General features: G+C 54.3%; 9 protein-coding genes across 24 annotated transcripts; 5 read left to right on the top strand and 4 right to left on the bottom strand.

The window, feature by feature from the left end:
* The first annotated feature begins 7,416 nt into the window (after positions 1 to 7,416).
* Positions 7,417 to 14,329, top strand: NR1H2 (nuclear receptor subfamily 1 group H member 2). Its single transcript, XM_077130989.1, has 10 exons — positions 7,417 to 7,517; positions 7,710 to 7,843; positions 8,378 to 8,439; positions 8,528 to 8,659; positions 8,960 to 9,250; positions 9,334 to 9,629; positions 9,829 to 10,008; positions 10,582 to 10,681; positions 13,255 to 13,463; positions 13,765 to 14,329. The coding sequence occupies exons 3-10, from the start codon at positions 8,397 to 8,399 to the stop codon at positions 13,909 to 13,911; spliced, it is 1,398 nt and encodes a 465-aa protein (XP_076987104.1). The 5' UTR covers positions 7,417 to 7,517; positions 7,710 to 7,843; positions 8,378 to 8,396; the 3' UTR covers positions 13,912 to 14,329.
* A 1,338-nt stretch (positions 14,330 to 15,667) lies between these two features.
* POLD1 (DNA polymerase delta 1, catalytic subunit) lies at positions 15,668 to 54,010 on the top strand. The gene is made up of 27 exons (XM_077130918.1): positions 15,668 to 15,734; positions 36,686 to 36,891; positions 37,197 to 37,310; positions 42,371 to 42,517; positions 42,605 to 42,730; positions 42,798 to 42,966; positions 43,040 to 43,127; positions 43,202 to 43,331; positions 43,926 to 44,092; positions 44,295 to 44,399; positions 45,441 to 45,581; positions 45,699 to 45,809; positions 46,769 to 46,960; positions 47,096 to 47,184; positions 47,275 to 47,391; positions 47,532 to 47,645; positions 47,924 to 48,071; positions 49,713 to 49,808; positions 49,973 to 50,110; positions 51,053 to 51,228; positions 51,470 to 51,622; positions 51,708 to 51,810; positions 52,363 to 52,495; positions 52,582 to 52,695; positions 52,965 to 53,017; positions 53,122 to 53,219; positions 53,818 to 54,010. The coding sequence occupies exons 2-27, from the start codon at positions 36,690 to 36,692 to the stop codon at positions 53,921 to 53,923; spliced, it is 3,330 nt and encodes a 1,109-aa protein (XP_076987033.1). The 5' UTR covers positions 15,668 to 15,734; positions 36,686 to 36,689; the 3' UTR covers positions 53,924 to 54,010.
* Positions 54,011 to 55,118: 1,108 nt separating this feature from the next.
* SPIB (Spi-B transcription factor) lies at positions 55,119 to 61,245 on the top strand. 2 transcript variants are annotated; one of them, XM_077131044.1, is made up of 6 exons: positions 55,119 to 55,162; positions 55,975 to 56,002; positions 57,452 to 57,524; positions 57,793 to 58,001; positions 58,232 to 58,382; positions 59,514 to 61,245. In XM_077131044.1, the coding sequence occupies exons 1-6, from the start codon at positions 55,140 to 55,142 to the stop codon at positions 59,810 to 59,812; spliced, it is 783 nt and encodes a 260-aa protein (XP_076987159.1). In that variant the 5' UTR covers positions 55,119 to 55,139; the 3' UTR covers positions 59,813 to 61,245. The 2 variants fall into 2 exon arrangements, with proteins under 2 accessions (XP_076987159.1, XP_076987160.1); XM_077131045.1 differs by lacking the exons at positions 55,975 to 56,002; positions 59,514 to 61,245 and having other exon boundaries at positions 55,134 to 55,162; positions 58,232 to 59,496.
* A 1,729-nt stretch (positions 61,246 to 62,974) lies between these two features.
* On the top strand, positions 62,975 to 86,485 carry MYBPC2 (myosin binding protein C2). Of its 2 annotated transcripts, none has more exons than XM_077130917.1 (28): positions 62,975 to 63,101; positions 64,034 to 64,111; positions 64,386 to 64,472; positions 64,640 to 64,788; positions 65,161 to 65,278; positions 65,653 to 65,701; positions 65,875 to 65,934; positions 67,950 to 68,143; positions 68,372 to 68,504; positions 69,955 to 70,079; positions 70,168 to 70,273; positions 71,418 to 71,590; positions 73,167 to 73,332; positions 74,640 to 74,746; positions 75,048 to 75,077; positions 75,228 to 75,367; positions 76,400 to 76,559; positions 76,657 to 76,761; positions 77,162 to 77,350; positions 77,774 to 77,908; positions 80,794 to 80,961; positions 81,071 to 81,159; positions 81,238 to 81,433; positions 81,553 to 81,692; positions 82,844 to 83,003; positions 83,176 to 83,312; positions 84,988 to 85,174; positions 86,363 to 86,485. In XM_077130917.1, the coding sequence occupies exons 1-28, from the start codon at positions 63,083 to 63,085 to the stop codon at positions 86,368 to 86,370; spliced, it is 3,408 nt and encodes a 1,135-aa protein (XP_076987032.1). In that variant the 5' UTR covers positions 62,975 to 63,082; the 3' UTR covers positions 86,371 to 86,485. The 2 variants fall into 2 exon arrangements, with proteins under 2 accessions (XP_076987032.1, XP_076987031.1); XM_077130916.1 differs by lacking the exon at positions 86,363 to 86,485 and adding an exon at positions 85,823 to 86,340.
* A 134-nt stretch (positions 86,486 to 86,619) lies between these two features.
* On the bottom strand, positions 86,620 to 91,604 carry GARIN5A (golgi associated RAB2 interactor 5A). Of its 4 annotated transcripts, none has more exons than XM_077131066.1 (5): positions 91,417 to 91,604; positions 91,058 to 91,176; positions 90,529 to 90,659; positions 87,542 to 87,812; positions 86,620 to 87,048 (listed from the first exon to the last, which is right to left on the bottom strand). In XM_077131066.1, exons 1-5 carry the CDS (start codon positions 91,457 to 91,459, stop codon positions 86,992 to 86,994), a joined length of 621 nt encoding a protein of 206 aa, XP_076987181.1. In that variant the 5' UTR covers positions 91,460 to 91,604; the 3' UTR covers positions 86,620 to 86,991. The 4 variants fall into 4 exon arrangements, with proteins under 4 accessions (XP_076987181.1, XP_076987183.1, XP_076987180.1 ...); XM_077131068.1 differs by having other exon boundaries at positions 87,675 to 87,812; XM_077131065.1 differs by having other exon boundaries at positions 87,542 to 87,715.
* Positions 91,605 to 91,730: 126 nt separating this feature from the next.
* On the top strand, positions 91,731 to 102,080 carry EMC10 (ER membrane protein complex subunit 10). Of its 3 annotated transcripts, XM_077131042.1 has the most exons (8): positions 91,732 to 91,926; positions 92,651 to 92,723; positions 93,594 to 93,703; positions 95,035 to 95,139; positions 95,490 to 95,671; positions 95,762 to 95,855; positions 96,829 to 96,912; positions 97,115 to 97,226. In XM_077131042.1, exons 1-7 carry the CDS (start codon positions 91,813 to 91,815, stop codon positions 96,910 to 96,912), a joined length of 762 nt encoding a protein of 253 aa, XP_076987157.1. In that variant the 5' UTR covers positions 91,732 to 91,812; the 3' UTR covers positions 97,115 to 97,226. The 3 variants fall into 3 exon arrangements, with proteins under 3 accessions (XP_076987156.1, XP_076987157.1, XP_076987155.1); XM_077131041.1 differs by lacking the exons at positions 96,829 to 96,912; positions 97,115 to 97,226 and adding an exon at positions 101,270 to 102,080 and having other exon boundaries at positions 91,731 to 91,926; XM_077131040.1 differs by lacking the exon at positions 96,829 to 96,912 and having other exon boundaries at positions 91,734 to 91,926; positions 97,115 to 98,169.
* Positions 100,551 to 103,745, bottom strand: LOC143658744 (uncharacterized). 4 transcript variants are annotated; one of them, XM_077130986.1, is made up of 3 exons: positions 101,922 to 103,745; positions 101,419 to 101,749; positions 100,551 to 101,323 (listed from the first exon to the last, which is right to left on the bottom strand). In XM_077130986.1, exon 1 carries the CDS (start codon positions 103,648 to 103,650, stop codon positions 102,238 to 102,240), a length of 1,413 nt encoding a protein of 470 aa, XP_076987101.1. In that variant the 5' UTR covers positions 103,651 to 103,745; the 3' UTR covers positions 100,551 to 101,323; positions 101,419 to 101,749; positions 101,922 to 102,237. The 4 variants fall into 4 exon arrangements, with proteins under 4 accessions (XP_076987101.1, XP_076987102.1, XP_076987100.1 ...); XM_077130987.1 differs by lacking the exon at positions 100,551 to 101,323 and having other exon boundaries at positions 101,373 to 101,774; XM_077130985.1 differs by lacking the exon at positions 100,551 to 101,323 and having other exon boundaries at positions 101,373 to 101,749.
* Positions 103,746 to 116,927: 13,182 nt separating this feature from the next.
* JOSD2 (Josephin domain containing 2) lies at positions 116,928 to 120,556 on the bottom strand. 5 transcript variants are annotated; one of them, XM_077131071.1, is made up of 5 exons: positions 120,424 to 120,556; positions 119,622 to 119,784; positions 118,221 to 118,346; positions 117,320 to 117,514; positions 116,928 to 117,205 (listed from the first exon to the last, which is right to left on the bottom strand). In XM_077131071.1, exons 2-5 carry the CDS (start codon positions 119,765 to 119,767, stop codon positions 117,106 to 117,108), a joined length of 567 nt encoding a protein of 188 aa, XP_076987186.1. In that variant the 5' UTR covers positions 119,768 to 119,784; positions 120,424 to 120,556; the 3' UTR covers positions 116,928 to 117,105. The 5 variants fall into 5 exon arrangements, with proteins under 5 accessions (XP_076987186.1, XP_076987187.1, XP_076987190.1 ...); XM_077131072.1 differs by having other exon boundaries at positions 119,622 to 119,781; positions 120,424 to 120,554; XM_077131075.1 differs by having other exon boundaries at positions 120,382 to 120,544.
* A 164-nt stretch (positions 120,557 to 120,720) lies between these two features.
* ASPDH (aspartate dehydrogenase domain containing) lies at positions 120,721 to 123,285 on the bottom strand. 2 transcript variants are annotated; one of them, XM_077131013.1, is made up of 7 exons: positions 123,115 to 123,280; positions 122,727 to 122,871; positions 122,384 to 122,468; positions 122,129 to 122,278; positions 121,827 to 122,047; positions 121,606 to 121,760; positions 120,894 to 121,053 (listed from the first exon to the last, which is right to left on the bottom strand). In XM_077131013.1, the coding sequence occupies exons 1-7, from the start codon at positions 123,167 to 123,169 to the stop codon at positions 121,010 to 121,012; spliced, it is 855 nt and encodes a 284-aa protein (XP_076987128.1). In that variant the 5' UTR covers positions 123,170 to 123,280; the 3' UTR covers positions 120,894 to 121,009. The 2 variants fall into 2 exon arrangements, with proteins under 2 accessions (XP_076987127.1, XP_076987128.1); XM_077131012.1 differs by lacking the exon at positions 121,606 to 121,760 and having other exon boundaries at positions 120,721 to 121,053; positions 123,115 to 123,285.
* Between the last annotated feature and the right edge of the window lie 2,400 nt (positions 123,286 to 125,685).

Genomic DNA, 125,685 nt, shown 5'->3' with positions numbered 1-125,685 from the left:
AACAGTGGTCCCCATTTGTCTGGGAGGGCTGCCATCTCTCCCACATAGACACAGAGGCCTGTTGGGTATCTCCACCATGGAGTCTCCCTTTCCAAGACTCGTGTTCTGTATGGCCGGTGTCTCCTTCGTCTCCTGGCTGGCTTGCCAAGTGTTCCAACATGGCACAGCCCAAGACTAAAGAACATGCCAGGCAGAGAGTCACCTGCGAGTTTTAATTAGGGACTTGCTAACAGTAGACGTTCTACCCAATGATGGCCGGTCAGGAAATGAAAGTCAGCGATACACACGAACAAGAGGAAGGAAGCAACTTATGAAATTCAGCCAAGTCTCGTGAGATTTGGTGACCAATGGTGATTAGGGAAAGCAAATTTTAATGGTCTGTTGATCTTTAATGTCAGTGCTATGGTCAAGCAAACTACTACACGTTGAAGGCTTCATTTTTTCCCCTAAGGCAGGGGTTTCTGACCTTGGGTTGCCACAGCAGACTGTTCCCTTTTACATGTAAATGCAAATGTAATTTCTGGCACAATTTTAATATATCCTGCATTTTTCCAGGGTTCAGCTATTATATTTCCCAAGGAAATAATGTACGTTATTTTACTGCTAACTTTTTTCATGAATTGGCCAATTTGGGATAAAATGGGTGTCATGGTCAGGTTCATGTGTCAACTTGGCCAAGTGATGGTACCTGTTTGTTTGGTTGGGCAAGTGCTGGCCTGTCTGTTGCGATGAAGACATTGCATAAAATTAAATCATGATCGTGTCAGCTACATCCACAGCTGATTCCATTTGTAATCAGCTAAAGGGGAGTGTCTTCTTTAATGAGTGGTGCTTAATCTAATCACTGGAAGCCTTTTAAGGAGGATTCAGAAGAGACAGGCTCTTCCTGGTTTGGCTGGTAAGCCTCTCCTGTGGAGTTCATCCAGACCCTCCATAGGAATCGTTGGCTTCACAGTCTGCCTTGTGGATTTTGGACTCTGCGTTCCCGCGGTCACATGAGATGCTTTTATAAATTTTATATTTGTGAGTGTTCCCTATTGATTCTGTTTCTCTAGAGAACCCTAACTAATACAATGGGTGACCCAGTGCAATGCTGCCTGAGGCATTTGAGCCAATGGCACAGCACACCTGCACAGATTGCATCGCTGCTCTCAAATTCAGTAATTATGCATTTCAGAGTCAGATCTGGCTGCTGCAGTGTGTCTCTAGTCTTACGTATGTTGAGGTAGGTATCACATGTCAGAACAATAGGTGGAATTACACATTACGCATTAGTCGTGATTTCTAAAAATAGTGTTACAAAAGAATTGAAAGAGGGAATCAAACAGGTAGTTTCACACTGATATTCATAGCAGCATTATTCACAATTGCCAAAAGATGGAAGCAACCCAAGTATCTATCAATGGATGAATGGATAAACAAAATATGGTATATATCTACCACGGAATATTATTCAGTCATGAAAAGGAATGAAATTCTGATACATGCTACAACGTGAATGAACCCTGGAAATACCGGGTTGAGTGAAATAAGGCAAACCCAAAAGATTAAATATTGTATGATTCCACTGATATGAAATAACTAGAATAAACAAATTCATATTCTGAGTACAGGTTACCAGGGGCTGTGGTGGTAGCAGGGAATGGGGAGTTAATGCCTAATTGGTGCAGAGTTTTTGTTTAGGGTGATGGAAAAGTTTTAGTAATGGACGGTGGTGATTTTAGCACAACACTGTAAAAGTAATTAACACCACTAAATTATGTATTTGAATGTGGTTTAAAAGGGAAATTGTAAGTTGTATATATGTTAGAACAAAAATGTTTTTTAAAAAACTACATAGAATTTAGTTTGAAATGCTGGTGATAAATGAAAGTGAGGGGTAAGGGGTATGGTATGTATAATCTTTTTTTCTGTTATCGTTTTATTTCTTTTTCTGTGGTCTTTTTATTTCTTTTTCTAAATCGATGCAAATGTTCTAAGAAACGATGAATATGCAACTATGTGATGATATTAAGAATTACTGATTATATATGTAGGATGGAATGATATGTTAATATTTTTGTTTGTTGTTAATTTTTTAAATTAATAAATAAAAAATAAAAAATAAAACTATATAGAACTCAAAACTGCAAACAGGGGACCATGATATAAGCCATGGACAATAATTAATAGTAAAATTACAATAATATTCTTTCATCAGTTGTACCAAAGGTATCACACCAGCCCCCTGTGTTATAATAGGGGAAGGGGATATGAGAGGTTCATATTTTTTCTGTAACCTACACCTTCTCTATTAAAAAAGCTATTTGAAAAAAGATGTTAACCGTCGGGGAAATGCAAATCAAAACCACAATTAAATATAACTCCGTGTCCAATAGGATGGCTGTAATCAAATTTACAGTCAGCGACAAGTGCTGATGAGAACGTGGGAAACTGAAACCTCTCTATACTGCTGATGGGAATGAAAAATGGGAAGCTGCTTTGAAAATCAGTCTGATTATTCCTCAAATCACTAAACATAGAGTTGCCATGTAATCCAGCAATTCCACTCCAAAGCATGTACCCAAGAGGAATGAAAACACATGTTCATGCAAAAATATGTACGCAAATGTTCATAGAAACATTATTTATAAGAGTCAAAAAAAATGAAAATGACCCTAATGTCCATCACTTGATGAATGGATACACAAAATGTGGTACGTCCATGCGATTGGAATATTGTTCAGCCATGAGAAAGAGTGAAGCACTGACACCTGCTACAACGTGGATAAACCTTAAAAACATGCTAAGTCTAGAGCGTATAATGATGGTGACTAAGTGTACAAATCAAAAAAATGTTTTTGCGTGAAGAAGAGCAAAGGAATGTCATTACTGCAGGGTGTTGAAAATAGATGGTAATAAATATTTTAAAATATTAACTTTTATGTAAGACTAAAACAAAAATGCTTATTTGGTACAAAAAATTATATTTTGATTAGTGCATTTCCTAATATAACTTATGTAGTCAGCTTAATTGAACATTGTTAAGTACATGGAAGCTGAAGTAGGGCATGAGCTTTTGTTGGTTTGTCCAGAGTGATACCCCGATAAATCCCAGAGTGATTTGAACAGTGAATAAAAAAGTATTTGCCAAGTTCCCTTTGGGGAATGGTGAGAAAGGGGGAAAATTCAACTTCCCCAAGTTGAATTCTTGATATTCTCACAAGCAGTGTGGACAACCAAAGCAATAGGCTGAGCCCCCAATCTTGGGGTTTGTTCATATGAAACTTAACCCCACAAAGGATAGGTCAAGCCTACTTAAAATTAGGCCTAAGAGTCACCCCCAAGAGAACCTCTTTTGTTACTTAGATGTGGCCTCTCTCCAGCCAACACAACAAGCAAACTCACCACCCTCCCCCTGTCTACGTGGGACGTGACTTCTGGGGTGTGGACCTTCCTGGCAACATGGGACAGAAATCCTAGAATGAGCTGAGACTCAGCATCAAGGGATTGAGAAAACCTTCTCAACCAAAAGGGGAAAGAGCAAAATGAGACAAAGTGTCAATGGCTGAGAGATTCCAAACAGAGTCGAGAGGTTATCCTGGAGGTTATTCTTATGCATTAAATAGATATCACCTTGTTAGTCAAGATGTAATGGAGAGGCTGGAGGGAACTGCCTGAAAATGTGGAGCTGTGTTCCAGTAGCCATGTTTCTTGAAGATGATTGTATAATGCTATAGCTTTCACAGTGTGACTGTGTGATTGTGAAAACCTTGTGTCTGACTTAGGTTGACTTAGATTGAAATGCTAGTGATCAATGAAAGTGAGGAGTAAGGGGTATAGCATTTATGAATTTTTTTCTGTTGTCTTATTTCTTTTTCTGATTTGACGCAAATGTTCTAAGAAATGATCAGGATGATGAATGTGCAACTATGTGATGATACTGTGAGTTACTGATTATATATGTAGAATGGAATGATCATAAATTAAGAATGTTTGCATTTGTTTGTTGTTATATTTTTAAAAAAATTAAAAATTAATAAAAAAAGAAAAAAAACATGCTAAGTGCGAGAAACTAGTAACAAAAAGCGCCATGTTGTATGTGTCTATTTGAGACAGAAAGTGAATTAGTGGTTGCCAGAAGTTTGGGGTGGGGGCTGGAGGGGGGAAGGAGAATGGGAATTGGCTGCTAATAAGTGTGGGATTTCTTTCGGGGGTGATAAAAATGTTCTAAAATTGATCGTGATGATTGCCCACATTGATGGTTGTCCAAATCTGTGAAGACACTAAACACCGTTGCATCACACACTTTAAATGGGTGAATTGCATGGTATGCGAACTACATCTCCACAAAACTATTTTTAAAAGTTGAGGGGTGTCCCTCCCTTGGGCTTACCCACGGTAACCTTTCTAACACATACTCTCTCTTTTTTTTTATCAACTTCTTTCAGTAAACTTTACTATTTATGCCTACTGTCCCTCTCATCTCTAAATTCTTTTAGTTTCAAGACTGTTGAACCTGATCGGAGCTCAGCTGGCAGCATTGCTGGCAGGGCACTGGTTACATATTCAGGTGAGCCTGGCAGGAGTGATCCCAAAAGATCCCAGGAGAGCAGCATTTTCTACGTAAGACACTGGTCCTGGAGACCTGCATTCTGTTTGCAGTCAACTACAAATGAGAAAATCATCTTCAACAAAAAAAGACTTCTAAAAGAAGCAAGAGTACATCTAAACAGGACCTGCCCATCTGTTTGGAACAGCTCAATCTGGATAAATTACTAAAGAACTCCCGATTCAACTGTATACCAGCTTATGGGACAGATGTCCACGTTCAAGTGTGACTGGGGCATAATTATGTGACAAAATAAATGAACAGGGAGGCAAAGCAGCTCTAAATGTACTTGCCTTCCCCCAAATGCTTTTTTTTCCCCCTCATTTCTCAGCATTGCAAGCTGTAAACCTGTAACCTCCCTTTCCCACACTCAGGGACTTATGTGGAAGAAGTGGTGCAAAGATTGTAAGAGTGGTGGGATGGGGTGAATTATAATGATTTTTTTGTATTTTCCAACATCCCCCAGCCCTTCCATCATTGTTAGCAATTATGCGCATTCCCACATGTACTCTCTCAACTCTGAAAACATCAAACAGTTATCCCTCAACCCCTTTAAGATTAAAGAGATTGAATTCTTTCAGGGAGCAGATTGAAGCAGGATAAAATAGTACAACTGTAAGTCCCTGGTTTCCTATTCAGCTCTGAAAGAGTTAACAGGCAACTCTAAGTCCCTTGTTTCTTATCTAGCTCCGAGGATCTAACTCAGAGCTGCAGACTTCAGCTGCAAATCTCCCGGGACAAAAATGTCACTAAAACCCAAACATCCCCAAAACATTGAATCCTCCCCAAACTATAAAATCTTGTAAAATTCTGGGCCCAAAGCAAACTCTTACTTAATAATAGGAAACCTAAGGACATAAAGATTGTTAACCATTTGCCCAAAGACAATTTTAGGTTCGTGATAAGAAACCATGAATTCTGCTAGCTATGTCCTCCTAGAATAAAGAAGACATCTACTATTTAAAGGTTACTATGGAAACCCACCACCGATAAAACTTTCCTATAAAACAAGCTGGCCCACTCCATTCAGTGGGTGTCCCCCCTTGGGCACGCACGGGTTAACTTCTCTAACGTGTACCCTCTCTTTTTAATAAACTTCTCTTTTAATAAACTTTATTACTTTTGCCTACAAAAAAAGAAAGTTGAGGGATATCCCTAAATGGGACATGACTCCCAGGGGTGTAAATCTCCCCAGTAACGTGGGACAGGACTCCTGGGCATGAGCTGGGACCTGGCATTACGGCATTTATAACGCCTTCTTGACTAAATGGGAAAAGAGAAACGAAGCAAAATAAATTTTCAGTGGCTGAGAGATTTCAAAGAGTTGAGAGGTCATTCTAGAAGTTATTCTTATGCAGTATATAGACATCCCTTTTCAGTTTTTGGTGTATTGGAGTAGCTAGAGGGAAATACCTGAAACTGTTGAACTGTAATCCAGTAGCATTGATTCTTGAAGATGATTGTATGACTTTATACCTTTTACGGTGTGACCCTGTGATTGTGAAAACCTTGTGACAGACACTTTCTTTATTCAGTGTACGGACAGATGAGCAAGAAAATAAAGTCAAAAATAAATAAATACTAAGGGAAGGACATGGGATGTTTTGGGTGTTCTTTTTTACTTTTATTTCTATTGTTTTTGGAGTAATGAAAATGTTTCAATCATCATCGATTGTGATGATGAATGCACAGCTATATAATGATACTGTGAACCACCGATTGTACACTTTGGATGAGTCTATGTACGTGAATATATCTCTCAACACAGTTGCATTAAAAAAAACTTCGTGGACAGTGGGTCAGTTACAAGTGAGAACACTCATCTGCAATTAGGATGGCTGATTGGATGCTTCTATACGTCAGACACTATGCTCCCTGAATCCTTTCATCCTTCCTAAGAAATATGAATAATCATATCTGTTCTAGAGGAGGGCCAACTATGACGTAACTGGCCCTCACACTTCAGTAATTCGTCAACAGTCTTTTGCATTGTTCTAATACCTTAATACCCACAGGACTAAACAATAGCGCCAACATACAGGGCTTCTCCCTCGAGCTCATCCAATTCATATTTTTTACCTCTCAGTAAATCATAATGACAACGCAATAGGTCGATTCTTTCCTCGTTTCCAATTTACAGATGAGAAAACCGAGGCGCAGGGAGGTTGGTTAAGTTACTTCAAAGTTTCACAGCAAGGAAGTGGCAGGGGCACCCATTCCTTCTGACCCCGAAGCCCACGATAACCACTTCTCTTTATCGGTAACCTCTTTGGGTGAAACATTCACGGCCTATAAATTCAGACTGGGGAGTAGCATTTGCTAAACACAGAAGGATCTTTGTATTATCCTATTGAGTGGACAAAACAAGCTACAAAAAGAGTATAGATCTTATATTCTTACACTTAATTTTACAAATGTGCATATATGGAAGGGGGAGGCTGTAGAACAATTTCCATCTTCTACCTGTTAGAATTTCCTCAAGAGCTTTCTTACTTTTTTTTTTTTTGTAAGGGGAAGTTTTAAAAAAATATTCCAATCCCTAAATCATTCAAAACAAAACAAAACATCTTCTGGATGCAGAATTGTAGTTTTATTTAAAACCAACAAGCAGCACATCTCTAAAATCCGAAAACTTGTTAACCCAAAAAAGGACAAAAACGGGTTAACCAGCCATTTGCGAAATGCAGCTACACCAAGGAGCGCTAAAACCGAGCCAGGCGCTTGGATAGCTACACGAAAGGGCCCGGAACTCTCCCGCCGGACCCCAGGGGAACTACCCGGCCAGGGTAAACTTCCGGTGAGGAAACGACTTCCGTTCGGGGCAACCGATTCGGCCCGCTCTGGGCGGACCGGAAGTCCGTCACCTTTCACTCCCCGCCCTTGACTAGAAGTGACGCACGGCGGGGTTGCCGGAAGAAGTGGCGAAGTTAGTTTTGGAGGGGACCTAAGCAGTGGTAGCGCGCAAGGGGACAGAGCGGAGGAAGAGAAGCAGAGAAACGGGAACGAAGGCAGGTGCACCCGAGGGCAGAGGGGCGCCGGAGGAGTCCCGGGCCCGGCGTTTCCCGGCGTCCCCTGCGCTGCTCCGCTCAGCCTTTCTTCCACTCTCTCCCCTCCGTAGCTCGCATCGCCCCGGCTGTTTCCAAAGCAACGGGAGCCGGAGACCCCCACAAGAGGCCGCCTACGAGACCCCCGTGAGCAGCCATGAGCCCCGCCCCCTACTGGCGCTCGGAGAGGGGCGGAACCTGGAGCGAGGTGAGGGGCGGAGCATGATGGAAGGAGGTGGGGCCAAGGGCATGATGGGCGGGCTGGGGCGGGATCTGGAGCGAGTAATGGGGCGGGGCTTGGGAGGGGTACTGATGGCGTGAGCTTGGGGCCAGGTTATGGGCTGTGCATGATGGGCGGAGCCTGATGGAAAGAGGTGGGGTCAGGATGAGAGGGGGTAGCTTGTGGGAGGTGGAGTCTCTGAGTGGGAGTAGGTGGGGTGTGAGGGAAGGGAGGAAATGAGGGCGGGGCATCATTAAGGGGTGGGACCTGGAACCGGCAGGTGGGCGGGATAGGGACCGGGTGGCTGGAAGCTGTCCTGGAGCAGGGGAAGAGGCGTGGCTTGCTAGACTAGGAGGGGAGGATTTGTATGCTGGTAGGGTTCTGGCCTGGGGCTGGGGTGGAGTTTGAATGAAGTTGGATGGAGTTGGAGGAAGGTATTGGGTCCCAGTCGGGCTGGTAACTTGTACCACCTGACCCCTTGTGGTCCCACAAGCCCTTTCTTTAACCCTGTCTGTTCTGTAGGCTGCTCCGTGACCCCACCATGTCCACTCCTAGCACCAGTTCCTTGGACAACCCCCTGCCTGGTGAGTGACCTCCTTTCCCACCCAGCCTCTATTACACACAATCAGAAGATGCTCACTCAGTCTCCTTCTGTTTCCTCCCTTCTCCCAGGAAATGCACCCCCTCAGCCCGGTGTCCCCTCTTCTTCCCCTGCCATAAAGGAAGAAGGTCCAGAGCCGTGGACTGGGGGTCCGGACCCTGATGTCCCAGGCACTGATGGGGCAGGCTCAGCCTGCAGTGTGGGTGAGACAGGACCCAGGGGTCAGGAAGTTCACCTGGGGAGTCTGGGAGGGATTTCGGGAGAAAGTGCAGAGACTGGAAGGGTGAGACGGGATTTTTTCCCTTCTGTTCCTCCTTGACATCTCTTACTTTGACTCATTCTTTGGGGTTCACCCACACCTCTTTTTTCCTCTGAATCCCTGCCTCCCTGGGTATATGCATCTCTCTTCCTGTCTGTTGGTTCTTTGTTGGAATTCCTTGGGGCCGACCTCTCTGGGTGCTCTCTCTGAGGCTCTCCTCACGATCTCTGTCCACCCACCACAGTCACCCCATACCCAGTGGAAGAGCCAGAGCGCAAGCGGAAGAAGGGTCCGGCTCCGAAGATGCTGGGCCATGAACTGTGCCGGGTGTGCGGGGACAAGGCCTCTGGCTTCCACTACAACGTGCTCAGCTGCGAAGGCTGCAAGGGCTTCTTCCGGCGCAGTGTGGTCCGCGGTGGGGCTGGGCGCTATGCCTGTCGGGGCGGTGGCACCTGCCAGATGGATGCCTTCATGAGGCGCAAGTGCCAGCAGTGCCGGCTGCGCAAATGCAAGGAGGCAGGAATGAGGGAGCAGTGTGAGTGCTGGGATTGAGGGAGCAGAGCCAGTCTGGTCCCCACCCAGCTTGGGACCTCTGCTGAGGCCTGCATCTCCCCACAGGCGTCCTCTCTGAAGAACAGATCCGGAAAAAAAAGATTCGGAAGCAGCAGCTGCAACAGCAGCAGCAGCAGCAACAGTCGCCCGTGGGGCCAGGGGGCAGCAGCAGCAGCAGCAGCAGCAGCAGCTCAGCCCCTGGGTCTGGGGCCTCTCCTGGAGGGTCAGAGGCCAGCAGCCAGGGCTGTGGGGAAGGCGAAGGGGTCCAGTTGACGGCGGCTCAGGAACTGATGATCCAGCAGTTGGTGGCAGCCCAGCTGCAGTGCAACAAGCGTTCCTTCTCAGATCAGCCCAAAGTCACGGTACTGCCCCTTCCACCGCCTCAAGGAGCAAGTAGCATCTGGCTAGCTTCAGCCCAGGGCTTGGGGAGGGAGGGAGGCTTGAGAGTCCAGGGGCTTTGAGAGGAGAGTACCCCCAGGTGCAGGCTCTGCCTCAAGATGCCCTCCAGTGTTGGGCTCAAGGGAAGAGTACTGGGAGTGACCATAGTCCCCATGTCCCCAGCCCTGGCCCCTGGGTGCAGACCCCCAGTCCCGCGATGCCCGCCAGCAGCGTTTCGCCCACTTCACGGAGCTGGCCATCATCTCGGTCCAGGAGATCGTTGACTTTGCTAAGCAGGTGCCCGGTTTTATGCAGCTGGGCCGTGAGGACCAGATCGCCCTGCTGAAGGCGTCCACCATTGAGGTAAGGGCTGAGTGCCCAGCCTTGTGGGCTCTCCCTTTCGGCTTCCAGGAGCTCCAAATAAACCCAGGACAGGTGCTGGGAACAGCAGCACGCAGGAACCCCCTCTCCTTGCCCTCTTGGGAGAAGATTACGTCAAACACAGAAACAAGAAAGTCAGGCTGTGTGGCCCCAAGGAGAGAAAGGGGAGAGGGCTAAGGTGGGGAGTAGTTGAATGGACTGAAGGGACCCATTTAGAGAGAGTGTGCTGAGAAGGCTTTTCAGAAGGGTTGATGTCAGGATCAAACAAGTAGATGCTGAGTGCCTGCTTTATGTCAGGCCCTGTCCTAGGTGCTGGGGATAGAGCAGTGAGCAAATCCAAAGCCCCCCTGCCTGCCTCGCCAGAGTCTGGGGAAAGTGAGTTTTGGGTGGTGGGCACAAGTGTGATATTGCTTGGAGGAGGGACAAGTGTGGAGTGTGTCGGGTGCAGGCCTGAGCCAGTGGGGCTGAGTGAGTGGGGGGTGGAAGGGCCAGGAGAAGTGGGCACAGGGGTCCCTGCAGCCTGCCGCTGCCCACCCCGTTCCCCTGTGCCCTCAGATCATGCTTCTGGAGACAGCCCGACGCTACAACCATGAGACCGAATGCATCACCTTCCTAAAGGACTTCACCTACAGCAAAGATGACTTCCACCGTGCAGGTGGGCTGTGGCCCGTGGAGGCTGACACATCCGCTTCTGCACCTCCTGAGGTGGGGGGTGGGGCAGGGGAGAGGGAGCCAACCTGGCAGTGGGGCTTCTGGACTCAGCCTCCACTGAGTGCCAGCTGTGTGCACAACAGACCCAGTAGAGCATGAGTCACAGGGTCTCTGTTCCCCCGTGGGGCATCTTGGTGGGAATTAAGAACCCTATCCCCACTCTCCACTGGGTCTCCGTCTCAGCGGAGGGAGGGCAGGCTGGGTGTCGGTCTGCAGTGAAGTGCACGACCCACGCAGTCCCTGCCCTCCGACAGTATTCCCCTAGGGTCTGTGATGTGGGCAGGTGGGCTCCCTGCAGGAGACGCAGTTACACTGAGGCCTGAGGAAGGAGAGGCATTGCGGAGGAAAAGGGGGTGGGGATAGGGTTGCTCGCTAAGGCACAGCAGGCACAAAGGCTTTGCTCCTTCTCTGGACTTTTCTGGCGAGTCCACCTTCTCTGCTGCCTCTGCCTGAGTCCCCTCTCTGTTTTCTCAAACATCCACTCCTAGACCCAACTCCTTTTATTCCTTAATCCCCCACCCTCCATACCACCCAAGATGGTCCCAGAAACCCTTTGAGTATGAGCCTGGCCTGGGCAGGGAGTCCTTAGGGTCTCCAGTGTTTACAGTGGTGGGGATGGGGTGGAGAAGGGGATCATGTGCATAGGTCCTGAGGTGGAGAAGAGCCAGATGTGTTTGAGCAACTGCAGGGAGACTGAGGCATCCAGGGCACAGGGAGAGAGGGCTGGAGAGGAGGCCAGGGACCCCACTGCTCCTCACTGCTTCTCTGCCACCTCCTGGTCCTGGCCTCAGTCACCTTTCCCTGAAACACTGCAGGTCCCTCCAGGGTCTCTTGGCCTCCACGCCAGCCTGATCTAGTCTGTTCTCCACAGTGTAGTCAGAAGGACCCTGTTAACGCCCAAGTCAGCTCACATCTCTCCTCTGCTTGGAATCCCCATCCCCACCCCAGATGGCTTCTTTCTCACTCAAAAGCCAAAGTCTACCCTGTGGCCTGTTAGGCCAAGTGTGATTCACCCTGATCCCTCCCTGCCTTCACCCCCTGCCCTTTCCTCACTCACTCAGCCCCAGCCACATGGGAGTCCTTGTTCTTATTTGAGCCCACTAAGTATGCTTCAGCTGCAGGCCTTTTGCACTGGCTATTCCCTCTGCTGTGAACTGGGGTGACCAACTTGTCCTTGTTTGTTCAGGACCTTCCTGGCTTTGATACTGAAAAGTCCTGCGACCCAGGAATCACTCCTGTTGTAGGCAGATCAGATGGTTGGTCACCCTACCTGGAACTCTTACATAGCCTTGCAACTTGCCCCCTCCCCTCTTTAGGTCTGTGCTCAGGTGGCACCCTACAGGAAGGCCTCTCAAGCCACCTTGACTAGAATTTAAAGGTGACCTCCATCTGTCCCAGATGCACTTCCCGACTTATTTTATCCCATAGACATTATCACCATCTCATGTGCTGACAATACATATGTGTGTTTATTATCTGTCCCCTCAACCCGCAGATGTTAAGTCCCATGTAGGTAGGGGCTTTGTCCTGTAAGCAGCTCTATCCTAGGGCCTGGCACATTTTAGGTGCTCAATAAAGTTTTTTTTCTTTATATATTTTTATTGAGAAATATCCATACACATACAGTGTAAACATTACACAATCAGTGGCTCACAGTATCATCACATAGTCAATAAAGTTTGATAAGCAAATGAGTCAGTGATGGGAATGAGTTTGGCTTTATTCCTACAGCAGTAGAACCCAGTGGAGGAAGTGACATATTCTGACCTGGGTTCAAGAGAATTTCCCTCTGACTGCCAGGAACCGGAGGAAGACAGATGCAGGGAAGCCAGGGAGGAGCCGCTGCTGCCCTGGCAAGGCACAAGGGCAGTGGAGGGATGGGAGAAGGCAGTGGGTGTGTCACTCCTGTTCCGTGTCCTTTCAGGAGAGGTACTGTACTTCCACCACGCACAGACACTCTTGTGAGCAGTGGGGACACAGAGGTGTCTTAGGTCACTGGGGCTGCGTAACAAAGGATTCAAACTAGGGGCCTAAAGATAAGTTATTTCTCAGTCCTGGCGGCCAGAAGTCGGGAAGTTGTAGGCGGTCCCTCCTTACTTCCTCCCGGCCCCTAGTGGTTTGCTGGGTGCTTGGCAGTCCTCGGGCTCCAGTCTCTGCCTCTGTCATCAAATGGCCTCCTTCCCTCTGTATCCAAGTGTTCTCTTCTTATAAGGACACCTGTCATTGGAGTAGGGCCCACTCAGCTCTAGTTTGGCCTCAACTAATCGCATCTTCAGAGACCCTATCGTCAAAGTCACGTTTGCAGTACAGGGGTTTAGGACTTGAGCATGTCTTTTTTGGGGACACAATTCAACCCACAGAACAGGAGAACAAAAATTACCACGTGGTAATTACTGGAGTTTTCCATCCCCCGTGATGGTGGGCAGTGTCAGGGACCAGGGTGTGGCCCACTTTCTGGGCGTGGAGGCGTGTGTCGGCTTCTGTTCCCGCCTGTTCTCACCCTCCGCCCACCGACAGGCCTGCAGGTGGAGTTCATCAACCCCATCTTCGAGTTCTCGCGGGCCATGCGGCGGCTGGGCCTGGACGACGCCGAGTACGCGCTCCTCATTGCCATCAACATCTTCTCCGCCGACCGGCCCAACGTGCAGGAGCCGAGCCGGGTGGAAGCGCTGCAGCAGCCCTACGTGGAGGCGCTGCTCTCCTACACGCGCATCAAGAGGCCGCAGGTAGGCCTGCCAGGGCCCGCCCACTGCCTCACGCCCCGCCCACCACGCCCAGGGCCACGTCCTGAGTCGAAGGCGATGTAGGAGGAGTCCTGGTCTAAGTGGGGTCATGCTGGCTAGGGTTCCTGCTTCCTCGTCAGCACATCCTCTGTCCCAGAACTGCACTCTGAGCTCGGGCCGCTGTCCGCTCCCGGGTCCCTTAGTGCAGATGCCCTGCTCTGCCCACCACTCCCCATGCCGGGGAGGCACACAGGCCAGCAGGGCCGTTCCCGCGCTCATCTGCTGCTTGTGCTGCCCCCCGCAGGACCAGCTGCGCTTTCCCCGCATGCTCATGAAACTGGTGAGCCTGCGCACCCTGAGCTCCGTGCACTCGGAGCAGGTCTTTGCTCTGCGGCTCCAGGACAAGAAGCTACCGCCTCTGCTGTCTGAGATCTGGGACGTCCACGAGTGAGGGGCCCAGCTGCCATCTGATGGAGGGTGGCTGTCACCCTTCTTTCTCCTGGGGTGGATGCCTGGCGTTGGGGCCCCACTTTGGCTTGGAGCCCAGGTGCCGGCCTTGCCGGCCCTCAGCCTTTGGGATGAACTCCGGTTGGTGCCCAAGCAGGCTCTGGGTCCCCCCCTCCCTGCCCGCCAAGTCTTCCTGGAGGGAGTGGATGTCTCACAGGCCCTGACCTCGGACCTCTCCCAGCGGCCTCCCCACCCAGCTCACGCCTCTGGCCCATGCGCAGTGCACCTTGAACAGAGGGAGGGGAGGTCCATGGCTCTCCCCCACAGTCTGAGAGACCATAGTCCCCTCTCCTTCTGCCCCTTTTATTTAATAAAAACTTAAAAAAACAAAAAATGGAAAAATAAAATATGAATATACAGTTGCTCTGATTTGGAGTGGGTCAGAATGGAGAAGGAATGCTGCAGGGTCTTCCCCAGCCCTCTGACCAGCGCACAGAACCGGGTGGGCTACCTCTTCCTACTACACGTAGTCTTGCAACTTGTCCTCTGGTGGCACGTAGGGGATCAGAGGCGACTCTGGTGCCAGGCTGGTGGGGTCAGACACAGACGCTGCAGCTCAGGTCAATGTGCACTGGGTGCCGAGGGAGTCCAGGAGGGTGCCCCATGGCCTTGGGGTCACTGTCCTGTACCAGGTGAATATCACTCTTTAAGGACACAGGACATACTGGATGAGGAGGGACCTTTTATCCACCTACGCATTTGCCGAGGCTTCCTGGGGGCAGGGCATTCTGGGGACAAAGACGTCCTTCAAACAACAAATGTCTTTGAGTATTTACTATTGCCATGTAGTTCTAGGCGCTGGGAACAGCGACCCTCTGGTGGCAACCAGCCAGGCCTGGCAGTGGGGAGAGGGGCGAGGACAGTGCGAGGGAGCCTTGGGGCAGCCAATACTGTGTGGGAGCCTAGAGGAGTCAGGGAGGCGAGGTCTTAGCTGGGACCCATTGGACCAGAACTCGGAAGCTGAGGGTCCATGTGGAGACACAGGCATGGCAGGGACTCTGGCGAGTTCAGAGTAAGGCCAAGTAATTGCATTTGCACAATTCTTCCCCCGTGCCAGCCCCGAGGGAACAGCTACAAGAGTTGCGTGGCCATCCCGACTGAGGGTGGGGAGGGCGTGGCTTGGGGGACCGACTGGGTACCGAAGGGCCCGTTGGGGGGCGGGAGGCGGCGGTGGACGGGAGAGTAGTCACGCCATCGCCTCGTGCTGGGCAGTGTGCTGGGCGCCCCGCATCTGCGCTGTCTAGTTCACAGATGGAGAAACTGAGGCCGTGAGGAAGAGGAGGCCTGCCCGGAACGGAGCTCGAATCTGCCAGACTCTAAGAGCAAGCAGATAGCAAAAGCAGCTACTCCCGGCGCGGTCCTGCCGGGCACTGAAGGACAGGCAGCGGAAGCTGGTGTGCGGGGGCGGGCACAGAATTGCTGCGCGCGCAGGCCTGCCAGGCCGTCAGCGCCGAGGGGCGTGGCCTTTTAACCAGCGGCATGCTGGGGGCATGGCTTTGAGGCGGCCAAGGCGGGAGAGGGCGGAGTTTGGTCAGAATATGAACGCGAGCTGGGGCAAGGGGCGTGGCCTGCCCCCTGGTTGGAAGACCGGGGCGTGGTCTAGAGGCCAAGTTGTGAGGCGGGGCGTGGCCTCATCCATGATGGGCTGGATGGGGCGTGGCCCGGCTCTGCGCGCGGCGGTTCTGCGCTTGCGTGCGCGGAGTCAAGGGTCACGGTGGGGCGGTGTCGGCTGTGGCGGGAAACGCTGTTTGAAGCGGAGGAGAACAGGTAGAGGGGGATTGGGGGATTCGGCCTGACAGAGAAGGGGGCCCGGGGGGCCGGGCATGGAGCGTGGGATGGGGTGGCGAGGGGTCTCGTGGAACGTGGCTGCGGGAGGGAATCCCCTGGCCCGGCGGAGCGCCGTGAACCGGGACTGGGACCTGTGGAGTCCCAGACGCGTGTGCCGGGACGCTCGGGCTGGGGAAGTGGGGGCGCCTTGGCATGCGGGGGCGCATGCGCAGGGTCCACTGGGCTTCCAGGCCTTGGGATACGCGCGCTGGAGGGCTTTCCGGGAGACGGAATCGAGAGGCGTTCGGGGGCAGAGCGGTGCGCGAGGGGACGTGGGTGTTCACGTCGTTGTTTATTCACTGGATATTCATTGAACGTCTACTCTGCTGCAGCATGAACAGAGAAGGCGGATGGTAGACAAATGATAGCGATAGTAATAGTGAGTGCTTCCAGGCTGTGTGTGATAAGTTATCTGAAGGGAAATGAAACTGGGAAATGCAGTCACCTGGAGTGGTGAGGAATCACCTGTCTGCGGGAGTGACAATTGAAAGGAGCGGCCAGGAGAGGTCTTGAAGAAGAGGGTTCCAAGTAGAGGGAACAGGTACAAAGAGTCTGGGTCTGGAAGGGGCTTGGCCTTTTTGGGAACAGGGGAGAAGTACAGGTGACGTTGGAGACGCCACGGGGAGCCAGATCAGGTAGGGTCTTTTGTGCCTCTGTAAGGAGTTTGGCTTTTCGTCTCTGATCCATGGAGAGCCACCGGAGGGTTTTGAGCTTTGAAGTAACATGATCTGCTTTATCTTTTGAAAAACTCACTGGCTGCTCAGTGGAGAGTAGATTGTAGCAGGAATAGGAGTGGATGGAGGGAGACCAGTTAGGAAGTGAGAGGGGATAATAGGTGGCTTGGCCTGAAGCGGAAGTGGGGAGAATCTGTCAAGCTTGGGGTGACTTTGCAGGTGTGGCAGCAGGGCTGGTTGATGGGCTGGATTGAGGGATGAGGAGAAAAGACCAGGATGACTCTTGGGCTTGTGGCTCAAACTGCAGGCTAGATGGGGAATGCTGAGGGAGAAGCAGATTTGGATGCATCATCCTGAAATCAGAGTTTAGAGGGGAGCACAGGAGGAGGTAGGGTGACGTCAGTACCTCAGCTTCCCCACTCCCTACAGTAGGACCCCAGGAACCTGTTGTTACCTGTCTCTCCCCTTCCCTTCCTGCACCTCCATCTGGGACCCACACCTCTCCTGTCCTTCCGAGAGGCTCAGTCCTGGCTGATTCAGGGCCTTATCCACCCCCTTTCCTCTTTGAGTGAGACCCCACCTTGAGCTTTAGGAGGCCTTCACAGTCTGAAACAGCCCCAGCCCAGAGTACACAGGTGCAGTAATAGAAGTGCAAGCTATGGTGGGATTCTGGAGAGGCACCTGGTCAGCCTACAGGAGTCCAGCTCTACTGTGTTTCCAAGAACACAATGGGCGTCAATGGCCAAGAGAAAGGGGACAGGGCCCTGTGCTGGATGATGCTGGGGACCCAGAGAAAAGTCAGACCCTGCCCTGGTCTGGTGGGGTAGGCAGACATGGGCCCAGACAGTCCCAATCCAGTGATAAGGGCAGCGACAGAGAGGCTCAGGAGAAGGACAAGACCAAAGCATGAAAAAAAGAGTGTTGTGTTTTTTGGGGGGGAGGGGGTGAGGGGTAGTCAAGAGTGAATTTACTTAATTATTTAATGGTTTACTCCTTCACTCAGCAGATCCGGAGTACAACAACAGACAAGCAGACAAATCCGTCTTCAAAGTCTTTCTCCCCTGTTGAGCTGTGGGTCCAGAGGGTGGTTCTTGAGTTTCTTACCTTGTATCTCCTCAGCACAGGCCTGGTGTGCAGAGAGGTTGGCACCTGAGTGATGGTTTGCAGTGGGTTCTTGGAAACCTGGCTCCATCTCCTTGAGCTGGCTGTGTGACCTTGGGCAGACTGCTTTACCTCTCTGGACCCCAAATCCAACTATTACCTACCTCAGAGGGGTTTGTTTTTAACTCACAGCTTTATTGAGATACAATTCCCATTCCATACAGCTCACCAGTTACAGTATATAAGTCAGTGGTTTTAATATATTCACAGATATGTGGAACCATCATCACAGTCAATTTTAGAATATCTTCATCACCTCAGCGCAGAGAAAAGGTTAGAAACCATGCCTGACCCTGCTGAGGACTCGGTGTTGTCTCACCGTCCCCGGTACAATGAAGTGTCTGCTGCTGAAGGAGTGTGGACGGCAGAGGGCACGAGCCCTTACTGAGCTCCTCCCCCAATCAGGCAGAGCGTGCCTCTTTCTTGATGCTGACCTGCCTCACACATGTACCGGGGCTCGGTCCTGGGATAGGGATGAAGCTCAAAAGCCTGGATTTGGCTCTGGGTGATGCCTTCCCCTCACAACCCCCCATGGGGCTGATTGATCCAGGCTGCCCAGGGACAGCCAGTCGGTCCCCTCCGGACTCCCGCTAAGCTAGGTTCTGGAACCGCTGAGGAACCACCCAGCAGCCCCAGTTACTTCCCCCAGATTGGAACTGCCTAGGTCTGTCTGGCTACTGCCGTGCCTTTTTTCTTCCTGGGAAATAAGCACTGAAAGAGAGTCAGTTAAAAGGCTTCTTCCTCCACAAAAACTAATGCACAAATGTTCATGGCAGCATTATTCATAAGAGCCAAAAGGCAGAGACAACCCAAATATCTTTTGATGAACAAATGGGTAAACAATGTGGCATATCCATGCAGTGAATATTATTCAGCCACAAAAGGAACAAGGCACTGATGTGTGCTGCAACATGGAAGTTTGAAAACATGCTGCTGAAAGAGGCCAGATGTTTCACGTATTGTGTGTGTGATTCCATTCACATGAAATGTGCAGACTAGGCCCACCCATAGAGGCAGAAAGTAAATTAGTGGTTGGTGGGGGCTGGGAGTGGGACGAATGGGGGATGATGGCGAAAGAGCATGGGTTTCTTTTCAGGAAAATGAAAATGTTCTAAAATTGATTGTGGTGACAATTACACAACTCTGAATATACTAAGAACCATTGAAATATACACTTGAAATGGGTGCCTTGTATAATAGGCTATGTACTTCTCAGTAATACTGTTAAGCCTCCTTCCCTCCCCACTTCCTCAGAGCATTGGTGTTACTAGCTTCTAACTTACCCTTCCAGAAATATTTGACGCATGAAAAACAAATATGTTTATACGTATCCTTCCACCCACCTTGTAAAAATGCTATTTTTTTCACTTTTTTTTGTATAGTATAACATATATAAAGCAAAGAAATTAAAAAGCAATAGTTTTCAAAGCACTCCTCAACAAGCAGTCACAGGGCAGACCCCAGAGTTTGTCATGGGCCACCACATGATCCTCTCATATTTTTCCTTCTAGCTGCTCCAGCATATAGGAGGCTAGAGGGCTTAAATACTTTTTCATCATCACAATCGACTTTCTTTCCTTCTTTCTTTGTGAAAAATAACATATATACAAAAAAGCTATAAATTTCAAAGCACAGCACCACAATTAGTTGTACAATGTATTTCAGACTTTGACATGGGTTACAATTTCACAGCTCTAGGTTTCCATTCCTAGCTGCTCTAAAATACGGGAGACTAAAAGAGACGTCAATCCAATGATTCAGCATTCATATGAATTTGTTAAGTCTTATCCTCTATGTATAATTCCACCATCACCCTTGATCTTTCCATATCTCTCCTTAGGGTTGTTTGGACTATGGCAGTTCTAAATTTCTGACATTGGAAGGGTCTGTCACAAACATGGGGTAGGGAGATGGAATCGTCTGATGTTCTGGAGAGGCTGGGCTAGGTTTCAGGATTTATCTGGACCAGGGACCTATCTAGAGGTTGTAGGTTTCTGGAAAGTTACTCTAGTGTTCTAGAGTATCCTTGTGGAATCTTATATATTGCTCTAGGTGTTCTTTAGGATTGGCTGGAATGGTCCTGGTTGGGAGTTGGCAGGTTATGATAGTAGCAAGGTCTACCTGAAGCTTGCATAAGAGCAACTTCCAGAATAGCCTCTCAACTCTATTTGAAATCACTCTGCCATTGATACTTTATTAATTACAGTTCTTTTCTCCCTTTTGGTCAGGATGGAATAATTGATCCCATGGTGCCAGGTCTGGATTCATCCCTGGGAATCCTCTCCCATGTCTCCAGGGAGACTTTCACCCCTGGATGTCATGTTCTACGTAGCGGGAAGGGCAATGATTTTACTTGCGGAGTTGGGCTTACAGAGACTGAGGCCATATCTGAACAGCAAGAGAGGTCCTCCAGAAGTAACTCTTAGGCATGCTTATAGGTATCTAAGTTTCTCTCCTACCTGCATAAGCTTCACAAGAGTAAGCCTCATGATCGAGGGCATGGCCTATTGATTTGGATATCCCTAAAGTTTGACACAATATCAGGGGATTCCCTGATGGTAAGGTTTAATAGTTCCATATTCTTTCTCCCCCCACTCAGGGAACTTTGCCAATATTCTTTGATTATCTGGTTAATATACAGTAGGATGTATCCAGGCACCACATCCATCCACACAGGACCAAAGACCCCCTCTCATTCTGTGTTTCAGTTGTTTAAATGTGCTATGCAGATAGGTTGAAATAGATTATGCACTACGAAAGATTTCAGTTCCAGATCAAATAAACCTTTCTTCCATTGGGCTCAAAGAGTATATGTGGTTCTAAAATAGAGGCAGTGTCTTCCTTACCTCTGTGTTCTGAATTACTTTAACCTCAACCGTTCGGCTTCATTCTTATCTGTAAATATGAAGTTAAATATATAAAACAGCCTCTCAGAATCCATAAATAATAATCAACACTCTGGGCTTAATGTGTCTGCTCTAAAAGCTTACAATTGAGACCCCTGTTTTCTTACGATCATTTTCTTACCATGCAATTGTTTTTTTGTTTCTGGCCTATTTTGTCTCACCAAATGTCCTACATGTTCATTCACATGGACGCATGCCTCACAACATTGTTCCTTTTTGTAGCAGCACAACCTTCGTTCTTAAGTCTACACCATCATCCACCATTCTACTTCTCCGTCAGTGCGTCCTTCAGCCACCAGCATTCATCAGGCATCATGCAGAGGGCCCAAAGTCTACAGTCCATCAGCATACTCAATTTTAGATAATTTCATTGTTCCCAAGAGACAGAAAACCAATAAACACTACCTCACCAAGTAGGAAATCTAAACCTCCTCTTAGCTCTTGTCCCTCACCCCATTATTTACCTCAACTGCTGCTGTGGTAGAGCTGGTGGCTTCCTTTTGAACATGGCTCATAGCATGCAATAGCAATTTCCCCCTGTACCCTGGACTTAAACACTCCTTATACAAGAATCATATCTTTGAAGTAATTCTTACGAGAATTCATTCATATTTCTAGTGAGAGTCAGTGGGACATATAGGTCTATACAACCCCTTTCAATCTTGTTCATCTTCAATATGGTAATATTACTTGTAGACCCACTAGAGAATCACCTTCACTCCTATCTATTCCCTTACATTGTTGTTCAACCTCATTAGCTAATGGTTCACCCATCTCTGGCTTCTATGTGTCTCTAAATCCCCTATATTCTGTATTTTAAGCCTCTGATTATACCTTTATGCTAGTCGTAAAAGTGGGATCATACAGTATCTATCCTTTTGTGTCTGGTTAATTTCACTCAGCATTATGTCCTAAAGGCTCATCCATCTTGTTATGTGCTTCAGGCATCATTTTGTCTTACTGCTGCGTAATATCCCATCATATGTTTATATCACATTTTGTTGATCACTTGTCTGTTGACATGCATTTGGTTTGTTTCTATCTTTTGGCGATTGTGGATTGTGCTGCTATGAACATGGTGTGCAAAGATCTGTTTGTGTCGTTGCTTTCACCTCTCCTGGGTATATACCAAGTAGTGCTATTGCTGGGTCATAGGGCAACTCAGTATTTACTTTCCTGAGGAACCACCAAACAGTCATCCATAGTGGCTGTACCATTATACATTCCCACCAGCAGTGCCTAAGTGTCCTAGTTTCTCTACATTCTCTCCAACATTTATAGTTTCCTGTTTATTTAATAGCAGCCATTCTTATAGGTGTGAGGTGGTATCTCATTGTAGTCTTGATCTGCATTTCCCTTATAGCCAGTGAAAATGAACATCTCTTCATGTGCTTTTGAGCCATCTGTATTTGCTCTTCAGAAAAATGCCTATTGATATCTTTAGCCCATTGTATAATTGAATTGCTTATTCTTTTGTTGTTGAGTTGTATGATTTCTTTGTATATACAGGAAATCAAACCTTTATGTGATACGTGATTTCCAAATATTTTCTCCCATTGAGTTGGCTGCCTTTTCATCTTTTTGATAAAGTCTTTTGAGGTACAGAAGCATTTGATGTTTTTTTATTAATTTAAAAAAAATTACAAGAAAGAAACACAAACATTCTTAATATATGCTCATTCCGTTCTACATATATAATCAGTAATTCACAATATCATCATATAGTTGCATATTCATCATCACGATCATTTCTTAGAACATTTGCATCAATTCAGAAAAAGAAATAAAAAGACAACAGAAAAATGAAACGAAAACAGGAAAAAAAAATTTACATACCATACCTGTTACTCTTCCCTTTCATTGATCACTAGCATTTCAAACTAAATTTATTTTAACATTTGTTCCCCCTATTATTTATTGTTATTCCATATGTTCTACTCGTCTGTTGACAAGGTAGATAAAAGGAGCATGAGACACGAGGTTTTCACAATCACACAGTCACATTGTAAAAGTTAAATCGTTATACAGTCATCATCAAGAAACATGGCTATTGGAACACAGCTCTACATTTTCAGGCACTTCCCTCCAGCCTCTCCATTACATCTTGGATAACAAGGTGATATTTACTTAATGTGTAAGAATAACCTCCAGGATAACCTCTCGACTCAGCCATTGGAATCTCTCAGCCATTGACACTTTGTCTCATTTCACTCTTCCCCGTTTTGGTCGAGAAGGTTTTCTCAATCCCTTAATGCTGGGTCTCAGCTCATTCTAGAGTTTTTCTCAATTCCTTGATGCTGAGTCTCAGCTCATTCTTGGATTTCTGTCCCAAGTTGCCAGGAAGGTCCACACCCCTGGGAGTCATGTCCCACATAGAGAAGGGGAGGGTGGTGAGTTTGCTTGTTGTATTGGCTGGAGAGAGAGGCCACATCTGAGCAGCAAAAGAGGTTCTTTTGGGGGTAACTCTTAGGCCTAATTTTAAGTAGGCTTGATGTATCCTTTGTGGGGTTAAGTTTCATATGAACAAACTCCCAGACTGGGGACTCAGCCTATAGCTTTGGTTGTCCACACTGCTTGTGAGAATATCAAGAATTCAACTTGGGGAGGTTGAATTTTCCCCCATATTCATCATTCTCTGAAGGGGACTTTGCAAATACTTTTCCACTCACTGATCAAATCACTCTGGGATTCATCAGGGCATCACTCTGGACAAACCAACAAAATCTCATCTCCTACACAAGGTTCCATGTACTTATGTTGTTCAACCCACTATCTACATAAGTTATATTAAGAGATTCACTAGTCAAAATATAAAATTTGTACCACATAAACATTTTTTGCTTTAGTCTCACACATAACTTGAAATTTTTAAATATTAATTACCATCTATTTTCAGCACCCTGCAGTAATGACATTCCTTTGTTCTTCCTCATGCAAAAACATTTTTTTAATTTGTACATTTAGTCGCTATCATTATACACTCTAGGCATTCCTAGATTATACCATTTCAATCTTTATCGTCTGTCTTTCTTTGTGATTTCATTTATGCCCCCAACCCTCCTCCGTCTATCATTCTCACATTCAGCTTCATTCAGTGTTTTAACATAATTGTATTACAGTTAGGTAGTATTGTGCTGTCCATTTCTGAGGTTTTTTTTTCAGTCCTTTTGCACAATCTGTATCTCTTCAGCTCCAGTTACCCAATATCTTACCCTATTTCTATCTCCTGATGGTCTCTCTTACCAACAAAATATTCCAAGTTTATTCACTAATGTCAGTTTATATCAGTGAGACCATACAATATTTGTCCATTTGTTTTTGGCTAATCACACTCAGCATAATGTCCTTAAGGCCCATCCATGTTGTTACATACTTCATAACTTGATTCTGTTTTATATTGCTGCATAATATTCCATCGCATGTATATACCACAGTTTGTTTAGCCACCCGTCTTTTGACGGACATTTTGGCTGTTTCCATCTCTTGGTAGGTGTAAATAATACTGCTATAAACATTGGTGTGCAAATGTCCATTTGTGTCCTTGCTCTCGTGTCCTTTGAGTAGAGACAGCATATAGATGGGTCCTGTTTTTTAATCCATTCTGCCAGTCTATGTCTTTTGATTGGGGAGTTTAATCCGTTAACATTTAGTGTTATTACTGCACGGGTAGTACTTTCTTCTACTATTTTGCCTTCTGGATTTTATATGTCATATCTAATTTCTCTTCTTTTTACTTTTACTCATAGTCTTCCTTTCTACATTCTTCTCCACACCTCTCTCTTCTGTCTTTTTGTATCTGTCTCTAGTGCTCCCTTTAGTATTTCTTGCAGAGCTGGTCTCTTGGTCACAAATTCTCTCAGTGATTTTTGGTCTGAAAATATTTTAATTTCTCCCTCATTTTTGAAGGACAATTTTGCTGGATATAGAATTCTTGGTTGGCAGTTTTTCTCTTTTAATAATTTAAATATATCATCCTACTGTCTTCTCACCTCCATGGTTTCTGCTGAGAAATCTACTCATAGTCTTATTGGGCTTCCCTTGTACATAATGGATTGCTTTCCTCTTGCTGCTTTCAAGATTCTCTCTTTCTCTTTGACCTCTGATATTCTGATTAGTAAATGTCTTGGAGTACATCTATTTGGATCTATTCTCTTTGGAGTACGCTGCACTTCTTGGATCTGTAATTTTAACTCTTTCATAAGAGTTGGGAAATTTTCAGTGATAATTTCCTCCATTAGTTTTTCTCTTCCTTTTCCCTTCTCTTCTCCTGCTGGGATATCCACAACACGTATATTCGTGCGCTTCATATTGTCCTTCAGTTCCCTGAGTCCCTGCTCATATTTTCCCTTTTTTCCCCTATATTTTCTTTTTCTTGCCAGATTTCAGATGTTCCGTCCTCCAGTTCACTATTCCTATGTTCTGTCTCTCGAAATCTCTCATTGTAGGTTTCCATTGTTTTTTTCATCTCTTCTACCACCTTTCATTCCCATAAGTTGTGTGATTTGTTTTTTCAGACTTTCCATTTCTTCTTTTTGTTCATTCCTTGCCTTCTTTATATCCTCCCTCAATTCATTGATTTGTTTCTTGATGAGGTTTTCCATGAGTGTTCATATATTCTGAATTAATTTTTTCAGCTCCTGTATCTCATTTGAATTGTTGGTTTGGTCCTCTGACTGGGCCATATCTTCAATTTTCCTAGTGTGATTTGTTATTTTTTGCTGGCATCTAGGCATTTAATTACCTTAATTAGTTTATTCTGGAGATTGCTTTCACTTCTTTTACCTAGGGTTTTCTTGCTGGGTGAATTTGTTGTCTATCTGTTCTTTGACATTCAGTTCAGTTTTATCTCGACCTCTAGCTTAGGTTTTGTTTAACAGAGAATTTTTAGTTCTTGTTTTCTTGTTTCTTGCCTTGCTTGTATGGTGCCTTTTCCCCCCTACCCTTAGGAGGGTCTACGTAGGTATTATAGACCCCAGCTGGATTTTCCCAGACCAAACTGACCTCCTATCAGGAGGAAAGAGTCACCTGTGTCGGTTTTCCCTGAGGGTGAGACCCAGCAGGTTGAAAGACTTTCCTGTGAAGTCTCTGGGCTCTGTTTTTCTTATCCTGCCCAGTATGTGGCGCTTGTCTGCCTGCAGGTCCCACCAGTATAAGATGATGTGGTACCTTTAACTTTGGCAGACTCTCCCTGCTGGGGGAGTGGTGGAGACAGAGGAGAGGTTGTAGGCTGGTTTTAATGGCTTCAAATTTCCAAGCCCTGATGTCTGAATTCCTTGAGGGAGGGATTCCACCTGAGTTGGGCTTCACCCCTCCCCTTGGGAAGGCACAGGCTCCAGACAAGCCCTCACACAAGCTTGTTTCTGCCTATGCCTGGGGCAGTTGCAGCCTGAGAAGCCCTGCTGCTGTATGCAAAGGCTGTCAAGCCTTTGTAGAAACACAGCCACAAAAATCTGTTTCCTTTTTCATTTTTTTCTTTTTCTGTCAGCCCTGCCCCCTTGGCGCCAAGGTAAAAATGAGCAACCTCTGCTTTGACCAGGATCACCTGAGCTGGGGGCCTATTTTTAGTAGTCAGAATTTGTTAATTAATTCCACAATTGGTGTTTGGCCAGGCTCAGCCCCTGCTGCTGGTAAAGTCTCTTTCCTTTCCCCTCTGGGAAGCCGCCTATTGGGGAGGGACATCGGCCACCATGGCTTGGGGAACTCACGGTTCTAGTGGGGCTCACAGCCGGTCCAGCTGGTCCAGACTGGGGTACGCTGTGTGTCCGGTCACTGACATGGCCCCAGGAGCTGTTCTGTACTATTTCTGGTTATTTGGTAGTTGTTCTGGAGGACGAACAGGACCCAAACCATAGGAGACAATGAGGCCAACTAGATTCTGAAGAAGATTCCATAGGAAAGCATCACTTGGCTCTTCTCCCAAAGTTCTGTACTCTTCAGCTTCTTTTCTGGTGAAATCGAGGCATTTGATTTTGAGGAGTTCCCATTTATCTATTTTTTCTTTTGTTGCTTGTGCTTTGGGTATAAAGTTTAGGAAGCTGTCTCCCATTACTAGGTCTTGAAGATGTTTCCCTACATTTTCTTCTAGAAGCTTTATGTTGCTAGTTAGAGATAGTGATCCTCTTTCATTCTTTTTGCTATTGATATCCAGTTCTTCCATGTTCAGTTATTGAAAAGACTATTTTGTCCCAGTTCAGAGGATTTGGGGGCTTTGTCAAAAATCAGTTGACCGTAGATTTGGTGGTCTATTTCCACACCCTTGATTCAATTCCATTGGTCAGTGCTTCAGTCCTTGTGCCAGTACCATGCTGTTTTGACCACTGTGGCTTTATAATAGGTTTTAAAGTCAGGGAGTGTTAATCCTACCACTTTGTTCTTCTTTTTAAGGATGCTTTTAGCTATTCAGGGTCTCTTTCCCTTCCAGATGAATTTGGTAGTAAAATCTTCAAAATAGGTTGTTGGAATTTTGATTGGTACTGTGTTGAAACTATAGATCAATTTGGGGAGAGTTGACATCTTAAGTATATTTAGCCTTCCTGTCCATGAGCAGGAAATGTCTTTCCACCTATATAGATCTCCGTTGAGTTCTTTTAGCAGTGTTATGTAGTTTTCTGTGTACAAGTCCTTTACGCCCCTAGTTAAGTTCATTCCTAAGTATTTGATTCTTTTAGTTGCTGTTTTGAATAGAATTTTTTCCTTATCTGATTCCTCAGCTAGGTCGTTGCTTGGGTATAGAAATGTTACTGATTTTTGCACATTAATTTTATATCTCGCCACCTTGCTGAATTTGTTTATTAGCTCAAGTAACTTTGCTGTAGATTTCTCAGGATCTTCCAAGTATAGAATCATATCATCTGCAAATAGTGAGAGTTTTACTTCTTCCTTTCCAGCTTGGATGCCTTTTATTTCTTTGTCTTGCCTTATTGCTCTAGCTAGAACTTCTAGCACATGTTGAATAATAGTGGTGACAGTGGGCATCCTTGTCTGGTTCCTGATCTTAGGGGAAAAGCTTTCAGTCTCTCTCCATTGAGTACGATGCTGGCTATCAGTTTTTCATATATTCCCTTTATCATATTGAAGCAGTTACCTTTGATTCCTATCTTTTGGGATGCTTTTATCAGAAAAGAATGCTGGATGTTGTTTAATGCTTTTACAGCATCAATCGAGATGCTTATGTGATTTTTCCCTTTTGATTTGTTAACATGCTATATTACATTAATTGATTTTCTTGTGTTGAACCATCCTTGCATTCCTGGTATGAACCCCACTTGGTCATGGTGTGTAATTCTTTTAATGTGCTGTTGGATTCGATTTGCTAATATTTTATTAAGAATTTTTGCATCTATGTTCATTAGGGAGATTGGCCTGTAGTTTTCCTTTCTTGTAGCAACTTTACCCAGTAAAATGATATTAGCTTCATAAAATGAGTTAGGTGGAGATCCTTTATCCTCAAGTTTTAGGGAAAGTTTGCACTGGATTGTTACTAGTTTTTTCAGGAATGTTTGATAAAATTCCCCTGTGAAGCCATCTGGCCCTGGGTTTTTCTTTGTAGGAAGATTTTTGATGACCGATTGAATCTCTTTACTTGTGATTGTTTTGTTGAGATTTTCTATTTCTTCCTGAGTCAGTGCAGCTTGCTTGTGTGTCTCCAGGAATTTGTCCATTTCATCTAAGTTGTCTAGTTTGTTGGCGTATAGTTGTTCATAGTATCCTTTTATGATTTCTTTTATTTTTTCAGGGTCTGTGGTAATGGACCCCTTCTCATTTCTGATTTTGTTTATTTGTATCCTCTCTCTTTCTTTCTTTGTCATTCTTGCTAGTGGTCCATCAATTTCATTGATTTTCTTAAAGAACCAACTTTTAGTTTTATCAATTCTTTCTATTGTTTTGTTCTCCCATTCATTTATCTCTGCTTTAGTCTTTATTATTTCTCTTCTCCTATTTGCTTTGGGGTTAGTTGGCTGTTCTTTCTCAATTTCCTCCAGAAGTGCTGCTAAGTTGTCTACTTTTGCTCTTTCTTGTTTTTTTTTTTTTTTTTTTTTTTTTTTTAAAGGAAAGACAGAGAGAAGGAAGGAAGGATAGAAGGAAGGAAGGAAGGAAGAAAGGGAAACATCTTTAAACATTTTCTTGTTTTATTGTATTTTGTTTTTCCGTTTTTTGTTACATGGGCTGGGGCCGGGAATCGAACCGAGGTCCTCCGGCATAGCAGGCAAGCACTTTGCCCGCTGAGCCACCGCGGCCCGCCCTCTTGTTTTTTAATATAGGCATTTAAGGCAATAAATTTCCCTCTCAGCATTGCCTTTGTTGCATCCCATAAGTTCTGATAGGTTGTGTTCTTAGATAGCTACTGATGCCCCTTGCATTTTTTTCTTTCACCCACTGGTTGTGTTATTTAATCTCCGTATATTTGTGAATATATGTGAATGTTTTCGTTCTTTGGTGGTTATTGAGATCCAGCTTCATCCCACTGTAATCAGAGAAAGTGTTTTGAATAATTTCAATGTTTTAAAATTTATAAAGACCTGTTTTGTGCCCCAGCATATAATCTATCTTGGAGAATATTTCATGAGCACTAGGGAAGCATGTATATCCTTGTGCTTTGGGGTACAATGACCTATATATGTCTGTTAGGTCTAATTCATTTATCAAGTTATTTAACTTCTCTTTTTCCTTGTTGATCTGTCTGGTTGTTCTATGTATAGAGGAGAGTGGTGTATTGAAGTCTCCTACCAATATTGTTGAAACATCTATTGCTCCCTTCAGTTTTGCCAATGTCTGTCTCATGTACTTTGGAGCTCCTTGATTGGGAGCATAAACATTTCTGATTTGTCTTCTGATTGTCAATTCTTGGTGAATTGACCCTTTAATTAGTATACAGTGTCCTTCTTTGTCTCTTACGATGTCTTTACGTTTAAAGTCTATTTTGTCTGATATTAGTATAGCTACTCCTGCTTTCTTTTGGTTACAACTTGCATGGAAAATCTTTTTCCATCCTCTCACTTTCAATCTCTTTGTATCCTGTGTCTAACATGAGTCTCTTGTAAGCAGCATATAGCTGGATTATGTTTCTTAATCCATTCTGCCGCTCTGTATCTTTTAATTGGTAAGTTTAGTCTGTTAACATTCAAAGTTATTACTGAAAAGGCGTTTCTTGATTCCACCATCTTATCTTTTTAATTTTATTTGTCAGATCTATATATTCTTTTCCTACTTTCTCTTTTTATTCTTTAAATTATCCTTAGTGATATGTTCAATTCTGTGCCCTCCTTCAGACCTCCCTCTCCTGTCTTTTTTTTTTCAGCCAGCAGAACTCCTTTTAGTATTTCTTGTAGGGCCGGTCTCTTGTTGACAAATTCTTTCAGGACTTCTTTGTCTGTGAAAACTTTAATCTTTCCTTCAATCTTGAAGGACAATTTGGCTGTGTGCAGAATTCTTAGCTGGAAGTCTTTCTCTTTCAGCATCTTGAATATATCATACCACTGTCTTCTGGCCTCCAGGGTGCTAGTTGAGTAGTCTGAACTCAGTCTTATTTGAGTTCCCTTTTATGTAGTAGATTGTTTTTCTCTTGCCGCTTTTAAGATTTTCTGCTTCTCTTCAACATTTGACAGACTGATTAGTATGTGTCTTGGGGAAGGCCTATTTGGATTTATTCTTTTTGGAGTTCTTTGGGCTTCTTTGACTTGTATGTTTATGTCCTTTGTGGGGGTTGGGAAGTTTTCCCTACTATATCCTCAACTACTCTTCCTAGCCCTTTACTCCTCTCTTCTCCTTCTGGAACACCAGTGATTCTTATATTTGTGTGCTTTGTTTTGTCTGTCATTTCCCTGAGTTCCCATTCTATTTTTTCCATCTTTTTTGCCATTTGCTGTCTTGAATCTTCAAAGTCAATTATCCTGTCCTCTGTATCACTTATTCTTTCTTCTGTGTCTTCAGATTTGGTGTTGTGTGCTTCTAGTATGTTTTTTATTTGGTCAACAGAGCCTTAATCTGCTATTTTTCTATTTATTCTTTCAGATTCCTCTTTGTGCTCTTCTACTGTCTTCTTGATCTCCTTTATGTCATTTGCCATCCCACTTACTTTATTAAGTAGAGTTGTATGAACATCTATGATTAGTGTTTCCAACGTCTGTGCCTCCTCTGGTGTTTTAATTTGGTCATTAGGCAGGGCCATATCTGTCTGCATTGTGATATGCTTAGTGATCTTCTGCTGTCTTTGTCGCATGTAAATATCTTTATTGATTTACTTTGGGAGTTGATTTCTTTCAGTAGTTTAAGGTCTTGTGTTTGCAGGATGGTTGTACAGCAGGGAGCAGGCACGGGGTGGGGCACTCAGTGCAGTGATTTGTTTCAGGGCAGGTGTGGGGGCAGGTTGCGGATGTTACACTGATGCTTGTGAACATGGATGCCCAGTGGCCAGGGAGAATGTCGCTGTGCAGGTGCACTGGTCTGGGGGGGGCGTAACCCTGGGGTGCGCTGGTCTAAGGCACAGGGCCCTTTGTGCGCATGCTGTGGCAGCAGGTCAGCATTATGCCTTTGTGGATTGGGGGCAGATGTTACCCAGCTGTGCAGCTTTCTCAGAGCTGGGAGGGGAGGCTGAGGGCTGTGCGCATGCATGATTCTAGACTGCTATAGAGTGTGGTTTGCAGAGCTGAATGATGTGATTGGGGACCTGTGCACACGTGTGGGCCTGGGAATGTTGTAAAGGGATGCGCTGAGCTCAGGGATGGGGGGGATGAGGCTATGTGACACTATGGGGGGGGGTAGCCTAGGTATGGAGATTTAGTGCCTGCAGCCTTTATGCATTGGCAACACCCTGCAGGGAACAGGGAGGGGGAGGTAATGCTTGGGAGGGGTGTAGGAGAGGTGGGTTGGGCTGCACTTGGGGTGGGGTTGTGGGGTAGGTATGTGCACTGGGGGCTGGTGGGGTGGGGCTCCTGTTGTGAGGGGAATAGGAGAGGGTGATGGGGTTCAGGTGTATGGGGTGTGGGGTGAGTTACCAGTCACAGGGCTGCGCTGATGAGGGTAGTGCGCCCAAGGAATATGGCCTGGCTTACTTCCTAATCCTGGTCTCCCATTCGTGCATTCCCACAAGCTCTGCACCTCCACACCAGGCTCCAGCTTTCTGCCTCTCATTCCCTCAGCCTCTGCAACCCTGGATGCCACGTGTGGTGCAGAAGACTTTCCCAGGTCAGCCACACTTCCAAATTGCTGCCTCAGTCGCCCTCCTGTCCCTTCTCTAACTTTTCCGTGGAGTAGGGCTAATCTCGAGGTACTTTACTCAGCCATCTTCCCAGAAGTTCCTGCTATTATTTCTATTTTACTTATTTTCCTCCGAATTTTTATTTTGGAAAATGTTGACCCTGCAGAAAAGTTGCAGGATTGTCTGATGAGCACCCTTCTGCCCTTGGCCGTGACTCACTACGTGCCTGCCTGCTGCTTCCTTCGCTTTATCTAAACGCACCCACAGAAAGCCACACATGTTGTTTCTTTCTGTTCCTTCTTTGGCTCAATTCTGTGGAAGTTGGTTACGGGCAGTGTGACCTTTCACTCCAGTGAAGACCTCATCGCCACGGTGTTGGACACTGGGATGGTGCTACCACCTGCAGATAGTCCTGATTCAGGGTCCCCATTGCCCCCAGTAAGGGCCTTGCTGGCGCCGCTCTGATCTGTGACCCAGGATTCGGTCCAGGGTTACCTGCTGCATTTACATCACATCTCCTTAGAATTCTTGAAGCTAGAATAGTTTCCCAACCTTTATTCTTTTATTTCTTTTTTTCCTTTCAGGGCATTGACATTTTTGAGGAGTCCAGACCAGTAATTTTACATCTTTAAAAAGTGTTTACTACCAAAGGTAGCATTCTAAATACACAATAGCCTGTACCTTGCTTTACATGCTTAACAATATGTCTTTTAGTTCCTTCATTTCAGGATGTAGGGAGCTTCCTCATTTCTTTATGCAGTTGCATAGTATTCCATTGAACAGAATTAAACCGTCCCCTGGGGGAGGACATTTAGGTGGTTTCCAGACATTTGTGATTTCAAACAGAGCTGCCGGAAATAACCTTGTAAATGCAGTTTTCCTAGGTGACCTGTAGCATAAATTCCTACCTGTGGGATTGTGGCCTCCACCCTTTTATTTTTTAACTGAGGTACAATTTACTCACAGCTTTGGTTGTCTACACAGCTCTCCAGTGCACAGTTTGAGGTCTAGTACATTTCCACCACCCAGAAAGTCCCCTCATGCCCTCTCCAAGTTGCTCTTTCCCACCCAGAAGTAGCCACTAATCTGATGTCTGTCACCACAGATGCATTTTGCCTGTCCAAGAGTGACGTGTCAGTGGCATTACACACTCAGGCTGCCGGCTGCTCATGCTCAGAACAGCATCCTGGGGGCGCCCACGCTATGTCAGTCGCTGAGGTGGGTAACACCTCCCCAGGCCAGAAGTTTTCCTGCCATGTTTTTTAAGGTGCTTCAACAAGGAGCCAAGACTACAGTTGGGTGGCTCAGATGAGACGCAACCTTCTTTCTCCACATCATGGTCCAGAGGTGGGCAGGAGCACAGGTGGTTGGCAGCTCTGCCACCTCCTCCATCCTGTAAGCCTGTGTTCTGTGGAGCATGGCCCTCGTCTCCATGTTGAGGTAGGGCCACCCCTGTCCCCACATCCAGGTTCCAGCTGTCAGGAGAGAGTCCAAGGGGCACAGTGAATACCTTCCTCTCGCTGACATGTCCTGGAAGCCGCCCGCCTGCTGTGCCCTCCCAGGGACACCCCCAGGCGGCATGCAGCCGGACAGGCTTGTGGGGGCTCCACGGCAAAGGGGTGCCGCTGAAAGGACAAAGGCGAGACTGACAAAGGGCGCCCTTAGGGGACCTAGGGTGTTCACATGAACCTAGGGTGGTCGACCTGTGCCCTCCTGCCTCCCTCCCAGACTGTTTCTGGGGTCAGACTCCCATTCCCACGGTCCCTTCTGCCTCACCCTGGACGCTGCGGGATGTGGCCTTTTTTAAAATAATTTCAAGCCTGCTGGAAGGTTCAAGAATAAGACTAGTAAAGAATACCTGCAAACCCTTTACCAAATTCATCTGCTTTGACATTTTACCCTGTTTACTCTGTGAATAGCACACATATCCTTTCCCCATTCCTCACTCTGTGCACATGGATATGTATACATGTGTGGGTGTGTAACACACACACAAGCACTTTTCCTTTAAACCATCTCACAATACCTTGCATCCATCATGGCCACTTACCCCTAGATACTTAGTATTTCCTCAGAACATTCTCTAACCAAACCAAATACAATTACCAATTTCAATAAATTCAACTCTTTAGTCCACCAGAGAATGTATACTTTTATGTCACTCTGTCTTATCAAAGTATGCCCAAAAAGGAAATGTTCAGAAGTTACAATTAAGAAAACTTAAAAATGAAGGGTGCCAGAGTGATTTGAGCAGTGAATAAAAATATATTTGCAAAGTGTCTTTAGGGGAGTGGCAAGAAAGGAGGAAAATTCAACTTCCCCATGTGGAGAATTCCTGATATTCGCACAAGCAGTGTGGACAACCAAAGCAATAGGCTGAGCCTCCAATCTTGGGGTTTGGTCATATGAAACTTATCCCCACAACGGATAGGCTAAGCCTACTTAAAATTAGGCCTAAGAGTCACCCCCCAGAGAACCTCTTTTGTTGCTCAGATGTGGCCTCTCTCTCAGCCAACACGACAAGCAAACTCACCGCCCTCCCCTGTCTACATGGGACATGACTTCCAGGGGTGTGGACCTCTCTGGCAATGTGGGACAGAAATCCTAGAATGAGCTGGGACTCAGCATCAAGGGATTGAGAAAACCTTTTTGACCAAAAGGGGGAAGAAAGAAATGAGACAAAATAAAATGTCAATGGCTGAGAGATTCCAAACAGAGTCGAGCAGTTATCCTGGAGGTTATTCTTACACATTATAAAGATATCACCTTTTTAGTTAAGGTATAATGGAGAGGCTGGAGAGAAGTGCCTGAAAATGCAGTGCTGTGTTCCAGTAGCCATATTTCTTGAAGATGATTATGTGATATAGCTTTTGCAATGTGACTGTATGATTGTGAAAACCTTGTGTCTGATGCTCCTTTTATCTACCTTGTGGATAGATGAGTAAAACATATGGATTAAAAATAAATAAATAGTGGGGGAAATATTAAATTTAGTAGATTGAAATGCTAGTCATCAATGAAAGGGAGGGGTAAGGGTATGGTATGTATGAATTTTGTTTCTTTTTATTTCTTTTTCTGAATTGATGCAAATGTTCTTAGAAATGATTATGATGATGAATATACAACTATGTGATGATATTGTGAGTTATTGATTATATACCAAGAATGGAATGATCATATGTTAAGAATGTTCGTGTTCGTATGTTGTTATGTTAAAACAAATTTAAAAATTAAAAAAAGGTTAAAAAATTGAAAAAGGAAGGGTGCATGGCTGGTTCAGTGGTAGAATGCTTGCATTCCATGTGGGAGACTCGGGTTCGATTCCTGGACCATGTCCACCCCCCCCCCCCCCCCCAAAAAATAGCAGTCGCGTGCGTGCACTCTCTCTCTTTCTCTGACTGAATCCCTCCTTGGATCTGGGTGGATGAGTAGGTGGACAGGGTGCTATAAAGAGCATTTTGAAGCCAATTGGAGAAACTGGAAAACAAACTCTTTGTTATCTGGTATTATCGTGTCCAGGCTAAACAACCTGAATTTTATTATCGTGCTATGCTTACTGATTTAAGAGATGGCCTTGTTCTTAAGAGATACACGCTCAAGTTTGTAGGGGTGAAGGGAGTGAAGTCTGCAACTCCCAAAAATGGTTCAGAAAAACAGAGAGTCGACCAGATAAGGCCGGAAACCTAGAGGGCCCAGCCTCTCCAGAGCATCAGCTAGTTCCATCTCCCTACCCCATACTATGGGGTTTTCCAACATGAAAAAGTTAGAATGGCCATAGTCCAAACACCCCTAAAGAGTGGGATAGAAAGATCGAAGGTGATGGTGGAGTTCTACAGAGAAGGTTGGGTTTAACAAATGAATATGAGTGCTGAATCATTAAATTGATATTTTTTTTAGTCTCCGGTATCTTAGAGCTGCTAGAAGTAAAAACCTAAAATTGTAGACTTGTAACCCATACCAAACTCTGAAATCTGTTCTACACTAATTGTTGTGCTATGCTTTGAAATTTATTGCTTTTTTGTATACATGTTATTTATCTCAAAAAAGAAAAAAAAAGTCAATTGTGGTAATAGAAAATATGTGTTCCTTCTAGCCTTCTATATTCTGGAGCAGCTAGAAGGAAAAATCTGAGAGGGTGGTAGGGTAGCCCATGACAAACTCTTGGATCGGCCCTATAACTACTTGTTGAAGAGTGCTTTAAAAACTATTGCTTTTTTCTTTCTTTGCTTTGTTTATATGTTCTATTATACAATTAAAAAAAAAGTTAAAAAGAAAAAACATAATAATGTGACGTGGACATATCATGTGGGGGGGTGGTGCTGAGACTGACTGATGAAGCGAATCCAGCAGTGTGTTGACAGTTGGGGAGTCTGGGTGAAGGGTATAGAGGTGTTCTATCGGTTTGAAATTATTTTGAAATAAAAAGCTGTGGTTTTTAAGGGTGACGGGGAGCCTCCAAAGGGTTTGATCCCAGGGAGGGACCGAGCAGATCCATGTTTCGGTAGGTCACTCCCTGGCATGGGGTACACTGGCCAGCCTGAGGGAACCACTGACCGGCTGTCCAATGAAGGTTGGGGCCGGCAAGGGCATAGAAACAAGAGGTTTATGGGAAATAAAGGGATTTGCTAAGGACCAAGTCTGTGATAGGGAGAGAGGGTGGAGGGCGTGCAGGGCAAGAGATGAGGGGCCCTGCAAGGGGCCGGTAAAGAGGATGTGGGGCTGGAACGTGTGAGAAGGTGAAACTAGAGTGGGGAATGGAGATTGCTCTACTGTTGAGCTGTTATGAGCCGCTGGAGTGTGTTGGTATCCCTGAGCTGTAGGGGGAGAGTTGTGTCATTGTCGGTCACTCCAGGGACTTCAAAGGTTCGTGGGCATGGCAGGGCCCCGGAAGCCATGGAGAAGTCAGGGGAAAGGAGGCCTCTGGTCAGGGCCCTCACGCGCTCCAACTTCCAGCAGGATGGACGGCAAGCGGCGACCAGGCCCAGGGCCTGGGGTGCCCCCAAAGCGCGCCCGTGGGAACCTGTGGGATGAGGATGAGGCACTGCAGCCCTCCCAGTTCGAGGAGGAGCTGGCGCTGATGGAGGAGATGGAAGCTGAGCACAGGCTGCAGGAGCAGGAGGAGGAGGAGCTGCAGCCATTCCCAGAGGGGGCCGCAGGCGGTGAGGCCTGGAGCAGGAAGCCCTGCATCCCCTGTCTTATCCCTGACCCCACCCTGATCCCGACCACTGGCCCATTCAGTGTCCCAGTAAGTGACCTCTGTTACCCGCAGCCTCCATTTTGACCCCTGATCCTTGACCTGATGTTCTCTCTCGAGCTTCCCTGCCTGGTGTGGACCATTTTCACCTAAATTCCCATTTTGCAGATGGTGCCATCCAGAGGATCGGGGCTTGGGATGGGAGGTAGTTACTGTTTTTGGAGGGAAGAACATGACTCCATGTAGCCCTGCTTCTCTCCCCACTCCCAGGCTACTTCTCCCCATCAGACATTGATCCCCGTTGGCTTCGGCCTGCCCCACCCTCACTGGATCCCCAAACGGAGCCCCTCATCTTTCAGCAGTTGGAGATCGACCATTATGTGGGTGAGTTTGCAGGGAGGGATCCTGGAGCCTTGTTGGGGGTGCATGGACACAGGTGGTCCCGGCCCAGTAATTAGAGCTATGAAAGAGAAAGGGACAGAGTGGTCGTGTCCAGAGGGATAGGCAAGGACTTGGAGGAATGGGGGGAGTCGTCTAGGAAGTTGTTCTGGAGGAAAGGGAGTATTTTGGTTTGCTGATGTTGCCAGTATGCGATATACCAGAAATTGAATGGCTTTTTAAAAGGGTGTTTATTAAGTTGCAAGTTTATAGTTCTAAGGCCATAAAAATGACCAAACTAAGGCAGCCAGAGAAAGATACCTTGACCCAAGAAAGGCTGATCTGGGAAGGCACGTGGCTGGCATCTGGTGGTCCTTGTTCCCTGTTCCATTGCTTCCCGATTCTGATGCCAGTGGTTTTCTCTCTAAGTATCTCTGGGCCTTCACTTAGCTCCTCCAGGACACAACTCTGGATTCTGGCTTGCTTAGCATCTCATGGAAAGCACATGGCAATGGCAATGTCTGCTGGGTTCTGCATCTCCAAACATCCCTGTCTAGGCATCTGTTCTCTCTGTCAGCACTCCGGGCATCTCCAAATATCTACATCTCTGTTGGCTCCGAAGCAACTCTTCTCCAAGGATCTGAGCTTCCTCCAAAATATTTCCCTTTTAAAGGACTCCGGTAAACAAATCAAGGCACACCTTGAATGGGTGGAGTCACATCACCATCTAATCAAAAGGCCACACCTACAAGTGGGTATGTCACACCTCCCTGGAAACAATCCAGTCAGAGTTTCCATCCTAGACAATAGGTCTGCTCCCACAAGATTGGATTAGGAGAGAAAACATGGCTTTTCTGGGGTACATAACAGTTTCAGCCAACACAGAGCATCTTCCAGCTGAGGCCTGGAGGTGAGAAGCACTGACTCCTTGCAGAGTTGAGGGATGTGTGTTTTGGCAGTCCATCCGCCTACCTGTCCACCCATCCAAATAGTCATACTCGTGTGTATCTGTCAACCCACCTATCCTTCTACCTGTCTTCTCACCCATCTTTCCGTCCATCCACTCACCCATCTGTCTACCCATCCACCCACCTGTCTATCCATCCATCTGTCTACTTCATCCTTCCATCCATCCGCTCTCCCATCTGTCCACCTGTCCATTCACTCATCCGTCCACCCACCCATCAGCCCACCTACCCACCCACCCTTCCATTTACCCATCTAGTCAGTTAGGAACTACCAGGCACCTACCTTGAGCCAGGCCCTATTCCAGGCACACAGGGCCCTGCTCTCAAGGTCTCCCTTTCTGGAAGAAGAGACAGGAACTGAAATGTCAGGAGGTGAGGGTTATGGAATAACATAAAGCAGATGGGGAGTGCTGGGCTTCGCATCACGGGGATCAGGAAAGGCCTCTCTGAGGAGGCGATAAGGAGCCATGGGGAAACCTAGGGAAGGAGAGATGCAGGACAGAGGGCCCTGAGGAGGGAATAGGTCTGATGTGCTTAAGGAACAGCAAGGAGGAGACCAGTGTTGCTGGCCCCGGGAAGCCAGGAAGTGAGCATCAAGGATGGTGGCAGGGAGGTCACATGAGATCTTGTTGGCAAAGGCAAAGATTTTGGTTCCTGTTGAAGCAAGCTTGGAAGTATGGTATGCGAGAGCAACAGAGAGATGTACCCCATCTTGAGTATTAAAAGGCTCCCTCTGTATGAGAATGAAGACACTATACATTGAGAGAAAAAACTTGAAACCACATATCTGACAAAAGACTTATATTGCAAGAATAATTAAACTCAGCAGTGAGAAAACAAGTAACCCAGTTTAAAATGGACAAAAGGCTTGGACACTTGATCAGAGAGGCTGTATGGATGAGAAAATGATGAGTGCCATTCTCTGTTAGAGAAACACAGATTAGAAGCACAGTGAGGCTTGCCCCATTGAGAAAGTGGGGTGAGATGCTTCAAGGTTGGGCCCCCCACAGGAGCTTTGAAAGGCCTGCAAGAACTGGCAGAAACATCTTTCTTATGGCTCAAGAAGACTCAAAGAACTGCAGTAACAGGGTGATTAAATTAAGAATTAGAAAATTAAGAAAATTTCCAAATTAAGAGAAAGTTTTCTTAAGAGTGGTAGGATCTTGTAGCAGGTCCCACCACTCCTTCCCCATCCCGGGCTCAGCAGAGGTGGCCCACGCTCCCACTGTGAATCCCTGGTCCCGGCTCCAGAGGAAGCAGAGTAACCCTCGGGCCCCTGCTGGCAGCCTGTCTGTCTGGCCCAGTCTGTCTGATGGAGGGCTGAGGAACCTGCTGTCCCAGAAGTTGCTCTGCCTGTGGAAGGTGGCTCAGAACTCCCTTCCAAAATGCTAGGGGAGAGCAGTCAGGTCATGCCACCTGAGGCAGGGGATTGTGGTGGTGGGACCTGCAGGGCAGGGCCTGGGATAGCAAGGAAGCTGCCTCCTCGCGGGGAGAGGACATTCAAAACTGTGCAAGTGGATAAATCCCTAGGGCCCCGTGTATGGTCAAGGTGAGGCCCGTGCATGGGGAGGCCAGGGCAGCTGTGCACTGCCGCGTGGGTGAGCCCTGAAGGAGAGCACTTGCACAGGTCAGTGTGCAGAGATGGGAAAGGGGTTTTCCTGTTTCCGTCTCTTTTTTTTGTTCGCTCCACAGTGAGGCCTGCCCCATGGCTTTCAAGAAAAGCTCTGTCATAACACTAGCTGGATAGTCTTAAGGAACAGATGCTGTCAGGTTTAAATTCCAACGATAGCATGTTAAAATACCAAAATGTCAAGATTTCAGCAAAAGAAATAAAACATGCAAGGAAACAGGAAGAAATAGCCTAGGTAAAGGAGAAGATTAAAGCATTAGGAAACAACAGGGAGAATCAAACAATCAAGACTTTAAAAATAACCCTAAATATGCTCAAATTGCTTAACAAAAACATGAACAAATAACTAAAGGAAATCAGGAAAATGATAGATGAACACAATGAGAATATCAATACAGTGAGGGAAAATATTAAAAGGAAGCAAACAGAGCTGAAAACTACAGTAACAGAGATGAAAAATTCCTAGAGGGGTCCAACAGCAGATGGGAACTGGCAGAACAATCAGTGAATTTTAATTGAAACCATTCCATCTGAGGAGCAGAAAAAAACAAAGAATGAAGAAAAGTGAGCAGAGCCTGAGGAACGTGGGACACCATCAAGTTTACCAATATATACGTGGTGGGAATCCCAGAAAGAGAAGAAAGTGAGAAATGTGTAGAGAGACTATTCTAGTAGATAATGGCTGTAAACTTTACATATTTAACGGAGGACATGAATATACTCATCCAAGATGCCCAGCTAACTCCAAACAGGCTAAACCCAAATAAACCCCACAATGCAGAATATTATAATCAAACTGTCAAATGCAAAGAGAGAATTCTGAAAGCTGCACGAGAGAGGTAACATGTCACATACAAGGGAGCCTCGATAAGATTAAGTGCTTATTTCTCACTGGAAACCATAGAGACAAGAAGGCAGTGGGATGACATGTTTAAAATGCTGAAAGCAAAAAATTGCCACCCAAGAATTCTTAACTCCAGCAAAATTGTCTTTCAAAAATGAGGGAGAGAGGGCAGGCCGAGTTCTTGCCTACCATACTGGACACCTGGGTTCAATTCCCGGTGCCTGCCCATGCCCAAAAATAAATAAATAAATAAGGGAGAGGGTGGTGCGATCGATGGTGGCTCAGTGGCAGAGTTCTTGTCTGCGATACCAGAAACTCAGGTTCAATTCCCGGAACCTGCCCATGTCAAAAAAAAAAAAAAAAAAAAATTTGAGGGAGAGATGGAGACATTCCCAGATAAACAGAAGTTGAGGGAGTCTCTTACCACTAGAGCTGCCCTACACGAGAGGCTGAAGAGAGTTCTGCAGGTTGAGAGGAAAGGGCAGTAGACCATGGAGCAAAGCCTCAAGAAGAAGCAAAGGTCTCCAGTGAGGGTAACAACAGGGTAAGTACAGATACCAGCATTACTGTGTTTTTGGTCTGTAACCCCATTTTTACCTTCTACACAAAATGAAATGATAAGTCAGTGGTTTTAGACTCATAATGTTTAAATATGCAATTAGAGAAGAAGGATAAATAAGGGTGGGGGCAAGGAAAGGTATAGGGACACAGTTTGTATTTATTACTGAAGTTATGTTGGTATGAAAACAAACGAGATTGTTACAGATGTGGGACACTAAATTTAAGTCCTATGGTAGCTATGAAGAAAATACTGGAGAATAAGCAAGCTCGTAAAGACAGAAATTAGAGTCCAGGTTGCCAGGGGTGGGGGCAGGGGGAATGCAGAGTTAATGTGTAATGGGTGCAGGGTGTATGTTTGGGAAGATGGGAACTTTTTTTTTTTTAATACATGGGCAGGAACCGGGAAACGAACCCAGGTCTCCAGCATGGCAGGCAAGAACTCTGCCTGCTGAGCCACCCAAGATGGGAAAATTTTGTTAATGGAAGGTGGTGGGGGCACTACAAGTATGTGAATTTGATTAATCCCATTGAATAGTATGCTTGAGAGAGGTTGAGAGGGGAAATATATGTTGTATATATGTTACCACAATTTAAAAAAAAGAAGAAGAAGAAAGAGCAACTAAATGGTTATTAAATGCAACAAATGCCCCTGGATGAGATCTAGCAAGGGAGGAGAAAAAGGGATATTATTGGGACATATGAAAAAATTGGAATATAGACTGTAAGCTGTATATCAGTGTTAGTGTGACATTGCTTGAACTTGATAACTGCAGTTCAGGTGGTTACATAAGTGGATATCCTTGTTTTAGAAAACAGACATGGCAGTGTCACGTGTTCAAGGAGCACAGTGCACACAGCCTGCACTCAGAGGGCTCAGAGGATGGATGGATAGAGATAAACAGACAACAGAAGGCTCCCTAGTTGTGCGGTGGGGAATGGACTGGAGGGGGGCCAGGGTGGGGACAGGGAGCCCGTTGGCAGCTCAGGGGGCGAGGGTCACACTGCAGGGCAGGCAAAGCCTAAGGGATCTGAGCACAGCCCCCTGCCTTCCCCTTGACCACAGGCCCCGCACGGCCCCTGCCTGGGGCGCCCCCTCCGGCTGTCAACTCCGCGCCTGTACTCCGCGCCTTTGGGGTCACTGACACCGGCGTCTCTGTCTGCTGCCACATCCATGGCTTCGCACCCTACTTCTATGTCCCGGCGCCCCCCGGTAAGCAGCCACTAGCACCCCCTCTTGCCCCCAGGCTGCCTACCCTCACCCCACCCCCTACTGGCTCTGACTGCTGTGTACTCTCAGGTTTTGGGCCTGAGCACCTGGCCGAGCTGCAGCGAGAGCTGACCGCTGCCATCTGCCGGGACCAGCGCAGTGGGAAGGAGCTGACCGGGCCGCCGGTGCTGGCTGTGGAACTGTGCACGCGCGAGAGTGAGTGTGTGTCCCGGGCCTGTGGGTGGGGGCCTGCTGGGCTGGTACCAGCCTCCTGTATCCACAGGCATGTTCGGGTACCACGGGCACGGCCCCTCGTCCTTCCTGCGCATCACACTGGCCCTGCCACGCCTGCTGGCCCCCGCCCGTCGCCTGCTAGAGCAGGGCCTCCGCGTGGCCGGCCTCGGCACCCCCAGCTTCGCGCCCTACGAGGCCAATGTGGACTTCGAGATCAGGTAGGTTCCCACAGCACCCCTGTGTCCCCTGGGTACACTTGTGTCCACTGACCTTTAGTCCCCTCCCCCACAGGTTCATGGTGGACTCGGACATCGTGGGCTGCAACTGGTTGGAACTGCCCGCTGGCAAATACGAGCTGAGGCCCGAGGGGAAGGGGAAGGTGCGGACGCCCTGCAGTGGGGTCGGGGGAGGTGGGGGACCAGACCAGCTGCCACTGACCTTCCTGGCCCCTAGGCGACACTGTGCCAGCTGGAGGCCGATGTGCTGTGGTCAGATGTGGTCAGCCACCCGCCAGAGGGGCCTTGGCAGCGGATTGCACCCCTGCGTGTGCTCAGCTTTGACATCGAGTGTGCTGGTCGCAAAGGTCTGTCCAGGCCTGGGTTGCCGCCTGGGTTCCCACCCTTGGGCAAAAGTGAGGGACCAGGTTGGGGGAGAGCAGGGGGACAGGGGCATCAGAGTCCCTGTGCGTCCTGAGCTAGCAGAGAGGGGCCATCGCTGGAATCGCCAGAAGTAGAGACATTATTGTGGGACTTGAAATGCAGGGGAGTGGAGGGTAGGGGGCTGTGTGAGGCAGGGTGGTCTGGGAGGGCCTGAAGGGGAGTAGACAAGCCCATAAAGAGGTCAGAAGTGAGGAGAGGGTGCCAGACTGTAGTTGCCGGGGTACAGGCAGGACCAGGCCTGGAGTGCAGCTGGAGCTGAGAGGCAAGGAGGCCAGGGCAGGAGGTGGGGACAGAGGGCGTGCAGAGACCCTGGTGGGTGTGTATGTCATGGGGGCTGGGGGAGTGTTTTGGTATCAGGTCCCTATAGCTTCTGCGTGAAGGTCAGACGAGTTGTTGGGAAGGCAGTTCGGGTCAGACGCCCAGGGTGGAGGGCAGGGTGCGAGGACTGAACCGCTTGGGAGGGCACAGCCTAGTGGTGAGGGAGGGACCAGGTCCTCTGAGTCCCTCTCCCTGTGCAGGCATCTTCCCTGAGCCGGAGCGGGACCCCGTTATCCAGATCTGCTCTCTGGGCCTGCGCTGGGGTGAGCCGGAGCCCTTCCTGCGCCTGGCACTCACCCTGCAGCCCTGCGCCCCCATCCTGGGTGCCAAGGTGCAGAGCTACGAGCGGGAGGACCAGCTGCTCCAGGTGCCCCCACCCTGCCTGTGCCGCAGCTCTCAGTCTGCCCCCACGGTTCTTGACCCGCCTCTACGCCCTTGGCTCTGCTCCCACCCGGTCCCTGGTGGAAGCCAACCTGGGCCTGGCCCCTGGATGCCGACATAACTCTCAGTTGGGTGGGGGTGGGAGCCCAAGATGGGGGTGCCCAGGTAACCCCCGTGTGCTCCCCCAGGCCTGGGCGACCTTTGTCCGCATCATGGACCCCGACGTGATCACCGGCTACAACATTCAGAACTTCGACTTTCCCTACCTCATCGCCCGGGCCCAGACCCTCAAGGTGGGGGACTGCCTCCCTGTCCCCTCTCAGGCCCTCCTCTCACCCCATGCACCCTCAGCCTCTGCATTCCACTGCCGAGGCAGCCTGGGAAACCCACCTCTCACCTTGCCCTGCTTGGGGGTTAGTGAGGAGAGGCCGCTTGGGGGTTAGTGAGGAGAGGCCCGGCACCTGCCAAAGTGTGGAGGGTATGAGGAGGGACGAAGGAGGGCCAGGGCCCTCTGACCACGCCTCTGACCCTGGGTGAGCACACACAGGGACACAGCAGTGGGCCCACTGCCTGCTTCCTGCGCTTGGCTGACTGTGAGGATGAAAGCAGCAGCTCCAGGATTGAGCCCCTGCCTTAGCCTGGGGTTTCTGCCTGGCTGCTGCTTCCCTCTCTCCCCTCCCCTGTCCCCTGCTCACCCCCTGCTCCAGCTAGGCTGTACCCCTCCATCCCCACAGGCTACGCCACTCCTTCTACCTGGCCCCTGCCTGCCTCCTTTTTAGCTTCCCCCTCCTGTCTGGGCCCCCACATGACCCGAAAGGCTGCTCATGGCCCTCCTGGGGTCCCAGCACCCTCGGCTCACTGCCTCTGTTGCCATGTCTACTGACCCCAGAACTGACTCCCAGGCTGGCTTCCACTGTGGGCCCACCTGGGTGCCCCCAGTTCCCGCCAAGCTCAGCACCCTCCCCTCAGTCTGCTCTACATCGGCCCCTCCTCCTCCGCCCCATCTTGGGTGAAGCTCCCCCAGTCACAGGGCCAGAACCTCACCCCACAGCCACCTGCCACCCCAGCCCAGCTTCACCTTCCCCCAGACTCCCGCCGACCTCCATTCTGCCCCCTTCGGTCTGTCATCCTGAGCGGCCCCAGAGAGGTCTTCACACTCACACCCATCACCGGAGCTGACATACTCGCTCCCATTCTCTGCCATGACCTGAGGCCACAGTGGGCCCAGCCACGCGCTGGGCAGAGGGACCTGGGGTCTCGGCTCCATGGCTGGGGTCTGTGGCAGGAGCCCTAGTGGGACAGACCCACCCACAGGCCCTGGCTGACTCCCGCAGGTGGAGGCCTTCCCCTTCCTGGGCCGTGTGGCCGGCCTGCGCTCCACCATCCGGGACTCGTCCTTCCAGTCCAGGCAGACAGGCCGGCGGGACAGCAAGGTCGTCAGCATGGCGGGCCGCGTGCAGATGGACATGCTGCAGGTGGGCTGGGCCGGGGGCCGTGTACAGATGGACATGCTGCAGGTGGGCTGGGCCAGGGGGCCGGGGGCTGGTGTCCACCCCTGGGTGCCCCTTCCATGGCCTTCTCCCCCACACCAGGTGCTCCTGCGGGAGTACAAGCTCCGCTCCTACACGCTCAATGCTGTGAGTTTCCACTTCCTGGGCGAGCAGAAGGAGGATGTCCAGCACAGCATCATCACCGACCTGCAGGTCCCATGCGCCCCACCGGGCCCCACCCCGACCTCTGACCTCAACGTCACGCTCCTGTCCCTGATCTTGGCCTCCTCTCTCCTGCTTCCTGATCTTTGGCTTCAGCTTCATACCTGTTCTCTTGACCTCTGGCCTTAACCTCCTGCCCTGTGACCTGTTGTCTCTCCCTGGGTCACTACCCCTGACGTGTGACCTTCAGCCACCCAGCTCCCCTTTCTAACCACTCACTGCAGTCTCCTGTACATTGTCCTGACTTTTGACATCAGCCTTCTCTTTTTCTCCCAGTCTCACCCTAACCTCCTGTCCTCTGACCTCTGACTTGGATTTTTGCCACTCCTGTGACCTCTGCCACTGTGACTTTGCTCCTTTGGCTGTGACTCTAGTTCACAGTAGGCCTTCCCTGACCCCTCCCCCTCCCCCTAACCCTCCACCCCCACCCCATTTCCCCACCCAGCCCCTTGCCCTTTCCCCGTATCACCTCTTGAGCTTTCCCCAGGCCACCTCACCGCTATGCCCTCGGGCCCAGCCACCCTCTTGCCCCCACCTCGTGCTCTCTGACCCCCAGTCTCAGTCTCCCAGAGCTGCCTTAAAGTGCCACACTCTGGGCGGCTGCACACACCAGAAGCTTATCCTCGCAGCCTGGAAGCTGCAAATCCCCATCGAGGGGTCGACAGGCCGCGCCAGCCTGTGGGGTGGTGGCGGGGGCTTGCCCGCATCCTGGGCACCCTTTGCTGGGGGGCATTACTCAGACACTGCCCCTCCCAGCCCCACGTCCCATCGCCTCTGTGGACGAGGGTCTCGGGGCCTGCTCCGCTCCCACTGGCTTTGTCTGAGCTGGTCACATCTGTGCAGACCCACGTGCCCAGCAGGACCCCATTCGTGGCACTGGTGGCTGGGGCCCAAGCACCTTTGAGGGACCACTGAAGGGCCCAGTCCGACCTCACCACTCCTACCCCCAGAGCGGGAACGAGCAGACGCGCCGCCGCCTGGCCGTGTACTGCCTCAAGGACGCCTTCCTGCCGCTGCGGCTGCTGGAGCGGCTCATGGTGCTGGTGAACGCTGTGGAGATGGCGCGCGTCACCGGCGTGCCCCTCGGCTACCTGCTCAGCCGAGGGCAGCAGGTTAAGGTTGTGTCCCAGCTGCTGCGGCAGGTCAGTGGGCCGTGGCCCGAGCTCACCCCTCCCCCACTTCCCCCTTCCTGTCTGTCTGTTGGTTGGTCCGCGTAGCTTTCGTCCAGCCCGTGTGCCCACCCCCCCGCCCCCATTGCCCACCGTCTCCCCTCCCAGGCCATGCGCGAGGGGCTGGTGATGCCCGTGGTGAAGACCGAGGGAGGTGAGGACTACACAGGCGCCACAGTCATTGAGCCGCTGAAAGGGTGAGGCCTCGGCCGGATGGGTCGGGCGGGCCGGGGAAGCCGGGCAGCTGGGGGCTCCAGGCCTGACTCCCCTGCGGGCCTGCCCTCCAGGTACTACGACGTCCCCATTGCAACATTGGACTTCTCCTCTCTGTACCCGTCCATCATGATGGCCCACAACCTGTGCTACACCACCCTCCTGCGGCCCGGGGCCTCCCAGAAACTGGGGTACGGGCACCCTCTGTCCGTGCGCAGGCAAAGCTGGGCCCCCAGAGCCTCCCGGCAGGAGGGAGGGCCCTGAAGGGCAGGGGCGGGGCCGGAAGAGGGAACAGGGAGGCCGGACAGTCACGGCTTCCTCTCCCTCCCAGCCTAAATTCAGATCAGTTCATCAAGACACCCACGGGGGACGAGTTCGTGAAGGCATCAGTGCGGAAGGGACTGCTGCCTCAGATCCTGGAGAACCTGCTCAGTGCCCGCAAAAGGTGGGCTCTCAAGGCCCCTGTCCCTGCTCAAACTTGCTGTTGCCCTCAGCAAAGCCTGCCCACCTCTGCATCACCCCACAGCTGCCCAGCCACCCCACCCAGTGTCTCTGTAAGTCAGAGAAAGGCTGGCGCCCTGGGCAGTACATGGCATTGGCCCTTCCCAGAAAGGCCCCTCGCCAGTGCCCAGCCAGGATGCCCCCGCCCAACCTGAGTCTCTGCCTCCTCCCAAGACCTGGGGCCCTGTCTGAGTGGCCTTTGCCCCCACACCTGCTCCCAAGGGCCAAGGCAGAGCTGGCCAAGGAGACAGACCCCCTGCGCCGGCAGGTCTTGGATGGGCGGCAGCTGGCACTGAAGGTGAGCGCCAATTCTGTGTATGGCTTCACCGGCGCCCAGGTGGGCAAGCTGCCGTGCCTGGAGATCTCACAGGTGAGTGCCTGGACCCCCGGTGGGCATGCGGGTGGCAGGTGTACCCCCTTTGTGGGAGGACAGTGCTCATCTCAAGGTCAGAAGTGGTATTCCTTGACTCGCTGGGGACCCCTTCTAGAGAGGGTGTGTGTTTGCTGACATGCTCACCGTGTCTGCAGAGGGTTGTTCTTGCTGTGGGCCTGGACACCAGCAGGCAACTGCATAGGCGAGGCATCCTGCCCTGGTAGGGACAAAAGACACGACAGCAGTAACTGCAGCACAGCAAGTGGCGCCAAGGCCGTGCAGACAGGAGACAGTGGGGCGGACCACTTAGGAGGTGATGTGCCAGCAGAGGCCCAAGGGCATTCTTCCACCATCACACAGTCACCGGAGGGTCTCCTCCTAATGATAGTCTGTACCCAGTCCACCTCCTGTCTTCATGGGGAAGCAAGGAGTGTCTCAGTAGGGGCTAGAGTCATCCACCAGCAGTCAGGCTCCAACATTTGACTTGCTGCATCCTCAGCGGGTTCGTGGACTTTGTTCACCTTCGGGCAGATGTGGGAACCCTCCCTCCGCTCAGGTGTGAGGACACCAGCAGGTGTTTGATCAGCACCCATACCCTGCTCTGAGAGGGCAGCAATGCCTACTATCTTTTCACAGCCCCCACCCAGGGTGCTCTCTTCCTCAGCAGCATCCCAGGCTCCAGGGCCTGCTTACCCCAGACTCATGGGAAGCCCTGAGGTTTTGAGTTCTCAAGGTTCTGCCAGGCTGGGATTGGGGCATTGGCTTGTGGCCTGGGAAGGCTTTATATAAGGGTCTTCCTGTCTGGTTCCTCCCCAGGGCTTTACTTTTTTTTTTTTTACTTTACTTTTCCCTGGGGCCTTCTTTGTTTCTCTGCTCTGTCTTTTTCTCTTGACCTTTTTTCTTATCTCTTTTCAAGTTTTGGGGGGGGTAGAGGAATGGGATAGTGAAAAATACTGAATCATTCCAGAAGAAAAGAAAAGGTAGAAGAAATAGAAAGCAAATAACAAGGTGGTAGATTTAAGCACCAAAACATTTGTAATTACACTAAATGTAAATGGACTAAATGCTCTATCTATGTAAAAGACAGGCAGTTTTCTGACTGAATTCAAGCCCAAAACCAGTCTTACCCATCTCAGGCACAGTTCAGGGTTTTGCCCCTGCTGCTTCCTGGCTTTGTGAACTGAGGATAGCCCCTCTGTGCCTCGATTTCCTTATTTTTAAAATGAGGCCATTGGGAAGGAATCTTCATTTCTCAATGGGGGTGGTACGGCTGGCATTCAGGGAGGAGACCAGGAATGGTAGGGCATTCTGAATGCACAAGATGGTCCACACCCCAGAGAACTGCCCCTCCCATAATATTGCAGCCCCTCCATGGAGAGAAACACTGAGTCGCTGGTCTCTTCTGGGTCCTTGATGTACCCCATTCCTCCTCCTGCCCAGAGCTATCTGCCAGGAAACCTACTTTCCAACAGACCTTTGAGGAGTAGCCTAGGAGCCCCACTTTGCAGATTTACAAACTGAGGCACAGAGGGGCGATCCTTGGTTCACAAAGCCAGGAAGCAGCAGGGGCAGGACCCTGAATTGTGCCTACTGCAGAGGGCTCCTGGGCCAGCGCTCTACCTGTTTCCTACCCCACAGAGCGTCACTGGGTTTGGGCGTCAGATGATTGAGAAAACAAAGCAACTGGTGGAGACCAAGTACACGATGGAAAACGGCTACAGCACTGATGCCAAGGTCAGGGCCCTGCATGGCCATGGGGGTGCCTTGAGACTGGGGAGTGGCTGCAGGGAGGCCAGGCTCAAACCCTCCGGGCCTCCTAGCTATTCTCCTGCAGCATCCTCGGGGCCCCTCTGCAGTATATGGGCACCCCCAACACACCCACATGCACCCTCTCCCAGGTGGTTTATGGAGACACCGACTCTGTCATGTGCCGATTTGGGGTCTCTTCTGTGGCCGAGGCGATGGCCCTGGGGCGGGAGGCTGCAGACTGGGTGTCGGGCCACTTTCCCCCACCTATCCGGCTTGAGTTTGAGAAGGTAAGTGAGCTTGAAGTGGGCCAGGTGTGAGTCTTGCCAGTTTTCAGGGGCCTCTGATTCTTGGGGTACCTTCTAACCTCAAGAATGTCTTACTTTGGAGATCGATTGTATGACAGGCTGTGGAGAAACCCTGATACTGCTCTCTCCACTCTTGGCCACCCTAACCACGGTTCTCTGGACAACCCATTCTTTAGGCCCATAGGGCCCCTTTTCAGGATATGCTGCTGCCTGGATTCTCCCGAGTTTGGGGCCTTGGTTTTGGGAACCCTGTCACAGGCGTGGTGTGGTTCTCAGCTTTGGAGTTGCCCGATGCTCTTTAGTTTGGGACCTTCCATGGGCAGTGGGGACCCTGACAGGATATCTCACATCTGGGTACCACTGTCCAGGGTACCCCGAACCCAGTGGGGGTCAGTCCTGGGTCCGAGATAACCTCAGACCATACTCAGTATCCAAGGTTCAAACAGGGGTTCGGCCTTGGCTGCAGCCACTTTCAGACATGGAAGCTGTCAATTTACAGTCTCTGGCCTCAGACTCCCCCCAGTTCTTAGGCTATTCCTTCTTTTAGGGGGTACTTACTACACTGTGTCCCCTCCCCATCAGCCTCAGAAGTCTGCCCCAGACCCAGATTTGGGGGTATTTCGGGGTTCATTCTGGTTTCTGGATCTTGTGTCTTAGGGGCCATCTCTGGGTTTATCTATCTCTGTTTCAGATTTGGGGGTCCCTGGAAGGCTGAGGGGTGGCCACCCTGGGCTCTGTCTTCAGGCAGCACCCAAGGTTTAGAGTCTAGCCCCCTCCCATGGTGGGCCTGCCCTGGGGCCTATCTCCCCAAGTGTCTGAAGCCTGGACTCAGGGACCAGCCCCGAATGTCCTCAGCTTCTCAAGGGTCTTGGGACGGGGCATCCAGCCCCCAGTCTCAGGAGTCTCGGCTACGGCCCCTCCCAGGTCTATTTCCCCTACCTGCTCATCAGCAAGAAGCGCTATGCAGGCCTGCTCTTCTCCTCCCGCCCCGACACCCACGACCGCATGGACTGCAAGGGGCTGGAGGCCGTGCGCAGGGACAACTGCCCCCTTGTGGCTAACCTCGTCACCGCCTCACTGCGCCGCCTGCTCATCGACCGGTGCGTTGGGCCCCGGCCCTCCTCCCTCGGACCAGGAGTCTGACCCCCAGCCCCTCTTCTTTCTCAGACCCGGGAGTCCCGCCCCCTCCCCCCTCCCCTGGGGATGCAGGTGTCCCCGCGGCGGAGCAGTGGAAAGAGTGGGGTTGGGCAGCTGTGGCGCCCCCCCCCCTCCCCGGGCACCTCGGCTCCCTGAGCGCCTCCCCAGGGCTGTAGTGATTGGGACGCCACCCCCTGCCCCTAGAGACCCTGCGGGCGCTGTGGCCCACGCACAGGACGTCATCTCGGACCTGCTGTGCAACCGCATCGACATCTCCCAGCTGGTCATCACCAAGGAGCTGACGCGAGCGGCCGCCGACTATGCGGGCAAGCAGGCCCACGTGCAGCTGGCCGAGAGGTGGGACCGCCTCCCCACCCGCCTCTTCCTGCCTGCACTACCCGCCCCACTGCCCTTGCCACCCACTGCCTCGGTCTTTCCACAGGATGAGGAAGCGGGACCCCGGGAGCGCACCCAGCCTCGGCGACCGCGTCCCCTACGTGATCGTCGGGGCCGCCAAGGGCGTGGCCGCCTACATGAAGTCCGAGGTCAGCCCACCTGGGCCCGCACCCCAGCCCCCCGCCCCCCAGCCCCCAGCCCTCACCGCTCTCACTTCTGCTTTTGAGCTCGGGCAGCCGGCAGGTGGGGGGAGGGGCGTTTCCCTCCGTGGGCCCCACGGGACCCAGAGATCCACCCCCCAAAACACACACACCCAGGGTCCCCATGGCTGGACATCATGTGCTCCTGGATGCCTTGTCTGCTGGCCTGCAGGCCCCCTCCTTGAGAAGGGCCCCCAGTGTCTCCCCAGCCACAGCAGCTCTGCATGCAAGCCTCTAATTTCCTGGATTTGTAGTCCACGTTCTCCCCAGATGTCCACTCCCTGACTCAGTCCTCAACACCATGATCCTCCCTCAGCCCCCACTTCCTGTCTCACCTCTTCGCATCTTGGCATCACTGCCAGATCCCCACACCTGTGAGCTCCAGCCCTCCGCTGTCCCCAGCATGGGCATAGTCTGTGCCCGGCGGCTGCCCCACGCTGTTGCCCCCCTGAGGGTGCCTGGGTGTGATGCCCCTCGGCTGACCACCCCCGCGCCCCCCAGGACCCCCTCTTCGTGCTGGAGCACAGCCTGCCCATCGACACGCAGTACTACCTGGAGCAGCAGCTGGCCAAGCCGCTTCTACGCATCTTCGAGCCCATCCTGGGCGAGGGCCGTGCCGAGGCCGTGCTGCTGCGTGAGGGGCCGCCCCGGAGGCCGGGCGGGTCAGCAGGGCACCTGGGGGCAGGGGCACCCACTCACTCACCCCTACCTCCCCTGCAGGTGGGGAGCACACGCGCTGCAAGACCGTGCTCACGGGCAAGGTGGGCGGCCTCCTGGCCTTCGCTCAGCGCCGCAGCTGCTGCATCGGCTGCCGCACGGTGCTCAGCCACCAGGGTGAGCATGGCCGGGGACCCCAGGATCCCAGCCCCTTATCCCACTACTGGCATGGCCTCCCCCTGGGGTCCAGCCCCAGGTGGGGGGCTCCCCTCACATGTGCCCACCTAGGAGGCCCTCGCCCCTCCACCCTGGGAGTTCCCCGGGGGAGTTTTCCCCATGCACACTCGCTCCCTTGTTCTCCAGCCTCCGGGGACTTTCAGAGGCTGGGATGGGCCACAGGCGGGGAAGGGGGAAGGGGGTGCTGACCCTGCCACCTCTGTCCCCAGGAGCTGTGTGCAGGTTCTGCCAGCCCCGGGAGTCGGAGCTGTACCAGAAGGAGGTGAGGCAGGGGCTGCCAGGGCGAGGGCATGGGGCAGGGGCACAGGAGGTAGGGGGTGGGTGGGCTGCGTCCTGTGGCCCTCAGCATTGGCCCCGCCCTCCCAGGTATCTCACCTGAACGCCCTGGAGGAGCGCTTCTCGCGCCTCTGGACCCAGTGCCAGCGCTGCCAGGGCAGCCTGCACGAGGACGTCATCTGCACCAGGTGCGCCCCGACTTCCCCGGTCTTCTCAAGCCCCCAGACCAGCATGGGGTGCTCTGAGCCCACCTCAGGGCCTTCCCTAGCACCCCTCCCCTCACCCAGTGAGGAGTCCTCACTCAGCCCGGGCATCCTGCCTGGAGGATGGGCCAGTGCCTGTCCCAGCCCCCTCCCCCAGAGGGGGCCCTGGGCACCCACCCCCACTATCCCTGCTTCCACCCCCTGGGCGGGCCGGGCTTTCCCCAGGGAACAGGCGGGTGGGGCGGGTTCCCACGCCAGGTGACAGGTGATATACGGCGGTGGCCGGCCGGCGCCCTGCGCACCCACTGTTATCGGGTCCGTGCCCGCTGAGCAAACAGCCGCCTGCCGGAGAAGACAGCTGTGGTGGGGGGGCTGGGGAGGGAAGAAGGTGGGGGGCAAAGTCCTGGGAACGGCCCCCACCCCAGGCCCGGGTGCTCACGGCCCCGCAGCCTTCACCCCGCTAACCTCAGGTCTGTCCCGGACCCTGGCCCTGGCCCCGCCCTGGCCCCCACCTGGACATCCCACACCCCTACCCAGACCTCGACCTTGACCTTGTCCTGACCCCGCCCCTGCCCGCCTGCAGCCGGGACTGCCCCATCTTCTACATGCGCAAGAAGGTGCGGAAGGACCTGGAAGACCAGGAGCAGCTGCTGAGGCGCTTCGGGCCCCCTGGTCCAGAGGCCTGGTGACCTCGGGGGTGCCCCTGGAGGACCCGGGGGGCGGGATGGGTGGAAAATTTACAAATAAAACTCAGGCCTTTTGTTACCTGGTTCCTTGTGCTCTCTGGGGTTGGGGACAAGGCCCAGTTTCCAGAGTCCTAGCCTGGACCCTGTCGGCCGGCTCTGGGGGTGGGGCTCATCTCTGCTCGTGAGACCCCCTCACTCCCCTGAGGCCCCCACTGGACCTCTCTGCCCTCAAGGCCGTGAGCCCTGGGCTCCAGCTTTTGCTGCCTCAGTTTCCCCCTGCCCCTCCTGCATGGTCCTGAGTGACCAGCCCCAAGAGTGCCTCCCTGCCCCTGCTCAGGGCACCCAGGTGTCTGGCACCAAGGCCTGCCCCTTTTGGGGTGTGCCCTTCCCCCTCCCTGGGTTCCTGGGGAGCTGCCCCACCCTCCAGGTGCTGACCTGTTTCCATCAGGCCCTGGGACAGCCCCTCATATGTCTGGTTTCCACTCCCCAACCTGGCTGAGAGGACCCCCCCACATCACACACCCACGAATGTTTCCACCTCGGGGTCCTCATGGGTGATTTCAGGCCTGCATTTTCCTCAGGGATCCCCCCCACCCCCCTTTTGAGACCCCTGGGCAATCCTCACATCAGTCCCTTATGGCTTCCCACTTGCCTCCAGACACCCCGACAGTGCTATGGGGCCCGTTCCCCGAGCTTCTGCCTCTCGGGTACCCAGTCCTGGTGCCACCCAGCATCCCTCTCCCCTCCCCGCCCCTCGTGGGGCTGAACTTCAGCTCCTGGGTCCAGAGTCCTCTGGTCGCTGATCCCCCCCCCCCCCTCCAGTGACCAGAGGGACCCCCAGCCTTTTCTTTTTTCTCTTGTAAAGGTCATTTTATTGAGCTATGTTCACACACCGTACAATCCACCCAGGCTTGCCTTTAAGGGGTCCCCCTAAATCCAGCTCCTTTCCCATCTCCACCCCTCAGGGTCAGCCCCCCAGACCCGCCCCTAATCTTGGGGATCCCCAAGCCCAGTTGGCCCCTGCGCCAGCCTGCCCTGCCACGTGACCAAGGGGTTGTGCAATCCAGCCCCCTCCCCTGGCCCCCTCCCTCAGGGGATTTTCGAGGAGGGCTGATCACAGGCCCGTCCCCCCACCCCCACCCCCCGGGGGCTGGGCCAAGGTATAAATAGGGGTGGTGGTTGCAGCCAGGCGGCCAGCCCAGCAGAGCCCAGCGCCACCATGCTTGCCCTGGAGGCTGCACAGTAAGCCGGGCCCTCAACCTGCCCTTGGCACCCCCATCTAGCAGCTGGGAGGGGGGGCCCACCTCCCTCTTCTCTCCCATCTTGCAATCTTCTCCCCCCTCTCATCCCTAGCCTTCCTGGTCCCTGAGGAGCCCCTTATCCTGGGACTCTCCTCTCCACTGGCTGTCTGTCTCTGTGGCTCTAACTCTCCATCTCTCCATGTCCCTCGGGAAGCCTCGCCATGTCCCTGTTCCTCGCTGCTGCCCCCGTGTTTCCCTGTTCTCTGTCCATCCTGGTCTCTGGGTCTCAGTGTGTCTCTCATCCCTCTGTCTGTCTGCCTGTCTCCCCTGACTCCCAACCCTGCTTCTCCCTGGGGCTCAGTCATCACTTCCTCTGCACCGAGATGTGCCTGGATGTCCCCACACTTTCTCCTACCCCACCCATCCGCTCCCCTTTCCCCTCGGCTGAGTCTGTCTGTCTGCCCCATGTCTGTCCGGACATCTCTCCAAGTCACCGACAAGGTACTGGAGGCTCAAGGGGTCCACCTGACCCGGCCCCTTCCCCGCCTGCGCCCCTGCTGGCACTCACGCCTCGTCTTTGGGGACTTTCTCTCCCTCACTTTCCCTGCCCCCCCCCCAGCCTCTGTCTATGCAAATCCCAGGGGGCATTTGCCTGGCCCCAGCCCCCCACTTCCTGTCCCGGTGGGGGCAATCGGGGGGGCTGGTCCCCCCACAGACACATGGCAGGGCACTGTGGTGGCCACAGCTGCTCCGCCTCATCAACCCCCTCGAGCACTGAGGCCCTGACATGCTCCTGTGCCTCTCCCCCGCCAGGCTCGACGGGCCGCACTTCAGCTGTCTGGTGAGTCGTGACCCCTGGGTGCTGGCTGGCAGGGTGGGGGGGGGACCACGTGGCCTGCTATGACGTCCCTCAGGAGCATCGCTTGTGCCTTGCCTCGGTTTCCCCTTCTGCCCCTTCCTATCACCTTGTGTCTTTCTATGTCTCTTTCCTGCCCCCACCCTCCGCCTGCATCACTGATGTCTCTTTTCCTTGTGCGGGGGACAAGGGGTTGCCTTCGTTTTGCTGATGCTACGTCCATGTTTGCCCCACATTCAGCAAATTCACTTATTCCTCTTTCCTTCTCATCTTTGTTCGTCTTGTATTCTAAAAACTGCATTCTGTGATAGTTCAGACACGTAGAATTTCAGCCCAAACACCCTCGAACCCGCCACCCAGTGAGGAGACAATCCCTCTGTGCCTCTCAGGTGTCACCACCAACCCACCAACTTTACGTGTTCCTTCCTGTTTTTCTTTTCTTCTTTTTTTTATTATGGTAACATATATAAAACACACAACTTGCCATTTAATTATTTTTAAGCATAGAGTTCAGTGGCAGTTGTATAATTTACATGGGTGGCTCAGGGAGTGTCCCCATTGGATGAATGGAGACAAAAAACATCCCCATCGCTCCAGAAATTTCCCTCACACCCCTTCCCAGTCCATACTCCTCTCCAGTATTCCCCCCCACCCCCAGGGGTTAGTTCTGCCTGCTTTTGTGCTTCATATAAAGTGAATCGAATGTCTGTCCTTTTTCATTGCTGTATAGTACTCCGTCTCAGTTCCACCATGGTGTTTATCCCTCCTCCTCACCATGGGCCACTGGGTTTGTGGCTGGTAATAACACTACTCCAGATATCTTGCCAAAGCGTTTGTGTGTGTGTGTGTGTGTGTAGTCTGTTTTCAGTTCTCTAAGGGTGGTCTCTAGGGGCTGCAGGGAGGTGTGCATAGAGCTTTAGTTCCACTAGAACTGGATTACTGAGGCATGACGTGATTCTTGGGATGAAGCGAAGCAATGCAGGGGTGGGTGAAAGCAGTGTTGAGAACCTGCCCCTGCAAAAATACTCCCCCTCTGTCCACCTCCCCACTGAGCCAGGCAAGGCCAGGGCAGATTCTTTTAGGCCTTCCCCAGGTGCTATTGGGAAGACAGGGGTGCCACCCAGCCGGGACCCTCGGGAGAGGGCACTGCGGGTCCCTGGCTGAGGCTCCAGGTCTCTGTGTCTCTTCCTGCATCTCTGTCTCTTTTTCATCTCTGTGTGTGTATCTCCAGGTCTCTGGGTCTTTGTGTATTTCTCCTGGGCTCTCTCTGTCTGTGTCTCTCCCTCTCCCCCTGTGTCTCTATCTCTTTTGGTCTCTCTTTCTCACCCTCTCCCAGCCTCTCCTCCCCTCGCCTGTGTGAGCTGGAGTCTCCCTGCGGGTTCAGGGTCGGGGTAGGGGTGCCCTGCAGCCTGGCTGACCCCTCCCCCCAATCAGTACCCAGATGGTGTCTTCTATGACCTGGACAGCTGCAAGCACCCCGGCTACACCGACGCCGACGGGGCTCCTGGTGAGTGACCCCAGCCCAGCCCCCTCCTCACCTGGGCCCCGGACCCCGAGGGTGCATTTCACAGATGGGGGTGCCAAGGCCCAGGGGAGCCCGTCAGCTTGCCAGGCAGAAAGGGGTCATCCCAGCCTCTGGCCCCCCTCCAGCCCCCTCCATGCAAATCCTGAGGTTGGGGATTTGCACGCCCACAAAGGCCCCTCTGTGCTGGGGGCTGCAGCTGGGCGGGGCCTTGGCCAGACCTCTGGCCTCTGACTCGGTGCCCTCCCCCCAGACTCCCTGTGGGACTGGGCCCCGCCCGCCCCAGCCACCCAGTACGAGGCCTTCGACCCTGCAGCAGCCGCCTTTGGCCACCCCCAGGGTGTCCAGCTCTGCTACGGGCCCTCGACCTACAGTCCTGTGGGGGGGCTCGACCCGCCGCCCAGCCTGGAGGCCCCGGGGCCTGGCCTCCCAACGTACCCCACGGAGAACTTTGCAAGCCAGGTGAGGGGCAGGGGGCAGGTGGATCCCCCCAGCGTTGGCTTCAGCATTCACGAGGGGACAGGAGCCGCCTTCAGCCCTGAGCACAGATGACCCCCTTTCAACCTTTCAAAAACCCTCGGGGGTTAAGTACCATTTTGTGCCACTGCTGAAGGCAGGAGAGGTGCCTCCGTGAACACTTGAACCTGGGGACGATGCGGATATTCTTTATGGGTGACCTTGACCTTCCGTAGACCCTGGCCCCCCCGGCGTTCGCCCCGTACCCCAGCCCTGTGCTGTCGGAGGAAGAGGACGTGCTGCACGACAGCCCTGCCCTGGAGGTGTCGGACAGCGAGTCGGACGATGCCCTGGTGGTGGGCGCCGAGGGGAGGGGAGCCGAGGCAGGTATGTGGGAGCTGGCGGGGGGTGGGGGCCAGGGCGAAGGGGACCCCATATTCCCGAGCACCTATGATGGGCTTCAGAGCTGAGGGCAGGTTTTCCCAGCTCCGCCAGGGGCTGGCTGTGTGGCCTTGGGCAAATTCCACCGCCTCTCTGTGCCTGGGATTCCTCTCTGTCCAGTGGGGATAACAGAGTGTCCTGGCACGTAGGGTTGTTGGGAGGATTCAGTGGGATGACAGCATCCAGCACAGACGAGCTTTCTATAAACCGACCTCTCCAAACAAGAGCACCAAAAAGAATAACCGGGTCTGTCCCCCACACTCAAAGGCTGCTTCCATGCCCATGTCCAACACGCTCCAGCCCTGGGAAGCTGGGATCATTGTTTAGTTGTCTGGGCCTCAGTGTCCCACCTGCAAAATGGGTATCCTCCTCCTTGCTCCCTCCTGGGTGGGGTAAGCTAATAATTAAAGCACCCAGCCTAGCCCATGGTGCTGAGCCTTCACAAATGCTGGCAAAATCCAAACACACACACACACACACACACACACTCATCTCACATGACAGCTGACAGCACCGAGGCTCAGAGAGGTCAAGTCAACAGCCCAAGGCCACACAGCTGGGAAACGGCAGAAGTGGGGGCGGGGACCCCAGGGCCCTGTTTTGAGCACCGCCCCCCCTTCGTCTCCACCTCAGCTCTGGCCTCTCCCTGGATCCTGGGCCCCCTCGGGCTGAGAGGTTGGGAGAAGGCAAGCTGAAGGCACAAGCTGGAGAATTGCCAGGGCTGGGATTCCAATCAAGTCGCGATTGCTCCACGGGGCCCTGGGTCACCTGTACAAGCCCCCGGGCAACGACAACCCATTCCGCAGATTCCTCCATCCAAGGGGCCAACAAATATGTACGGCTCTGGGCCGGCCCGGACAGATGCCGAGCCCCGACGCGGGGGCGGGGAGGCAGTTCTCCGGGAAAAGGCCCCAGAAAAGGGGCCCGGGTTGGGGGAGGGGTAGGAGCTGTTGGGGGGGAACAGGGGCTCAGAACAAAGGGGTGTCTAGCCGTTCCCTTTCAGCCCCGCCCCATTCTCCGGGCAGGGAAGGGGGGCGGGGTGGACGCGGGGGCAACACTCCCCCCCTCCCGCCCCAGGGGCCCGCAAGAAACTGCGCCTCTACCAGTTCCTGCTGGGCCTGCTGACCCGCGGCGACATGCGCGAGTGCGTGTGGTGGGTGGAGCCGGGCGCCGGCGTCTTCCAGTTCTCCTCGAAGCACAAGGAGCTCCTGGCGCGCCGCTGGGGCCAGCAGAAGGGCAACCGCAAGCGCATGACCTACCAGAAGCTGGCGCGCGCCCTGCGCAACTACGCCAAGACCGGCGAGATCCGCAAGGTCAAGCGCAAGCTCACGTACCAGTTCGACAGCGCACTGTTGCCGGCCGCCCGCCGGGCCTGAGGCCGCCCCACCCTAGTTCAGGGGACCCGTGGACCCCCATATTGGGGGGTGCGGGGGGCCTTCATCCTGAAGCCTTGCCCAGGGCCACCCTGGGGTCCCCTTGTCACGACCGTGCCTTGGGGCGCTCTACTGAACGCAGGGGTGGGGGTCGGGCTTCCAAAATCCCTGGCACCTCCTGAGATCCCTCAGTCACATGGGGGCGGTGATGTCCCATACGTGGGGGAGGGGAGGCACCGCCCAGCCTGGGGCCCCTCTGGGCTCCCCTTCCCATGCCTGAGATCTCCCAGTGATGTTGGGGTGCTCTGAGTCTCTATGACCCTTTGTCATATCTGTCCCTCTACACCCCCACCCCCTTGTCATCTTTGAGATTCCCTAATTCTCTGGCACCACTCTGTGATCACTTTTTCATGTCTGGAATTCTCCAAACACATCCAGGGCCCCTCTGGGATCCTTTCGTCATGCCTGAAGCCACCCTTATCAGGGTGGGGAGGGGCACCCCGGTGGCCCCCTGGGAATCCGCTTGTCATGCCTGGGATCCTCCCACCACACCTGACATAGCCCCCCCCCGTGGGACCCCCCCATCCCATATATCCCTGTGGGGCCCCTACCAGCAGCCCTTATTCTTGTGGGGTCCCTGTTCTTCCTGGGGTGCCCTCTCCACAGCCACACTGAGATGATTCCAGGACAAGCCAGGTCCTTGGCGATATTCACTTTAGTTCCTTGCAGCATTGTTCTTTTGGTGGGGCTGGGAGGGTGGGGTGGGAATCCAATGTTTCAAAACAGGGAGACTTTGACATAACCCAGATTTCTGGTTTCCCTTAAAACTTTGGGCAGTGCAGCGGTAGTGGGAGGGCCGGGCCGGGCAGCGTCCCCTCCTACCGGGGCATCTGCTCTCCAGCGTGCCCCAGGCCCCACTGCCCCGGTCATCTTCCACCACCTCTTCTCTGGGTCACCTGTTCAGCCCACACCCCTTGTGCTTCCACTCCTCGCGTGAATCTGGCTGGAGCCGCGGCCTGGATGAACTGAGCCGGAGGTTCTATGGAAGGCAGAGGCTGTGGGCCGGGCAGCTGGCGGTCCAGGCCCTGAGCTGGGGGCCGCTGATCCAGAATGAGTGACTTGCAGCTTCCAGGCCTCAGTTAGTCCCTTCTGTGAAAGGGGGCGAGGAAGAAGAAGCTCTCAGAAGCCCCCCTCAAGCCTCCTGGAGTCTACCCCACCCCCACTGGTGTTCGGGAGGGGGATGGGGGCCTCAAGGAGCCCGAGGGACTCCCTTGGGACTCAGGGGCACACAGCAGCTGGTGGGAGAGCAGGTGGGAAGGGTGCACAGGGGGCAAAATGTCCTCCCCAGGGCCTCATCCTCCGAATGATGTACATTTTGGAAAAAAAAAATCATCCAGCAGCCAAAATGTGAAATAAAATAAAACAAATCAAATCAAGGTGGATAGATCTCCTGGGACCCTTTGCAGGGACTGCACTCCTGGCTCTCCACCTGGGGGCGTTGGTCCACAGAGTCAGGGGAAGGGGAGGGGAGGCTGAGAGAGGGCGTCCTAGAGGCAGGGAGGCCAGGCTAGGCTGCAGCTGCAAAAGGGGCAAGGGCCTGAGGTGAGCCACTGCGGCTCGCTTTAATTGTGTCATCCTCTCTTCCTGCCAACTGGATCTATTCCCTAGCCTCTCCCCATCTCTCCTTCCCTTTGGTCTCTGTCTCTGTCTCTCTCTCTAGGTCTCTGTCCCCTCGCTCCCGGTCTGTCCCCCTGTCCCTGGGTCCCTGTCTCCCTCCCCCTGGGTCTGTGGCCCTTTTTTCTCTGGCTCTCTATCCTCCCTCTCGGGACTGAGCCCTCGGGTGGCGGGCGGGGCACGAGGCCCCAGGTGACAGCGCTGCCTCTGGGCACAGTCTCTGATTTCGCTAAATTCGCGGGAGGAGAGTAGCGGTCTGCCCAGCAACTCGTGACGTCACCGGGCTGCCGCGGCCGGGTTGGCTCTGGCGCGCCTGGGAGGCGGGGAACCTTCCGGCTCTGCGGGGGTTTTGGCAAAGGGGGGGATGGACAGGAAGAAAAAGGGAGGGCCTTGTCTCCCCCGCACCGGGTCCCTCACACCGCGTTGCTCCCCCACTCTCACACCCACCCCACCCTCCTCCCACCGCACCAGGTCTCCACGAGTCCCGCCCCTCACCCCCTTCACTACCCCCCCACGTCCAGCTACCACGCCCATTCAGAAAGCCTCAGGACCCCTGCCGGGAAGGGCGCCAACCTCCGGGCAGCCCTCCAGGGCCTTCCCGGCCTCCCCCGCCCCCGGCCCACGCGGGGACACCCTCCCCCTCCCCCGCGTCCGGTGCCCGCCCTGCCCGCTCCGGGAAAAGGCCCGGGGAGGGGGTTAGGGCGAGGTCCCAGCAGGGCCGACGGCCAGGCCGGGCGGGCGGGAGCCCAGAGCCCCGAGCCCCGGAGCCCAGGGCCCTCCCTGCGGGCGGAGGCCCCGTCTCCACGCCCTGGCCCTCCTGCTCATGCTGGGACACCAGGCCCTCCCTCCAGGCTCTGGTTTCCCCAAATCTCCTGACTCGCAGATACTAAGAATGGCCTTCTAGACGCTGCCGCCCCCACCATGGCACAGTTCTGTCCCCCAGCGCCTTCTCCTCCTCTGCTGGCAACCAGGTCCTAAGTCTTCTCCTTACTCCAGTTCCCAAGAATTTGGACCCCGGCCCCTCCAGGCCTCCAGCCCCTCCTCAGAGCCGGGGTCTAGGCCCCCAGCCCCTCTTCAGACCTGGGGGGTCCAGGCCCTCAGCTCCTCCTCAGACCCAGGGGTCCAGGCCCCCAGCCCCTCCTCAGACCCGGGGTCCAGGCCCCCAACCCCTCCTCCCCCAGACCCAGGGGTCCAGGCCCCCAGCCCTCCCTCCCCCAGATCCAGGGGTCCAGGCCCCCAGCCCCTCCTCAGACCCAGGGGTCCAGGCCCCCAGCCCCTCCTCAGACCCAGGGGTCCAGGCCCTCAGCTCCTCCTCCCTCAGACCCAGGGGTCCAGGCCTCTTCTTCCTCAGACTGGGAGTCTGGCCCCCAGCTGCCCCTCCCTGGGGACCTGGCATTCAGCCATCTCTCTGTCCTGCTGTTATTTCTCGCCCTTTAGAACATGCAGGTGGAATGTGGGGTGCGAGGGCAGTGCAGTGCCTCCCGGGGCCTCCTGGGAGCCTCTGGCCTCCTTAAAGGGCTTCCCCTGGGGACCAGCCCATCCTCCCCAGGGCCCAGCGGGACTCAGCTGCGGGCAGAGGAGCGGAGGCCTTCCACCGACATGCCGGAAGCAAAACCAGGTGGCCGCTAGGACCCCCTTCCTGTGTGGGAAGGGGAGTCCCTTCTCTGCAGAGGATTGGGGCGCCACGTGTTGGTGCAGATGAGGATTCTCTGGGAATTTGGGGCCTCTTTATCTCCATGGGGATAGGGTTGTGTGCATAGATGGGGGAGTCTGCCTTTGTATAGTGATTGGGGTCTTTCTATATTAGGGCTGGGGTCCCCTGGGTAGAGATGGGGATCATTCCCTGATGTTTGGGAAGGACTGGAGCCCACGTGAATATAGAGAGAGGGGTTCCCATGTGCATGGTGAGGCGTGCTCTTCTCTGAGTAAGGATGCGGGGCCTCCTGCTTGTGGGCACTGGGGCTGCCCCATGCAGAATTAGGGGGCCTTCTTTGTAGAGGAGCCAGGGGCCCTTTATGTGGAGTTTGGGGACCTTTCTTTGAATGGGACCTAGGGGGGGGCAGTTCTTTATATAGAGATGGGGGTCTTTCTCTGGAGGAGGGGAACCCTCCAGGAGGCCCCCTGGGTACCCAGTCTCCTGGCACCAGGTCAGCTAGGTTTTGGGGGGCAGGGCCGGTCCTGGGTGCTGTGGTCAGCATAGGATATCCAGTTTCCAGCCCAAGGGAAGAGCTAATTATACCCCAGGCCCCAAAAGGTCAAGTCTGATGGCTGGGTGGACGGGGCATGCTTGCCTGGGGTCAGGGGAACCTGATCCTGACTCTCAGTTTAGAGATGAAATTACACCTAGGGTGGGGGCAGGGGCCCTGGGTCTGAGGGGGGAGGGGCTGAGGGCCGGGACCCCGGGGTCTGAGGAGGGGCTGGGAGCTGGGACCCCCGGGTCTGAGGAGGGGCTAGGGCCCTGGGTTGAGGGAGGAGGGGGGGCACTCCCGGGTCCTGGAAGAGGAGGCACGGGGGACCTGTGTAACTGTGAACATCTCTTCCACCTCACAGCGGCCAAAACGGCCCCCAAAGGCAAAGATGTCCCCAAAGAAACTCCCAAGGAGGCGCCCCCTAAGGAAGCCCCTGCGGGTGAGGCTGCTGCCAGACCTGCCCTTCGCGTCCTCCTGGCCCCTTCCCCGTCGTCCCCTCTCCTCCGCCGGACACGACACGGCTCCTAGTTGAGCTGCCCCTGCCTTGTGCCCTCTGTACCTGGCTGACACCTGATCTTTCCCAGGTTGGGAGAAGCCATTTCTCCCCCCAGCTTCTGGGCAAAGGGTCCCTTGCTGGCTCTAAGCCCTTCCTCCAAAGCGGGCTGAGGCTCCCTCCCATCCTGCCTCAGACTCTAATCCTATCTCCTGAGCAGAAGCCCCACCCGAGGGCCAGATCCCCGCCATGGAGGAGCCCACCGGAGTGTTCCTGAAGAAGCCGGATTCTGTCTCGGTGCAGACCGGTGAGAGGGGAGTCTGCAAGAGGATTGGGGGAGAGGGGCTGGGTGTCAGGACCCCTGAGCCTGAGAGGGAGGCCTGGACCCCCAGGTCTGAGGGGGGAGGGGCTGGGGGCCTGGAATCCTCAGTCCTCTGGAGGGTCCCCTGGCCGCTGACTCCCAACTCCCCCCAGGGTCGGACGTGGTGATCGTGGCCAAGGTGAACGGGAAGGAGTTCCCCAGCAAGCCGACCATCAGGTGGTTCAAGGGGAAGTGGCTGGAGCTGAGCAGCAAGATCGGGGCCCGCTTCTCCTTGAAGGAGTCTCACGACGCTGCCAGCAATGTGAGGCCCGGAGGGACGCGGGCTGCGCCCCCGTGGGCAGCAGGCCTGTGGCCTGAGGCATAATCGTGGCCGCCCCGAGCCCCGTGGACAGAGAGTGGGAACCCCAGGAAGCGGGGAGGGTTGTGCGGGGCTGGGGGTTGAATGGGCAGGGCGGATGCGGCGGTGCACGTTCCCACAGAGGCTCTGGGGGCCGGCCGGGCTGGGGAGTGCAGGGCTTCCCAGGCCTGGGCAGGAGACTGAGCTGGCCGCTGGCACCGAGGTCTCCCCACGCTCCCTGGCCCTCCCGTGGGAGGGGGTGCAGGATGCAGGCAGAGCCCCAGAGAGCAGGACTGGGTGCGGCCGGCTGCACCTGCACCCCTGGCCTTGCCCCAGGTGTTCACCGTGGAGCTGCGCATTGGGAAGGTGGTTCTGGGCGACCGTGGGGATTACCGCCTCGAGGTCAAAGCCAAGAATGCCTGCGACAGCTGTGGCTTCAGCATCGACGTGGAGGGTGCGAGGGCAGGGTGGGAGAAAGGGTTCGGGTCTGGGGGCGTGGGGGCAGGCTCCACAGATTGGGATGAAGGGTGCCAGTCAATGGAGAAGGGTACTCAGGTTCAGATCTAAGGTATTCAGATTTGGGGGAGACAGCATCCCGGCTTAGGGTGGATGTGTAAGGAGTGAGCGGTGGGGTGAGAGGGCTCAGGATTTGGGGGTGTACACGCACAGTGTGAGGAGGTGACTTATTAGATTCCAGGGTCATGCAGTACTGGCCTGGGCAGTGGGGTGCCCAGCTTGAGGGAGTGAGGGGGCCTGGGAGAGGAGGAGCAGGCCTGAGGGGCATCCTTGCCTCCAGCTCACACCCTGTCCCCGCTCTTCTCTCCCCAGCACCTCGGCAGGACTCCTCTGGGCAGAGTCTGGAAAGCTTCAAGCGTGCGTACGTGACCATGGGTCCTGGGGAGAGGGGAGCTCCTTACGCCAATCCCTTGAGAGGGGTTCCCTTCGGAGGAGGAGATGTGGGAGAAGGGAGGTTGGAGAAGGCAAAGTGGGGACCCTAGGCTGGCTCTGGGGGGACCTCAGCGGGGTGCACACCTTTCTCCATGGCTGCAGGGGTGAAGCGAAGTCAGACAACACAGGTGAGCTGGATTTCAGCGGCCTGTTGAAGAAGAGGTGAGCTCACCCCACTGACAAAGGGAGGGGGCATGGGTGCTCAAGGAGGAGGAGGTTGGTGGGTAAGGTCAAGTTAGGGTTCCCCATCGCCCCCATTGCTTCCTCACTGCCGTCCCTGGACTCCGTGCTCACACCTCCACTTCCGCCTCCATCCATCCTCCCCAGGCCCACCTGGTATTCAACACACCAACCTACTCGGTCACCTGTCCGCTCCACCCCTCTACCCATCCGCCCACCCTCCTACTCAGACTCCCGCCCAATTAACCATTTGCCCACCAATTCCCCTACCTGCTCACACTCTAACCCATCCTTCTCTCATTCACTGTCCTATCCACTGAGAAATGGTGCTTAACTAATTTACACTTACTCATCCGCCTCTTCACCCACCCACCCATCCATCCATCCACTTGTCCATCCACCTGCCCACAAATCTGTCTACTCCATCCATCCACCTACTTGTCCATCCATACGTCTTTTTGCCTATTTGCTCACCCATTTACAAACATATCCATTCACCTGCTCACCTTCTTCCCGCCTGTCCATCCACCCATCTGTCCAGACATCTAGTCACCCATTTGTTAAGCCATCCGCTCATCTTCATCCTCCTTCTCTGTTCACTCATTTGCCCATTCACTTTCCCAATTAACTAGGCAACCATCTACCCACTTTGCCGCCATCCATCTGTCTACCTTACATCACCCTCTCTCTTGGGTACCCGTCTGCATTCTGCTTTCCCAGCTGAGCCCAACATCCTATCCACCCATCCGCCACCACCCACGTAGCCATGCATGCCTCTATCAGCTCCACTTCTCCATTGACACGCATCCACCCAGAGAGCTGTTAGACTGAACTCTATGAAATTGCTGTTCTGTAGGTCAGAATGGCTCAATGTTGGCAATTTCATATGGTTCAACCTCTGTTTCCATTCACTAATATACTCATTATCTACTGGTCTCCTTATCCATCCTTTCACCCATATTTCTATCCCCGTGGATTAATCTCCAACAACCCCATTCACTAATAGATTCGTCTCTTTGTCTCCACCCAGCCAATCCTACCCAACCACCTCCAGCCAACATGTCAACCCAGTGAGTCACCCACTCAGCCATTACTCACCAACCCATTCCCAGCCAAACCATCTACCCAGCTTCCCACCCATCTGTTGATCCTTTAGCCCATTGACCCACCACCCAAAGACCCCTGCTCTACCCACTTTCCCCCTTCCATCTATTTATCAGTCCACTCATCCGCTGCTCTGTCCATCAGTCCCCAAATTCACCCACTCATCTACCCTGCCTTTGCTCCCCTCCCTTTCTTCCTTCCATTTGTTCATTACTATTTCACTTATCAGACATCTTCTGAGGCCCCCTGCCTTACCAGGCTTTGGCCTGAAATTAGGGGAGAGAGTAAAGTTTCACTGGGTCCCTAATGGTGAGTCACTCACTGCTTTGGGTAGATGGGTCTGGTCCAGCAGACATGGCACAGACAGAGACACACCGAGTGATCAACAGAGAGGGGCCCACGGGGGCCTGAGAGAGCCCAGAGCAACAGCAATAGCCCGAGTGGACAGGGCATGCCTCACGGAGAAGGGGATTTTGGCACTGGGTCCTGTAGAATGAAGAGGAACTTGTCAGGAAGAGAAGGTGGAGAGAGACCATGCAGGCAGGAAAACTTTTGTGTGCAAAAAAGAGCTGAGAGGCAGCAAAGAGGCCAGAATATTCAGGAAAAAGCAAGTAGCGGGGTTTGGATGGTTGTGGAAGGGTAAGGGGCAGGTTGGTGGGGCTGCGATTGCCTCCCGAGAGCAGAGGCAAGCTGTGGAGGACGTTTAGAACCGGGAAGGGATGGATCTGACGTGGAGGTCAGGAATCTCCCGAGAGGCCCCGAGGGGGCCGGAGGGGAAGAGACGGGGGACCAGGACACCAGGGAGGAGGCAGGGCGAGGGTCTGGCGGGGGCAACCTGGGACCCTCAGTGAAGGGGCGAAGAGGCAGCGTGGACCCCTGCCCCCTACCCCCAGGGAGGTGGTCGAGGAGGAGAAGAAGAAAAAGAAAGACGAGGACGACCTGGGCATTCCTCCTGAGATTTGGGAGCTCCTGAAAGGGGCCAAGAAGAGCGAGTACGAGAGGATTGCCTTCCAGTACGGCATCACCGACCTCCGGGGCATGCTGAAGCGGCTCAAGAAGGTCAAGGTGGAGGTTAAGAAGAGTGCAGGTCAGCACGGGGGATGGTGGGGGTGGGGGGGGCACTGTGGGTGCTGGATGTTCTCATCGTGCACCCATCTTGAGGGGGGAGCCCCAGTCTGGGGGAGTAACAGCTCTTCCTTCAGGAGAGCTGAACTTGGGGAGCCCAGGGTCTGGGGAGGGAGGCCTGACGGCTCCGAGGATGACCAGGATGGCGGCCATGTCTCATCGCCATCCCCCGCACGTCCCCGACCTCCAGCCTTCACAAAGAAGCTGGATCCAGCCTACCAGGTGGACAAGGGCAACAAAATCAAGCTGGTGGTGGAGATCAGTGACCCAGACCTTCCCCTCAAGTGGTTCAAGAACGGCCAGGAGATCAAACCAAGTAGCAAGTAAGTGGTGGTGGTGGGGGGTTGTCCCTGGGGGGTGGGGGCAGGGATCCGGGGTCCCAGAGAGAGTGCCCAGAACTAAGGCCACTCGTACCCCAGAGAAAGCACTCCCACACCTCCATGCGACGTGCAGGCGCTCGCTAGGAAACAAGATCAGGACAGCGGAGAACAGGAATTCAGCTGAGAAGAAACCCAGTTGGCCAGTCAGCCATGGAGTTCATGCTCAACTTTGCAAACCCTAAGAAACAGCAACAGCAAAAAGCAAATTAAAACAACAGAACAACAGCTTTTCTGCCTTCCAAATGAGCAAAGACTTTACGAACTTATCAAACCCAGCACTGGAGAAGATAGGAATGTGGGTGCCCAGATGCTGGTGGAAGCGTACATTGGTAAATCTCCAAAACGTTCTTAGATTTGTGCAATTCCAGGTATTTAGCTTAAGGGAATTCATTTGAGTGGACATATTTAGCTGCAAGGGTGTTTCTTGAAGCGTTTGATATCACAGCAAAAAAACAAAAAAAGGAAATCAATAAAAAAAGTACAATTCCATATTATATGGAATATAAATGTGCAGTCATATAAAAAGACTTTTAGTAATAATAATAATAATAATAATAAAAATAACGGTAAAGATATTCTAAAATCTATACCAACGTGAGAAACTGTTCAAGATTATTTTGTGACAGAAGCGTATTTCCCATTTTTTCCTCAAAATTGTTCATTTTTAAATTAAAAAAAAAAAAAGTAAATATGCACAAGCTTGTAAATACAAAGACCAAAGTGTTTGCAGGACAATTATGGATGGGTTTTATTTTTCTTTGGCTGTGTTTCCTAAATTTTCCATAATGAGTGTATTTTGATAAAAATAAAGTGTTAGATTAGTTAAGGTACAGGTTAGGTTGCTATAACAAAGAGCCCTCCAAATGTATTAAGTTAGAGAGAAGTTTGTTTCCAGCAGACCCAGGCTGGTGGGCCAACTCTCTGCTAACAAATCACTCAGGGATCCAGGTCTTGCCCATGGTTTTGCTCCCTCATCTTCTGTGGCATTGTCCTCAACTGCATGGTTGAAGCTGGATCGTGGGAAGAGAAAAGGAGAGAAGTCCCCAGCAAACGACTTGTCTCAAAGTTGGAGATTGCTAGAAGCTATACCCATCACTTCCACTTACTCACCACCGGCCCAAACTTAGTTCTGTGGTCATGCCAGTAGCAAGGGCTGCTGGGAAATGTAGTTGTCTCGTGGAGAGGCTGCGGCCACTGCCAGTGAGAAGGAGAGAATGGAAACTTCTGGACATTTAGCCTCTCCACTCTGGGTGGACCATCTCTCTCCTCCATTATACTTTTGTCTTGAGAGGGAGTGGGTGGGTGGTCCATCCCTGAGAACTGATGGGTGGATCTACCCCAGGGGAAGAGGCTGGTGCTTCCCGCCCTGGGTTGAGGTGAGACTTTTGCACAGGTATGTGTTTGAGAATGTGGGTAAGAAGCGAATTCTCACCATCAACAAGTGCACGTTGGCGGATGATGCTGCTTACGAGGTGGCTGTTAAAGATGAGAAGTGTTTCACCGAGTTATTTGTCAAAGGTGAGGCCAGGGTTTGGGCCTGGGCTCGGGGCCGCGGGCCTCTGGAGGGGGTCCTGAAACGACTGACCTCTTATTCCCGATCTCACAGAACCTCCAATTCTGATCATCAAACCCCTGGAGGACCAGCAGGTGTACGTGGGTGACCGGGTGGAAATGGTGGTGGAGGTGTCCGAGGAGGGTGCTCAGGTCATGTGGTGAGTCCACACTCCTTAGCTCTCACCTCCAGACAGGCACCCCCCGTTTCTTTGCCTCTGTCCTGATCTTTACAGGACAGTCTGTGACCTCTCTGGAGATTTCTGACCTTCACGCAGGAGTCCCCAGGAGACCTCAGTCTTTCGTTGTAAATCGTGACTTTCACCCGTGAACTCCTTCTAGAATATCTGACCTCTACCCACTTCTCTGAACCTGTGACACTTCTTCAGGCTCGTTTTCCTGATGCCTGCTGTTTCACTGATTCGTTCATTCATCGGCTCACCCATCCATTCATCTATTTATCCCTCTGTCCTACCAACCCGTCCTTTGGCCCAACTCTACATAGACAACCATATATCCACTCATGACCTTGTTCCACCCACCCCGCCCCCATCCATCCACCCACTCATGCATCTATTCACCCATCCAGCAAATACTTAGTCAACATCTGCTTTGTGGCCCTACTCTCCTATTTATTGGCAATATAATGGGGAGAAAAAATATCAACATGGTACCTGTCCTCGTGGAACTATCTCTCTGATAGATTGGTTGGGGTGTGTGGGGGGTGTGTATTTGTAGGAGATGGACACAGGCATTAGTTAAGGAGTCACACAAATGAATATGAAAGTTCAATTTTGACAGGCATTTCAGAGGTGCAGTAACTGATGCTGTAACAGCTTTGAACTGGGGAATGGACCCAGGAGGTCTGGGGAGACTTCCTGGAGGTGGTGACAGTTGAGCTGAGACTTGAATGAGGAAGAGGTATAAGTGAACTGAAAGGGAATGGCGTTCCAGGCGGGGGCTACAATATTTACAGAGGACGTGTCTCTGAGACCCTAGACTCTCTCAAAGCTCCGACTTCTCCCCTTGACCTCCAACCCTGAGGCTTCTCCCTATGGCCTGGGACCACCACTGTTAGCCCCTTCTCCTCCCCTTTCTCCATCCCTGACCTTCCCTCACCCCCACCCCGTGATCCTCCTGCTATTCAGAATACCTCTGTTACCCTTTCTCTCGTCTCCCTCCTGTGACCTACCCTCTGACCTCTGACCTCCACTCGGGACTCTCTGGCCCCTCCCCTCCCCTCTGATATCCAGGCCCAGGGCTGTGCAGGCCTCTCACTCCCGCCTTTCTGTCCCCTCTGCCCAGGATGAAGGACGGTGTGGAGCTGAGCCGGGAGAAGTCCTACAAGGCTTCCTACAGCCTCAAGAAGGACGGGAAGCGTCATATTCTCACCTACCCCGAAGTGACCCAGGAGGACGGGGGTCGCTATCAGGTCATGACCAACGGCGGCCAGTGTGAGGCCGAGCTCATTGTGGAAGGTGAGGGGTCTCCGGGGGTGGGGATGGGGGGGCCGGGAACCGCACACGCTTCTCCTTGCGACTCAGAGTTGCCCAGCCCCCCGACCTTGGAGTGCCCCTACGTCCCCGCTGTCCCTTGCACCCCCCATTCGGCCCACCAGCGAGTCCCGCTGGCTCCACCTTCAGAGTATATTCCACACCGGCCGCCTTCCCCACCTCCTCCGCCCCCACCTGCCCGGGGCCCCCGGCCCCTGTGCACACCACTGCAGATGCCTCCTTGGGGGTCGCTCTGTCTACATCCATCCCCCCGACCGCTCCACCCGCCAGCCTGATCCTTGCAAAATGCAAATCACACGTTGAAATGAAAGAAAGTCTGCGAGCTGGTTACCTGCCTTATACCAATGTCACTTTCCTGCTCTGGATACTGGACTCTGGTTTATAGGCTGTCACCCCCACGGGGAGGCTGGGTGGAGGGTATATGGGACTCGCGCACTATTTTTGAAAGTCTTGTGTGTCTATCATTATTTCAAAATTAAAAGCTTTTTTTTAAGGCCAAGTTATTTATAGCCAAATACATTATGGAATATACACCTGCAGCCATGAAAAAAAAAAGAAAGTGTTTTTATTTACTGATAGGAAAAGATTTCTGAGATACGTTAGGTAGAAAAGCAAATTTTTTAAAACTTTTTTTATTAATTAAAAAAATTAACAAAACATTTAGATATCATTCCATTCTACATATACAATCAGTAATTCTTAATATCATCACATAGTTGCATATTCATCATTTCTTAGTACATTGAAAAGCAAATTTTTGTATAGGGGAAGCAGAAAGAGAGGAAGGAGGGTGGGGAGGAGGGAGGAAACATGGATACGCCTGTTTGCTTTGAAAGCCACAGTCTGGGTAGAGTTCGCCTTTGGCGAGGGGTTCTAGGGGACTACAGTTGGATGAGTGGGAGATTTCCCCTCTTAAATCTAAATCCTTTCGTCATTTTGTTTTTAAGCCAGATAAATGCATTGCTTTGTTTAAAAATAAGTAAAATTTTTTTAAAAATTGGAAATCAGACCTCATCCGTTTGCCTGGCACCCTTCCATGGCTCCCATCTCCAAACGAAGTCCTAACTAAAGCCCCTGAAGCCCCCACTCTTTCTCCTGTCTGCCCCCATCTGTTTCATCTCCTGCCACATCCAGCCTTGCTCCTCACTGACCTTTTTGCGAGTCTGTTTTGCTCCTCCAAGTCTTTGCATTTGCCACTCGCTCTTCCTGGAAGACTCCTGTGCCGCCTCTGGTTCCCGTGTGTTTATCTATTTACAGATTTTCCCCACTAACACATGGATAAGGGGATTCCTTTTGGTTTTGTTGGCAGCTGAATCCCCGGTGCTTGGAATGGTGCTTTTAAATAGGGGGGTAGGAATGGACTTGGGTGATCAGGGAGGACTTCCTGGAGGAGGTGGCAATCAAGCCAAGGTTTGAGGGATGAAGAGGTATAAGTGAACTGGCCAGGGAAGAGTGATCCCTTCCCACAAAGTGGGCGGTCCCAGGTGCTTGCTACCCGCACAGAGTGGTGATGGCCCCCTCTGCTTCCCTCCCCTTCCAGAGAAGCCGCTGGAGGTCCTGCAGGGCATCGCAGATCTGACGGTGAAGGCCTCAGACCAGGCCGTGTTCAAGTGCGAGGTGTCTGATGAGAAGGTGACGGGCAAGTGGTACAAGAATGGGGTCGAGGTGCGGCCAAGCAAGAGAATCACCATCTCCCACAAGGGGAGGTGAGGCAGGACACGTGTATCGGTTAGCGATAGCTGCCTAACAAAACAACCCCAAATTTAGTGACTTAGACGAACTAGCGTGTGTTTGATCATGAATCTGTGGGTTGGTGGGGAGCTGGTGATCCAGGATGGTCTTGCTTATGGCACGGTGGCCGGCTGAATGGAGGCCTTGCTGCTCCTGCCTGGGTTCTCTCGGGATCTTGGCTGGGACATCTGGGCTGCCTCTTCTCTGGTCCATGTGGCTTCTCATCCTTCCAGGCTAGCCTTGGCCTGTTCACATGGGATCTCATGAGCGAGGGGAAGTGCACAAGGCCTCTCGAGGCCGAGGCTGGGGACTGTCCTAATGTCATTTTCTCCACATTTGACTGGGAAAAGAAAATCAGAATGCCAGCCCAGCTTCAGGGGGCGGGGAAATAGACTGCAAGGTCTCAATGCAAGGGACATGTATGCAGAGAGAGGGAGACCTGTGGGCCATATTTGAGGTCTCCTACAGGAAGTCTAGAATGGGGTACAGGAGGCCAGATTCAATAGATAGCAAGCACAAACCTGAGTCACGCACCAGGTTATCTGCAGAATGCACATAGGGCCTACGTGACTCCAGCATGTTTCACAATAGCGCTTGGTAGAATAGCGCTCTGTGCAAGGAAGCATGCCTGCCGGTGGATTTGGTAATGCCAATAATGAATCCTGACACCTATGGAGTGCTTACTATCTGCCAGGTGTTTTTCTATGTACTTTACAACCACTGTGCTGTAGGTTGTTATCATTATTCCTGTTTTCTATATGAAAGACATTGTGGCCAAGAGAGATTAAGTCATTTGCCCAAGGTCACACAGCTAGTAAGTGATCAAGCCAAGATTTGAACCTAAACAATCTAGGTCCAGATTCCATGCTTTTACTGCAACCCTGAATGTGGGGGTGATGATAACAACAGACAATGATAATAGCAGAAGATGGAGGAGGTGGAAAAGTAGAAGGAAAGAAGCTAACAGCCATTGACACTTACTATTTGCTAGGCATTGGTCCAAATGCTTTGCATCTATTTATTCCTCATGAAACTCTGAATAGCTTCTAGCATTCCCATCTTACAGATGAGGAAACTTGAGGCCCAGAGAGGTTAAGTAACCTGCCTGAGATCACACAGCTTATAAGTAGCCAAGCAGAGTGATAGCGTCTCAAAGCCCAGAGAAAAAAATGGTGGGTATGGAGATTGGATTGGGGAGAGTGTTTTCTCCTGGCATTGGGGGCAGGTGAGGGGGCTAGTCCGGCTCTGTGCTGACCCCTCCCCTGCTCCCCCAACCCTTCAGATTCCACAAGCTGGTGATTGACGATGTCCGCCCCGAGGATGAGGGAGACTACACGTTCGTGCCGGATGGTTACGCCCTGTCTCTCTCAGCCAAGCTCAACTTCCTGGGTGAAGACGCCCTTCTCTTCCCCCTGGAAGGCTTAGGGTTCCCCTCCCCTGAGCCCAGGCCCCTGGCTGCTCCTTTAGGGTTGCTTCTCTACCTATTCAGGGATGCTGCAGTCCGAGGGAAGACGTCGTACACACTGAAGGGCGTCCCCATGGGAGAAGGGGTGGTGCACAGCCCTGAACCTCACCCGAGGACCCCAGTTCCCAGGCTGACTGCCAGGCCAGGGCCCTGCCTCTGGGCTGTGGAAGGGGGATGAGGGGCCTCCTGGATTTAACTAACCACCCAGTCTTCTTTGTCCTCTAGAAATTAAAGTGGAGTATGTACCCAAGCAAGGTAAGGAGCAAGGCCTGCCCTGGCAAGCGGGGGCCAGAACTCCCGGGTCTGAGGGAGGAGGGCGCTGGTGGTTGGAAGCCACCTCTGATGGTGGATGGAGGCCCCAGGTGCCCACCCCTAAGCCCCCCAGTGTCTCTTCTTTGCCACCAGAACCACCAAAGATCCACCTGGACTGCTCAGGGAAGACCTCAGAGAATTCGGTTGTGGTTGTGGCTGGAAACAAGCTGAGACTGGACGTGTCCATCACAGGGGAGCCCCCTCCCACTGTCACCTGGTTGAAGGAAGATGAGGTATAGGTGGGGCTACCCCTGGGCCCTGAGTTCTCCTTCTCAGCTCTGCTGGGTGACTTTAGGCAAATTGCTGTCCCTCTTTAGGCCTCAGCTTCATCCTCAGTTAAATAAGGATGATGATTCCTTCTTCAGAGGGTTGTTTCAAAAATAGAGATTATATTTTTCCAATATCTCGGACGGGGCCTAGCACATGGGGGTTCTTCATCCATTCATCCATCCATTCATTAATCAGTCCAGCTGTCTTCCCACTCAATAATTCATTCGTCTGTCCCCCTGTTCATCTGTCCATTCATCCATCCATCTATCCAGCCAGCCAGCCAGCCATCCACCCATCCACCCATCTATCTATCCAACATATATTTTAATCTTGAATGCTGCAGACCCTGAGGAACATTATTCTCTTCTCTGGCTTCAGTTTCTCCTTCCATAAAATGGATGGACTTGACTCAATGGTCATTCATTCTCTCAGCAAATACCCCATACGGTCTCCTCCATGTCAGGCCCTGTGCTGAGCTTCGCGATACATACATGAATCAGGCCCAGCCCTTGCCCTCCAGGAGCCTTCAGCCTCGGCGACAGACAGACAGACATGTACCCAAACAATCACAGTCCAGGGTGATCAGGGCTGAGATAAGTGAGTTCCAAAAAGCTATGAGAATCCAGCCATCTGGAGCCATCCATCACTTTCAGCTGGGGGCATCCAAGAATGCTTCCTGGAAGAGGTCACGTCTGGGTGGGTCCAAGAAGGATGAATAAGAATATAGCAAGAAAAGTGGGTCAGGTTGTTGTATGTGCAGGGAAAAAGCTTACAAAGGCTTGGGAGCAAGACAGTGCGGTGCTTTTCATTAAGGATGGCGCCTGGAGGGTGAGGAGGGCAGTAGGAAGCAACGATGAGGCTGAGGCTAGACCCAAGGGCCTCGAGGACCGCCCACAGGCCTTGAAGGTTGAGTGGTGCTGGGGAGCCAGTGAACTGTGAACGGGGGAGGGTTTGGGGAGAAGACGCCGAGTGAGGCCATTGCTTGATGGACCCAGGCGTTCACGACCACGGACGGCAGGACGCGCATCGAGCAGCGGGCGGAGTGCAGCAGCTTTGTGATCGAGAGTGCCGAGCGAGTGGACGAAGGTCGCTACACCATCAAGGTCACCAACCCTGTTGGCGAGGACGTGGTCTCCATCTTCCTGCGGGTTGTGGGTGAGTGGAGAGTGCCTGGGTGGGTGGGTGGGGTCCTGAGTGGGGTGTGGTTTCCTGAGGCCACGAGGGACTCCCTAACTCCCCTGCCCCTCCCCAGATGTCCCAGACCCCCCAGAAGCTGTGCGGGTCACCTCGGTTGGAGAGGATTGGGCCATCCTTGTCTGGGAGCCACCCAAGTACGATGGGGGTCAGCCGGTCACTGGTGAGTGCCATGAGCCACTGTCCCCGGGATCTCTGGCCTCTGAAATCTTGACTTCCTAGAATCCTCAGGACCCCCAGTGACCTTTCTCTGGGTCTTGGTTTTCCATATTGGATGTCTCACAAGCTCTTCCATGTTCCCCGTAATTCTTTACTCCCCAATGACCTGGAAATTCTCACTTTGGCCAATGGCCTGATTCATGACCTGTGACCCCTCTTGATTCCTGACCCTGTGATTGGTGACCCCTGGCTGCTCTGTGACCTGTAAGACCAACCCCAGACTCATGGCCTCAGTCCCCTCTGGGTCATGGCACCCCTTTGAAGTGCCCCTCATGGCCCAGCTGACCTGCGGCCCCAGGGCTTCTCCCGGGTCACCTGCTCCTCTCTGCCTGGGGAGCCTCCAGGATACCTCTTGGAGCGGAAGAAGAAGGGCTCTCAGCGCTGGATGAAGCTGAACTTTGAGGTCTTCACGGAGACGACCTACGAGTCCACCAAGATGATTGAAGGCGTTCTCTATGAGATGCGGGTCTTTGCCGTCAATGCCATCGGCGTCTCCCAGCCCAGCGTCAACACCAAGCCCTTCATGCCTATTGGTGATGCCCCCCGGGCCCCTGGCAGACTCTGACCCTACACTGTCACTTCTGACCCCACAGACTGCCTCGCCTTCTCATCCAATGACCTAAAACATGGACTCCCAACCCCACCCATTGTCTTGATCTCTTCCCAACCCAACACATTAACCACTGATCTCTGATTTCTCTCATCCCAGACCCCTTGCTGACACCTGACTCCCTCCTTGACCTCTGACTGCCACACTGACACCTGTCCCCACCGTGGAGACCCTGCCGTCCCCTGACATTCTTTTGTTCTGATGACCCTTGATGATGCTCCATCACTCGCTGGCGCCTGGCCCACCATGTTGTTCCCTTTTTTGACCAATGACTCCAACTCTGACCCCTGCCCCACCCTGATGACTCCAGACCCCTCCTTTACCCCAACATCCCTTTCCCTTACAGCACCCACGAGTGAACCCCTGCACCTGACAGTTGAAGATGTGACAGACACCACCACCACGCTCAAGTGGAGGGCTCCGGACAGGATTGGGGCAGGTGGCATCGATGGGTACCTGGTGGAGTACTGCCTGGAGGGCTGTGAGTGACCCCATCACACCTGACCCAGGGAACTGAATGTGGCCCAGGGCGGGCAGACTTAGTGGTGCAGTGGGCTGCCCTCATTCTGTGTTGTACATGCATGGAGCCCCAAGACAGGCTGGGTCAGGCCAGGCCCCCAGTGCCAACTGGTTTACCTCTTTCCTTCTTTCCCTTCCTCCCTCTCTCCCTTCTTTCTCGCCCATCCCCATTCTCCAAAAGCAATGCCTTTTTATCTATCCAACTATTTATCTACTTCCCATCTTCCTTCCTTCCATCCATCCATCATCCATCTATCCTTCCTTCCTTTTTCATCTTTTCCTCCCATCTTTCCTTTCCTTTACTCACACTTTCCTACCAGTCATCCATCCATCCACGCATGCTTCTGTCCATCTTAAAATCTTTTAGATCATCCATCGAGAACTATTTTTTCATTCAGATTATCTATCCTGTCTTTTTAAAAGCGGTTTTATTGACACACCATACAATCCATCTGTTCTAGTTTGCTAGCTGCCGGAATGCAATATACCAGAAACAGAATGGCTTTTAAAAAGGAGAGTTTAATAAGCTGCAAGTTTACAGTTGTAAGGGCAAGAAAATGTCCCAGTTAAAACAAGTCTATAGAAATGTCCAATCAGAGGCATCCAGGGAAAGATATCTTGGTTCAAGAAGGCCAATGAAGTTTAGGGTTTCTCTCTCAAGTGAGAAGGCACATGGTGAACACGGTCAGGGTTCCTCTCTCATCTGGAAGGGCACATGGCAAACACGGCGTCATCTGCTAGCTTTCTCTCCTGGCTTCCTGTTTCATGAAGCTCCCTGGGAGGCATTTTCCTTCTTTATCTCCAAAGGTCGCTGGCTGGTGGACTCTGCTTCTTGTGGCTATGTCGTTCTGCTCTGCTCTCTCTGAATCTCTCTTTCTCCAAAATATTTCCTCTTTTATAGGATTCCAGTAAAGTAAATCAAGACCCACCCAAATGGGTGGAGACACGCCTCCATCTAATCCAGCTTAACAACCACTCTTGATCAAATCACATCTCCAGGGAAATGATCTGATTACAGTTCCAAACATACAATACTGAATAGGGATTAAAAGAAACAGCTGCCTTTACAAAATGGGATTAGGATTAAAACATGGCTTTTCTAGGGTACGTACATGATTTCAAACCAGCACACCATCCAAAGTGCACAAATCAGTGGCTCTCAGTATAATCACAGAGTTGTGCTTTCATCATCATAATCAATTTTAGAAGATTTTGATTGCTCCAAAAAGAAAAAAAACCATATGCCTTATACCTCCCTATTACTGACACTAAGCATTGGTGTAGTCCTTTGTTACAATTGATGGAAGAGTATTATAATTTTATTACTGTTAGTTATAGTCCATAGTTTGTATTAGGTGCAATACATATATCACCCTTATTAACACCTTGAAATGATGACATACATTTGTACTGGTTCAGGGAAGAACATTCTTATACTTCACTATATTATATAACCCAGGTTTCATCCTCTAGCTGTTCTTCTGGTGAAATATGCAACCCTAAATTTCCCCTTTCAACCACAATCACACGCACAATTCAGCACTATTAATTGCACTCACAACAATGTGCTACCATCGCCTCTATCCATTCCCAAACATTTACAATCAACCTGATTAAAAATTCTGCTCAAATTAAGCATCAGTTCTCCAGTCTCTACCCTCATTCTATCTTCTGGTAACCTATATTCTGGCTATTAACTCCATGAGTTTCTTTATTATATTGAGATCATAAAATATTTGTCCCTTTGTGTCTGGCTTATATCTCTCTCTTCACCACTATTCTTCCTTCCTCCCACCTTTCTTTTCCTTCATCCATCCATCTATACCACCATCCAGCCATCTTTCTATCAAACAGTCTGTCCATCCATCCAGCTGACCATCCAACCATCTGACAATCTCTGTTCATCCACCCACTCATCCGTCCATCTTTCCATCCTTCCATCCATCGAGCTCTCCATCTTCTACTGAAGGAACTCTGTACCAGGCTGAGACATGTCAATGTCGTCATCTCACTAGCAAGACAAACCTGAGCACAGATCATCTCCACAACTTATCCCAGGCTTTACAGTCAGGCAGATGTGGGCTCCAGTCCCGCCCCGACACCTTCTAAACTGTGTGACCCAGGGCAAGTTTTTGAGCCTCAGTTTCTTCATCTAAAAATGGCGAAGACAGTTCCCATCTCGACAGGGTGTCGATTACTGTCTCAGTAACGCATGTAAATGAGTGGATGGTTGAGCTCTCCTCGGCTTCTTCCCAGTGCTCCCTGGGGAGGCTGGGTGCCAGGGCTTCCCCTGTTTCAGAGCCAGGCTTGTTAGAGTTTACACCATTGCTTGTTGGTTTTTCACCAGCCCATGGAGATAAAGCCAAGGCAGAAAAGCTGTGACAAAGAAGCAGGAAATCCAATGAGCTGTCTCTGACCGCCACCCCAGTTGCCCCTCTCAGACACACTGGACGCTTGCCCCTTCTCCCAAGAGCCACATTCCCCATTACTCTGTCCCAGCTTCAGCAGAAGAACAGAGCTTCAGAACTCTCTGGAGTGGGACAGGCCTGAATTACCCACCTACTCCATGGCCTCCTAGCTTTGTGACCTTGGCCAAGTTCCTTAATCTCCCTCGGCCTCAATTTCCTGGCTCCAGAAATGGGGTTAACTTGGGGTGGAGGCGTGAATTCAGCCAATACTGGTGGCACCCTTAGAAAGCGGTGGTTGTAAGGGCTTAGTAAATGGTAGCTGCTGCTGCTACTGTGCCAAGGCCGCCAGGCCCTAGCCACCAAAGGGTGACGAGTGGAGGGTGGGCCCAGGCGCCGGGATGAAGGTCCTGCAGCCGCCAGCCAGGCCTCTCTCCCCCAGCCGAGGAGTGGGTCCCCGCCAACACCCAGCCCGTGGAGCGCTGCGGCTTCACCGTCAAGGACCTGCCGACGGGAGCGAAGGTCCTCTTCCGGGTGGTTGCGGTCAACATCGCGGGCCGCAGCGAGCCAGCCACCCTGGCACACCCGGTCACCGTCCGGGAGATTGTGGGTGAGTGACCCCTCATCCGGGGCCCCCGGCCCTGCTGTCCCGAGGACCCAGGGGCTGTGCCCTGACCTGGTCTCTCCATCCCGGCGACGTCCGCACCCCCGACCCTCAGAGCAACCCAAGATCCGCCTGCCCCGCCACCTGCGCCAGACCTACATCCGCCGGGTGGGCGAGCAGCTCAACCTCGCCATCCCCTTCCAGGTATGGGGCTAGGGGGCCGGCCGGGGCGAGGGGAGGGCGGCTCGCGCCTGACGCTGGCCCACCCCGCGCGACCCGCAGGGGAAGCCGCGGCCGCAGGTGACGTGGACCAAGGCCGGGGCTCCGCTGGACGCCTCCCGCGTGCACGTGCGCAACAGCGACTTCGACACGGTGCTGTTCGTGCGCCAGGCGGCGCGCGCCGACTCCGGGGAGTACGAGCTGACCGTGCGCGTGGAGAGCATCGAGGACAGGGCCACCATCCGCATCCGGGTCGTGGGTGCGCGGAGGCTGGGGCGGGGGGGGGGGAGGTGGGCGGGGCAGGGGAGGGGAGAGGAGGTGGGCAGGGCAGAAGCTGGACACTGAGGGACCCTTGCACTGGCTCGTGCCCCTTCCCAGAAAAGGCAGGGCCCCCGGAGAACGTGATGGTGAAGGAGGTGTGGGGCACCAATGCCCTAGTGGAGTGGCAGCCCCCCAGAGATGATGGGAACTGCGAGGTCACGGGGTATTTAGTCCAGAAGGCTGATAAGAAAACCATGGTGAGACATCCGAGGGGCCCAGGCAGGGGGGTGGGTGGAGGAGTGGAGAGGTGGTGAGATGGAAGGAGTGGGCGCATGCAGCTCCCTGCCCACGGCTGGGGAAACCGAGGCCCTGAGAGTCTGGGAGAGTGGGAGGCCTTTTAGCTGAGATTTGGAGCATGGTGGGTTTTCTTTTCTCTTTTTTCTTTTCAAAGTATTTTTAAAATTTTCTTTTTTAAAAATATATAGTAAAATATATATACAAAGCAACGAAAGAAAAAAGCAATTTTCAAATCGCACTTCAAAAAGTAGTTACAGAACAGATCCCAGAGTTTGTCTTGGGCTACCACACTGCCATCTCAGATTTTTCCTTCTAGGTGCTCCAAAACACTGGAAGCTAGAAGGAATATTCATACAGTGATTCAGCAGCCACACTCGTTTGTTAAATAGCAGTTTCTGTGTTTTACTTCCTCCTTCTCCTTTGATCCTTTTCTCCAGTCTGTAGAGATCTCCGGGGAATGCCCATCCTGATCTTTTTATGCTGAGGAGGGTGTCCACACTAATAGAGAGGGGGATGTAATTAAGTGATAATCCTGGAGAGGCTGGTCCCTTGAGTTTCAGGATTTATCTGACCTTCTCCTCTTTTATTAATTGATGTCAAATTCATATTACGTAAAATTAACAATTAGCCAAAGTGTACAACTGACTGACATTTAGTGCATTCACGAAGATCTGCCACCACCATCTCCATTGAATTTCAAAACATTTTCACCACTCCAAAACGAAGCAGTACCCACTAGCAGCTATTTCTCCTCCTTGCTCTGCCCAGTCCACGGCAACCCCTCATCTGCCTTCTGCCTTCTTGAATTGACCTGTTCTGGACACTTCATAGAAGTGGACTCGTGCACCATGTGGTCTTTTCTGTCTGGCTTCTTTCACTCATGCAATGTCTTCAGGCTTCCTCCGCATTGTAGCACATGTTGAGTGCCATTCCTTTTTTACTGCTGTATAATACTCCACAGTGTGTCTGTCCTGCGGTGGGCTTGTGGTTTCTCCTTTTGGCGACTGAGAATAGTGCTGCTGAGCATGATGGGTGCACCTGTGCATGCTTCTCTCGCGCCCAGACCCCCAGGGTCTGCCTGCCTCTCGTGCCAACACCGGGTCCCTCCTAGGAGTGGTTCAACGTCTTCGAACACAACCGCCACACGCGCTGCACTGTGCCTGACCTCATCATGGGCAATGAGTACTATTTCCGCATCTTCAGCGAGAACATCTGTGGGCTCAGTGACTTGCCTGGCGTCTCTAAGAACACTGCCCAGATCCTCAAGACAGGTGAGGCCAGTCCCACCTCATGGCCAGCACCGTCCCCGACCCTCTGCCACGTACCCTCTACTCAAAGTCAGAGGCACCCGGTATCGGCGGAGAGGAGGCAGTCCTTGTTCAGGGGTGGGGCTTGCGGGGGCAGGTGGTGCCATGCCCTCCAGGTGTATCTCCTTTTACCCAGGAATCACCTTCAAACAGCCTGACTATAAGGAGCATGACTTCCGGACACCTCCCAAGTTCCTGACACCTCTTATAGACCGGGTGGTCGTCGCCGGATACTCTGCTGCCCTCAACTGTGCTGTCAGAGGCCACCCAAAGGTGCCAGGGGGTGGGGAGCTTGAGATCCGCACGTGCACACACATGGGGAGGCAGGGAGGGAAACCTCCAAGATAGGGTAACTTCCCGCCGTCCCAGCTCTTCCCACCCATTTCTACCACCCAAAGCAGGCTGCTCTCTTTCCTTCTCTGGCTGGAACCTGCCTTTCTGCCTTCCATTTTTCTCCTTCTCTGGCCAGAGCTTAGGCCTCAGATAATTGCTGTTTGCTTTCTGCCTTTTGCTCTGGTGATTGCCAGGTGTCAGCTCTGAAAATGTTTGTGGAAAGAATAAATTAAGTGGATGAACAAATGAGGTAAATAAATAAAGAGAATGATTTTTCAGCTTCAGTAGGATTTTCAGTGTCCCTTATTTTATCTAATGTCAGTCCCTTGGACACCCTCAGTGGTGGTGGTGGCCATGTGCTCTACTTGCCCCGTCTATTTCTAGACTGATATTTGGGGACATGGATATTTACTCCTGAAGCTCCAGTGACTCAGGTCAGGACTTGGCAAAGCCCGGTCCATGGGACAAATCCAGCCCACCACCTGTTCTCCATAAAGTTTTATTGGACCTTCAGCCACGCCCTTTCATTAACTTCTTGTCCATGGTAGCTTCTGTGCTACAGGGGACAGAGCTGAGTGATTGTGATGGAAACCAAATGGGCTACAAAATTAAAAATATTTACCGTCTGGCCCGCTGCAAAAACAAGTTTGCCCTGCTCCGATCTCGAGACAGGGTTTTGAACTTCAGCCCCCTTAGGTTCACTGTGGATTCATTAGTTTCATCCACTCCATTCCCCCACTAGTCACTTTATGTGCTAACTCCACTCATTCCTTCCTTCCACTCATTTGCTCACTTGCCAATCCATTCATTTTCTCAATTCATTCATTCACTCTATTTACTTATTTCCAGCTTTCATTCATCTACTCAGTTTATTCTGCAAGCATTTTCAGAGGCTTTCCAAGCACTAGATGAATTGGGAAGGAGTCTCTGTTTTGGGAGACTGACAGCAAAAGCCACGCAGATAATATAGACTTAGAAGTGGTGGTGAGAGGGGTGCAAGGGTAGTTCAGTGGTAGAATTCTCGCCTGCCATGAGGGAGACCTGGGTTCGATTCCCAGTCCATGTACTTCCCAAAAAACAAACAAGTAACCAAAACCGACAAACAAAAACAAAAATATCCACAAAATGGTGCTGCAATAATGGGATACTCACATAGAAAATTAATGAAATGTGGCCCCACCATACAGCATACAAAAAAAAAGGGTGAGTGTGCTTGAGAGTCCAGTGATGAGGTGCTCACACACATGCTCCTGACCCAGCTGAGGGGTCAGGGAGTGACGTGTGGGCTGAGACATGAGGGAGAGGCAATGCTAATTGGGGAAAAGGAGGGAAGAGTAGTGGAACAAGTAGGAACAGCCAGTGCAGAGGTCCTGAGGCAGGAGCCTGTCGGGTCTGTTGGAGGATCAGGGAGGCCAGTGTGGTTGGAGCAGGGCACAGTGGGAGCCCTTCCCACTCCACTTGTACTAGGGATTATCAACCTGCTTTTACAGAAGAGGAGACTGAGGGTCAGAGAGAAGTTGTGGAGCAAGGAGGTATATAGCCAAGACTAGAATCCAAATCTGCCCCTGGTGCCTCATTTTGCTGAGGTGACCTCCTTGTCTGCTCCCCTCAACAGCCCAAGGTGTGCTGGATGAAGAACCAGGTGGAAATCCGCGAAGATCCCAGGTTCCTGATAACCAACCACCAGGGGGTCTTGACGCTGAACATCCGCCGCCCCTCGCCCTTCGACGCCGGGACGTACTCATGCCGGGCGGTCAACGAGCTGGGGGAGGCGCTCGCCGAGTGCCGGCTGGATGTCCGAGGTGAGGGTGCGTCACCTCACTGCCTGCTGTCCCGCGCACGTGCCCTGGGCCAAGCCGTGCAGATGCCCCGGCCCTCCAGGAGGGCATGGCAGAGCCGGGCGCAGGCAGATGGGGCCACTGTGGGAAGACGGAACTCAAATGAGGGGGCACAGTCACCATGTGAGTTGGGGCGCGGGCCAGAGATGGCAGACAAGGATTCCCAAAGGAGCCCAAGGACAGAAAGGGGGAGGTGAAAGAGGGGCAGATGTCCTGAGTGGACACGTGAGGGGCAGGGTGTGGGCTCAGGATTAACACAAGTGTGGATGGAGGGATGGTAGGAGCCCAGACGACAAGCCTCTCACCACTCCGCAGGCTACCAGTCCCCGAGCCCTGTGCCTCCTGCCCCTGCCTCTCCCTGGCCTGCCCTCTCTGCCTCTTCCCGGGCCTCGAGGCCACCTTGTCATGGTCCTGGAGGGGTCTTTGTACACCTCGAGTTGACCTCCTCTTCTGCTGCTCCCAGCCCTTCCAGGGCTCCCCAGCCCCTCTAGAGCAAAGGCTGGACCTTCCTCTTACGCCCCCCCCCCCCCCCCACCGTCCTGCACTTTCCACTCTAGCCCCACTGAGCTGGTGGCAGGTGGGCAGACCTGCCAGGCTGTCTTCTGTCCCCAGGACAGTGCACCTCCTTCTCCCGGAGCCCTCCCCTCCCCTCCTCTGCCTCGGCTTCTGTCCAGCTTATGTCAACCTGTTGAGGCTCAGCCAGGAGGCCACTAAGCAAAGTCCTCTGAGGAAGGTGACGTGAAAGTGGACTTACAGAACCCCTCCTCAATGGTGGCTTCTGACCCACTGAGCCTACCCGGTCACTCCCAACAACCCAGGGACACAAGTGGGCCCTTAGCAAAGGCTAAAAGAGACCACTCTCCAGCCTTAGCGCCACCATTCTGGGTCACTGACCTCCCAGGCAGACCTAATCTTAATATGCTCCTGCCCCTGATCAGTGATAGAATTGGGTCAGAAATATCAAGGTTTCAGTGTCCCAGGGACGACTCTGAAATCCCTGATCAGAACGTTCCAGTTTAGGGTTCAAAGTCAGTCCTCTCAGACACCCGGAAGTTGGGGTGGTGGCCCTGTGGCGGGCAGGGATGGGGAGCAGGGTGGCAGAGGGCGTGGGGAGGACGCAGAATCGAGGAGGATGTCCCGTGCTCCCCGCAGTGCCATAGTAGAACTCCCAGTGCTGCGACGATGGCCGCTGCGTCCTCTCCCCAGGGCCTGACCAACTGGACATTGCCTCATTCCCTGGAGCTATCGCTGAGAACATGAGGGCCTTGTCCCCGACTCTCTCGACTCTCTCGTGTCTGTCCTTCTTGAATGTGGCGTTCCGCCTACGTGCGTGGGGGGGGCAGGCTGGGGTGGGGAAGGCGGCGGGGTGGGGTGGCAGTCAGAACGCAACAGGCCACATCGAGGCACCGTCTTGGAACAGCGACTTTACTGAGGCAACGACCGGAAGTCGGGGTGACCCTGAGGCCACACAGAGGCATTCCAGATGGGCAGAACTGCTGGGGTGAGGGCGCCAGGTTGGACGGTGGACACTGCACGGCAGTGGCAGTCGCCAGGAGTTCGCCACAGGGACCCGAAGGCCACACTGAGGCCGCCATGCTGGGAAGGCTGCCTCGGCCGGGCAGGCAGTATCTAGGCTGGGGGACTTGGCGACGCTGCTCGCGACCTGCGTGGTGGCTCTTCATCGGCCGAGCTTTATTAAGCGAAAAGATCCATCTGTCCCGCCCCGAGACAGGATATTTTTGTCTTTAGTTCTTTGGTGACCTAGAAGGATGTTGGGACAGTCACAGTCCCCAGAGTTCTGAGACCTTTGGGTCAAGTCTGACTTCCATGTCTTGAGGCTGGGGGCACAAGAAAACATTTGTCTCACAGGCCTTGACCTGGTTGGGGGAGGGCGTGAGGGGGTTTCTGTGAGCGGGGGAGGCAGGGGAGGGGGCCACACAGGTTCTAAAGCTGCCACCACAAGGACTGATCCCTGTCCCCTCCCGCAGGCACTGGGCATCTGGCCCTGCACCTGCCCCCCCTTAGGCCCATATGGAGGTCAAGGGCAGAGAGGCTGTTAGGGAACCCCAGGTTAGGAAAACACAGCCACCCAGGCTAGGGGCACTGAGACCTGCAGACCCCACCCTGCTTGGAGAGCCTCTGCCATGTACTCGCAGCTTCATACCCTTTAAGGAGCCAGGGGGCCGGTCCCCAACCCCTCTCCGCTCAGACCGGGGGTCCCGGGGCCCCGGATCCCAACTCCTTGCCCCCCAGCCACTTCTTACCGCCACCCAGCCCCGCCCCACGCTCACCTCCGCCCTTGGCTCCACCCACTCCTCCACCTCCCTTTACCTTCTGTCCCCGCCCCCCAGCCTCCTCCTCTTCCTCCTCCTCCTCGCTGTCCTCCAGCGTGGAGTCCTCCTGCGTGGAGGGCTTGGATCCCCCGGGCGAGTGGAAGCGCAGGCGGTACAGCAGCCGCACCCACCGGTCGAACTCGCGGTCTCCGGTCTCCCGCAGAGCCCGCAGCTGCAGGTAGAAGGCGCGGCCTGTGCATAGCTTGACCTTGAGCTGCCACCGGCACTCGTTGTGCACAAAGAGCTGGACGAACTGCAGGGGGAACAGCCTGGCGGGTGCAAGGGGCGGCCTCAGTTCCCCACCTCCTTGGCTCCCCAGCCCCCCTGCACCCACCTCTGGCGCCCCCCGGAGCGGGTGTCTCCCATCGCCCCTCTGCGGGGAAGGAATACTCTTGCGCTAGTCGCACCCCTGGAATGAAATCCATCCCTAAGGTGACTCACATTTGCATCTCCCCAAACTCCTTTCTCAACTCCAGACTCGAATATCCACTTGCCTCCTTGAAACTCCCATCGGGATGCTGGATCCGCACCAAACACAGACGTGTCCAAAACCCAAACCCCTGACCGTACCCGACCCCACCCCCAAACCTGCCCCTCTCCACCTTCCCCCTCTCAGACCCTCTTGCTCAGCCAGAAACGCTAGAGCCGCTCCTGACGGGACTCTCACATCCTCATCCAATCCGGTCAGCAGATCCCGAAGGCTCCACCCTTCAAAATGTCTCCATCATGCACCGCTCCTGAGTGCTCCAGCCCTGTCCCACCTGGACTCCCGCATCGGCGCCCCCTCGGCCACCAGAGGGCGCCAGGGAGAACTAAGGGGCGTCCCTCTGCCGGAGGCCCTCCCGAGCCCTGCCTGGTTCAGAATAAAAGTCCAAGTCCTTACCGCGGGCCCCCAGGCCATCCCTCTGCACCCTGTCCACCTCTTCCCCTCGCTCACTCGGCTCCGGCCCCGCCCCCGCGCAGCCCACACCTGCCTCCTGGCTGTTTTATAACCGGGCGAGGCTGGGTCCCTCCTCAGGGCGGTTCCTTCTTCCTACAGTCGTCCCACGGTTTGCCCCCCAAGTGGATCTTTCTACAGCCACCCTTCCGGAACTCCCCACGCCCTCCCTATCCCGTACGCCTCCCCAGACCTGTCCCCTGACACAGGCTTATTTACTCTGTCTGCCTCCCCAGTGCAGTAGGAGCACCACTCATGGTGGGTGCTCCAGGACACTTGTTGAGCATTTGAGTAAATGGATCACCGAGGGCCCTGGTGTGGTTGTGAGCCTGATTCAAGGTCCCACAAGGAAGACGAGGAAACTGAGTCAAGAAAGGCAGATAACCTGCCACGGGTCCCCTAGCAGGGAGCTGAACCAAGTCTTCTGTGCCCTCAAGCACACCACTGGGCAGCCCCGTGCCCTTGGGCCTGGCATCACCACTCTACGAATTGCCATTACGTGCACCTTCCTGCCTGCGTGTGGGGGCGTGGGAGGGTGTGCCCAAGACAATGGACACGAGCTCAAGGCCTGTCAGTGGGTGACTCCATCAGTCATGTCCCCAGATGGAAGAACAATGGCTGATGTTTACGGGGCGCTTATCCCAGCAGCCCTGGGCGGCAGGCTCCCTCTGATCCTCACTTCCAGGGGAAGGGAGCCTGGCCAGAGGGAGTGGAGAAGAGGTGAAGCCAGGATTTGACCCCAGGCTGTCTGAAAGCAGACATTTGTTCAAGAACGTTCCCCGTAGCATTGTGACACCAGCTCAGAGTTCACTAGTCAAGCTGTGATGTCTAAGGGGTGTCTGGGGGCTGCACTTGTGTGATATGAAATGAGTTCTGGGCTGGACCGATGAGGGAGGCAGTGGCCAAAGAGGTGGCGTACAGCACGTGCCTACTGCTCTCTTTAAAGGAAGGGGGTCTCTGAATAGCTCAGGGGTGGAAGCTGGTTAAAAGTGGGCAGTCAAGGGGTGTGTCCTGAGGCAGCGTTTGCAGAGCAAGCTCAACTTGTTACGATGGCATTTTATTTGGGGGGGGGGTTGCTAGAGTGCTGAAGGTTTGAGGTCAGAGCCACCTTCCAGCACCACCAGTAAGTACTTTTCCAACTGCACTCCTTTGGGAGTAGGAAATCAATTGCGGGGGGGTGGGGTCATCCCTGGCATTTAAAGGCACAGAAAATGGGATAGAAGATGTCAGGAGACCACTGCTGCTTGGTGAAACAGTTTACAGCCTCGAATTAGTTCCAGTCAGACCAGACTCTGCATCCAATTGACTTTCAAAATGTCATTTGGACTTCATAATTAGACAAAGGCCTGTGGACATGTGTCCACATGTCCTAATGTACCTTTCTTTCTTCCTGCCTCCCCTCCCTCTCTCTTTCTCCTCCCTCTCTCCCTTCCTTCCCCCCTCTCTTCCCCCTCTGTCTCTTTCTTTGTAATAGTGAGATGTTCTCAACAAAGTGAAAGCCACTAGACAGAATGTTTCTGTAAATATACACATGAATGTTTCAGTATTTGTAGCTAGAGTGGGCGGCGGGAGGGCAGGAGGCTGGGATGGGAGAAAGGCCTATTTTGTGCCACATGTGTTTTCACTTTGAAGTGTGTTTGTTCTCCCTTGACTTTTTCAGTTGAATAAATCAACCTGAATGGGTGGGGTGTAGTGTGGCACGAGAGCTGCGGGACTCTGAGGTTGGCAATCATGAGGCGCCTGAGGTCCCAGTCCCAGCCCCCATCCGACCCCCAAGCAGAATGCTCCCCTCTCTGAGCCCAAGGAGCGCCACCCTGCGAGGTCAGAGATGAACTATGTGCACTGACTTGGGGGCACTGGGTGCTGCCCACACGGCCACCTCCTCCTGCTCTGGGTATTTAGTCCCTGTGAACCACTCCGCCCTCCCCCTCCCGGAGAGGGCTGCAGCCCCCCAGGCTTCAGTGGGCATCTTGGGGAGAGGAAGTTCTTCAGGCTGGGATGCCCAGTACTGAGGAGGGAGGCGTCTAGGCTGGGGTGGGGGCAGTCACCCAAAGAGTTGCAGGTCTCCATTCTCCTTAGAGGGGCCTGCCAGGAGCAACAGATCAGGGAGTTCCAGGGCTGGACTAGAGGCTGCCACCCCCATGGTGACTTTGTTGGCGACTTCTCCTAATCGGGTCACCTAAAGTCAGATATCAGGGGTTAGAGGTGGAAAAGGTGAGGGGCAGAATTGGGAGGGATCAGAGGCCAGGGAACTTGGTGGGGTTAAAGACCATGAACCATGCAAGAAAAAGATCAGGTCAGGGGTCAAATATCCTGGGATCAAAGGCCAAGAATCATATGGCTGTGAAATCAGGAAAACTGAGCCAGCAGTCAGAGGTCAGGGTTCACAGGGAAGCTAAAGGTCAGGAAGTATGGGGGATATCCGAGGGCACATATTATGAGGAGTTGGAGGTCAGCAATCTGCCAGATGGATATTAGGGGGAGGCAGTGGGAAGGAGGGAGAGTGGGGGCTCCCCAAGTCGGGAGGTCAGGGTTCAAGCCAAGACTATGGGGCTGAGGACACCCGGGGCTCCACACCTGCACGAAGTTGCTCTCAAAGATGGGAAAGTCGCGCAGCTCGTCGAACTCTCCGCTCAGGAGGTGGCGTTGGAGCCGTCCCGGCCGGCGCCTGGGACGTGCTGGAGCCAGGGGCGTTTCTAGAGGGGCGAAACTCGGGGGGGTCTACCTTAGGAGATAGGGTCCGGGTAGCCCAGAGCTAAGGGTGGTGTAATCCGGCTCTTCCCTCACCTGGCTCCCTCACCTGGCTCCCGCACCTGGTTCCCTCACCTGGCTTCCTCACCTGGCTCCCTCACCTGGCTCCACCATTTGGTTCTCTCAAGTGACCCCGGCCCCGGCCCTTCTCCGTCTCTCCTGTCTTCCACCTGGTCCCGCCTCACCTGCTTCACAGAGGGCCAGCTTTTGCATGCACCCCCGCTTCATCGCAATGCCCTTACCCCTTGCGGGGCGCGGAGGGAAGAGGCCCTGGAGGCAAGGGGAGGGCGGGGCCGTCGGTTCTGTGGCGTCACAAGGCGGCGGGCGGGGTCCGACGACGTCACCGAGCTAGGGGCACGACCCCTCCGGGGTGATGGCGTCACAGGAAGGGGGCGGTGCCTGGAAAGCGGGAAGGAGGGGCGGCAGCGCGGTGACCGCAGGGTCCCGCGACCTGTCGGCGCCAAAGCGCAGGCGCCCGTGGGCGGCGCAGACGCAACAGGCTGCCGTCCGTGCTCGTCCTCCCGGCGTGCTCCGCGGCGCGCGGCTCGGCCCCGCCCCTTGGCTGGTGGGAGGAAGCTGCGATGGCGGCGGCCGGAGCGGTGGCTGCTCGTGTTATTCTCCTCTTATTGGTGGTGGCGACGGCGCCCAGCCGGGCTCGGGACAGTGGCTGTCGGGCCGGGGCCGCAGTACGGGGGGTGAGTACGCACTGGCTGTGCACAGGGGGCGGGGCCGGCGGAAATCCCGGATTTAGGGCGCTTGGGTCGGTCAGGATGTCCCGGAGGCCGCGCAGAGCCCAAAAGGGAGAGATGAGAGGTGAGAGGTGAGAGCGGGTCGGGGAGTGAGGCTGCGGTCGGGCATGGGGTGAGACTACGTGCTGCCCCAGGGAGCTGAGAGGAAAGGCTGCAGGGCTGCAGCTCATGCAGGTGCATGAGGCGGTTTCCAGCTCGCGGATCCTTCCAAGCGTAGGTGCGAGGGCGTGGGTTGGGGGAAGCAGCGGAGGTGGGATAAATTTAAGACGTTGGAGAAAAGGAATATGCAAGATAAGAGCCCGGGCGGCATCTTGGCTGTGCAAGGAGGCATTTGGTTTTTGCATGGAGAGGGAGCCCTTGGTATTGGAACGTGTCCCCTTAATTCGTGGATGTTTACGATGCGAGCTGGAAGGTGATCTGGGGATAGTTGCCTTGGCAACAAATGTCCGCGGGTTTGTAGGCTCTTGTTTTCTAAGGGCAGCACCTAGTCATGAATATTCATGGAGTGGGCGTTTCTGTATGGGATCATGGGCAATCCTCAGCCACTGCAAATGATAAGAGAGTCAGGCTCTTCCCTCAGCCTAGTGGTCTCCTTGTCCTGAAGTCCGTGAGTCCTGCTCTGCCGAAGGCTTGGGTGGTCTCACTTGGGGTGCATCTGTCTTCCCTGCAGGCCGGTGTGGACGGTCGCGAGGGCGAGGGTTGTGGCACAGTGGCGCTGTTGTTGGAACACTCGTTTGAGATTGGTGAGTGCCCGGCGTCCATGCAGGATACTGACCTGGGGCTCCTCGAGGTCCAGATTCCGTTAGGATACCATCCAGTGGGGCTGACCAGCCATTTGCCAACAGCCTTCCGTAAGGTCAAAGCTCTCAACAGGACCTGTTTCAGAGCAGACTTCTCCTTCAATTCCCCCACGCCCCTTGCTGGTCAGGTGTTTTGTGCATCTGGACTCAACCTGCCTCACAACAATTGGAGGCAGTAAATATGTCCTTCCATTTTCTGAAGTGAAATGACAGAACTGCGACCAGCCCCACAGTCCAGTGGGGCGTCCAGCTTCCCAGAACCCGCATGCCAGTGCTCTGGAGCCTGAGGCTGGAATTTGGGGGCTTGCTGCAATGCAGAAGCCCAGCCCCACCAAGTCAGCCTGGAATCTGCCCCAGAAACAGCTCCTCTGGTGCTGACCCAGCCGTACAGGTGGGAGCCTCTGAGTTCTGCCCACCCCAGTATTATTATTATTTTTTTTGCGTGGGCAGGCGCTGGGAATTGAACCCGGGTCTCCAGCATGGCAGGCGATAACTCTGCCCGCTGAGCCATCATGATCCGCCCTGCCCCCAGTATTTTGCAGCTGGAAAAACGGAGGCTCAGGTTATGTGACCTTACCCCAGTCACCTGGTGAAGCAGAAGTAGGGCTCAGGTTGGGGTCAGGTGTCTGCTGCCAACTGCTGTGTGTGTGTGTGGTGGGGGGGGGCAGGCCCTGATGAGGTTGGGAAAAGGGAGCTTGGGATGGGGAAGTGACCTGGTGACTCACGGGTGGAGGCAGGGCCACCATTCAGTGCAGGTCTCCAGGAGTGAGGGGTGCCGCGGGAGGACGGTTGCTGAACCCAGACTTCCCACAGATGACAGTGCCCACTTCCGGAAGCGGGGCTCTCTGCTGTGGAGCCAGCAGGACGGCGCCTTGTCTCTGTCGCAGCGGCAGCTCAGTGAGGAGGAGCGGGGCCGACTCCGGGTGAGGTGGGGTCCGTGGGACTTGGCTCGGGGGAGGGCATCTGGCGACCTCTCCCTGATGACCACCCCTTTCCAGGGGGGACCCCACTGCCTCATGAGGCCTCACCCTCTGTCTCCTGAGGTCCTCCTTAGCCTTGGTCTCTGTGCACTGGAGCGTGGCACGTGCCCTCTCCTGGGCCCTCCCTTTGCTCCATGGTTTTCACACGATTGCTTCCTCTCACTCTTCTGGATTCAGCCAAGGTGTTTCTTGGTCACTTAGGTTGAGATTTGCCTGGGAGGAGAAAGCGATCCACAGAGGAGCCAGGTTAAATAAGAGAAGGATGCTTTTGTCTAGTGGTCCTTCTTCTTGACACCCCCAAAGACCCAGGCTCCTCCCAGGCCTGGCTGATCCTCCCTGGGCTGGGCGGGGTGAGGAAGCTGCGGGGCTCCAGCCCCTGTTCTAGTGGCAGATATGGGAGGGGGAGTAGGAGGGGCGGGGGTACAGCCACATCTTTGGGAAAGCTCGCCAAAGCTTCTTCCACCCTGGTGACCAGATGTAAGAGGGGCCGGGTGCCGTGGGCTTTATTCCGGGTGGCCCCGGGCCCAGGATGTCTTGTGGAAGATGTCAGTGGGAGACTAATGGGGGCAGACCTGCCTCCGAGAGGTCTGGCCAGCCTGTCCCACGCGGCACCCAGTGATTCTTTACAAGCGCCTTGAGTTCTCACCATAATCATCTTACATGTACCCTCACTGAGGCGCATAATAGAAGCCCCCCGTGGGCCTGGTGCTGGGCTGGGTCAGACCTGGGCCAGCCCCAGGGAGCACCCAGTCCCGCGGGCATCTGGCCTGTGCACAGATGTGCCGCCAGAGGGTCTTTGTTATAACGGAAGCAGCCCGGGGCCCTGGGGAGGCCCAAGGAGGCCCTGGCTCAGCCCAGTGCTCAGGGACGGCATTCACAAGGGCTCCAGCCTGCCTGACGGGGCCGTCTTGAGTGGTTCTGTAAGGGAGGGCAGGGGCTGTTGGAGCCCAGATGAGGGACCAGGGTGCTGCCCAGTGTGGACTGGTGCCGTCAGCCTGCTCTTTGTCTCAGGACAGAAGCCACTGACTGATCAGGCCCCAGAGAGAATTCATTGGCTCAGATAACTGCCTAGGTGCAGAGCTAGCATCAGTTGCGGCTGGATCCAGGTGCCTGAACAGCATCCTCAGGATTCTGGGCACTCCTGGCCTCACCCCTGTGGGAGGAGACCTGGGCCTGGCTGGAGAGTGGGATGCTGTGTGGGCAAGATGGGAAGGACCTTCCTGGTGGAGTCCCAGGAGCATCCCTCCCACTGTGCCCCTCTGCCCTGTCTCCAGGATGTGGCTGCTCTGAACGGCCTGTACCGTGTACGGGTCCCGCGGCGGCCTGGAGCCCCCGATGGCCCAGAAGCCGGAGGCTATGTCTCCTCCTTCGTCCCCGCGGTGAGTCAGTGGTCAGGCCCCACCCCTGTCCTTGCTCCTCCCGCCCGTCCCCTCCAGTGCCCTCCTCCTCAAGTCCCCAGTGTTCCCGGAACCTCAATTCTGTGCTCGGGGAGGACAGGAAGATTCAGACCTGGCCTTGTCCTTTGGGGTCTCCTGGTTTGGGGGAGACTGCCAGAGCAGTGGGTGCTTTAGTGGAGGGGGCACAGGAGCCCCAGCGAGGCTGCTGGGCTGGGCATTCCACCAGGGGGGCAGGTGGGGTTTCAGAAGATGCTTGGGGGCCACTGGAGCTATGAGCGAGGCTGAGGCCGTGGCCCCCAGTTTCCCTCTGACCCGGCCCCCGCCTTCTGCAGTGCTCCCTGGTGGAGTCGCACCTCTCGGATCAGCTGACCCTGCACGTGGACGTGGTGGGCAACGTGGTGGGTGTGTCGGTGGTGACGCAGCCCGGGGGCTGCCGGGGCCACGAGGTGGAAGACGTGGACCTGGAGCTGTTCAACACCACGGTTCAGCTGCAGCCGCCCGCCACAGCGCCGGGGTAAGGCGCTCGCTGGGGTCCTCGCAGGCTGGCCTGTCCCGTTGCCTTGGGTCTCCACCCCTCACCACCCCTGTTTCCCTCCCGGCCCAGCCCCGAGACGGCTGCCTTCATTGAGCGTCTGGAGATGGAGCAGGCTCAGAAGGCCAAGAACCCCCAGGAGCAGAAGTCCTTCTTTGCCAAATATGTGAGTGGGGCTCCCCCATACCCCTTCCTGACAGGGGCCCTGAGCTGGCTGCCCCTGCCCTCCCTGACCCCAAGGCCCTGCTCCTCTCCGTGCCCTTGCTTCTGGGGTCGGCGCCTTGGGCCTCTGGCCTCCTGCGTGTGGGGCCTGCAGCTCTCCCCTGGGGCCAGGCCTGCCCCTCTGGCACCGTGCAGGTGGGTGGTGCTGGGTGAGGGCCGTGGACCCATAGGTGCCCCCTCTCCACCTGTGCCAGTTTGTGAAAGCGGTTAGGGGCATCCAGTCTGAGCAGACTGCCAGCCCTGGGTGCAGCGTGGGACCTGGGGAGAGAACAGATCTCAGGGGCACCCCGGGCAGGGATGGGGGGTAGGGGGTGCCTGTGTGGGCACAGGCAGGGCCTAGCTTGTCAGGAGGAAGTGCGGTGTGGAGGGCTCAGGTCAGTTCTCGGGGCGGATGGAGGCTGGGAGGAGGGTGAGGCTGGGGGAGGAGGGCGAGGCCTCCAGGGGGCTAGAGGAGAGAGGGTGGGCAGTACCTAAGGAGAGGGGAAGGTTTGACTGTAGGAAGGCAGAGAAAGGCCAGGTCTGGGGGAGCCTGGGAGGCATGTGGCTTTGGAGAGAGGCGTTTGGGCATGGCAGGGCTCGGCTTCGGGGTGCCCAGGGTCAGCCCAGGGCTGGGGAGGGGGCTGTGCTGCCTGAAGGCCCAAGAAGTCTGGCAGTGGATGTGGCTGGAGCAGTTCAGGTCCAGCCTAGGGTCCAGAGACCTGACTCCAACCCAGGGAAGTCAAGACCCCTCTCCCCAGGCTGCAGGTTCCCTGCTAGGCCCGTGCACAGCCAAGGCAGGTGGGAGCCGGGGCTGGGACCGCCAGGGCCTGGTTGACTTTGCTGGTGGCCCCTGAGGACCCTGCCCGCTGGAGGGACCCCCAGCCCCTGGCCGCAGGCTCCCATGGCTGGCCCTGACCTATGCTCCCCTCCCTCCTCAGTGGCACCTCATCCTGGGGGGGGCCGTGTTGCTTACAGCCCTGCGTCCTGCTGCCCCGGGGCCAGCGCCGCCGCAGGAGGCCTGAGTGAGGACCCAGCACCCCCCCTTGCACCCCACCCCCGTAGTGATGTAGGGGCCTGGGCCCACCCCCCGCAGCCTCCCCCACCGGCCCCTCACCCCACCTCCCCATCCTGGCGTCTGGAGCCCAAGGACGCACGCACTCATCTCCCTGCTTTGTCTTTCTATGTGTCTGTCCTTCCTGTCCACCGCCTCCTCTCTGCCCACAGTGGATGTACATCGTTCCCGTCGTCCTGTTCCTCATGATGTCAGGAGCGCCGGATGCAGGCGGCCAGGGTGGAGGTGGTGGCGGGGGTGGCGGGGGTAGCGGCAGTGGTCGGTGAGGGCCCAAAGTCAGCAACCCCCCCCAGGACACCCTCCTGCCCCAGCCCCCCAAGGTCGGGCCCTCCCCTTGCCAGCGCCAGCAGGCCGCGTCCATTGAGGTCGAGTGTCTGGTATGCATCCTGCTGGGTTCCCTGCTGCTGTCCCCTTTGTCCGCAGGATAGAGTTCAAGCCCCTGGGCTTATGGCTGGCCTGGCCCCTGCAGCCCGTCTCCCCTGGCGAGCGTACATGTTTTGGGAACATGCCGAGTTCTCTCCAGCCTCTGTGCCTTTGCTGGTAGCGTCCTCACCCCGCCGGTGCACCCTCCCCATAGCTGTCTCCCCCCCAGCCCCCACGGCAACCCCCTCAGCCTCCACGGCACCCCCAGCTCGCCTGGCACCGAGCTTGGGACACAAACTCCTACTCTGTCCTGGTACCTGGGCTGGGCGCCGGCTTCCCTAAACACATGCACCCCCTCCCAGTCCTGCCCCCCGGGGTTGTGGCTGACCACTGAGGCATCCTCTGTCCCCACAGTGCCCAGACGCTGAGATGTGGTCAGAGCCCTCCCCTCGGGCCAGGCCCTCATGGGCCCCGGGTTTGAAGAAGTGATATTTAAAGTTAGAAAGAAAGTTACATGATGGAGGGGAGGACTGGAAACAGAATTCCAGAATTCCTTTCACCCACTCCCCCCCGGGTGGGTGCTGGCAGTCTACTGCTTACCTCCCACTCCCCCACCCCCTTTACTTCCTTATTTAAAAATATTGAGAAGATATTCTATCAAAACCTATAGATGTTTTGAAAAGTCCCGACTTCCAGCAGTCCTGTGCTCCCTTGTGCCCCAGGTCGGTGCGCATCGTGTGTGGGCTGGAGGGGGCATCGGGCCTGCTGGGCCCCCGGCCTCTCCTGAGCCCTTCCCCATGGGCCACCCCATTTTGTTTGGTTATAAAATCCACAGTCTCCCTTTGTTGTGAGTTTGAATTATTTCCTCGGGACACAGGGCTGACAGTGGGCTGCTGTGGCAGATGAGAAAGCTGCCTGTGAACAGGAAAGCGAGCTGTCAGCCAGTGTTAGAAGGATCCAGTGGGAAGCTGGTCCCCGCACTCTTAGTTTCCCTCCTGCAGCTTCTGCAGCCCCCGGGAGCGTGTTATTTTTCCCTCTTTGTAACAAGAGCCCCGCACCTGGTGCCCTGGCCCACGCTTGCCTTGACCCTGGCAGTGCCCGGGGAGCGGCCAGTTCCCTGTCACACCTGTGTGGTCTCCCCGGGGAGGGCTCGCGGTCACCCCCAGGCCACCATTCATGGACGTTTCCATTTTACACAAGTGCAGGGATGGCTGGAGTGGAGTGCCAGGGGTGAGGTGGCCTGACCCGGGCAGACGGTGTCTGTAACATGATATCGCCACATCACCCACCAGAACGGAGCCGCTCTGCCCAGCCGCATCGGGGTGGGAAGGGGGCGTCTTGCACACTGAGATGGCCAGGAGAGGCCCCTCCCACCAGAGGTCACCAAGAAAGACTCAACTGGCACTGGGTAGCAGGGCGCCGACTCACAGAGGGAAGGCATGGCGAGGTCGGCTTCTGTGGGCACCAGGCCCCAAGGCCAACAGGTCCCTATCCCCCCAATGCCAGGAGATGGCCCCCAAGCCCCTCCTGAGTCAGGCCAGGCCAAGTAGCGGGCAGGCGCCATGGGTCACATGGACGTGCCCAGAGTGGAGGGGACATGCCACCACTGTCTGCGGAGGCTTCCCTCCCGGGGCTCAGCCCATGGCTACCATCCCACGGAGGAGCCAGGCCCCTGCGCCTGTCCCCAAGTACAGGGTTACCTGAGGGCCCAGGGGGCGGGGCGGCTGTGCCACCTCTAAAGCCCCGGAGGGTCTGGCCAGGGTCCCCTCTCCTCAGTCTCATGACCATCCTCAGTTCTGTCACTCCTGCCAGTACTGCAGGTTCCTGTTTTACAGCGTATTGTAACTTTATTATGTAAAACTGAACCTTCCTGTCCTCTGCCAGCTAGAGAGGGCATGCTTCCGCGTCTTTTCCATCGTGTTCCCTATAAATTCTCTTATCTTTTCCTGGATTATCCCAGAATCATTTTTGGGAAACCTTCCACGACTCAGAGTTTTAACCCTTTTCAGATTTGCAGGTGCATATGCTCTCCCCAACCGTTTGCTGCTCTGTTCTGTTATTTTAAAAAAATGTGTATTGGGTCTTGAAATTGTCGCATGGCCGAGGGATATTCTCTTCCTGTAGGGCTGTTTCTGTTGCTTTCCAGCTGCCAGGTTACTCTGTTGCTTATCCTGGTCAGTGTGGAGTTAGTTCGGGTTCCCCAGGGCTGAACTTCTAATTCTTGCTCATCCTTGGGGAGCTCATTTACCATTTTATTTTATCGACTGGGGTGTCCAGGGATGAAACTTGAGAGCTGACAGGAGGCCCGGGCCTCCCGTCTCCCATGCGTTGTTCTGGAGAACGCCCATAAACAGGCGAACCTGTGTGGAAACAGTCATGCCAGAGTGGGTGTTCCTGCTTTTAATTTTTTTTTCCTTCACTTGCCCTACAATAGAGAGGTTTCCATCTCTGAAAATAAACCGATCCTCATGCCATGTGGCGGCCCTGGGCTTGGCTCACTGGTTTCTGTGGATGGCCTTTTGGGTTGTTTCAGATGATGATGCTGGGGTACCTGTGCGCCTGCATCGTGTCACACGTGCATGAGCATCTGCAGGACACAGGGCCAGACGGAGCCATTCTGGGGGACAGGCTGTGCGTACCCCCTTGCAGCTCCAGGCCCCACTCCCTGCCCCCACCCCTCCATGCTGGGTTCCAGACCCCCTCCTCACTGCTGATTCCCAGTCCCGTTGTCAGCCTAGACCCCGCTCCTGCTCCCAGATCCCTGGCCCATCTGCCACCGGGGACTTTCCTCTGGCTCTGCTTCAAGGACCATGAAGAATTCGGGGCCTCCCACCCAGCCCTCCCCCAGATTCCTACTCTAGTGAGTGGGGCTGCACCACTCCCCAGCCCTGCTGGCCAGAGCACAGCCCTCCCCCAGACCCTCCCCCCCCACACCACTGTCCCAGTCTCTCAGGGTCCTCCCTCCCTCATCCCTTCATCTCCATCCCCTCCCCAGGGCCCTGGCCTCAGCTTGGCCCTTGTCCAGCACAGGCCTCGTCCTCTCCCCTACTGGCCTCCTGGTTCCTGACCTCTGGTCTAAGATGCATGTGCACCTGGTCTAAGATGCATGTGCACCTCAGTGAAGAGCCACCCTCCCCGCTTTCTGCCTCACCCCTTGGATGCCCTTCTTTGCCCCATGAAAAGTCACCTGCTCCCTGGTATCAAGGAAGCCCCCTCCAAGCCTAGGGTTTCAGGTTAGCATGTAGGTGTTCTCAGCACACATTTGTATGACAAGCAATCCTTTAAAATACACAAGATTAATTTTAGTATTAATCTCTTTTCTACCTCAATTGGGCATTTTAGCAATTGGCTTCTGGATGATTCTATAGGCTCCCTTATTTAACCCATTAAAGAGACTCCATGGTGGGGATCAGGGGCCAGTTGTTGGGGCCTTTTTATCTGTCAGTCCATCCCCCTTTGCCTGCATCCCCTTCCATTCATTTGGGCCCTACAGCGTCATTACAAAGGAAGTGGGAACTTGACCTGGTCCTCCTCCTGGAACGGCAGCCTCCCAAGCAAGCAAATTTATGTGAGTCCACTCCCATAATGCAGTTCCAGATGTATTTCCTTGGTATGATGGGTTGCATGGTAGCCCCCAAATGATGTGTTCATGTCCCAAGCCCCAGAACCACAGAGAATGTGACTTTTCTTGGTAAAAAGACTTTTGCATATGTAATTAAGACTTGAGTTTAGCCAGGTGGGTCCTAAGTCCAATGACAAGATGAAGAGAAGACACAAATAGAAAAAGGCCACATGAAGATGGAGGCAGAGGATTCTCCCCCAGTGCCTTCAGAGGGAGCATGGTCCTGCTGACATCTGATTTCAGGCTTTTGTATTCCAGATCTGTGAGAGGATACATTTTTCTTGTTTTAAGCCACCACATTTGTGTTAATTTGTTATGGCAGATGCAGAAAATGAATACACATGGGAATGCAGGAGAGAATCAACCCCGAAATAACCTGAAAACACATGAAGTCAGGGAAGTTAAGTTGGCATACAAAAAAGCTCTCTTTGTGTAATGTTTGTACATTGATTAGGAGTAAAAAGTTTTCACCTCTACAGAATTTTGCAAATTTCCTCCCTCTCCTGCACCCACCCAACAGGCATCCAAGTCTCTTCTTTTTTGCTGGGCTTTTTCTTGATGTCTAATATAGCTGGGTTGCAGTTCCACTCTTTGTCACTAGGTGGCAATAGAAGCTTTCATCCTGTCTTCTCAGGTAGCTACTGGGGAAGTCAGCTCTCCTGATGGACAGAAGGGCCCTGCAAAGCTGGGGTTCCCACGCAGCCTTTTCCAGCTGGTCTTCAGGAACACTGGCTGCTTGTTTCCTCATCTGTGATGTGGGGGTCAGGCAAGGTCATGTCAGCACTGATGTGTTCCATGCAGCCTGAGGAAGGGCAGATGGGGGAGGACTGGGGAGTACAACAGAAGAAGGGGTCCTGGAGAAAGGAGTCAGACATCCCCTTCCCCACCAAGCCCAGACAGGAGCCAGGGGTCAACAGTGGGTAGAAGGAGCCAACTCCTGGTCAACCCCACACAGTCCTAGCCCTGCCTCTTACCTGCTGTGTGGCCACAGGTAGGAGCTCCTCTGTGTGAGCTTGTCCTTCTCGTCATTGGAGAGCCTAGGGCAGGCCTGGGTCCTCCAGGCAGCGTCCAGAGTCCAGGTCAGACAGAAAAGGGAGAGAATGGGTGTCACCAAGGCCCCTCCACCCCAGTGCCCCTGGCTCAGCACACTTGGCCCAGGCTGCCACGTTCTGCCACAGAGCCAGGGTGGGGGGCCTGGGGGTTCTGGGGCAGGTCCCCACCTCCTGCTCAGAATCTGGGAACCTCAGCATGAGTCAGCAACAGGGGGGCAAAGAGCAGGCTCTGAGCTCATCATCCTGCAGAGCCCTTGGGGAGCTGAGGGTGGTGGAGCCTCCCCAAGACTGCGAAGGAGCAAGACTTTGAAGGGGGCCGGTGAGAGGGGAGAAGAGGCAGTGACAGCAGGGGATGAGAGAGGAGAGGAGACTCAGAGGGGAGAAAGGAAAGAAAGGGAGAGAGGAGATACAGAGAGGAATGGGAGAAGATGGGGAGGTAGTGGGGAAGAGATGAGAAAAGGAAGAGATTCAGAGAGGAGAGGGGAAGAGAAAGATTCAGAGAAGAAAAACTGGAGAGAGGCAGTTGGAAGTGAGATGGGAGAGAGGAGAAGAAAGCGGTAGAGCACGCGAGAAAACTACAGCAAGAGGAAAAGAGAGACAGGCCCCGAGAGAGAAGACAGGGAGAGAAAGAGAGGAGAGAGAAGAGAAAGGGAGCCCTGCAGAGGGAGACTTTGGAGAGAGAAAGGTGAGGCCCAGAGAGAACGAGAAGAGAGAAAGGCAGGAGGGGAGAAAGAGAAGGGGAGCCACAGAGAAATGGAAGAAAATGAGAAAAAGGAAGGAGAGATGAGATGTAAGAGAAGGGGCCAGAAGGAAGAGGAAGGGAGGGGAACGGGGGTGGGGGAGAGAGGGAGAAGAAAAAAGGGGGAGAAAAAGGAGGAGGAGGGGACAAGAGGCAGGCAAGCAAAGCTAGCAGAGAAGACAGCTGGGGCTGAGGGAGGGATGGACAGTGAAGAGGGGGACGGGGGTGGGGGCGCTGCCTGGCCTGGGGAAGATGCGGGGGGGGGGGGGCAGCTTGGACAAGGAAAAATAGAAGAGAATCAGGAGAGGGGGTGAAAAAGGGAAAAGGACAAGAAGAAAGAAGGAGACAAACAGCATGAGAGAAAGGGGGAGAGGAAGAGAAGGAAAAGGAAGAGGGAGGGAGGAGAAAAAAGGCAAAATTGAGAGAAGGGAGAGAGCTAGAGAGAAAAGAGATGAGAGGAAGGAGGGGAGGGGTAAAGAGGAACAATAAAAGGAAGAGTGCAGAAAGAGAAGAGCAAGAGAAAAAGGAAAAAGGAGGAGGAGACAGGAAGGAGAGACGGAAGAGAGGAAGATGGGTGGGGGGTGAGAGGAGAGATTCAGAGAGAAAAGACGGGAGAGAAAGAAAGGAGAGGGCAAGAGATGGGGGAGAGGGCAAGAGGGGGAGGGTCAAGGGGAGGGCAGGAGGGGGAGACACCCACGGAGTAAAGAGAGGAGGGAGTGAAGGTGTGAGAGGGACGGGGGAGAAGGAAGAAGTGTTTGTGAGAGAATGAGAGCTGGAGAAGGGGGGGAGGGGGAGAGGAAACAGAAGAGAGGGAAAGAGAAGACAGAGAAGTGGGAAGATGCCCCCAGGCAGGCAGAGACGGGCAGAGGAAGGAGCACACACACGTGCACACATTCGCACATGCACACACATTCACACACCTGCACATTCACAGGAGCGTGCACACACTCCCCTCGGAGTCCAGGCAGAGGGGAGGACAGAGGGGGAGGGGAAGGCTGGCGGGGGCCGGGACGGGGAGACACAGCCGGACGGCGAGTCCCAGGGGGTGTCCCGACCTGCTGGGGCCTGAGGCACCCACGGGGGGGGGGGGTCGGGCGCAGGGGAACCGAGGAGGCGCAAGGGCAGAGCAAAGTGGGGAGGGCGCTGGGGGAGGGCAGAAGGGAAGAAGGAGAGGAGGGAGAGGAGCGAGGGAACGCGAGAGAGAAACAGAGAAAAAGAAGGGGTGGGGGAGAGGAAGATACAGAAAGAGGGCAAGAGAGAAAAAGGCGGACAGGCGTTTAAAGGATGAGAAGGAATGAAGTGAAGTGAGGGGAGACGCAGAGAAAACCCGAGGGCGCGGGGAGGGGTGCGCCGCACGCGGCTGCTCGGGCTGGAAACCTGCGCAAAGGATCTGATGGTCTCGCGGGTGTGGCCCCCCCCAGAGACTAGGAGCCTCTGTGCATGGCCCAGGGTCCTGAAGGCCCCACTTCAGGCGCCGCCCCCCCCCACTCCGCCCCGAGGTCCAGCCTGGGCTCCGCGCCCCTCCCCGGACCCTCAGCGCTGGCCGGGGCCCACGGCGATGGGAGACCCTCTCTAGAGGCACACCCATGTCCCCGTAGCAGTCCAACCCCACCAGCGGCTCCCGAGTAGCCCGGAGCACGGAGCAAGGCGGCGGGAGCGAGAAGCAGCAGGAAAGCACAGCAGATGGGCTGGGCACCTGGGGGGGACAGGAAGGCTGGGGAAGGCGGTGGGGAGGCGCGCCCTGGGGGGCAGGAAAGGGCTCCCCCGTGATGGCCCCACCGGATCCGGAGCTCACACCCCAGGAGGCCCCGTCAACCCAGAGCTGCGGTGGTCCGACGGACTGACAGACAGAAGTGTGCAGCTGCAGCCAGGCCCCGGCAGGCCCGGAAGTAAGTTCAGTAAACTGTGAAACCTAAATCCAGGCCCATCTGTTCGGAGGTACAGCCGCCCCTGGGCCCCGGGGTGGGGGGCGCTAGGGGGGTGAGAAGGTGGGGGAGGGCAGGGGAAGGGGCTGGCAGCTGGGCAGGGGAGGTTGGGAAGGCTGGATGGGGGGCGAGGGAGAGACAGAGAAATGGACTTGGGGATGAGAGGAGTGGAACAGAAAAGGAGACAGGGGGAAATAGGGAAATGTTCAAGGAAAATAAAAGGGAGAGAAACTGAAAAATAAATGGAGTTTTACAGTTTCATGAGTGAGGGAAGATGGGGTGGAGGTGAGGGCAAAGCTGGGGGAGTAGGTGGGGGGAGAAGGGGGGAGTAAGGAATCAATGGAAAGAAGGTAAAAGGAAAATGAGTGGGGGAAAGACGGAAGGGAAAGGAAGCAGGAGACCCACCTGTGTGTGGGGGAAGGATGGCAGGGACAGCGAGGGAGGGGACTGTGTGTGTGAGAGACAGAAAGACAGACAGGAAGAGAGAGCAGGTGGGGAGAAAGTGAGGGGGGGCCCCCGGTAGGGCCTGGGGTCTGGGTGAGAGGAAGGAGGAGAGGGAGGGAGTCAGCGGCTGGGACAGGAGGGAGGAGGAAGGGGCAGGGGGTGAGGGCGGAACCCCCTTGTGCCTCCCCCAGTGTACCCCCACCCAGGCCCCACCCCTTGGAGCCAGGACAAGCGGCAATTAGGAAGTGGGAAGGTCTGGGGGAACCCCGCCTCGGGTGGTCCCGGAGGAGAGAGGGCAGGGGAGGGGGCGGAGGGCGGGGGAGGCAAGGAAGTGGGGGGAGGGAGGAGGGGGAGAGGCCAAGAACATCCTTTAAAGAAGAGAAATAGGCCGAGAGTGTGTATGCGTGCGTGTGAAGGCGTGAGTGTGAGTGAGAAGTAATGGGAAACTGTGAGGGTCGGAGTGAAATAACGGGTGGTGAGGTGAGGAGTAAAGAGAAGGTGAGCAGGGAGGGGCTAGGCAGAGCCAGAGAGGGGGAGAGGGATGGGGAAGATGGGGGGGGGGAGGCGGGGTGTGGGGGCGGGAGCTGAACCCCAGGGTGGCCGGCAGAGCCCCAGAGAGTGAGGAGGAGGAGGGAGGGAAGAGACAGGTCTGGAGAGGAATGGGGAGACTTTGAAAGGAAAGTGGGGAGCAGGGAGGGAGGAAAAAAAGGTGGAGAAAGTGTGTGTGTGAGAGAGGGAGACAGAGAGGGGGGAGGCGGGGGGGGGGGCCTGAGATGAGAGGGATGAGCCGCCGCGTGCCCCCTGACCCCCGACCCCTGACCCCCACCCTTACACCAAAAGGTGCCTGGCCTTGTCCCAGCATCACCTCCTAAAGAGGACCCTGATGTTTGTTTGCTGTAATTGTCAGAGAACAGCTGGGCGGTGAGGGACGTCCCTGTGCTGGGAGGTTCCGCGTGCAGACCCGCAGGAGCCCCGGGGCCCTTAGTAAGCCGGGGCTGCCCGCGTCCGGGCCGGGTCTCCCTGTCTTTGCAATGGTTTTTTCTGTCAATCTACAATTTCTCTAATAAAAAATAAATTAACCTAAAAATACTCTAGAAAGTAAAGCGGAGGGAAGGGCAGGTGAAGGTGCGGCCGCAGGGAGCCCCGGGACGAGGGGGCAGAGGTGCTGGGAAAGGGGGGGAGAAAGAGAGAGGAGGAGAGCCAGCGAGACGGTGGGGAGAGGCCGAAAGGACAAGGCTGGAGAGAGCGAGTGGAGAGATGACAGACAGACAGAGACCGGGGCGGACACCTGGAGAATGGGGGAGTCAGAGAGACACAGAAAGAGATGCAGAGAGAGCGAGAGCGAGAGGGAGGCAGAGAAACTGGAGCGGGGTGGGGAGAAGGTCAAAAAGAGAGCGCGAGATTCAGAGAATGAGAAACAGATAGACAGACCTGGGGAGAGACAGAGGGACAGAGCCAGAAAGAGGAAGAGAACAGAAAAAGAGAAAGACAGAGTGGATAGAGAGGGAGTGAGAGCAGTAACGGGAGACAGAAACAGAGAGGTGGAGAGGGAGAGGGAGGGAGAGAAAGAGAGGAGCTTGAGAGGGGAGGGGGGGAGGGGAGGGGGAGGGGCCATTAGAGAATGGGGAGGAGGGAGCGAGGGGGAGCGGGAGGCAGAACAGACACCGAGATGGCTAGCGATAGAGGCCCCGAGAATGGGAGAGAGTGACGGAGGGAGGGAGAGAGAAGGGAGGATGGACAAGAGGGGGATGGGATGAATGAAGATGAAGAGAGGGAGAGACAAACCGAGAGGGTTAAAAAGGGAGAGAGAAGGAGGGGGACACGAGACGAGCACCCTGAGACAATTCCTCTTCCCACCGAGCCTCAGTTTCCCCAGGGGGGTTGCTTGGATACCAGACGCTGGTGGGGCGAAGCAGGAGGCCTGAGGGTGGGATGGGGGGACAGCGGCAGGGGGGAGGAGAAGCAGCCGGGGTGGGGAGGAGAAGCAGCGGGTGGGGGGAGAAGAAGTGGTGGGGGGCGGAGGAGAAACCCTGCGCACATGGCAGCTGGCCGCGGGAGGGCAGAGAGGACCCGACTGAGAAGACTGGGAGGGGTCCGCAGCTCCCCACTGGGCCCGGCCAGCTCTGTTCCAGCACTTTCCCGATGGGCCTCCCTTTCAGGTTGCCCTCAAGGGAATGAGAAGTATTACCCACAGTTTTTTCCAAAAGAAGAAACCCCACTGGGTCCCATAAATGAATAGTCTCCATCTGCTAGCACCTAGGGGTGAAGATGCCCCCCCCGCCCCCTTCTCAGCTGCGGCCACTGAGAGCCTGGAGGACACTCAAGCCCCTTCCCTCTGGAAAATGTGGAGCTTCCACCACTCAGAAGGAAAAAAGAGAAAGAGAGGGAGCTGGCAGAGCAGGAGGGGGGGCAACGGAGGGTACAGGGCAAGGCTTCAGTGGGTGTAAATGACCTGGCACACAGCAGGCACTCAATAAATGCTTCTTCCCTTTCCTGGTAGAGAGCAGGAAGGAAAGAAAGACGGCAGAGAAGATGGGGGAGGGGAGAGCAGAGGGTGTGAAGAGGGAGGCTATGCACATACAGAGCCTGGCACACAGTAGGTGCTCAATAAATGCCCACTCCCTTCTTCAGGAGAGTGAAGACACTCGGAAAGGAGGAGAAGAAATCAGATCAGAGTCAAAACAAGGAACCAGGACAGCCTGAGGAGAGAGGGTTAGGGGGTAAGTTGTTGCCAGGTACACAGTAGGTGCCTGTTAATATTAGTTTTTTCCTAGAAGAAAGAAGGGAAACAGAAAATAAGTAGGATGAGAAAGAAAAAGAGGAGGAAGAGGGGGGATACTCCAGCAAAGAGAAGGAATAGAAGGAGAAGAGAAGCTGTGAGGGAAGGAGACAATATACATAATGCTGCTGGCTTACAGTAGGTGTTCAATAAATACCACCCCCCTCCCTGGCAGCGAGCACACAGAAGCAACTAGGAGAAGAGAAGCATACAAAAAGGAAAAGAGAAAGGAGAACAGAGCCCGTGAGGTGAGGGGACAGTGTATATAAAGGAGCAGTACACAGCAGGTACTCAGTACATGCAGTTTACTCCCCCAGGAGATTGCTGATAGGGCAGAGAGGAGGGGAGAAGCCAGGGATGAGAGGGAGCCAGGAGAGGAAAGAGGAAATGGGGAGGAGAGTATCCAGGTGAGGCAGGGAGCACACAGGAGGTACTCAATAAATGCATATTGGCGTCCTTGGAAGGGACACAGAAGAACCAGAGGGAAAGGCAGGTGTGGACGCAGATGAAAGGAAAAGAAGGTGTTGGCTGAGGAGGTCGCTTGCAGAGAAGTGAGGGACACAGAGGGAAAGAAGGGAGGAGGCACAGCGGGATGCACAGGTGGGGCAATGTGGGCAAATCCTGGACACCTGGAGGTACTCTGTAGGTGCCAGTTCTCATCTCCAGAAGAGGCCCAGAGGGCAGAGGGAGGGAGAAACTAGCCAAGAGAGGCAGGGTGAAAGAGGCAAGGAGGGGGGGACTGATATGAGGTATGATAATGAGGCTTTTAGTCACCAGGCATACAACAGGTGCTCCATAATTGCTTGTTCCTTCCCCACGAAAGAGCAGATGCAGCAGAGAGGAGAAGCCAGAGATGAAGAAATAAGAAAAGTCACTCGGGAAGGGAGTGGGCAGCCTACGGAAATTGGGTGGTACACAGAGAGAAGAAAGAAGCAGAGACCACAGGTCAGTGGAGACGGACAGAGGAGAGTAGAGAAAGCACATGAATTGCTTGATCCACCAGAGATACTCAAGAAGTGTGTGTTCCTTGCCTTGGAAGAGAGCAGAGAGCAGAGAAAGACCAGGAGAGGACAAAGAAGAGGGACGGGGACAAAGAAGGTGAGGAGAGGAGAGAAAGCAGGCAAAGTACCTGGTACACAGTAGATGCTCAATATATGCCTGTCCCCTCCCCCTGCGACACAGCAGGCAGGTCGGAAAGGAGAGAAAACCAACAGAGAGGAAAGAAAGGATCTGGAGGAGAATTGAATGTGATAAAAGAGGAGAGAGTGTTTGTAAATTCCCTGACATACTGTAGGTGCTCAATAAGTGCCCATTTTCTTCCCAGGAGAGACCAGGCAAATCAGAAAGGAGAGAAAGGAATCGGTGGAAGCGGAAGAAAAAAAGGAGTATAAACCACGGAGTGTAGGAAATTGCCTGTCAAACAGTAGGTGCTTAATGAATGGCCATTCCCTTGCTAGGAAGGGAGCTGGAAGCGTAGGAAGAAAACAAGTAAAGGAAACAAGTAAAGGGGAGGCTGGAAGGGTATGAAGAGAGGTGAGGAGGCATTTCAGGTGCATACAGCAGGGGCCGCATAAATGCCAGTCCCGTCTCCAGGCAGAGCAGAAGGTAGGCGGGGAGGAGGGCGGGGGAGGGCGGTGTCTGGGGGCGGGGCCTGGCCGCCGGGTGGGGGCCGCAGTCGCGCAGCTGCCCCTCCCCCTTCCTGAACCTGCTCCCCCTCCCCCCAGCTGCCCTGACTCTGGGAGCCTGGACAAGGGCCCATTGTCCCCGCCCTGGCACGGCAGGCCCGGGGTGGGGGCTGGGAAGCAAGGGAGAGGGGACAGCCCCGCCCGCCCCTGCCCCGTGGAGGGGGGAGGGGCGCAGCCCCGCTGTCTCTCCGTCTGTGTGTCTCTCGGCCTCCCCATCTCGGAGGTGACTCTCCCATGGCGCTCTGACCCCTCTGTGTCCGGGGATCTGTGTCCTGCTGTCCCTGCGTCCCCGGCCCCCGCTCGTCCCCACCCTGCCCGCCTCCCTTTGCCTCTGGGCGGCCCCGCGTGGAGCGCCCCCCCCACCCCCAGCCTCTCAGCCTGCCCTCGCTGCCCTGGGAGCGGGGCCGCCAGCCCTGGTCTCCCCCACTTCCCCCTCAGGGCCGGGGCCGCGGGGCTGGGCGGCCGAGGAGGAGGAAGGAAAGAAGGAGGCGAGAGGAGCGGAGGGAGGTGGAGACAGAAACAGTTTATTCAGCAGAGGCGGCGCGGCCCGGCCGGTCCAGGCGGAGCTGGGGGGTGGGGACCGGGGAGCGGGGGGCAGAGACGCGGAGAGAAGAGAGAGAGACAGGGAGGGAAAGAGAGCCAGAGAGCCCTCCAGAGGGAAAGAGACAAAGTAGATAAGAGAAACAGAGACAGACGGGGTGGGGGGGGGGATGAGAGATGGAGAGAGTGTTGGAGAAGAGAAGTGGAAAGAGAAGGGGCAGGTGAGGAGTTAGAAAGAACCAGAGAGAGTAAAAGGGGAAAAGAGAGAGGCCGAGTGGAGAGACTGGGAGAGAGAGAGGGACAGAAATGGGAGAAAAGGCAGTGGGGGAGAGAGAGAGAAAGAGAAGAGACTCAGAAACAGGGATATCTGGTGGAGAGAGAGAGAATCGGGGAGGTGAAAAGATGGAGAGACAGAGAGGGAGAGAGACAGGGACAGAGAACAAGAGGGAGAGAGAGAGACAGGGACAGGCAGAGGGAGGAAAGAGAGGGAGGGAGAGTGAGACAGAGAGGGGCAGAGAGAGAGACAGAAGGAGAGAGAGGGGCAGAGAGAGAGACAGAAGGAGAGAGAGAGACAGGGAGGGAGAGAGAGGGAAATAGAGATACAGAGAAAAGAGGAGAGCGAGAGAGAGGACAGAGGGGAACAGAGAAGCAGAGAAGGGAGAGAGGGAGAGAGAGACAGAGAAAGGAGAGAGAAGGAGAGAAAGAGGGGGAGAGAGTGGGAGGGAGGAGAGAGACAGGGACAGAGAGGGAGAGGAGAGAGACAGGGACAGAGAGAGGGAGAGAGAGAAAGGGAGAGGGAATCAGGGAGAAAGAGACAAAGAGAGAGGCAGGGACAGAAGGGAATAAAGAGGGAGAGAGGGGAGAGAGACACACAGAGAAAGGAGGAGAGTGAGAGAGTGAAGGAGAGAGAGAGAAAGGGCCAGAGAGGGAGAGAGATACAGAGGAAGGAGAGAGAAGGGGGGAGAAAAACAGGGAGAGAGAGAAGGAGAGAGAAGGGGGGAGAAAAACAGGGAGAGAGAGAAGGAGAGAGATGGGGCAGAGAGGGGGGTGAAGAGAGAGAGAGGGAGAGTCAGGGTCAGGGAAATAGATCAGGGAAAGACAGGGAGAGGAGGAGAGAGAAGGAGAAAGACTGGGACAGAGTGGGGGAGGGGCAAGAGGGAGTGAGAGAGAGGGAGAGAGAGAGAGAGAGACAGGGACAGTGGGGGAGAGAGGGAAAGGGGGGAGAGGGAGAGAGACAGAAGGGAGAGAGAGAAAGAGGGAGAAAGGGGCAGAGAGTGGAAAGAGGGAGAGAGAGAAGGGGAGAGAGAGAGAAAGGGGGGAGAGAGACTGGGACAGAGGGAGAGAGAGGGAGAGAGTTAGGGACAGAGGGAGAGAGAGGGAGAGAGTTAGGGACAGAGAGAGAGAGAGGAGAGAGAGGAAGGAGAGGCCAGAGCCGCGGAAGTCGAGGCCCGAGGCGCCCCTCTCACCTGCGTCGGCGTCGGCCGCCCCCCTCGACGGGGCCGGGCAATTTAAGGGGTTCCCCGGGGCCGGGCCCGCCCCCCGCCCGGCTTATCCGGCCAGTCCTGGGCTCTGCGAGCTAAATCGGGCCTCAGCTGTCAGCACCGGGGGGCGCGGGGACAGCTGTCACCCTCCACACCTGCCGCATGACACAGCCCCCTCCCCTCCGCGACCCCTGCTGTGGGCGGGGGTGACGTGGCCCGGCAGCCACGGACCCCCCCACCCCGGCCCGGGGGCCCCCTGGGTGGGTGCTGCGGGGCCGGGGCGCCCTGCGAGGGGGGGGGTTGCACCCTGAGGGGGGGCGGATGGGGGCGGCAGCGAGGCGGGGCCCCGCGGGAGGCGCACACTAAGCCGCAACCGGTGCGCGGCCTCGCGTGGGGGGCTGCGGGGGGGGGCTGACCCAGGGGGTGCGCGGAGCCCCTGTCGCCCCCCCCCCCCCAGGGCGGGCGAGCGTTATGGGGCCATATTAGGGCAGAAGCCCCTGGCGGCCCCGCCTGGCCCGGCCAGGAATAGAAACCTCTGCAGCCCGGCTGTCTGGGGCCAGGAGGGGACGGGGTTGGGGGAGTTTGGGGGGGAGGGCAGAGACCTGGCAAGGGACGCAGAGACGGAGAGAGACACGCCCCGAAGTTTCCATGGCTGTTCTGTGAGCTCGCGGCAGCTTCTCAACTAGAAAATACACATGATGGGGGGGGAGAGGGGAAGGGATCAAGGCAAATAAATGGCTGGAGAGGGACAGACAGAAGCCAGGAGAGACTCAGGGAGAGACAGAGAAAGGGACAGAGGGTCAGGGGTACGGGGCCTCCATCGGGGCCGAGCCTGCCTTTCCAGCATCCGGGCCCGGACCTCGTCGGGGGCTGGAAGCCGCTATCCCGCCTCCCCGGGGCCCTTCACCACCGCCCCCCGCAGCGGCAGAGGCGCTTCCCTCCCACCTCAGGTGCCCGGGTCAGGGTGCGGCCCCTCCTTGTGTGACTCACTGTCCATGAGTCCGGCCGTTGGTGGGGGGACGGGAGAGAAGCGCCCCGAGCGGGGCCCCTTCACCCCCATGGCTTCCTCCGTTGCCCCTGGGACGCCCCCCACTCCTGCCCAGCACCTATGGGGGAGCCCACCCCTTCCCCCTCCTGTCCCCTGCCTGTGGATTCAGTCTCTTGGGGTCACTGGGCCAGACCCACGGACAGCTCCTCCCTCCCTCCTCTGCCTGGCCCCCCACGGCCCTCCAGGCCAGGCCTGTCCCCCTCGCCAGCAACCCCCCTCCCCCAGGGCCCCGCTGTCCCAGCTCAGGACCTTCCCTCACCCCCTTCCTGCCAGCAGCCTCTGCTCCTTCCAGGCCACACTCCCTGCACAGCCCCAGAGGGGGGCTCCGCCACCCACAGCTGCTCCCTGTTCCAGCGCCGCCTCCCGGAGGTCCCAGCGCCCCTGGACGAGCCCCGCTCATGCCTCGCCCCGTCCAGGGACCGCTGGCCTGGTAACCCGCCTGCACTGCAGGTCAGTCCTAGTTGTGGGAAGCCGCCCTCCCCAGCCCGCGCCGGGGACCCCTGCTGGAGCCCGCACCCCTGGGGGCTCCTGCTCCCCACCCCAGCCTGGGAGCGGCAGAGGGCGCCTCTGCAAACACCCCAGGCCGGGAGGGAAGAGACCCGCCCGCAGGAGGTGAGGGGGAGCAGGGCACCAGTAGGATAAGGCGGCCTGGTCTCGCCCAGGTGGGGACAGGCTCAGAGCCCCGGCTCCCCCACCGCGGACCACCGGCACACTCCTCGCCCTGGCCCGGGGTCCCGGGGTTGGCGCGCACCTGCCCCCCAGCCACGCTGGCCCCTCCCAACAGCACAGGCCTTGGCACAGCTGTGCCCTGGACTCCCAACATTTTTCCTCCAGACGGCCCCACGGCCCCTCCAGCCCCCCACCGTCCTCAGGTGTTTCTCTTCAAACGCCACCTTTTTGGGGAGCCCCACTCCCTGAATAAATGGCAACAGCCCTGCATTAGTTTCCTTGGGGATGTAACGAATGACCTTGAACTGGGTGGTCTAACCACACCAATTCACCCCGCACAGCTGCAGAGCTGGGAAATCCCACCCGCCCACAGGCCATGCCTTCTGGGTCCCCAGGGGTGAGGGGCTGCCTGCACCCCTTGGCTCCTGTCCGCTTCCTCCAGTTTAAAGCCGGCGCTGGCCGAGGCCCCCCCTTCAAGCTGGTTTTCTCTTCCAGTCTCGCTCCTGCTGCTTCTTTTTAATGGAATCATACAGTGTGCTGCTCCTTTTTTTAAAATAAATTTTTATTGTGATAACATATGTAAAACAGTATTTCCCATGGAACCACTTCCAATTCAGTGGCATAATTTTTTTTTTTAATTTTTAATGTTTTTCTTAAATTGTGAAATCTAACATGGCAAAGAGAGAAAAATGCGTTAATTTTCAAAGCACATCTCAATAAGTAGTTACAGAACGGATCCCAGAGTTTTGTTCTGTCCCATCCCACCATCTCAGGCTTTTCCTTTTAGCTGCTCCAAAACACTGGAGGCTAGAAGGAATGTTAATATAGTGATCCAGCAGCCACATTAGTTTGTTAAATCCCATATTTTCTGTTATACCTCCTTCTCCCCATTTAATCCTTCTCCCCAATCTATAGGGATCTTCAGGCAATGCTTGTCCTGACTTTTCATGTTGAGAAGGGGTGTCGACACTAAAGGATGGGGGGATGTAGTTAGTTGGTAATCTTTTTGTTTGTTTCTGAATTTTAGTTTACTTACATTTATGAGTATTTTATTCTTACAATTATTAAATTTTAGTTTCTTATCATATTCTAGTGCTGCATTTTCAGCCTGATTATTTTTTAATTGAGAATCTTGGAGAGGCTGGTCCGTCTGGGTTTCAGGATTTAGCTGACCTAGGAACCCTCTGGGAATTATGGGTTTCAGGAAAGTAAACTTAGTGCATGGAAGCTTTATAGAGTCTTAAGTCAACAGGGAGGACTTTGGTTGGGATTTGGCAAACCACGGCAGTGAGCACTAGCCAACTGAAGCTTGCATAAGAGTTAGCCTCTAAATAGCCTCTTTTTTTTTTTTTAACATTGGTAGGCACCGGGAATCGAACCCAGGTCTCCGGCATGGCAGGCGAGAACTCTGCCACTGAGCCACCATGGCCTGCCCTGGAATAGCATCTTGACTCCATTTAATCTCTCTTGGCCACGGATGCCTTATTACACTTATTTTCCCCACTTCTGGTCCAGAAGGTGTTGTTGATCCCACAGTGCCAGGACCAGACACATTATCAGGGCGATTTTCACCCTGGGATGTCAAGTCCCATGTAGCAGAGGAAGGCAATGACTTTTCTTGCAGACTTGGGCTTAGAGGGAGAGGCAGTGGCATTAATTTCATCCACAATATTGTGCCGCCACCGCCACCATCCATCCCCCAAACCTTTCACCAAACACTCTTCCTGCATTAAGCAATTACTCCCCCTTCCCCGGCCCCTGCTAACCTCTATTCTCCTTTCTGTCTCTATGAATTTGCTTACTCTGGATATTTCATATAGGCTGAATCATACAATATTGGTCCTTATATGCCTGGCTTCTTTCACTCAGTATGTTTTCAAGGTTCCTCTATGTTGCGGCAGGTAGCAGAACTTCCTTTTTTTTTTATAGCTAAGATCCCATTGTAGGAAGAGACCATATTTTGTTGATCCATTCGTCTGTTGGTAGACATCTGAATTGCTTCCGTCTTTTGGCTATTCTGAATAATGCTGCTATGCACTCTGGTGGGCAAGTATCTGTACGAGTCCCTGCTTTCACGTCTAATTTTGGGGGGGATACACCAGGAAGTGGGGTTGCCAGGCCATATGGTAGTGCCACGTTTAGCTTTTTGAGGGGCCACCACTGTTTTCCACAGCAGCTGCACCGCATTGCACTCCCACTGACTCCATGCCCACTGACTCCATGTCGAAGTTGGCCATCCTCCTGCAGCTTTGTCAGCACTAGCTATTTTCCATTTTTGAAAATAATGCCCATCCTAGTGGGTGCAAGGCAGCATCCCAAGGTTTGGGGTTGCGTTCCCCTTGTGGCTAATGACCTGAGCATTTTCCTGAGCTTATCGGCCACTTGTAAATCCTCTTTGGAGAAATGTCTATTCAAGTCCTTCTCCTGTAGCTTAATTGGATTGTCTGCCTTTTTGTTTTTAAGTTGTTGGCATTCTTTATATGCCCTGGAGAGTAAAAATTTACCAGATACGGGATTTGCAATCAGATACAGGATTTGCAAGGATTCTCTTCTCTTCCGTAAGTCATCTTTTCACTTTCTTGATAAGGTCCCCTGAGGCATGAAAGTTTTCAGTTCTGATGAAATCCACTTAATCTGAATTTTCTTTTGTTGTCCGTAATTTTGGTGTCACATCTATGAGAAAGACATCGCTAAATCCAAGGCCATGAAAATTCTCCTCTGGGTTTTCTTTTGAAAGGTTTTTGGTGTTAGCACTTATATTTAGGCCCTTAATTCATTTTGAGTTAATTTTGGTCTATGGTGTGAGATAGGGGTTCATCTTCTTTTTATTTTTTTTTCCTCACATGAACAGCTGTGTGCAAAATGGTTTTCCCAGCACCACTTGTGGACGAGCCGCTCCTGTCCCACTAGCTGTGCGGGGCTCCTTTGTGTGTGGCTTCGCCTCTGGACTCCCAGTTAAACTCCAGTTGTCCATTTGTCTGTCCTGAGGCCAGCACCATGCTGTTTTGATTACTGGAGCTTTGTCGTACAGTTTTGAAATTAGGAAGTGTAAGAGCCCCAACTTTTTTTTTTCCAACATTTTTGGCCCTTTGGGCCCCTCCCACACCCTCAAGGACCCACCGAATATCCCAGCATCATCTCCCTATTTTAAAATCATCTCATTAGCCGCCCAAGCCTCACTTCCCCTTGGCCATGTGCGGGAATGTGGTCACAGGTGCTGGGGAAAGCGATGAGGACGTCTTTGAGGGCTGCTATTCTGCCTCCCACAAGCACCCCCCGCCTTCTCCTTAGCACCCAGCGCCCCAAGCACCCTTGACCACACTTCTCTCCTCCTGGTCTGACTCCCACCAGAGCCACACTGGCAAGGGAGAGCCTGCCCTGGAGAGCCAGGCCCTGCCCAAGCTCTGCATGTGCATCGCCTCGTCCTCTCCTGCCAACCGACCCCATCTTACAGATGAGGAAACCGAGGCCCTGGGCGGTGGGTGACATGCATGAGGTTGCAGAGCTGGGAAGGACAGAGCCAGTGGGGACGCCGTACAGTGTCACCTCCCATGGGGTGTCTCTCTGACAAAGGGAGACCTGGAGGGCAGGGACCGGGGTCTAGTCAAACGCAGGCCGGGCGGGAGCAGGCAGCAGGTTTATTGAGGCAGCAGTGGGGAGGGGGTTAGGGCCCTGGGGTCCCCCTGAAGCGTGGGACCTGGCCCTTCCCCGGCACAAAGGAGCCCGACACGGACCACGCCAGGTCAGGCAGGCAGCCAGTGGGGCCCAGGCGGCTGTGCTTCCCTCCTCCGTGGGGTCAGTCTGTCCGCAGCCAGGAGCCCTTCTCCTCCACCTCCTTGGTCACCACCAGCAGCGCCTCACACAGGCCCTGGGCCAGCGCGGCCGCAAGGAAGGCCCTAGGCAGGAGACAGGGGGAGACTGAGGCCCACCGAGCCTCGGTGAGCCCCCTGGGGAGGGCGCTCCGGCCCCGAAGCCAGGACCTCAGGGCTCCTGTCTCTGCCCTGGCTCACCTGACGCCGTCCTCATCCCCAAGGGCCTCAGGTGCCCGCAGCTTGGAGTCCAGGTTGTAGTAAACGCCGTCCACCTGGCGCAGGGCCACCCAGTGCCGCCGGCGCAGCGGCAGGGACAGCAGCCCCAGCGACACGGGCGAGGGCAGGTTCAGAATCAGCCCCAGCACCCGGGGCAGTACCAGCTGGGACAGGGGCCTGGGGTGGGGTGGGGGCGGGAGGACACTGCCGTCAGGACCTCCTGAGCACGCGGGGTCCGGGCAGGGTTCTGAGCCTTACTCAACATGATCCTGGTTTCCTTCCACTCACCTGTGCACCCACCCGGCAAAGCCCCGCCCTCCAGCCACCTGTTCATCAATAACTTCACTACATCAGTCCAACTCCCCATCCACTCTTCCCCCAAACAGCATCCACCCGTCCACCATTCTGCTAGCCACCTGCCCAACAACTTATCCAACATCCACCCAACTCCTCACCCAGTCTTGACCCATCCACCTTTGATGCACCCACTGACCCATCCATTCAACCACTCGACCACCTATCTGCTGTTCCCTGACTACCAACCATCCATCCTTTATTTGGTCAACGACTTAACCACTCATCCACCATCTATTTAGCACCTTCCAACCACCCTTCACCATCCCACTTACTCATCCAGTTACCATCCGTCCACCCATCGATCTCCCCATCAACTCATCCCCCTGACCAAACTGCCACTGCATTCATCCTTCTAACCCACCTGCTGAGCCACCAGTCTACGGCCCACCCACCCATCCACCTCTGCGAACCTTCCACTCATCTACTCTCTGTTCCTGCCTCTGTCCCCTCATCTGCCATGCCCCTCCTCCCTGCTTCATCCCACATTCACGGAGCACAGCGCGTGCTGCCACTCTTCGGCTCCTACCTCCTCCGGTCCCACCACACAGCAGCCAGGCCCAGCCCTTGCAGGGCCGCCATGATCACGTTGACATCATAGTTGCCAGTGCCCAGGAGGCTGCGATGAGGGTTCAGGCGGGAGTCTGGGGCCAACCTGGTTGAGGGGTGGTAAGAGCCTGGGTTGGGGGCCCCTGGGAAGGCCTCACCCTCCCTACAAAGTCCTCAGGAGACTATCTCTCTCTCAGGAGATAGTCTTGACCCCCTTAGCCTGGACTTCAAGGCCCTGCCTGGTCTGGTCCCTCGAGCCTGTGTACCTGCAGCCCCACCCTATCCTTAGCCACCGGTTCCCCAAACACATCTCCTGGGCTCTTGCCCCCCAGCCTTTCCTCCAGCTGTTCCCCTAGCCCTGGAGGCCCATCCTGTTACCACTTGTTCTCTGAGCTCGGCTGCCTGTGAAAAACTGCACCTCTGATCTCTATCTGGGTTGTGGATTATTTTGCTGGGATCTTTTTCACTCGCTAGACTGCAGGCTTCCCCAGGGCAGAGCTTGTATCGGACTCATCTCTGGCTTGAAAGAGTTGACTGATTCCTGCTCTTGAATGATGGATATGAACAAATTATAGAATAACCAGTTTGAAGGACTAGGACTCTGAGGATGCTGGGGAGCCAAGGCTGGGCGGTGAGCAGCAGAGAGGATGGCATCAGCTCAGGGGCCAAGTGGGGGACAGGCTGGAGGGGAGAGACTGGAGACTGGAGTGAGGGCCCAGTCAGGCAAGGACGGGACCTGAACTGGGGCTGGGGCTGGGGGGACAGAACAGAGAAGATGGTGCAGAGAGTAATAAAGAAGCAATGTTCAAAATCTTGAACAGTGAGAAGAATGTGCAAGGCTGACAAGAGGAGGCCATTCTGGGCAGAAAGAATGGTATGTGCAAAGAACTAGAGATCTTACAGTGGGGCTCAATCAGCAAGACAGAAGTCTGGATGGACAGAAGCAGTGAGAGAGGAAGCTGCAGGGGCGGATGGGGCCCTGGATATCAGGCTGAAGGGCTGGGAACTTCCCCTAGGGGTGCTGGGGAGCTACTGGAGGACAGTGAGCAGGGGAGGGGCAGGGTGGTTCCCAGCTTCAGATGGGAAGTACTGGAGGGGAGAGATTAGAGGCTGGGAGGCCAGAAAACAGAAGGGATTAGAGTCTAGGTGAAGGAGAGTGAAGCCTGAGCAAGGGCTGAGGCCATGGGGATGGAGAAGTACAGGAGGCAATATCTCCACCTCTGAGTCCCAGGGTTCAGCCCAAACCGGGTTGAGTGGGGCCTCCCAGGGCTCAGCCTCCCCTCGCTTTGAGAGCCGGGGTGGGGTGGGGAGAGGGGTGGGGTCATGGAGCCCTCTGAGCCCCGCTTCTCCAGGCACCCAAATCAGGGTGGGTGGCGGCCACCTCTTGCAGATCTCATCGGCAGCCTCCTGGCTAAAGAGCTGCTGCTGCAGGACGTTGTTGAGGGCGTGGACAGCACACAGCTCCAGGCGTTGCCGTTCGTGGTACACGGAGGGCGGGCTCGGCCGGGCTCCTGGGGCCTGGGACATGCCGCCCTCGGCTCCTGCTGGGGGTGGGGGTAGAGGCTACTCAGGGGCTGGGGGCTGGAGGCCCAGGGGCTGAGGCCTTACCTCCCAGCAGGCCCTCGGGACACTGTCATTAAGGTAGAGGCTCAGGGCAGCCTAGGAGGACCCTGCTCCCTGGGCTGTGTCCTGGCAACAGAGGCACCCCCATCCCTTGTCCCTAAGATAAGGGCTTTCTTCAGCCCCCCAGCAACAGAGGACCACCCTCACCACATCCATAAGTAAAAGGCTCCCTGGTTGGTCGCCCAGCAACAGAAGAACCCCATCCCGTGTCTCTAGGTAACAGGATCCCTCTCTGGTTACCTAGCAACGGAGGACCACCCCCCCCAACTAGGTAACAAGTCTCTCTGGTTACCTAGTAATGGAATCCTCCTTCCCTGTCTCTAAGTCACAGGGTCTTTTTTGGTCGCCTAGCAACAGAAGACTCCCCCTCCCCTGAACAAAGAGCTTCTCTTCTCCTGTCACTGGGCGACAGGGTCCCCTCCCCAGCCCCTAAGCAACAAGGTCCTCTTCTCCTATCACCAAAAAACTAGGCCCTTTTCCCGAAAACCAAGTGATAGAGCCACTTCCCCGACCCGTACCCCAACCGCGGCGCTCGCTCGCTGCCTGGCAATGCCCCTCACCCCGCCTGCCGTTCCGATCCCCCGAGCCAGGGGCTCCAGCATCACCCTGGGCCGCGGCTCTGAGCTTCGAGTGCGGGGCGGGTAGCTCGGCGCTGACTGGGCGAGCGGGACGGACTACAGATCCCGGCGGCCCCCGCGTGCCGGACTACGACTCCCAGCGGCCGCGGCGGAGCCACCTGGTCGGGAAGTCCACTGTCGCCTCCAGTGAATACGGGACTACAACTCCCGTCGGCCCTGCGGGGAATCCCGGAAACGCACCTCCCAGAGTCCCTTCCCCGCTCACAACCAGCGCAAGACTACGTCCCCCGCTTCTCAGAGGTTTCTGGGAGACGTAGTGCGTAAGGCTCTGGCGATAGCTTCCATGAGTTTTACACCGCCTCCCGCGATGGCGTCATGCAGTGCGCAGTCGCAGCGTGACGTCACAGGAAGGGATCGAGACCACCGACATCAAAACCATGCGGGGAGGGGGGCCTGGGAGCTTTACTGCGACAGAGGGAGGTGTGGGGGAACAGAGACCAGCACGGGAGTGGGAAGGTGGTGGTGGGAGGGAAATGACACGAGGAAGTCCCGGGTTCGTGGAGGCTTCTCAGCAGAGATGGATCCCGGGCCTGGAGGGGAACTGGCAGCAGCCTGCAGAGGAGAGATGGGAATTAAAGACTGAGGCAGAAGGAGAGACGGACAGCTGGAGTCGGGTGGGGGCCACCCAGAGAGAAAGGATTGAGAACCGGGGTGGGGGAGGAGGGCGGACAGAAACCCCTAGAGAGAGAAATCAAAGTTGGGGGTGGGTGGGAAGGGGGAAGAAACCCATAGAGGGACAGAGACCCAGAATATAGAGAGAGGGAGATAGAGGCCCAGAATGAGGGACAGAGATCCATAGAGAGGGAGACAGAGACCCAGAGGGGACAGAGACCTGGTGAGTGGACAAGATACACAGAGAGAGAGAGAGAGGGAGAGCGTCCCAGATTGGAGGGGGTGAGCAGAGATTCGGGGGAGGGACACAGCAGGCATAGATACATACAAAGATTCAGTGATGTGGAGGGGGGGCAGTTAAGGATACTGAGAAATAAAGACTTTCCACAGAGATAGAATTGCAGAACTGGACAGAGCCCAAGACCCTAAGCTCTGTAGAGGACAGGTTCCTAGAGAAGGGGCCATTGGCTCTAGGGAGGGACCTGGCCGCACCCAGAAGGCTGCGCCAGAAGGCGGTGACAGTGGCAGAGCCGGTGACTGCTCCAGGCTCAGCAGGGTTCTCTCTGCGGGTGTGCACGGTAAAGCTGCGCCCTGTGGGGCCCGGGGGACCCTTTAGCTCCACTTCCACCACGTGCATGTCTGTCAGGCTGGGGCAAACAGGGAGGTCAGTTTGGCCCGCCTGGCCCTTGCACCCCCTGCTCAGCTCGGCTCACCTGAGATCGGCCACAAGCACCCCGATTACACGGTCGAAGCCCAGGCTGGGGGCGGCCAGGGCAGCGGCCGCCATGGTGTTGGAGTTTCGGGGGGCCAAGGGGCACAGCCCACGGACGGGGCCTTCATAGAGCACTGTGCGAGAGCCAGGCCTTTGGGCTGCAGCCAGAGGTCCCTCAAGCCGGAAGCTGTCAGGGTGCGTGGCCATGATGACCCTGAGGCTCTGGAAGCAACAGCCAGGGTCAAGGCAGGGCCTGGGGGTCTGCAGACCCCCTCCAGTTTCTGGGAGCCCAGTGGGCCTCACCTGAAGGCCCCCAGCCGCATCCAATCTGGTGATGTCCTCAGTGCCCCACAGGGCCCCCCGAGCCACGAACACAGCATGGTCCCAGTGGTGGGAGGCCTCCAGGAGCTGCTGCTCCGTGTTCTGGTCAGCCAGGGCTGAGGGGGACCCTACCTAGGGCCGGTGAAGGAGGGGTGGGGTTGAGGCCCAGGCTTTAGGGAGGTAGGTGGGAAGGGGGGAGGGGCAGGGGCCTGAGGTTGTGGTTTGGGTGAGGCTCACCAGGAGATTGGCATGACGTAGGATTTGTGCCCCAGAATCCTGGATGATTTTGGGGTGTGCCACTTCTACCACGAGATTGGGGTGCCTGGGGGAGGGGAGAGACGAGGAGGGCCTTGGAGAGGAGTTGGGTCTCCCCACCTCCAGATTCCTTCATAGTCTACAGAGGTCGGCCCCTCACCCTGGCCTGGCAGGGGAAATGGGGAAGCTGGGCTTGTCACATTTTATGTTTGTGTGACCCAAAGACCAGAGAGGGCAAGGGACTCGCCTGAGTTCACACAGACGCCATGTGAGATCAGAAGGGAAGCTTCAGAGAGTCCCCCTTTGCCACCAGGAGATCACTGACCTCTCCCCAAGGTCAGCGAGATTCCGGAGCTGCAGCGAGGGGGGCACAGTCCCTGCCATTCGTCCTGGGTCCCGGTTCCAGACAAAAACAAGTTCTAGGCCCAGTTCTGGCCCCTGAGCCAGCAGGTGAGAGACAAGTGATTGTCCTGGAAAGAGGGAAAGGAGAACGGTAGAGTTGGGGGTGGGGTGGGGACAGAGACCCAGAGGGAGGGGGACGAAGACTCAGATGGGGATCCAGAGGTCTAGAGAGCGCAGGACAGAGACCCAGAGGGGGATGTGGGAGGGAGGTGCTCAGACAGGCAGATAAAGGCCACAGATGAAAGAAAGTGTGTCCGACGGGGATGGGGCTCTGGTGCTTTAGGAAGGAGGTCCCAGAATGAAGGACTCACCCAGGCGGCCGTAGCCCACCACCCCCACCCTCCGTGGGGCGCCGTCGAGAGCCATGCCTTTGGATGGGGGGTTGGTGGTCCGTGCTCCCGCAGCTGCTTGCTAACCCCCTCAGAGGCCTGGGCAGCCACTGATCTTTGGACATTTGACCCTTGAGCCTTCCCAGGCAGCAGCGCAGAGGTGGCATCGGGGTGAGAATCCTCCCCTGCATTCCCGAGGGCATTGGACACAGTGATTTGGGACTCCAGGGCTCCCACTTTATCCTGGCCGTTCTTTGCTTCACTCCATACCCTCCTCCCTTCCTGCTGATGTGGAAAATTTCCTCTGCAGTCCCCCGCCCTCCTTTTGGGCCAGCCAGGTTGTCATGGAAACTGCATCCTGCTTGGGGTGGGAGTCGAGAGGATCGGGAGGGAGGAGAGGAGACAGTGGCAAGGGACTGTGGGCTCTGTCCTGGCGCATGTGGGTGTCCTCCCAACACCCCTCCCATTTCTCCCCGCTTGGTTCTCTCCAGGTCTCCATCTCTGACCTCCCTTCCTCTGTCTCTCTTCTCTCTCTAGTTCTGTTGCCTTCAGCTTCTCCCTGAGTTTCCATCTCCCCCATCCCCTCCTCCCACTGCCTCTTGGCGTGGCCTGCAAGTCCGTGCCCCCCATCCCTGCATCCCTGTCCTAAGCCAAACCCCACACCCCCAGCTGCACTCCACCCCGGGTTGCCAAACTATGCAGGAGGCCTGGCCTGGCCCTTGTCCCAGTCCCTCCCAGAAGAAACAGGAGCTTGCGATCCCTTGCCTCTGTGGGCCCAGTCTCCCAGGGCACCCCCCGCCCCCGGCACCCACACCTCCTCCCCAGAGCCTCTCTCCCATCAGTCCCGCCATCCTTCAGTTCACCTTCACTTTACACCTGTCACTCTCCTCTCCCCCAGTTGCGAGGCCACAGGTTCCTCTGGATTGTATTCTCAGCCCCATTTCCTTCCCACCCGGCCCTCTCCCGCCTCCCGCCTCCCATGGCCCAAGAAGGCTCGGTGGCCTGGGGAGACCCCACGTGCCCTTAGAACGAGCCCCAGCCTGCGCCTCCGGGCGCCTGGCATCGGAAATGGCGGAGGCTGCGGCAGCGCGGCTCCCCTGCCCCCCCCCACCACCTGGTACCCGCTGCAGCGTTGCTATGGCAACCAGGATCCGCGCTGAAAGAGAACCGCGAGAAAGGGCATGAAAGAAAGAAAGAGAGAGGGGGAGCCGAGCGCGGGCATGGAGGGTCCTGAGCGGACAGGCGGCGAGAGCAGACAGGCACACCTCAGGGCACTTCCCTGCAGGGGCGCACAGGGTGGCTGGCTTCAAGAGCCCTGGGGGGGGGGATGAGATGCTGGGGGTGGGGGGCTGGTGGGACCATCCCACCTGGCGCCCTTGGGATGTCATCGCCTTGACCACGGCCTGGGTGCCCCCGATGTTGGGCCGGGACTGTTGCGCAGGGCGGGACAGGCTGTGCCACGGCGAGGGGAGAACATGGGCGGCACCCACCGCCGCCCTAGTCAGGGCCTGACTCTCCTTGGATGGGGGTCTCCCCACCAGCGTCCCCCCACAGGAGGGTGCCGAAGGCCCAGTGCTGGTGCTGGTCACGCCCTTGCTTCTGTCGGGGCCGTACCCAATGGCAGCCTGCTGGGCCCCTCTTTGAGGCTGCACCATGGCCACCTTGGGGTCCCTGGAGACCCCACACCCCACCCCAACAGCTGCCTGTTTCAGCTGAGTCCACTCTTGACTCGTCCTCGCCAGCTCCAGGCCTTCCGAGGGCCTGTCCCTGTCCCTTTCCCCCCAGGCCATGGCCCTTGCCTGCATTAGAAACGAGGCAGAGGTGCCCCGTGCTCCCAGTGCCGCAGCCGGCCACTCTCCCCAGGCGCCCCCTTCCTCCTTACGCGGTGTGGGCGGCGGGGGCCAGAGGGCGGTCCAGACCAGGGCTGGGAACAGTGGAGGGGCCTGGGACCACCCGGCAAGGCCTCGTCCCCTGAGCCCCTGTGGACCTTTTCGTTTCCCGTTCTGTCCTTCTGCTCTCCACCCTGCGTCCACTTCGTTCTCTCTCTCTCCTCCATACTTTCACGACCCCCCCACCAAAACAAATTATTTATTTTTACTTTTTTCCGTGGTTTTTTTCTTCTTCTTTTTTTTAAAGTAATTACAGAGCAGGTAGTCGACGCAAACCTCCCTTCAGTATCAAAAGAGTCTGTGGAGCAGGTTAGGGCCAGGGCGGGGTGGGGGTGACGGGCGGGCGAGGCTGTCCCTCCCCCCCAGCCAGGGGCCAGGGGCCGGGGGTGCAGCTTAGCGCTGGCAGAGGGGACCAGGGTGTCGTGGCTCTGACCACGTGGTCTGTCTCTTCCGTTTCAAGGGCCGGGGGATGGGAGGGAAGGACAGGCGTCAAACTGCAAAAAAAAGAAAACAAAAAACCAACAACCGTAAAAGGAGGGTTGTTGGGGGGGGGGCGGATAAGGGGAAAGGCCACCCCTCCAAAAAAGCTCCCGTCTGGCCGGGTGGGGGCCAGGTGGGGAAAGCCAGAAGCCAACAACCAAGGGTTCTGGCCCCTTCTCCTGGG

The sequence above is a fragment of the Tamandua tetradactyla genome, chromosome 16, assembly GCF_023851605.1.
Source record: "Tamandua tetradactyla isolate mTamTet1 chromosome 16, mTamTet1.pri, whole genome shotgun sequence".
Taxonomy (NCBI): domain Eukaryota; kingdom Metazoa; phylum Chordata; class Mammalia; order Pilosa; family Myrmecophagidae; genus Tamandua; species Tamandua tetradactyla.
The sequence above is the reverse complement of the archived record's forward strand: the minus strand, read 5'-3'. Positions and strand labels throughout refer to the sequence as shown.

What these genes read in the sequence shown, in the direction of transcription:
- NR1H2 (XM_077130989.1), top strand. Translation starts at nt 8,397, where the DNA reads ATGTCCACTCCTAGCACCAGTTCCTTGGACAACCCCCTGCCTG. An exon ending in CTTGGACAACCCCCTGCCTG is followed by an intron (nt 8,440 to 8,527) that starts GTGAGTGACCTC and finishes CCCTTCTCCCAG; the next exon opens with GAAATGCACCCCCTCAGCCC. An exon ending in AGATGACTTCCACCGTGCAG is followed by an intron (nt 10,682 to 13,254) that starts GTGGGCTGTGGC and finishes GCCCACCGACAG; the next exon opens with GCCTGCAGGTGGAGTTCATC.
- POLD1 (XM_077130918.1), top strand. Translation starts at nt 36,690, where the DNA reads ATGGACGGCAAGCGGCGACCAGGCCCAGGGCCTGGGGTGCCCCCAAAG. An exon ending in TGTCCCAGCTGCTGCGGCAG is followed by an intron (nt 46,961 to 47,095) that starts GTCAGTGGGCCG and finishes CTCCCCTCCCAG; the next exon opens with GCCATGCGCGAGGGGCTGGT. An exon ending in GAGGACGTCATCTGCACCAG is followed by an intron (nt 53,220 to 53,817) that starts GTGCGCCCCGAC and finishes GCCCGCCTGCAG; the next exon opens with CCGGGACTGCCCCATCTTCT.
- SPIB (XM_077131044.1), top strand. Translation starts at nt 55,140, where the DNA reads ATGCTTGCCCTGGAGGCTGCACA. An exon ending in CTTGCCCTGGAGGCTGCACA is followed by an intron (nt 55,163 to 55,974) that starts GTAAGCCGGGCC and finishes CTCCCCCGCCAG; the next exon opens with GCTCGACGGGCCGCACTTCA. An exon ending in GGGGAGGGGAGCCGAGGCAG is followed by an intron (nt 58,383 to 59,513) that starts GTATGTGGGAGC and finishes CTCCCGCCCCAG; the next exon opens with GGGCCCGCAAGAAACTGCGC.
- MYBPC2 (XM_077130916.1), top strand. An exon ending in TTCTGTCTCGGTGCAGACCG is followed by an intron (nt 64,473 to 64,639) that starts GTGAGAGGGGAG and finishes AACTCCCCCCAG; the next exon opens with GGTCGGACGTGGTGATCGTG. An exon ending in AGCGGCCTGTTGAAGAAGAG is followed by an intron (nt 65,935 to 67,949) that starts GTGAGCTCACCC and finishes CCCTACCCCCAG; the next exon opens with GGAGGTGGTCGAGGAGGAGA.
- GARIN5A (XM_077131065.1), bottom strand. Translation starts at nt 91,459, where the DNA reads ATGAAGCGGGGGTGCATGCAAAAGCTGGCCCTCTGTGAAGCAG. An exon ending in GCTGGCCCTCTGTGAAGCAG is followed by an intron (nt 91,177 to 91,416) that starts GTGAGGCGGGAC and finishes TCGCCCCTCTAG; the next exon opens with AAACGCCCCTGGCTCCAGCA. An exon ending in GGAGACCTGCAACTCTTTGG is followed by an intron (nt 87,716 to 90,528) that starts GTGACTGCCCCC and finishes TTCTACCTGCAG; the next exon opens with CTGCGGGCTCTGCGGGAGAC.
- EMC10 (XM_077131041.1), top strand. Translation starts at nt 91,813, where the DNA reads ATGGCGGCGGCCGGAGCGGTGGCTGCTCGTGTTATTCTCCTCTTATTG. An exon ending in AGGAGCGGGGCCGACTCCGG is followed by an intron (nt 93,704 to 95,034) that starts GTGAGGTGGGGT and finishes CCCTGTCTCCAG; the next exon opens with GATGTGGCTGCTCTGAACGG. An exon ending in TCTCCTCCTTCGTCCCCGCG is followed by an intron (nt 95,140 to 95,489) that starts GTGAGTCAGTGG and finishes CGCCTTCTGCAG; the next exon opens with TGCTCCCTGGTGGAGTCGCA.
- LOC143658744 (XM_077130986.1), bottom strand. Translation starts at nt 103,650, where the DNA reads ATGTGTGTGCATGTGCGAATGTGTGCACGTGTGTGTGCTCCTTCCTCT.
- JOSD2 (XM_077131071.1), bottom strand. Translation starts at nt 119,767, where the DNA reads ATGTCCCAGGCCCCAGGAGCCCGGCCGAGCCCGCCCTCCGTGTACCAC. An exon ending in GCCGATGAGATCTGCAAGAG is followed by an intron (nt 118,347 to 119,621) that starts GTGGCCGCCACC and finishes CCCCTCAACCAG; the next exon opens with GTTGGCCCCAGACTCCCGCC. An exon ending in GTGTGGTGGGACCGGAGGAG is followed by an intron (nt 117,515 to 118,220) that starts GTAGGAGCCGAA and finishes ACCCCACCCCAG; the next exon opens with GCCCCTGTCCCAGCTGGTAC.
- ASPDH (XM_077131012.1), bottom strand. Translation starts at nt 123,169, where the DNA reads ATGGCTCTCGACGGCGCCCCACGGAGGGTGGGGGTGGTGGGCTACGGC. An exon ending in CTCGCTGACCTTGGGGAGAG is followed by an intron (nt 122,469 to 122,726) that starts GTCAGTGATCTC and finishes CCCCTCCCCCAG; the next exon opens with GCACCCCAATCTCGTGGTAG. An exon ending in ATGCGGCTGGGGGCCTTCAG is followed by an intron (nt 122,048 to 122,128) that starts GTGAGGCCCACT and finishes TGTTGCTTCCAG; the next exon opens with AGCCTCAGGGTCATCATGGC.